The sequence below is a fragment of the Phacochoerus africanus genome, chromosome 1 (genome assembly GCF_016906955.1).
Source record: "Phacochoerus africanus isolate WHEZ1 chromosome 1, ROS_Pafr_v1, whole genome shotgun sequence".
NCBI lineage: Eukaryota > Metazoa > Chordata > Mammalia > Artiodactyla > Suidae > Phacochoerus > Phacochoerus africanus.
In genome coordinates this window covers 231,815,942-231,960,120 of record NC_062544.1, presented here as the reverse complement: position 1 = coordinate 231,960,120, position 144,179 = coordinate 231,815,942, and the positions used below count along the sequence as shown (strand labels likewise).

The following is a 144,179-nucleotide window of genomic DNA, read 5'->3' as shown; positions in this document are numbered from 1 at the left end:
AGATAGGGATTTATTATTCTCCCATAATAAGAAATTTGTACATAGGCAACTGTTAGCATTGGTTCAGTGTTTTAACAATTCAGCCCTGTGATTCTGTTGCGACTTTCCTCATAGATACAGAATGGTTGTTTCTGTTCCAGGTGTTGCTTCCGATGTCAGAAGAATTTGGAAGGGGAGTGGGGGTGTGCTGATTCATCAGGAAAGAATGGGCTCTCTAAGAGAACTTTCCTAGAAGGCTTCCATTTACATCTCATAGGCCAGACAGGATCATTGACTGTTTCTAGCTTCAAGAAAAAAGGGGAACACATATGTTTTTTTTCCAGCCTCTATAGTGGGAGGTGGAAAGAGAGAAGGGATTAGGAACAGCTCTTGAATAGCCAACCAGTGGTGAATGACACTTACACCTAGAGGATAGTACTAATTGAATTTTACAGGTTAAAGTGACTTTCAGACATTTTTGAGCACATTCTGTTTACTCTCCTACTCATTCCTACTTTCCAAATGAAGTGTCCATGTACAAGTACATTTGCTGTATGAGAGGATATTCTACATACATGTGCTTTAGAAAAACAAATGCTTATTTTGAGCTCTAAGAAAACTATGTCATAAAATCTAGTCATTAAAAATGTTTAGTCTAAATATAATTGATACATCACTATTCACCGTAGTATTAACCCAACAAATCACTGAGAACTAAAATTAGAATTCTAAAATTAAATTAACAGTGAATTATAATTAAAGGTAATGATGGCAGAAGTTGAAATCTCCAGCCCACTCATGATGCCAACACTAAAAATGTACAGCATATTTACTCAAAATTAGAGAAGTTCCAAATTATCTCCATCTCTTTAAGTAGGTCACATGTCAAGGCGACAATCCTCTGTTGCTATTCAATCTTCTTAGTAGAATACAAAATTAAGTTCTTGGTAAATGCTAATACTGTCTTAATTTTAGATCATGACACCATATTTAGTAATCTTTGGTAACACACTCTGTCGATTATTAGAAAGAAGCTCTCATATGTAAAAAGAAAGAAAATCTAAGGCATCGTATGTCATTTGCTTTCAAGAACTGGAGGAAGGAAATTTGGGGGATTCATTTTTGGAACAGTTTTGAATAATAATGTTGGGTCCTAATTTAAAGAGTCATGATGTGGTAGACGAGAGAACTTGTTTGAAGTCAACTTCTGGATTTGAATTTTCATTCCACTGCTGACTACTTGGGGCAAGTCTCATACCCTCTCATAACTTTCCTCATCAGTAGACTGGATACTAATATAGAAACTCTACTTAGCAATCAAGTTGTAAGTGAATCCATTTGTCAGAAAAACCAAAGCGACTTGGAAGTAAGCTTGCAGACCTAAGTGCATTTCCAGGAATAGGGGCATGAATCATTTTTGTGAACGTTTAACTAAGGCTAGTGTCTTAGTTCACACATGTGCTATTCTGTGAATGCCTAGCTGAGACAATAGAGTTTGGCACACAGAAAGCATTGAATAAATACTTTTTGAATGAGTGAATGATACGTACAATATCTCCAAAACATCCTGTTTTTTGTCTACTGGATGTCTGTGCAGGTAGGTAACTGCTCTCCCTGGGGATCTCCCAGTGTCCCCAGCTGTACCTGAGCAGCCAGCCCCACACTCTTCATCTCCTTCCTGGTATGGATGGATGGATGGCAGGCAGATTGGAAGAGGATTTCTCTTTGGCTGGAGACAAAAGTTTAGGGAATAGGGCCCCATCCGCTAATCCTTCAACCCCTCCAGTGCCTAGAATTAACCTGAGGCTCCTACTCACCCTGTGTCTAGCCATGCACTCAAATCTTGTCCCCCTGTGTCCTTCTTCCCTTCCCTTGCTAATGTTGTCCCTTGGCACAGGCACAGCATTTTTTTTTGTTGTTGTTACATGATTTGCTCTTTGTCCTTCAGAATCATTTCTGCTTTTGAATAATTCATTCTATATTCACATGAAGCATTCCTCCCTTTCTCACCACTTTAAAATTTTAAAAATCTCCTCTGTTTCCATGGTGATTGTATATCTTGACAAAGACTTTTAACACCCTCAGTGCTCTTGGACTTACTGGACCTGACGTGGTTAATAATGCTCAGCGGAAATGTCTTAAAATAAACACAAACCCAGCAACTCGCACTGATGGCAAGCAATCAGTGCTTTTAGAGTCCAAAAGGCAGCAGCTCACATTCCAACATTGTCTGCTGGTACCATGTAGTGTGTTCTCACAGGAGAGTGTTGTTTTCATCTGTGAACATCCGTAGGTTGAAAGTCAACAAGCAGAAGAATTGACTGTTAACTGATCAACTTCACAGGTTTGTTGTTGGAATCAAGTGAAAGTGAAATTGTAAAATGTTATCAGATCTTTATCATTTCCACGAAGGCTGCCCATTTCCGCACTTCCATGTGGGGACCCCAGGGGCATATCTTTTACACAAAGCAAAAGTGGGAACTCTAAACTCAATCCCGCTTTATTTCAAACATATGAGCATGCTTTCAGTCATCTTCAATTCTCTTTCTTTTTTTTCTTTCTCTTTCCTCTCTGTCTCTTTTACCTTCCTTTTTTTTGTAATACTTCCAGTTAAGGAGCCTCATTGATGCTGTTATAGATAAAAACATAGAGACCAGGTGGGCCAATAAAAAAGTCAGTACATAAAGTGGCCAAAACACAGTACAAACATCTAACCGCTACATGTCTATTTCAATCTGAATGTGGACACACACATGCACACACATACAATTGCACTCAATTCCTCCAATGGCATTAGTCTGTGATAGTTTGATGCCAATTTTTTGGATGAATAAACAAATTAGGTGAGTTAAGTAGTTCACACACACACACACACACACACACACACACACACACCCACTCTGAGGAGGAGAGGTAGGGATCCTGATTCACAGAGTTCACATCTCTTGTTTCAGGAAGGGGAGAAGAGACAAAATTCCTAGCAGCTGATAGCTTGTGGTTAATAATCTCATTTTCACAAGGAAACAGTTCCTATTATTTACTTAAAAGAAGGAAGCCAATCATTTGACAAATATCTTAAATTGAATTTAAAAAAGACCCAGGTTGAGATTAAGGTGAGGGATTTTTATTATATCCCAGAATACCTATATAAATTATGTTGCAGTTATAGTTTGTCGAAAGCTTTTCTAAATAATAAAGAGGAGACTCATTTACTGGCACTTCTGAAATGCTATAGGAACAAGGAAGTGTAGATGCCAGCTCATGTTCATGTAATGTAATCAAATAATGAACAACCAATTTTTATGTTGAGTTGTAGAATCACACAGTTACAAGCAATTTACACAGAAGGAGGGGTCATAGAGATAACCTCTAGGAAAACAAGATGGATTTTTCCAGCCAAACTTGTCTTGGCTCACAACTACCTTAGACATATTGTCAGATTTTATGAAGATATTTTTCCTCTCACACTTCACTTTCACTATCTAGAAGCCAAGATGAGGCATTTTCCTTGATGAGCGGAGCTTGTAAGGACTACCTCAGGAGTGCCGTGGGTTTTAGGCAAAACTAAATGTAGGGGAAATGATTGCCGTAGTTGCATCTTGTTTCAGTGTCTTGAGTCCAATCCCTATCCTCACCCCCAGACAACTCGAATCTCTGCAGACACAAAATCCACCCCCAGAAGCGACTCCCTGCTCTTTTTATGGTGCCCTGGGGTGAATTTCCCTTTTGGCACCATGTAAAATTTAATAATTCTAATATTTATTTCTTCTGGGCTTTACTTTTTTAACATTCATGTGTACTAATACCCATAGTTCTTATGATCTAAAGTGTTTTTCTTCTGAGTCAGTGGTTGCATTTTAACGAGGGTAAAAACTGATACCTTCAGAAGAATGGCATCACAGAACTGTTAAAATCCCACCTCCTCCAGGAAACATCTGCCTCTGTCCACCCCCCCAGGTTAAAAGAGCCTCTTTTTTTTTCTTGCTTTTTTTTAGGGCTGTACCTGTGGCACATGGAGGTTCCTGGGCCAGGGGTCGAATTGGAGCTATAGCCGCTAGCCTACACCACAGCCACAGCAATGCCAGATCCAAGCCACGTCTGCCACCTACCAGCTCATGGCAATGCCAGATCCTTAGCCCACCGAGTGAGGCCAGGGATCGAACCCACATCCTCATGGTTCCTAGTCAGATTCATTTCTGCTGTGCCACGGTGGGAACTCCTAAAAGTTCCTTTTAAGGCTCCTGGGCAAGGTGTACTTTTCCTGCCAAGGGACTGAGTACCCATTATTGTGATCATTGTTTAATTTTCCCCCTTCTGGACCCACTGTGAGTTCCGTGTATGCAGCTCATGTATATAAATAAACATATACATACACATATGAATTTCCACCACCTAGCTCTGTGATGAAATACTTGGAGGACCGCAATAAATACTCATGGATTGAAAAATGAATGAACAGTGCTAAGAATTTCAGGGGTGATAGAAGTGTGAGGGGAGAGGAAAACAGCATTTTGGAGGCCAGATGGATTTCCTCTGCCTCCTACTTAGTTCGTTTATAAAGGCTAGAAGGACCTGCTGACAAACCTCTGAGAATGGCACTTGAAGATAACAGACACAGATTTTAGTGTCACTTTATGTGCTTTGGAAGCCCACTGGGCACTGGAGGTAAATGGTTAAGGAGTGCAGCCTTGATCTGCTACAGCAACTGGTACTGTTCCTATACAGAAATCATACAGAAAGTGTCACAGCATCCATGTTCTACTCAATGAGAGAATCTATGGTTCAGGTTGAAACCAACATGAAAATCACTCCTTTCACCAGCGGGAACAGAGAACTAGAAGAAAAATGAAAGTTAGATCTCCCCATCTCCACAGTATGACATAGGAAGCATACCTCCTTACCTTCTGTTTCTCTTTCTGAGACTTCAATTATTCACAGTCAAACTTGGTCAGAAAATATTAAACAGAAAATTCTAGAAACAAACATTTCATAAGTTTTACGCGAAGCCCATCAGTGGGTAGCTGTCTAGATTAGCAGATCAATTATTGTGGTATTATAGTGCTTGTGTTCAAGTAATCCTTATTTTACTTAATAATGGCCCCAAAGAACCAGAGTAGTGATGCTGGCAATTCAGATGTGTCAAAGAGAAGCCATAAAATGTTATATAAATTTAAGTGAAAAGGTGAAAGTTTTTGACTTAATAAGAAAAGAAAAAAATATCGTATGCTGTGGTTGCTAAGATCTATCTTAAGAATGAATCTTCTCTTCGTCAAACTGTGAAGAAGGAAAAAAATTCAGATTTTCCACAGCACATGATAAGTGCTTAGTTAAGATGGAAAAGCTATTAAACTTGTACAATAAGATTTTTTTGAGAGAGAGGGATCACATTCGCATAACTTTTATTGCAGTATATCCTTATAAATGTTCTGTTTTATTATGACTAAGGGGTATTAATCTCTTATCGTGCCTAATTTCTAAATTAAACTTTATCATATGTATGTATGTATAGGACAAAACACAGCGTATGTAGAGTTTGGTAACACCCGTGGTTTCAGGCAACTGATGGGGGGTCTTGGAACGTATCCCCCAAGGATAAGGGGGTGTCTGGTCAGATAAACAAGAGAAAGAAGCTTTTAGGGAAACAAAAATGAAGAGAGGAGCATTTCAATCATATCCCAAGTAAACAGTGGCTAGCATTTTGACTCCATCCCTGGAGAGTCAGAGACCCTCCTTAGCAAGAAGAACTCTCCTGAAATAAAGCCAACTTGGAGTTGGTGAATGAGAGAACCCTGAGAACGGAGGCCAGCTAGAAGACAACCTCTCAGAACGGGTGGGGAAGGCGCCGCTGGACTAATACAAGGAGGAAAAGAAAGTTTACCCCAGACCAGAGACTACTCTGTTAGTCTTTCCTGTGGGGGTCTTCTTCAGTGCTTAGTGCAGAGGAATTGCACGTCATATGAGGCTGGGACATAGAGTTATCTGTACAGCTATGGCTAAATCAAGTCCATGTGACTCTCAGTAATATGGCACACGGCCATTTTCAATTCTTTTTCTTTCTTTTACCTCCCTTCGTCTTTATGATACATCAAGCTAAATCACCTCTTTTATTCCATTGTAGATACGTATATATGGTCCAGGTGGACCAATGAAAAAGTTTATACACAAAGTAAATAAAACACAATAAAAGTATCTAATTTCTACATGTCTATTTCAATCTGTTACACATTTTATTTACATATACACGTACACAATCTCCCACTTAATTCTCCCCAAAGCTCTATTCTATAAAATTTTATGCCTACTTAAAAGGTTTTTTTTTATTGAAATATAGTTGGTGTATAATATTACATGTTACAGGCATACAATATAGTGATTCATAATTTTAAAGGTTATAGTCCATTTATAGCTATTATAAAATATGGGCTACAGTCCTTGTGTGGTGCAATATATTCTTGTGGCTTATTTTATACCTAATAGTTTGTATCTCTTAATCCCCTATTCCTATCTTGCCCTTCTCCCACTCCCTCTCCCTACTAGTTTGTTCTCTGTATCTGTGAGTTCACTTCTTTTTGTTTTATTCACTAGTTTATTGTATGTTTTGGATGCCATTCCATTTGGAGTCTAAAAAATGCCTCTTTTAAGATGAGTAAACACATCTGGTAGGTTAAATAGTTTGGCCAGTGACAACTAGAATGTGGAGCATGACCAAATCAATGCCTCAATTATTGTTTAGCTTAGATTAAGATGTAATATCCTCATTCATGAGGGAGTATATGTCTTTACTCTTGAAGTGGAAATTGTTTTAAAGCTACAAGTTACAAATGAAGACTCAGAAGCTATTTAAGCATAAGTTTTAAACCCAGCAGCTTCCGGGTTTCCTTCTTCCTTTGGCCTGGGCCAGTGGGCCCAGTGGTTATGCTCCTGGTGTGAAAATCACATCCATAGTAGGAGCCCCTGAATTGGTGCCCGAGGCTCCAAGGCTCGGGCGAGTTCCTCTAGGATCCTGCACACCTTCCACCTTTACACAGGGCACTTGCACAGGTGAGTGGCATGCCTTGGCACCAGTTCAGAGTCTACCACTCCTACTTCTTCCTATTCGACTTATGAATTGGTACAGGATCAGAATATTGGTATATTTTAATTTGTTCATATGCCAAATGGCAGTGTTTATATTTGCAACTCAGATTTGATGGGGAGAATAAATAAAACTGGATTTCATACATATGAACACTATGAAGTAATTTGAGCTTCACTAAAACGAGGATATACAAGACACTACATTTAGAAATTGTTTAGGAGCAGCAAATGGAGAAAAGCAACATTTTGCTTTAAAAAAAAAAAAAACCCACATCCCAACCCCTTCATTATGTGCAGCACACAATTTAACAGGTGTGTGATTTATTCATTTATTCACAGACTCATGGACAAACCATTCCATCACAGCCCTATTGTCTGTGAAGCAAAACACATTTACAACAAACTGTATCAGCTTCTTCAGAGACACTGAATTAGCTGATCTCCAGAAATCCTTTGCTGCCAGTTGAAAATGAGGGTTAACAATCACCAAGATGGTGAACATGAATCATTAAATTTGACCTCAATAAACTCTTTTCCATCCTGGGATTTCTGGATCATCAATAACAAGTGCTCGTTAGGAAAGGGAAAACCATTTTTGTGTATTATTTCCATTAGAGAAATAATGAAAAGTAATTTCTCTACATGCATCTGGAGTGGTCAGTGGCTCTCTTGGGCAAGATGCTATAGTCCTGACCTTCCTGGCTTCCTCAGTTCTACTCTTGGTCAAAGGTGGTTTTCCGGTTGGTGAGATTTGGGAAAGAGTGCCACCTACTAGGCCACATTTCCTACATGGGGAGAGCTGAGTGTTGAAAGGTCACTGCTCTTTTGCCTGGTTTCTCAGACCCGAGTACTTCTAGGAGCTGCACATTTCTGTCTCAAGTCTCCAAGCTGTTAGCTTGTCACTGGTGAGTCCAGCTAAGTCACTTGTTCTTGCTTCTCCACCTGCAGGTGGGTAATAAGTCACAGTCCAGTGAGTCCTCAGGTATAGGCAGGGAAAGGAGATTTAGTAGGTCTGGGCTGTATTTCCTGCACCAGTTAAGGAAGTGCCTGTGTCCTCTGGCCCATAACAGAAAGCAGATCCTGTGCTTGGATGGCGCAGTGTTATCCTCTCCGGCTTTACTGCTGGTAAAGCTGATGCTGTGCTTTGATCCTCCACTTACTCGTTTTGCCAAGTTCTTAACTGCGTGGAATTGGAAGGTAAGAATTGGATGAGTGATTTTTACCCTGCCCCCAAACTCCAGTAGAACAGGAGGATTCCTGAAGAGAGGCGGGCCAGCAAGAAGGAGAACAGGGGTGAGGCAAATAGTGTTGAGGCCTGTGTATGCCTATGGGTGTGTGTGGAGACTAGCTACTTTTCATTTTCTGCCTGGCTTTGAATACATTATAATGCCCTAATTTAAAAAATGAAAAAGCTATGTTTAGGTGTTCCCCTCCTGGCTCAGCCGTTAACGAATCTGACTAGCATCCATGAGGGTGCAGGTTTGATCCTTGGCCTTGCTCAGTGGGTTCAGGATCTGGTGTTGCTGTGAACTGTGGTGTAGGTCACAGACGTGGCTCAGATCCTGCATTGCTGTGGCTGCGGTGTAGGCCCGCAGCTACAGTTCCAATTTGACCCCTAGCCTGGGAAACTCCATATGCTGCAGGTGTGGCCCTAAAAAGCACACACACACACACAAACACACACACACACACACACAAAGGGAAAAAGAAAAAGCTGTGTTCAAAAATGATCCCAGGGACTATGATGCTGTTGGTACAATGGAGAACATGCAATCAATAATAAACAGACCATGTCAGCCTGGAGACCATTCAGAACAACATTTCTACTCAGGAAAAAAGAAATAAAGGTAGATTTAGTCTATTTAAATATTTCCCAAGATCTCTGTCAAATTTCAGGTAATAATGTCTCTTCCATTTGAACTGCATTGCATGTTTGCCTTTGACTGAAAATAGCCTGGGCTAGAGACCATTTGATATTCACCCTGTGACTATTTTAGTATCAGGGCTGGACCAAAACAAATTCATGCTCAATGAAATGATTTTCACTTACTAAGCCGAATTCACTTTTTGCTTCCTTCAGCAATTCATCAATCTAATGGGAGAAATAGAAGCCATCGTAATAATGAGAATAGAGTTCTAGGCGCATGAGCCAATATCAATACTTTAATAATGAAAGTTCTATTGCTATGTATTTGGCTTCAATCCAAATTTGCTTTTAATTAAGTTTTCTTGCCATTGCATGCTTCTCTCCTTCCCTCTCTCTCTCTCCATACACATGAAATAGCTTTTTTTCATAGCACAGGTGTCATTGTGGACCAGATCCTGTTGTCACTGGGCGACATTGATAATGACGTGGATGACATCACCACTACCGTCATCAATATCCTCATCTCAATAAACATTTTAAGGACAGTTTGAATGTGGCTGTCAACTGGGTTTGGGATAAATACTCCTGTCTGAGATATTATACCCCAAACCATAACACTAGTTGAGAATGGCAGAGAAAATATTTTTTATTAAAAAAAATTTTTTATTATAGTTGATGTACAATGTTCTGTCAATTTCTGCTGTACGACAAAGAAACCCAACCATACATACACATATACACACACACACACATATATACATTCTTTTTCTCACAATTTTTAATTTTTAACTATTTATTTAAAAAATATTTAAGGCCTGTGGCATGTGGAAGTTCCTAGGCTAGGGGTTCAATTGGAGTTGCAGCTTCCAGCCTACACCACAGCCACAGCAACATTGGGATCCAAGCCATGTCTACACAACAGCTTGTCGCAACACTGGATCCTTAACCCACTGAGCGTGACCAGGGATCAAACCTGCATCTTCATGGATACTTGTCAGGCTCTTAACCCGCTGAGCCACAACAGAAACTCCAAAGATATATTTTTAAAGTAACTTATTAACATAATATACAAGTATCAAAGTTTCATACTGTGTCATGACTAAACTTACATAACGTTAGACACTTTTAATTCTTTTTTTTTTTGTCTTTTTGCCTTTTCTAGGGCCACTCCTGCGACATATGGAGGTTCCCAGGCTAGGGGTCAAATCGGAGCTGTAGCCACTGGCCTATGCCATAGCCACAGCAATGCGGAATCCGAGCCATGTCTGCAACCTACACCACAACCACAGCTCGCGGCAACGCCAGATCCTTAACCCACTGAGCAAGGCCAGGGATCGAACCCGCAACCTCATGGTTCCTAGTCGGATTCGTTAACCACTGCGCCACGATGGGAACTCCTAGACACTTTTAATTCTTAAACTAGAAGGGCTATCAAATCCTGTTATCATTGTTTATTCATAGAACAATTTTGATTATTTCTAAGGTGAGTGATTCTGAGCAGCAGGCATCTATCTACCTAAGAAAGGTACGAAGTCCTGTGGCTTCTCCCATCTTGTTCCCTACATTTACTAGGACGCTCAGGGTATCTCATGGTCAGCAGCTTTTTCCCAGATCCTAGCGCCTTTGTTTCTGACCCGCTCGTGTCCTGGGCTATTTCCAGCTGTTTCTGACTCTGCTTTATTGTCCCCTACTCTCTATTTCCTTTATTCCTTGAACCAGGCCTTTGATTTGGGGCTCCCTTCAATGACTCTTGCCTCCCCCTCTATCTGCTTCAAAAGGGGTAACCCACCCTCACAGGCTCCAGATACTGCTGCTGACCTAGTTTCTCTGGTGGATGGATTGGATAGCACAGATTTGGACTGCGACGTGATTGTTTTCCATCCCCCCTCCTTTTTTTTTTTTTGGTCTTTTGTCTTTTTAGGGCCGCACCTGCGGCACATGGAGGTTCCCAGGCTAGGGGTCAAATTGGAACTGTAGCTGCCGGCCTACGCCACACCCATATCAACTCGGGATCTGAGCCATGCCTGTGACCTACACCACAGCTCACACCACAGCTCACGCTCCTTAACCCACTGAGCGAGGCCAGGGATCGAACCCACATCTTCATGGATACTAGTTGGGTTTGTTAACCACTGAGCCACGACGAGAAGTCCAAGTTCTTCATTCTTCTTTATCCAATGTTGCATTTCTACAAAGCTTGGCCCTGGGTCCTACTTACTAATCTGGAAGAAGGAAAGTCCACACTTAATGGCTGGTTAATAAAATAGTTACCAGATTCTGAGAACCGTGCTAAGAGTTTTAAGTACATCATGCCATTTCATACTCCCAGCAGTGTTATAAGGTAGGAAAACCCGTCTCTGTTTTCTAGACAGTAAAATTTGGTGTAGAGTATTTGAGTAATTTCCTCATGGTGGCACAGCTAGGAGGTAATTGAGCCGGGCTACAAATCCAGGCAGTTTTCCTCCAGGACCCCTGCCCTCTGCCACACTCCATATTGCCATGGATTACATGGAATCTCTAGGTGATCTCACCCACATTTACAGGTGCAATTGTCATCAAACCACTGATGACCCTGAACTTCGGATACCTCTTCCAGATCCTCATTTGGATGTTTCAAAGACACTTCAAACTAAACATATCCAAAAGTTAACATAATTATCCCCCCACACTGTCTGCTTAAATGTTCCCTCCATCAGTGAAGAACACCACTTTCCATTTGGCAGATGAGCCAGATACCTGGGCATCATTTCTGACTCATCCCTCTCCTCTGCCTCTGTCCTGTATCCAGTTCATCAAGAAGTCCTGATACTTCTGATACCTCTGGTGTATGTCTCAAAGCAGCGCTCTTCTCCCCACCTTCATGGCCACCCCTCCGCCAGGCCTCTATCTTCTTTCACCTGATCTAGCTCCATAGCTCTCTGATGGTCTCTGACTCCCAGGCTTGGCTCTTTTTGTCTGCTCTGGACGCTGCAGTGTAAGAGGCCTTTTCAAAATGCAAACTGACCACATCATATCATCCCCCGCTTTCATGGTTCTCATTGTTCTTAGATGAATAACTATCTATTTAGCAGGACCAGCAAGGCCCTGCAAAGTCTGGTCTCTGTCTGAAGCTCCAGCCTCCTGCAGTCCCCCTTCTGCCTGCTCTCTGCATGCAGGACCACTTGCCTGCTTTCATGTGGGCATCTTCATCCCACTGCAGGTCCTCTGCACATGCTGTTCCTCTGTCTGAAAGGCTCTGCCTACCCTGCCCACCAAGTCTGGTTAACTTTCACTAATTCTTCTGTTCTTAGACCACATGTCACTTCAGGGACAACTCCTCCCTCCTCTCCCTCCTTCCTAGATTAAGGCAGGTTCTCCTGTGATATATCTTTATAACACCCTGAACCTCACTGTCATAATACTTAGCTTAGTTTGTAAATGCTTTTGTTTGTGTGATTGTTTACTCAATGACTGTCTTACCCAGAGGAATAGAAATTCCCTAAGGGCAGGAACAAAGTCAGTTTTTGCTGAAAATTGTACCCCCGTAGGCATTGATAAATATTCATTGAATGATATAAGATGGATGACTCTAAAAACAACAGAATCATTATATATATATATTCATTTTATATATATATATATATATATATTGCTACACCTGTGTCATATGGAAATTCCCAGGCTAGAGGTCAAATTGGAGCTGCAGCTGCCAGCCTATGCTACAGCCACAGCAACGCCAAATCCAAGCCACGTCTACAACCTACACCACAGTTCATGGCAACATGGATCCTTAGCCCACTGAACAAGTCCAGGGATCGAACCCACATCCTCGTGGATAATAGTCGTGTTTATAACCCACTGAGCCACAGGTGAACTCCTACAGAATTCATTTTAAATGCAACAGATTAAAGGGTAAGACCCAAATCTCTCTTGAATAATAGAGAATATATTACATTTTTAGGTAGTTAAACTTTTTCGATTCAAAACTCTCTTATTCTAGTGTCAGCTTCTTACCACGCTCTGAATGTCTCACTGTAGAACCCATGACAAAAAGTTATGATCTAGCCTTTTCCATCCCTGTGTCTCAAAACTTGGCCTCCCTGCAGTGTGTGGCAGCCAAGGTGCTGCTTTGGGACACTGGCCTGGCTGTTCCCCTTTCTACCATGCTCACTACCTTTCCCTGCATCTCCAGCCTGCATTTCTAAGAGGTTTCCCAGCTACCCGGCCTGAAAGTCAGAGCCTGTTGCTGGACTTTGGTTGGGGAGATTTCTAGGTTCTGTATTTTCCTTCATCCTTGGATTTTGTGTTTCTACAGCCTCAGCAAAGGTAAGAAGTGCAGGGCTGGAGGTGGAGGTGGGGGGGAGAGAGAGAGAGAGAGAGAGGGAGGGCGGCAGTGGTGATACTGATGGCTGAGTTCATTCCAGGTCCCTGGCAGGAGGTAAAGGTCTGACCTGGAATCCAAACTGCCCAGAAGAAAGAACAGGGAGTGTTGATAATTGCATGAAAGGATGAGATACTAATAGGATTCAACATTTTCAGTGTGTACTGGGGACATGATGGAGTGTCAGACCTACCAACACTGAATCCTTGTGACGGGCCCAGAAATTTGTGCTTTAATATGCAGCCCAAGTAATTTTGATGCATGTGGTCTCAGTACTGCACTTTGAAAAAACCCTGGCATAGAGTCACCTTTTATTTAGAGAACTGTTAACACTTATTCTCAAAAAAACCCTATGTGTTCAGCTCTCCTGACTTGCTTGGAACATGATGCATACATGCCACCAGTGGGCTGCCTCTCTTGGGTCCTTTCCATTAAAATGTATTAATGGGTATCATTGTGTTTTTATGCTAAGAAACATAGAGGAGCAGTTACCTGTTTTTCTTTGTGAATCCCAGGAACATCTGTTGCCTAACACCTGGTGTTCTCTGTCTAACAGGTGTATGCTTGAGATAGCAGTGGTAAAAAATCATATGATGTTGGTCCAGATCACAATTTGCAGCCTGTCACTCCTGCCAAATGGGTCAGTTGAGATGGAAACCACAATTTGAGCAGATGTGTGTTAATAATTTAGGGAAGTGTCGCAATTTAAAAGAAAGAGGTCAAGAATATGGGATATCTTGTGAAATGGGAAAGGTAGTCTTTAACTGTCCAGGAACCTCATTTTCTTTCTTCCTCTTTATAAATTCTCATTCTCTCTTGAATCATCCCCAAAGCATCAGCTAGTTCAGAAGCCTCTGAAGGAGATGAAAGTGGGAAGCTGTGTGATCAAAGGAAAGCAGTAGCGTCAATGGTTGAGACCTCAGTTGGAAGGTTGTTAGTTGGTCTGGTTCAAACATTTTATTATGTAGATGAGGAAATGGAGGCCTGGGGATATTATGTGGTTAAGCCAGGGGATAGACCAGTTTACCTTTTATTCTGTCTGAACCCAAAGCACAGCTAGAGTCCAGGTGTCAGATGTAGTTTATTCTTCTTCCTACATCATCACAACATAGTAACTCAAAGACTTCTAGGCAAGAGAAATGGTCAATGATGTTCTCTCCAGTACAACAGAAGTTGTACCACCTCAGACAAGAACTGGCCTGTCTTGTTCTTCATGGTAATCTCAGCATTTCAGAAAGAGCTAGGCAAATGGTGAGTAAGTGTTTCTAGGAACCTTGAGCTGCCAGGAGGAAGTTCAGCTACTCTGATAGAGAGACCATGTGCTTAATTGGAACTTGTAAGTGAGACCTTATTTGGAAACAGGGTCTTCGCAGAGGGAATCAAGTTAAAATGGGGTCATGTAGTTTAGATGGAACTTAAAGTCAAGGGCTGGTATCCTCATAAGAGCACTATGTACAAAAACAGACACACACAGAGCAAAGGCCATGTGGTGACAGAGCCAGAGATCGTAGTGATGAAGCTACAAGCCAAGGAAACTCAAGGATTGACAGAAACTACAAGAAGTTAGAAAGAGGTGGGAAGGATTCTTCCCTAGAGCCTTCAGAGGGAGGAAGGCCTTGCTGACTCCTTGATTTTGGACTCAACAGAACTGTGAGTGAATACATATCTGTGGATTTAATCCACCAATTTGTGGCACTTTGTTAAAGCAGCCCTAAGAAACTCGTACAAGAAGAGAAGGCTTGAAACAACCTGGAGAGGGATGAAGACTAGCTATTGAGCATTCTGGTTGGTTCCTCAGGTGACTCTAACCCCAGCTGCCATCTGACCACAACCGAATGAGAGACCCCAGGTGTGACAAGCACAACTGTCAAGGGGCCTCAGACTAGAGGATCATGGCATGGGGTGTCTTGGACATTGCAGCCCAGTAGAGCCCCAGATGACTGCAGCCCCAGTGGTCACCACATGGAATAGAGACCCACCTACCCAAGCCAGTCAACCACTGAATCATGAGAGATAACAAAAGGGTTTTTGTATGATTGTTTGTTTAGGACCTCACTGACAGCATACAGAAGTCCCTAGGTTAGGGGTCAAACTGGAGCTACATCTGCCAGTCTATACCACAGCCACAGCAATGCCAGATCTGAGCCATGTCTGTGACCTACACCACAACTCATGGTGACATCAGATCCTTGACACACTGAACAAGGCTATGGATCAAACCCTTTTCCTCATGGATACTAGTTGGGTTTGTTAACCATTGAGCCACAATGGGAACTCCTGATAGAATAGTTGTTTTTAACAACTTAAAAAAAATGTTATAGCTGCACCCATGGCATTTGGAAGTTCCCATGCCAGGGAATGAATCTGAGCCACAGCTGCAATCTAGACCACAGCTGAAGCAATGCTGGATCCTTTAATCCACTATGCCAGGGATCAAACCCACACCTCCACAGTGACCTGAGCCCTGCAGTTGAATTCTTAACCCATTGCACCACAGCGGGAACTCTTTAACCATTTTTTGGGATAGTTTACTGCGTGGTGATAGATAATCACAATGGTTGGGTTCCCCAGAAGCAGAATCTGATATAGAGAAGTGACTTATCATCAGGAGTGCCCAGTAAAGCTTCTGAATGGGGAAGTGGGACAGCAAAGAGAAGACAATCAAGCAAGGGTGTGGCACCAAACAAAGTCCCAGGGAGGGTAAGTTTGACCTAATCTTGTGAGGAGCCCTGAGGGCAGTGAAAGTCCTAGCCCAGCATGTCCCCCTCAGGGTCAAAGACAATGGCATATCTAAACCCCTTTACCCGTTAGTTTGTCATGGTTAGGAGCAACCCCAGAGATGGGTATACTCTCAGTCAAGTCTTGGGGAGGAAGATAGGGGAGGTAAACAGCCTGAGGGCAGCCCTTCAGCAAAGAAGGCAAAGGTGCTGGCCTTTGGGAGTGAAAATGCACACAGAAGATTGTGTATAAATTAGGAAAGGGAGGGTGACCACTTAGTTCATCGGTTTGCCAGGGACTGTCTGAATGTTTGTATGTATGTACATATTACGTATTTATTTATTTATTTATTTATTATTTTTAGGCCACTCTGTGGCGTATGGAGTTCCAGGTCAGGGATTGTATCCAAGCCACAGTTGCAACCTATGCAGCAGGATCCTCAACCCACTTTAACCCACTGTGCCAGGCAGGGGATCATACCTATATACCAGTGCTCCAGAGACCCCACTGATCCTGTTGCACCAAGGGTAGGTGGGGGTGGGGATGCTGGGGCTGTCTGAATTTAAAATGGGAAGTCCTGCATCCTGGGAACTCCCTCTAGGCAAGTCAGTTAGTCAGGCACCCTAGAAAGAGATCCCAGGGGATGTGGGCTGAGCATAACAGCATCTGCTACAGGAGATGCATGAATATCTCTAAAATGGAGATAGTAGGGGTCACAGGACTCTCCAGTGGCACCTCTGTAAGGGAACAGGAATGCTGGAGGTCAACTAGCAGCCAAGGACTCTTTCAATGATAAAAGCCTATGACCTAGGATCATTCAAATAATTTCAAACTATTTCAAACACTGTAGAAGGGCTGAGGGTGATCAGAGTAGGGAAATGTCTTTTAGTCTGGCAATTAAAGGCATGGGTGAAAGAAGAGGGGGTATATTAGATTCTAGATAGAAGTGTTACCATATGGTATTTGTCTTTTTCTTTCTGACTTCACTTAGTATGAGTATCTAGCTCCAACCATGTTGCTGCAAGTGCCATTACTTTGTTCTTTTTTATGGCAGAGTAGTATTCCATTGTGTATATATGCCACATTTTCTTAATACATTCATCTGTCAATGGATATTTAGGTTTTTTTCCCATGTCTGGGCTATTGTGAATAGTGCTGCAATGAACATACGGATGCATGTATCTTTTTCAAGGAAAGTTTTGTCTGAATATATGCCCAAGAATGGGATTGCTGGGTCATTTGGTAGTTCTATATTTAGTTTTCTGAGATACCTCCATACTATTCTCAATAGTGGTTGTACCAATTTACATTCCCACCAACAGTGTAGGAGGGCAATGCTTTTCTCCATACCCTCTCCAGCATTTGTTATTTATTGACTAATAATTAGTGATGTTGAGCATTTTTTTCATGTGCTTGTTGTCCATCTGTATATCTTCTTTGGAGAAATGTCTACTCAGATCTTTTGTCCATTTTTCAATTGGGTTGTTGGTTTTTTTGCTGTTGAGTTGTATAAATTGTACATTTTAGAGATTAAGCCTTGTCAGTTGCATCATTTGAAACTATTTTCTCGCATTCCATAGGTTGTCTTTTTTTTTTATTTTTATGGTTTCGTTTGCTTTGCAAAGCATAGTTTGATTAGGACCCATTGAGTTATTTTTGCTCTTGTTTCTGTTGCTTTGGGAGACTGACTTAAGAAAACATTTGCATGGTTTATATCAAAGAATGTTTTGACTATGTTCTCTTCTAGGAGTTTGATGGTGTCTTGTCTTGTGTTTAAGTCTTAAAGCCATTTTGAGTTTATTTTTGTGCATGGCGTGAGCACAAAGGAACTTTTCCACAGAAATTCCACAGAAATTCATGCACTTGGAGAACAGACTTGTGGTTGCCGAGGGGGAGGGAGTGGGATGTACTAGGAGTTTGGGGTTTATAGATGCAAACTATTTTATTTGGAGTGGATAAGCAATGAGATCCTGCTGTACAGCACTGGGAACTCTACCTAGTCACTTGTGATGGAGCATGATGGAGGATAATGTGAGAAAAAGTATATATATATATACATATGTATGTGTGATTGGGTCACTTTGCTGTACAGTAGAAAATTGACAGAACTGTAAATAAACTACAATGGAAAAAATAAAAATCACAATAAATAAATAAAAGTTATCCCCCCCCCCGACACACACACACACACACACACACAAGAAAGAAGAGGGGTGGAACACATTGGTACAACATAAAGTTCCACAATGGGTCTCAGCCTAGCCTCTTCCATGGACAAGGTGTAAAGGGAACAGGAGATGTTTTGAAAACTGGGAGTCAGAAGAGTGATGGGGGGCCAGGAAGAGAGAAATTTACTGCTAGGGTTTTTTTTTTAATTTCTGTGTTTCAGAATGATCATTTTTGGATGTTTTCTGAGAGAAAAGTGTTCATAGATGAAAGTGAAAGTGAAGAGAAATTTACTGCTAGGGTTTTTTTTTTTTTTTAATTTCTGTGTTCCAGAATGATCATTTTTGGATGTTTTCTGAGAGAAAAGTGTTCATAGATGAAAGTGAGGGGTGAGACTGATGTTTCCAATAGGGGAAGAAATAGAGTCCTTGTCATGTCAATTATAAGCAGAGCAGCTGATTTATGTAATTAATAGGATGGAAATAAGGAGTTTATTAGGAGGAATGAAGACTCTTCACTGAGAAAAGGCAAAGATAATGGGGAGATTTTCATTAAGGCTTATAGATTAATGAATGGTTTGAGGACATTAAACATAAATATGTTCATTTAATCCCAGAATATTAGATGAAAAAAGTTTTTTATTCAACCCAGAAGGAAATGCTCATAGGATGAATACAAAGAATGCTATTTTACCTATATTCAACAAGTAAATACACGGAAGAGGCTGCCAACAGGATGTAATACAGAGGCTTAATAAATGAAGAGGTTCAATGTGGGTTTGGATAAACTGCTGAGTACAAATCCGTATCAGATTAATAAAGAAAGGTTTTAAGATATTCTTGATTATTTCTCATTTGCATTTTACTTGATTTAAATACTTAGGAAATATAAAAGGTCATACAGTGAAAACTTGCACTCTTGCTCCTGTTTCACATCTGCCCATTCCTCTCCTCCCCCCAAAAGTAATTGCTATTATGGATTTCCTACATCTTTTAAAATATTTTCAAGTGCATATATAGGCAAATAAGAATACATTCTCTGAAGACAGGAAGTTTGTTTTGTTTGCTCCCATATCCTCAGAGCTTAGAAGAGTTCCTGGGACTTTAAATGTATTCAATAAATATATATTAAATGATCAAATGTATTTACCCCCACAATTGTTAAGTGAACAGCAATATCGTCTACATACTCGCTTATATGTATCTTGCTTTATTTATTTGACAATATGTCCTTGAGGTCTTTCCTTATAGATTCATAAAGACCTTTTTCATCCTTTTTTAAAGAGCTGAGTTATATATAGTCTGTCATGTGGATGGACCATAATTTTTTCACTTAATGACCACCTAATTTGTTCCCAAGTTTTTGTTCTTACAAACATCACTGCAATGAATAATACTGTGTGATTCTTATATTTGTAGCATAAGTTTTGAGAAATGCAACACCAGTTTTTAAGAAGTTGTGTCCCCTCCCAAAATTATCTGAGAATGGTGACAATATTCTTGATTAAATGGACTGTTGACCTGCCCTGCATGACATTCCTTATGTTTTTTTCAATGGTCATTGGGGTTGCTAATGCCAGGTGTCTTTGGCCTGTTAAAAAACAAAAACAAAAACAAACAAACAAACAAAAAATACAGAGAGGTGCAGAATGAGAAATAGAAGTGTCAGAAGCATTGAAATTGACATATGGATACCAAAGATCAGGCTGAAAGATCACTGCAGAAACAAATCTAAAACTCAGCTCTTGTGTGGCCACTGCTTGGATGTGTAAGCTGGCTGTTTGCACTGTGAGGTAGAAGTTTTAATTTCCATTGTATAAAAACACATGTCTGTGTTTTTACTTCTTTTCTAAGGATGTTTGAGTACCCAGACTTCTTTGCTGATCTTACTTCATCATGGCCTTTTATTTTCATTGTGGGCTTTAGGGCTTTGGTCTTATTATTTTGGTCAGACTGTGACACTGGGGATGTCAGGCCGAAGTGACAGAATTCCACTTGGTTTATCTCAGTGTTGTTTCTTAAAGGGAAGGGCCGAGCCGAATCAGACATGGGCAATGGTGCTCAAAGAAAACTGTGTCTGAATCATTAACCCAGACACACATGGCTATGCTTCCTCCCACTGCCATGTTTTCATCAGGATGGTGAAAATAATGATACCTGCCCCACCCCCATTGATAACATGGTGGTGAATGTTAATAAAATAAGCTTCAAAATGCAGTTTGAGCTCTTCAGCCCTGAGGTTCTTGATAAAAAATTGGGTTATAGAATTAATGAGATAAAGGAGCACATTCCAACCATGACCATTTTTCATCATAGGGTATCTTGACAACCGCTTTAAGCCTCCAACTCCAACACAATACCTAGGAACTTTCAGTACAGTGCACATGTGCTTTTAATATTCAGCTTTATCTTCGTATGCACTAACTGCCAGGGCTGTGGGTAGTTTATTCAATAGGCAGATATGTTTTAAATGGTCCCTTCATTCTGTGGAGGCATCAGTCTCAGAAAGAGCTCTGGGCTCTGGGCTTCCTGCCGTCCAGGAGACTGGCGTTCCTCTGACTCCTCCCAACCACCTGCATATCTGTGAACAGCCTACTTCACCTGAGCTTCAGGGTCCTTTTCATTTAATCTGGGTAATGATGACTGTTCTGTGCATCTCTATGGATGAATAGGAAAGCTCAGTGAGAGTGAATGGACAATTTGTTTAGTAGGATCAGGTCCTTAAAGATTAATATGTCTGTTAATGTCTATGTAGGGTACCTCCTCACGTTGGAAAGAAAACGAAGACATCAGGAAACAAGGGCCATGCACTCTAGGTCAGGGCTGCCCAACCTCAGCTGAGCTATGGACCAATAACATGTCTAAGTTTTTTACTGTGATATATACAAATCATGTAGACCTATATATGTGTAAAATATGTACACAGGATATATGTCAGATATGCATATATGGATATAAAGCATAGGGAGATGTATACAACAACAAAAAGGATCTTCTTTTCAGTTAGCTCAAACTGAACTGGCCTGTGAGGGGAGCTGGTTTTCTGCTCCTTGAAGAAACAGGAAATATCAAGGGGGCCCAAGGCCAAATTCAGAGCCCTGCCAGCCCACATTCCAGCCCTGAGAACAGGCCCATAACCTTAGGAGGCCCTTAGGAGCCTGGTACAGAGTCCATTCCAAGAGCTCTAGGGACTTGGTGAGAGGGGGAAAACAAAACAAAACAAAACAAAAACCCAAAAAAACTATTGATTTTTTTTTTTCCCTGCAAAAGTGGACAGCTAGATGGGGAGTGGTATTGCTGGTACCTGGGTTGGGGAGTCCGACAGGCAGTGAGAATTCACTAGTTGCTACTCGAATGTCCATTGGACTACACAGGTGATGCAGAAGAGTGAAACAGCCAAAATAAGAATCCTTATAGTCCAGTGTCATTTTTTCGAATTCAGAACTGCACCTGACAGGCTTGTCTCAGGAACGAAGTCCGGAGTGGTGAGGACTGAGGTGCGACATAGGGCACCACTTCTCCTGAGCTGATGTCCCAGCTGGGGGCACAGGCTTCGTGTTGTGGCAGCCTCTGATTTTCACCTGAGGTCTCAATCTGAATTTTATGTGAAGTTATTCTAAGTTTTGCATGTTGGCGTGTATATATTAGGTACTCCTTCATATGCACCATCATTCTATGAGACAAGCTGTGTTGGTGTCCTTGGGGATTCCTAGACCCTCAGGTGATGGAGAGGAGATGCTGCTACCAGGCAGGAAGAGCGGATATGAGTATCACCTCAACACCGTCACGGTCTCTCCTTCTGGAAAACAGCCCAGCCTCCAAGGTGGGGGTAGAGAGGCTGCATTGCAATGACAGAAACATCCATCGCCTTCCTAGGGACTGGCAGTTAAAGAAGCTACTTTGGAATTTTATTTTATTTTATTTTATTTTATTTTGCTTTTTAGGGCTTCACTCTCAGCATATGGAGGTTCCCAGCCTAGGAGTCGAATTGGAGCCACAGCTGCTGGTCTACGTCACAGCCACAGCAACATGGGATCTGAACCGTGTCTGTGACCTACACCACAGCTCATGGCAATGCCGGATCCCCGACACTCTGAGCAAGTCCAGGGATCGAACTCACATCCTCATGGATCATACTAGTCGGATTCCTTTCCACTGCACCACTCAGGAACTCCTCCTTTGGAATGGTTCTAGATTCCCTTTTTTGTTTGTCAAAGATCATGAGTTCCTCTAAGAGAGTCAAACATGTGGATAATGAAACAGTGTTTTGAAAACTGAGTTTCTGAAAGGAATTTCTATGAATCATATCCCAGGAAAGGTGAGTCTAGGAAGTAAAACGTGGTGACTTATAAACACCACTACTTTGAATAAGGGGAAAGGGTAAACAGGCCCCATGATTACCATCTTTGCACTTGTGAAACAGCAGAGCTGAAATACAGGAGCTAAGCATCAGACGTCCTAGAAGGTGATTTGCTCCAGAATTGGAAGGATAAGTACTTGCAAGTGATTCAGTGTCTTGCTTCTTTCCACTCCCTGGAATTTTCCAAATGCTAAGCGACAGGCAAGAAAGTGTCTGCCAGGGCACAGGCTAGAACTGTAAATTTGGAGAGGGGAGTTCTATTCAGCTGATTATTTCAATTTTCTCACCTATTAAAGATTGTAGCAAAGCACACCTTTTCAATACACTGTGAAAGCTGATTTGGAAACAAAGGCTTGATTCTTTTCTTTTCTCTCACTATTAATTCTGTACGTAGAAATCAGCCACACCTAATTTAATCACACCTCTTTCTATTTTGATGATGAGATCGAGGGATTTATCAACTGGGGCATATAACCCCAGAGAAGGGAGGGGGTAGGCAGGGCTGCCAGAGGTGGTGAAAATCAACACATGTTGACTGCCCAAAAGTACAGGGATGTACACAGTCCCTTTTAATACCCATGACTTCCCCAGACGGAGGAATCATGACCATAATTTTATAATGAAGAGAGTTTTCTTTTTGAAGGTTTGTTCTAATTGCAAATCACATTGAACAATAAAAGTGATACATAGGAAATGGGGAAAGAAGAGAAAGAAGGGAAACATGAGAAGCTATGTTCTCCTCACTTTCCTTTCACTGATCTGATTAATCTTTCTTTTCTTCCTCTGGCCAGGCCTTAAGGGTGAGCCCTTTCAACCCTTGGTCCTTTCCCCAGACTCTGTTTCTGAACCATCTCACCCACTCCAGGCTTGAGGTACAGCCTCCTGATAAACAATTCCCATCTTTAGCCCCGATTCTGCCCTAAATCCCAGAACTGTGTCAGCCTTACTTGCTCCTGTCAAATCACTGTGCACATGAAGGAGCCAGGGCTGAACTGCTCAGGCCAGTGGATGTGTGTGGGGTCTGAGTCATTCCAGCCCCTTCCAGAATCCCAGTGAGAGTAGGACAAAATAGCATCTGCCTAAACCAAGAGATCAGAGACTGACTGAAGGAGGCACTTTTGGACCAGCAGCATCCTCTGGAAATAGTGGGGCTGCTGAGGGGTTTTCAAGGGCCTTACAGTTTTCTGGTGGACTTTTTGGATCTCCTCCAAGGCATGTTCACTGCAGGGGGAACCCCATCCAGCATCCCTACCTGAATCCTATTTCCCTACCAGGCTTGGGCATGGGAAGACCAGCTCTTATGCTCATTGCCCACATTCTGGCCTGACCTAGTTTAGCTGTTGGTATCACACTCACTCTGCTCTGACCCCTGGCCTACTGCCCCTGGCTTGAAACCCCAGGATTGCAACTTCCTGATCCCAAACTGGACTAAAGGGTGATTTTTTTTTTGTCTTTTTGCCATTTCTTGGGCCGCTCTCGCAGCACATGGAGGTTCCCAGGCTAGGGGTTGAATCAGAGCTGTAGCCACCGGCCTACGCCAGAGCTACAGCGACGCGGGATCTGAGCCGCGTCTGCAGCCTACACTACAGCTCACGGCAACACAGGATTCTTAACCCACTGAGCAAGGCCAGGGATCGAACCTGCAACCTCATGGTTCCTAGTTGGATTCGTTAACCATGACGGGAACTCCCTAAATGGTGATATTCTAGGACAGACTTGTTCTTTGTCTTATCTTCCCCCTCCAAGGGATGGAAGCTTGTTCTATTTTCTCACTTTCCATTTTAGTGTCAAGTTCAAGTTCCTCCACTATCTCCTATGACAAGGGATCCTATACCAACTATTGACTGACAGTATTCACTGCTGTCTATTTGAATGTGGCCACATGGATGTTCTGAATGTGTTTCAAATTCAATGAGACTTAAATAAAGTAGGGTCTCTCTCCTGACCCCTGAATCTTGCTCCTTCTTTATGTGCATTATGTAGGAAAGGTCAATGGCGAGAGGCATAGAATAGCGTAGGTCTCATCCATAGTGACATGGCTGGTGTCCATAAGACATGACTGGTGTCCTCTCTCCCTCCCCAACTCAGCTTCCTCTACCCTTTGCATGTGGCAAGAATTTCTGGCTTTGCCCCTAAATTTGGCAGATTTTTCTTCAAGCTTAATGAAAATTTAATAGATGCACACCTCGTTTTATTGTGCCTGACTTTAATATACTTCGCAGGTGTGGTTTGTTTTGTTTTTGCTTTTTAGGGCTGCACCCGTGGCATATGGAAGTTCCCAGGCTAGGGGTCTAATTAGAGCTATAGCTGCAAGCCTAAAACACAGCCACAGCAACTCGGGATCTGAGCTGCCTCTGCGACCTACACACAGCTCACGGCAACACCAGATCCTTAACCCACTGAGCAGGGCCAGAGATCGTACGTACTCGCATCCTCATATCCTCATGTATACTAGTCGGGTTCATTATGACTGAGCTGCAAGGGGAACTCTGCAGATGTGTGTGTGGTTTTGCTTTTTTGTTTTTTTTTTTTTACAAATTGAGGGTTTACGGCAACCTTGCATTGTGCAAGTCTATACGCACCATTTTTCTAAAAGTGTTTTCTCGCTTCATGTCTGTGTCACATACTGGGGATTCCCACAACATTTTAAAACTTTTTCATTATTATTATATTTGTTCTGATGACTATGATCAGTAATCTTTGGTGGGACAATTGGAATACTTTGGGGGCACCCTGACCTGTGCCCATATAAAACAGCTAAATTAATGGGTAAATTGTGGGCGTGTGTTCTCACTGCTCTACTGACGGGCTGTTCCCAATCTCTCCCCACCTCAGGCCTCCCTATTCCCTGAGACACAACAATACTGAAATTAGGCCATTATGATGAGCCGTATAGTGGCCTCTAAGTGCTTAAAGGAAAGAAAGACTCTGATATGGAGACAGTTTTCATGGTCTGGCTAGAAGATAAAACCAGCCACAATATTCCCTTAAGCCAAAGCCTAGTCCAGAGCAAGACCTAACTCTCTTTAATTCTATGAAGGCTGAGAGGTGAGGAAGTTGAAGAAGAAAAGCTTGAAGATTGCAGAGACTGGTTCATGAGCTATAAGGAAAGAAGCCATTTCCATAACCTCAAAGTGCAAGGTGAAGCAGCAGGTGCTGATGTAGAGGCTGCAACAAATTATCCAGAAGACCTAGCTAAGATAATTCACAAAGGTGGCTATACTTAACAACAACTTTTCAGTGTAGATGAAACTGCCTTCTATTGGAAGCAGATGCCATCCAGGACTTTCATAGTTAGAGAGGAGAAGTCAATGCCTGGCTTCAAAGTTTCAAAGGTCAGGTTGACTCTCTTGTTAGGGGCGAATGCAACTGGGGACTTTAAATTGAAGCCAATGCTCATGTACGATTCTGAAAATCCTAGGGCCCTTAGGAATTATGCTAAATCTTCTCTGTCTGTGCTAAGAACAACCACGAACAACTAAGCCTGGATGATCGCACATCTGTTTACCACATGGCTTAAGGAATATGAGTCCATGGTTGAGACTTACTGCACAGAAAAAAGATTCTTTTCAATATATTACTGCTTATTGACAAAGCACCTGGTTGCCCAAGAGCTCTAATGGAGATGCCCAATTAGATACATACTTGCTTGCTAGCAAAGCATCTAATCTGTAGCCCATGGATCAAGGAGTCATTTTGACTTTCAAGTCTTAGTACTTAAGAAATACATTTCATAAGGCTATAGCTGCCTTAGTGATTTCTCTGATGGATCTGGGCAAAGAAAATTGAAAACCTTCTGGAAAGCATTCACCATTCTAGATGCCATTAAGAATATTCAAATATCTTGAGAAGAGATCAAAATATCAATAGTTAACAGAAGTTTGGAAGAAGTTGATTCCAACCCTAATGGATGACATTGAGGGGTTCAAGACTTCTATGTAGGAAGTAACTGCAGCTGTTGTAGAAATAGCAAGAGAACTAGGATTAGAAGTGGAGCCTAAAGATGTGACTGAATTGCTGCAGTCTCATGACAAAACTTGAACAAATGAGGAGTTGCTTCTTATAGATCAGCGGAGAAAGTGGTTTTTTGAGATGAAATCTGCTCCTGATAAAGATGCTGTGAAGATGGTTGAAATGACAACAAAGGATGTAGAATGACATAAACTTAGTGATAAAGCAGTGGCAGGGTATGAGAGGATTGACTCCAATTTTGAAAGAAGTAGTACTGTGGTTAAAATGCTATCAAACAACATTGCATGCTTCAGAGAAATTGCTTGTGAAAGGAAAACTCAATTGATGAAGCAAACATTACTGTTTTCTTATTTTAAGAAATGGCCACATCCACCCTAACCTTCAGCCACTACATTGATCAGTCAGCAGCCATCAACATTGAGGCAAGACCTTCCACCAGCAAAAAGATTATAACTCTTTGAAGGCTCAGATGATGGTTGACACATTTCAGCAAGAAAATATTTTTTAAATTAAGTATGTGCACTGTATTTTAAAGACATAATGTTATATTACACACTTAATATACTACAGTATAGTATGAACATAACTTCTATATCCACTAGAAAATCAAAAAGTTTGTTTGACTTGATTTATTTCAGTGGTCAGGAAATGAAACACGGTATCTCTAAGTTATGCCTGCACATAAAGTTACTTTCACACTAGTACCTGCTCAATAAAAGATTATTATATTTTTGCATTATTATTTTTTACTATAGCTGATTTACAAAGATTATTATAATTTTAAAAATGTATTACACTATAACCAACTTGACTTAGCATTGCCCTCCTATGTCTTACTATCTTTTCATTTCTCAGATTGAATGTATTATGGCATAATGGGTTCAAGTACATGATTGTGGAACATGTTACCTAACTTCTCGGAATCTCTGTTTCATACCTTTAAAATGGAAAATATTTCCCTCACTCGGTGAGGGATGATAGAGATATTATGAAATGAAATCTGATGATATAGAGAAAATGCTTAGCACCGTGCCTGTCATGCGTACTGACAATCAGCATTATCACCATCTTTGTGCCTTTGCTCATGTTAGTTCTTCTTAGAATGCTACTTCTCCTCTTTTTCAATTTGAAAAATTCTAGAACACCTGGTTGAAATATCCTTTCTTCCCAGTGGCTTCATGTTTCCTCGATTGTGTTCCATTGTCTCCAGTTCTATTATTACAGTTTATTGCACAGTTTATCACTCTTTCTGCTTGACTCCTTATCCTGCTATTCAAAACATTCGCTTTAATCTTTCATTTTTCCCAGTGTTCCTTTAATGCTTCTTCTCCACCATTTGATACCTTAATACTATAATATATCCCTTAGGACTGCATGTCTCTCATGCTGCCTGGAATGGCTTTTCTCATTTTTTGATACTGGAATCTTATCCATCAAGGACCCACTGTATGAATTCCTCTATGGTTCCTCCAAGTTCCAATTACTTTTTCACTCAGCTTCAATAACACTTTATTTCTCTTTTAGGAAACTTAGCAATGTAACATTTTAATTACATGCACCTATCTTTTCCATTAGACTGTGAGCTTTTGGCGGGAAGGATAATGTCTTATTCATATTCGTTTCACTCAGCACCTAATACTGTGCTCAAAACATCGTAGTAATTCGTCACATTTTCTGTTGTATTTGTACTACATAAATGTATGAAATAGCATCTGCCTGAACAAAGAAGTCAGATATACCACTGAAGGTGGAACTTCTGGATCAGCAGTACCTTCTGCAAAGCTTGTGGGTTGCTGAATGGTTTCCAAGAACCAGAGGACTAGATGATTTAAAATGTATCACGATCACTGTTTGAAATAACATATCCAGTCATGAACATAAGTATAGGCAGACATGAATGACCCACGAAGTCTAGGAAGCATAAAGGAAATCAGGTCATATGAAAGGGCAATAGGTCAGTGAAATTAAGAAAAAAACCAATTCTGGCTGTGATTTTTTTACTCCCTGTGTATTATGAAGAATCCTTATTAAAATTTATGCTTGTGAAAAACCGGTCAGTTTCAGTTTCAGCGTGGTTGGGTCAGGGACATTTCCTGTTATCAATAGGAGGCTTCTATACAATTAAATGGATCAATGATTCAGTGAACTGAATTAGCTGTGTTTTTTTTTTTTTTTTATAGTCAAGTAATTGAACTAGTCGCACATTCTACATATTTTTAGTTGTACGAGCATGATCTTTGAATCTATCGTGGAAGAAGATGCTTGGGTCACTTTAGCCTATTGATTTCAGAAGCAGTGAAAGGAACCAGGCTTAGTTAGGAAGGCAGTAAAATAACATCAATAAAATGGTGCAGGGGATACACATTTGACACACTCAGTAGCTTTATGGAGACAATGATTTTTGAGAACAATTTGCAAATCTGGTAATTCAATTAGTACTATAATAATCTACCTTAAAATATGGTGGAACATTCTGTTGTATATTTACTGCATTTGGTTCTGGTCTGTGGAATACTATAATACTTACTGGTGTGCTGGTGAACTGGCTTTCTGTTTTGTTTTCTTTTTGTTTTTCAACGCCCTGATTTTTATTGTTTTCCTATTTCTATGGTGTAAAAACTCCTATTATGGGCTGGTTTTAAATAACCAACACTTTAATGACTGTCTCAAAGTTTCTGAATTTCTGACAATTAGCTCTTAGAAGCTGGTACACCATTTTGCAGGTTATTACAAACAGTGGAGAAGAGCCTGTTAAAGTTTTAAAATCATTCAGTCTTAGGAATATTCTAGTCCTACTCCTAACTTTTCAGAAGAAGGAAATTGACACTGAGGATAAGTGACATTCTAAAAATCACGCAGAAAATTGGAAGCAGACTTAGGATGGAATAAGTTGTCTGGAATCTCATGCAGTTTTTTAAAAAGGTAAAGCTAGGACAGTGGTTGCTATTTGACACAAAATAGGAGAGGGGAGTCCTTTCTAACTTCTATGGTTGCATTATGATAATAAAGACTACTTTAAAGAAAAAAACAAAAAGGCTTTTGGGCTAGCATAGAAGAGCTTTAAGAAGAAAAGCATTTGGTCATTTAATCCTAAATTTCCTACAATTTCCCAAACTCTTAAAATCTATTGACATTCAGAGAGCATCCATCCTGTGCTTCTTAACCATTCATGCAGCAGAGTTATGAATCAGAGAGTGACACGTGTTTGCTCATCTTCCTACACAGGTCCACCGCTTCTAATAAAAGGTTGGAAAATAGCCTCAGATTTGTATACTGATTTTCACATACCCATTTACCTACATCTGCATTCTTAAAGCATGTTCCTAGGTGACAAAGGTCTGTGATTACATAGTTGCAAAAAACAAACAAACAAAACTACATTTGCTACTGGTAGATTTACAATGTAGATGAGGAGTCCTGAAGAAAATGAACTTGCTTAACATTTCTCAGATTTACTGGTTATAGAAACTTCTGCTTCTTTTTAAACTCATGGAAAATGCTGACCTTGATAAATTAAAAGGGCAGTAGAGAAAAACTTCCTTAGAGTTGTCGAAAAGTTGTTCCGACTTGGTCAGTGAATAAATGACTAAGTTCAAGACATGTTCAATGGGCCATATAATTTTATCAGAGAGGTTATATGGTTTCAATAAGTTGATGGTCTATTTGATTCAGAAGGAAGGGCCTCATCTGTGGCATATGGAGGCTCCCAGGCTAGGGGTCAAATCAGAGCTGTAGTCACCTGCTTATACCACAGCACAGCAACACCAGATCAGAGCCGCATCTGCGAACTGCAACACAGTTTATGGCAATGCCAGATCCTTAATCTACTGAGCAAATCCAGGGATTGAACCTGTGTCCTCACGGATTCTAGTCAGATTCGTTTCCACTAAGCCATGAAGGGAACTCCCCAACTTCTTTTTTATTTTGCTTTTTAGGCCCACACCCAAGGCATATGAAAGTTCCCAGATTGGGAGTCAAATAGGAGCTACAGCTGCCAGCCTAGACCACAGCCACAGCCATGCGGGATCTGAGCTGCATCTGTGATCTACACCACAGCTCACTGCAATGTCAGATCCCCGATCCACTAAGCAAGGCCAGGAATAGAACCCGCATCCTCATGGATACTAGTTGGATTCGTTTCTGCTGAGCCATGACAGGAATTCCCAGAGGCCAACTTTATATAAAGCATCTAATTTCCAGGAATCATCATTTTTTAGTTTTATATTTTTAAATAATTTCAGATTTATATAAAAGTGTAAACAAGTACAATTAATTTCTATATATTCTTCTATAAAATGCCTGAAATATTAATAATTCACATTTTCTTTTATCATTCTCCTCTTCTCTACATATGTGAAGATACAAATACAAATACACACACACGTACTTTTTCCTCTGAGTCATTTGAGAGCAAGTAGCTGACATATTTCTTTGCTTCCAAATGCTTGTGGATATTGCTAAAGACAAAGTTTTTTTTAGTACAACCACAGTACAAATATAAAAAAATTAACATTGATGTAATTAGCCAGACCACAGACCTTATTCTAATTTTACCTGTCTCAGCAATGTCCTTTGCTAGCAAAAAATTTCTTTTCCTGCCCAAGATCCAATCTGGAATCACCTGTTGCATTTAATTATACCTCTTTAATCTCCTTTAATTTGGAACAGTTCCTCGGTCTTTCCTGTTTTTCATGACATTACCATTTTTGAAGGATAAAAGCCATTTTGCACAATGTTCCTCCATTGAATTTGTCTGTCTCCGCATGCCTAGATTCAAGTCATAAGTCATATACTTATTTTTTTTTTTATCTGTACCCATGGCATGTGGAAGCTCCCAGGTCAGGGATCAAACATGTACCACAGCAGTGACACCATCAGATCTTTAACCACTAGGCCACCTGGGAACTCCCTCAAGTTACACATTTTCAGGAGTGTGCCTGTTTTAGGAGGCACATGTCTGTTTGTTCCACTACTAGTAATGTTATCTTTTGATCACTTAAACTGCTAACTGCCAGGTTTCTCTATTGCAAAGTTACAATTTTTTCTCTTCAGGCAGTATCTTATGTACTTCAAGATTATGTATATATTCAGTTTTTCATTAGATTTTTAATTTTAGCATCTGTCAACCTAAATAAAGAGGCAAATTGAGGCAAGCTCAAATTATCAGATATATTAGTGCTATTTTTCCAACAGCATTTGCTAATTTCATTCTCTGTGTCACGTTTTGGTAATTATTACAATATTTCAAGCTTTATTATTATTATTAATTTGTAATGGTGATCTGTGATCCATGATCTCTGATGTTACTATGACTCACTAAACCTCAGATATAAATTTAGCAATAAAGTATTTTTAATTCAAACATCTACAATGTTTTAAAGACATAATGTTATTGCACACTTAATAGACCACAGTATATTGTAACATAACTTTTATATGTACTAGGAAACAAAAATTACATGTGACTTGCTTTATTGGGATATTCGCTTTATTTTGGTGGCCTGGAACTGAACCTGCAAAATCTCTGAGATATGTCTGCATGGTATCTGCCAGATGGTAGTTTCTAAATGCAGCATTCTGGCATTCCTTTGTGGAGCAGTGGGTTAAGAATCATGGCTGTGGTGTGGGTTGGAACCCTAACCCTGGAACTTCCACATGCCACAGGGTGTGGCCAAAAAAATGCAGTATTCCTTTTTTTTTTTTGTCTTTTTGTCTTTCCTAGGGCCGCTTCCTGGCATATGGAGGTTCTCAGGCTAGGGGTCCAGTTGCAGCTGTAGCTGCCGGCCTACGCCAGAGCCACAGCAACGTGGGATCCGAGCCAAGGCTGCGACCTCTACCACAGCTCACAGCATCGCTGGATCCTTAACCCACTGAGCAAGGCCAGGGATTGAACCCGTAACTTCATGGTTCCTAGTCGGATTTGTTAACCACTGAGCCACGACAAGAACTTTGTCATTCTGTTGTAAGGAATAGCTATATAATTGTCTATATTTGTAGACATTTATATACTTCTATTCATCTATAGTATGAAAAATCCATAAGTTCATACTGATGCTGCCAATTCCAACCCTGTACCCATCATTTATAGTTACTGTCTTGAAACTGTTATCACAACTAAGTCTTGAAATCATTAAATTCACCTGCTGTAGAATAGGAGCTCTGAGATATTCTGGAACTGCATAATACCAGTCATCTACCCCTTCATTTATGAATTCACACCCTATGTGCTAGGATGTGGCTAACAACATGGAAATGAAAAAGCCTTTCTCCTTATCCTCAAGCAGCTCAATCTATTAGAAACAGCTGAAGAAAAATAAGTATAACACAGCATAGCAAGTTCTGAGTTAGAGTTATTCACACTGCTGAATGGGAACAGAGAGGAGGGCCACCGAGCCCAACCTGAAGAAACTGGATGATTTCAAAGGAAGTCAAAAGAGGTTGCTTACACTACTTATTGGAAGAGTTCTTAAGATTATTGCATTTGCATGAAATGAAGAGTGCACTTTCCTTCTGAGCAAAAGTACATTTTATGGAGAGCTCTGATTTATCTAGAAGGGTTCTCTGCATTGATTGAATTCATCACAAAACTGCTCAGCCATGGCAATACCTATGCAAATAAGTTCTAGGGGAATCAATGTTAGTTTGTGGGACGAAAGGTTAGATTTCACTTTCTACTCCATCCCTCTCAATGACCATAAAGGAAGGGGAAACATTTGGACTTTGTCAAATCGCCTATTATCCTAAATTAAATAAACTGACTGTATTGATGGCTACCCTCTTGAGTAACAGGGTAGTTTATACATATTGATTTTCTTTTATCTAAACCCAGATTATAGAGAGTATGAAGGAAAGAGAAATATTTATGTGTACTAGGGTACATATCTAGAAAGTAAAAGCTAAAGAAATGGAGAGGGATAAAATATTAGGATAAAAAATGAAAAAGGATTTTATTATTTTTATTGTCCTATATACACATAAATATTCTTATCAAAATTTATCATTAGAGCTTTTTTCTCCTTTTCAGAAAATAATGTGGATTATCTTCTGGTTTGAGGTCCCCTCACCATTCTCCCCTAGTCCCAAGTCTGGTCCCTCTAACAGTGCTTTTTTTTTTTTTTTTATTTAAATGATTTAGAAATACAAGACTAGAAAGTTGCTCATCAGTACGACATTTAAGTAAAGATCATCAGTACTAGGAGGCTGATCTTCACATGACTTGCTGTCTTTTCATCTGCTACAAATTGGTTCTTTAGTAGAGTTGATACCACAGAAAAAAGTAGAACTGAGAAATGTATGTACCTTTGCATCACTATAGGAGCAGAGTCAAACATGATGGAAATACTTCTTTTTTATTAGGTGGCCTTATATCATAGCAGATACAAAATCAGTCATCAAATACTCATGATAAATAATAAACTTCAAATGTTAAACACACTGAAGTTGATTTTTCCTCATGATTTTTTTTTTAAATTTAATTTTAGGTAACTATAAAGCTGAGGCAAGGGTCACTGGGGTTCTTGGAAAGCCTCTCTAGCTATCATTGGCTGCCTCTGGGCGCCAAAGCCCTTGTGATCACTGCAGAGTGAACTACATGGAAAGGGCCAGGCTTGTGTGCAAGGTCCATGTGCTGACGGCAGGGGCAGCACTGCAGAGAGTACGGGCCACCCACAGTCTGCACCATGCACCTCTTCCTCAAATGCAAGGAACCATAAGAAGAGTGAGCCACTGGTGGGGGGCTTTAACGTATGCAATGAGTAGTGAAAGCTTCTATGAAAGTAAGAATTTGTAATTACTTTATTAAATATTATATTCAGTTGAAAGGATGTGACCATGCCTAATCACCATGATACAATATGTGTGTACATATGTACCCAATACCCATTCAACATGCTTTAAGAGGAATAATTGTGTTTTGAAATCTATGCAATATGAAATAGAATTTGATATAAAAAAAACAACCAGTTGAAAGCATGAAAAATACATTTTAATAAGAGCCTATGGTAGATTCTGGAATGATGGTTGCATGCATGTCCCTAGTCATGTTGGATTTCTCCTTCAGTTTCGACTGGAGTAATGTGTGTTCCACAACACCGATTCTAATGTCCATCTGAACCGTTTCTTGCTTCAGCTTCGTTAAACTCTGTTTAATCCTCACCAAAGGAGCTGCAGAATGAAAATAACATGGAATAAAAATGTTCATTTGGAGTATCAGTGTGTTACAGAATTGTATGACATTTCCCTCACTTTGTCTTAAGCCAAAAATAGGGTTAAAAACACAGCCAACAATTTACTGACATTCACACAGTTTGGCTGTGGCATTTTAAACACCTGAGATTTTTAGGCTGGGAAATGATGTAGCATTTGATGTACTGAGGCCGAATTTCTTTTCTAGAGGAAGAGTTGCTAAAGGGGTGCTTAAAGATGTCTTCAATATTTTTTTATGGGCTAGTATATTTGTCTGAAGGCAAAGGGGATACAATGGGAGAAAAAGGGAAGGAAGAATTTACCTCTGAGACATAGCTAATGGGCTCTTTCAAACATATTGCAAACCCCCTATACATCACCTTTGAAAGATATGCCATTAAAACTCTAGCAAATGCTTCTAGAGCATAGAAAGGCTTTAGGCAATCGCCACTGCGCCATGTCAAAGTAGCGAGAACGAGGGAAGATGATTACCGCAGGATTATTAATTATTTCCTATTTGACCTTTGCCCAGTCAGGTCTACTGCGGAAGAGGGGAATAAAAAGGTCATCACATCACCGCCTTTGTGCCATCTGGGTGTACATTTAGTGCTCTTTTTGCACATAAAATGGAATAATGGAGCTCACTTGATATAAACAGAACCAAATATTATTTTTTAAAATTGACATAACAAAGTACATATTTAAATACTTCCCATTCTATTTCTGAATTAATACAGTTTGAATTTAAAAAATCCTAAATGATAGTTAAAAAAAAAAAAGGACTCTTCTCAGCTCATTTGTAAGGAAAATAGTATATTAGATTATCAGACATAATTTTTGTACCATGTACCTCTCCCTCATTTAAATCCATTTAAAAAGCAGACTTCTTATTTATCAACACCATTTTTAAAAATAGACTTTAAAGAGATATTCTTTTGCTTATTCTCTCCTTAAAATGAGTATGTACTTACCACCATCAGTCATACTGCTCCCTTTTTCTTCCATTTCTTGCTTTACTTTTTCTAGCTCTTCCGTAACCTTTCATTGGAAAAAAAAGTTTTCATGAACACTGGATTTTAATAAACTTTCAGAATTCTTGAAATTAATTCAGATATAATACATATGTAAAGGGATATAAAGATATTCTAGTCATAACTTGAATAATAAGATAAAGTATATGGATATGCAAAGCCTTTCATCTTCTGAGCGTACTCCTATTGTTAAACTTCACCAAATTTCTTTCTCATTAACTTTCTCAGGTTATTACATGACAGAATAAAAATGATCTAAACTTTTTTTAGGCATCAGTCACTCAAGCCTTGCAGTTATCTGATGCCATCTACCACGCCAGCTTCTAATCATCAGTTATTAAATAAAAGAGCATAAATAACCTAAAAAGATTTTAGATTTCTAAAGTTTACTAGGTATCTTAATATTATCGTTTTATAAGAGACTATGCCACCTTTTCCTCTATAGAACACTAAAAATAGTGTTTATACCATATGGCTCTACATAAAAAGATTCTAACTGCTTTATCCAAACCATGAACTCCGAGAGGCATACTGTGCTGCTATATTGGCTCTTATCCGTACTCTACATCATACTCAAAATTATACTGCTACAGCCCCTATGATTAGCAAGATTCTAAACCAGCATTAAGATAGGGAGAAAATTTCATCTTCAAAAAACTGAAAAATTTTGATATGATGTAGAACTAAACCATAATTATTGTAACTTAGTAGGCTTTATTTTTATCATACTGGTGAGTAAAAACTTCCTTGGGAATAAAGTGCTCATCCAAGTAAAGCAAATTAATTTTTTTCAGGCACCTGAAATGTTACAACTGGGGATAACTGCGTACTCCAAAAGAACTAAATGGTTCCCTGGACTCCCTTTCAAGTGTTAATTTACCTAATGTAAGTAAGCCCTTTACTTCTGCATAATGTTTTATCTGCCTAGAAGCACCACAGGGTTGGAAACTAAATGTCTCTAAAGTTATATTTTTAATATTTTAAAATAACTATTTACTCCTCAAATAATCTCAATAAAAGAAGCTTAATTCTGCTACACAGAAAAGTATGTGACAGTTATACTTGATTGTAACAGAGAGAATTTTAGTTCCACATTACCTACTGACCTTGTTGTAAGGTTTTTTTTCCTCTCATCTCTTCAGCGAAAGTGGGAATATGTATTATATGTGTATATAGGTAAGACCTAAATATAATATATATTTTAATCAATATAATTAATATGATTTGTTATATATTAGGTCTTACATCTCTTGCAAGATAATGAAAGTAAATACAACAATATATGTCAATATTCTGTAAGTTTTTAGATGGGGAAAGGTTACTCCCAATTTGTGGGCCAAGAAATTCTCCGGATCACACAGTTATCAAAAGCAATCACTAAGAACAAATCTTACATCTTGCAGACTACCATTAAAATTAAGTCAGTGCTTTACCTACCCTCTTATGTATTAACTACAATTATTATGTTTTTTAAAAGATTAAAGAAGGTTATAAATGTGCTAACATTATTGGCATGTTTCACGTTAAATTTTAGTAAAACAACTAAAGGCATTTTGTGGAAACAAGTAGTATGTAAATACATTAAGTGACTGATACGAGAATTTAGGGGTTTCCTCCTAAAGGGAAGGATTTAGAGCCAATAGGCAGCAATTATTAAAATAAACAACCCCTGGCAATAGCCTTATTAAACCATCCATGGCTCTGAACAGTGGGCCCAGGTGACAGGTGAGGATTTGGCAAGAGCACACAGTGTGTACCTCAGATAGGAGTTTGGTCCTTTCAGTTACTCCGCCGTTTCCCTGCTGGTATCGCTCCCTTGCCTAGGGAGAAAGCATTTTGTTTAATGGCAAATTCAAAACAGAAGCAGATTACTTAAATACGACCTCTTTGTGTTTGCAATTTCTGCATATCATTTTATGACAACCCCCCTCCTCGTTTGTGAATATATTTGTGAAGAGTGACATTTAACAGTAGCTATTTTATGTCCCTAATAGGCACCCTGTATTTAACTAAAGCACTATGAAATGATGAACTACCTTAACCTTCATATACTGACTGTGTAACTCACATGGGCATGGTTCACAATAAAAACTATCCCCAGTCATTCCTAAACAGTTTAGACAGAGGATTTGGTTGATCTAATCTGCATCTTATGCAGAGAAAACCAGTTCTAAAAAATCAATCATAATGGAGCATCAGAATCAGTAATTAATAAGGATTAACAAACAGTATGACAATACGGAATCTATCTTGGGAACTAATTTAACAATCAATTACTTAATATCAATGTTTGAGGGTGGCTTTAATCAGAGACTTTTTATAGCATTTTAAAAGTAAAAGTACCAACAAATAGATGTGTATATGTGTGAATAATTAATTAAACAAATTAAACAATAAAACAGTGAAGGTTACTTGCTGCTTGGCCTTTGAGAACCTCTGAAAGTACAGAAGTATATCTCAAGTTTATTTCCATTTTTCTCTCCTTCTAAACTTGTCTGCTGAAAGAAAAAAATATGCCTTCAACTGACATTTGCAAGTGTTCTTGCTAGTCTTCCTCAACATTATGAAAGAGGGGGCATAAATTCCAAGGAAAGTCTTCAGAGCTGTACTGCTGCAACAAAGCTCGGCTGCTTCCAAAGGCTGAGGGTTTTTATTTTTGGTGGAAATTCTAAAACTTTGAAAGGATTAAAAAAATTGCTCATTTAATTAATTAAACTGCTTGTCTCTGAACGTGTCTTGCTTTCATATTCTTTATTATGTGGCTGTAAGCCATTATGGCAAGAATGTCTTTTCTCCCTGACACATGTAAATGCATACTATTCTACTTCCTCCTACTCAGACGGTAAATTAATAGCCGACTTAGAAACAAAACCAGGTGTCCTGACACTCTGTTCCCATTCTAAGCCATGTTCCTCAGCAATATATGCCTTCCTCTCCTTAAGTCAGATGAAGAGATGCGTTTACAGACTTCTAGGAGGTAATTTCTATCACCTGTAAAATGGAGGTGACACGTTCTATTGCCTCACTTGGTTTCCTAAAGTGGGCAGAGAATCAATGTGCTGCAGTTTGTGCAAAGCATTTCAAGATTCTCAAATGAAAAGTGCTGTGTCGCGTTTAGGGCTGAGGGTCATTAATTGGAATGAACCCTGGATCTCATTCTTCAGTTACCTCACTCAGCTGGGCTTGAGCTGCTCGATATTCCTGAACCAAGTGCTCAAGCTGATTGTTGATGTACTTCTCTCGGCTGCCAATCTTTTCCAGAGTCCTACTAATCTCATTATGAAGTTTGTCCAAAAATCCCTAGAAATTTCATGAAACTTTAGCAGACAAAAGAATTCACAAACACATTTTTCAAAAGCAGTTTAAAATGGGTTAAATCTCCCCCAATCCAGCCCACAAATTCCCAACTGCCAATGAAAAAGAACACAGTTTGAAATTTTCAGTAACAAAAAAGTCTATAATGAGAATTATTTCAGCTGCAATTTGCAAAATGTTAAAAAAGCACCTGGTAGTGTTAGTTTATCTGTCCTTATGCAAATGTAAAATGTATGTGAGTGGATTCTGCTTTACATAAAGTTCACAATCAAGGCAGGTAAGGGAATGACATGATTTTCTTGTAGCACAATTCACAGATGACTGGAATATTCCAGTTATAAGTAGATCATTAAACTTATAGCTCTAGCCTGAGACCCGTAACATCTCACTCCAACTTTGCTTCTTTGTGGTACCCTCCAAAAGTCCCTACTTCTGGCAGGGCAACATGCCTGGGAGTTAGAGGTTCTAGGCATTGCTGGCCAGGTGCTATGTTACCCCCTGAGAATCGGAGAGGAAAGGATGAGGAAATAATTCTAGTATTTCTACATATGCAAATAAACTATATATCTAAAATATGTAATATACTAAATATCCATTATATTGCTTTTATATAGTTACCTTTTTAAAACTGGTTTAAGTATTAAGGCTGTTGAAATATAATACGGCACATTCAATCAATAAGCTCCTCAAGGGCAAGGATTGAGTCTTTTTTCCTTCCATGTTTTCCCTTAACAGGTATTCCACAGGTGAGTACACAGAGAAGCAATTCACATACCTTGGTCTCCTTTAGAGCAGATTCAATTCCACTTTTGTGCTGGTGCATTTGGTCAACATGGATTCTCCAATCCTATGGGCATAAGAGCATATAGGTGCAAGTAAAAAATACTCAATTTCCTTCTTTCCTCCACTTTTTTGAAGTTGTATCCTTAATTTTAATTACTTTGGTTGCTGCCCTATTTCAGGTGGGAGAGTCCTATATTTAGCTTGCAATCAGATTATAAAGAAATCTGTGTAGAGCACTTTAGGATAAAAGGTCTTAAATAAATGTAAATTATTTTATGTGTTCACAGAGTGATGTCTGACAATTTGAATATAAATTATCCCTGCACTGTTGGTGGTTAATATTTATGACTACCCATCAAAATGAAAAAAATTCTAATTACTAGACAAGAAATACTTGTTTAAACAGTAACAATTATGTTTGCCAGAAGCAACTCTGGAATCAAGCATCATATATCAAATATTAGTTTGTCCCCTGAAATGAAAATGGAGCCCTCTTCTTCAGACTTTGGAGTCTCTTTCTTAAGAAAGAAAGTCTATAATGATTATTAGAGTTAATATATTTGAGATATATTGTCCTACTGCTGGACTGATCTAAATGTGTGTGCGTGTCTGAAATCCTCCCCATCATTTTAATTTCCTACAGGAGATCTTCAACATTTTTCTGGTTTACATCACTAACGGTAACAATTTTAGGACTTAAGAAATACTCATCAGAAGAGAAAAAACACTAAGGTGAGTTGAAATAAGTGACAGAACAAGGACATACCTCAGTCACATGTGTCTGCTGACATGCCCTGATGCTCTACTGTGCTATCTACACTGTTTTGTGAAGGAAAAACTATTTTGTGAATGGTCCCATCCTACTAATTTCTTCTCTTTTTTTTTTTTTTTTTTTAAGGGGCACACCCACCGCATATGGAAGTTCCCAGGCTAAGGGTCGAATTGGAGTTGTAGCTGCTGGCCTATGCCACAACCACAGCAATGCCAGATTTGAGCCACGTCTGCAACCTACACCACAGCTCATGCTAAGGCTGGAACCTTAAACCACTAAGTGAAGCCAGGGATCAAACCTATGTCTTCATGGATACTAGTCAGATTTGTTTCTGCTGAGCCATGACAGGAACTCCCCCATTTTACTAATTTCTTAACTTTAAAACCTGGGCCAGTGATTGTAGGGTAAAAAAACATGGACTTAGAGAATAGACTTGTGGTTGCCTAGGGGCAGGGGGAGGGATTGGGATGGATTGGGAGCTTGGGGTTAACAGATGCAAACCATTGCTTTTGGAATGGATTAGCAATGAGATCTTGCTGTGTAGCACTGAGAACTATGTCTAGTCACTTATGACGGAGCATGACAATGGGAGAAAAAAATGTATACATGTATGTGTAACTAGGTCACCATGGTGTACAGTAGAAAAAAAATTGAGGAAATAACAATAAAAAAATAATTATAAAAAAAATCCTTGGGAACCTCACACATACCAATTACAAAATTATATTAAAATGGCAAAGAACCTCAAAGACTGTCTGGCCTGACCTTCATCATTTCATAGGCATGCAAACAGAGGCCCAGCGACAAAAAGGGGTACACCCAAGGCCTCACGGGTAGTGGAGCACCTGGATCAGAAGACATACTAATTCCCACACAGTACCTCTTGGCAGGTCACAATTAATAAAAGGAGGTATTGTCTGCCTGACACCAGTGAAGATACTGGAGCAGGGAGTGAATAAGCACTTTCCTTTGTCCTTAAGCATCTTCATATCTCATGAGCTGAAAGTATCTCAGAATACAAGAGTGTAGAAAGGAATTTAAAGATCTCCTACTCATCCAACACTCACCTAAGCAGCACCTTCATCTTACAGTTGTGGGGACTGTTCACCACCTGTGACTATGGCTGGGCTGATGTGGCCAGGAAACAGGTCCCCCCAACTCAGCCAGTCAACAGTGCAACAGGGAGGAGAAACAACTGGTTGGCCTCCTGCAACTAGATTGACTAGGGGAAGCCTCAAAATGGAAACCTGTTTAAGCCGTAGCAAGCATCCTTATGAAAGATAATGAACCTAACAAGTATCATTATATTAATTTTTTAAGGAAGTACTCACCCTGCCTGATTCCAAAAAGAATTTAAAAGCTTAATAAACACTAAGCTCAAGTATCCCCACCAGTCTTTGTTTCTGTCTCTATTATCACATATGTATATAATGTATATACATATGTATATATTCACATATAAATGTATAAACATACATGTTTCTCCATACATTTTAAATATAGTTTTAAATTTTATTGTAATTGATGTGTTTAAAATAGTTTGCTTTTTCTATCCAGCATTATTTTCTTCTAGCAAATGTTAAAAAATGTATTTTTTTTCATGTTTTGACATTCAAAGTATTTTGAGAGAAGCAAACATGCCTGATTCATCTATGTGTAACTATGATAACTTCATTGATGTTAAACTCCACAGAGGAGCTGGTATTTCAGTGGAAACTTGAAACATGAATAGCATTTCAACAAAATGGAAAGGAGGGGGAGAGGAAGGGTATTTTAGGCTGAGGGAATAACAAGAACAAGGAAAAACAGGAAAATATATAGGGAAAGTAGCTCAGGCTGGCTAGAATATAATCCACAAAGTTCTTGGGGTGGGAAGGATGAATCACAAGGAAACAAAGCTGGAGAGGTAGGTTAAATCAGATCCAGGGCTTTAATTAAGAAATGTGGGTTTTATCATGTAGACAGTAGAGGGCTATCAATGATTTCAGTTTTAAAGTCAAGTCTGTGTTTTGAGAAAGTAGCAGAGTGAAGGACTGATTAGAAAGGCAAGAGACTGAAGAGAGGTAGCAGACTAGTTAAGAGGCTGTGTCATGGTCCCCCTGACACATTAGCAGGGGTTAGTCAGAGCAGTGCTTGTAGGAATGGAGGGGAAGGGATGGATGGATTCAAGGGACACTGAAGAAACAGACTTGATTACTGATTATTGACGAAGGGGAAGTGTAGGGTGGCTGATGTGGAAGTGGGCAAGTAGAGAGGAGTGTCTGTAAGGCTTCTGGTCGTGGGAACTAAGAAGATAGTAATATCACAGTGTGACAAGAATGGAATAGATCTTAGGGAGCCAGAAATACCGAGGAATTTGGTTTTGGACTTTTTAACTGGATAAGCCACTGGGACATTTGTGTAATTCCACTGCCTTTTAAAGTGGAAAGCAAGTAATGATTTATAATTATCTGCCAGGCAAATTTGAATGCTCATTAAAATCGTCTAGATGGACACATTTCCTGATGTACAGCTATTTTTTAAAAAGCCCTAAAAGTGTTCTTACCCTTTAACCCCAGCAATTTCACTTCTAGAAATTATTCCCAAGGAAATCATTTGGGAAACACACAAAGATCAATGTATAAGTTCTGTGTAAAACAGCAGAAGACTCTTTAAATACCTGACAGTAGAGGACAGATTAAATTGATTTTGTCACATTCACCTAGTCCCTAAAAATAATGTAGTATGATACCATTTTTATAAAGCTCAAAGCAAAACTCAAGGATGCACTATTCGGAGATACACACACCTATGAAAACACACACACACAAAGATAAAGAAAGAAGAGGAAGAAGCAGCAGCTAACGAGAGGGCATGAACCAGAGGACAATGGTTCCCACGGGTGAGAAGGGGCAGTGGCAGAGCAACACACACGTCACTTCCATGATGTTGTAATGGTCTAGTTCCCAAGTTGGGTAGTGGGTTCTTAAGTGTTTGTTTCATGACTGGATTTTATAATTCCATATGATTGTATATCAAATACATTAATGTTGTATACTGAAATATTAAATTCATGTTTTCAAAAAATATTTCATAGTCAGCAAAAATGCATTTTAACAACATATACACAGCAATGTGGCAAAACATTGCCAAAAGAGTATGTTCATTAGCTGTCCAATTTAGTAAAAATTAGTATTTGTGTATATTTGTATATGTGTATTAAGACAGGGATTTGAATAGCGGTGTTTTAAATTTCTTCCTCATCCTAACAATATTTTCCAAATTTCCTATAAGAAAATTTTGTCACTTTTAATCTTTGGGGGAAAAATATGTCAAAAACCTTCTGCATGCCTAAGATGTTCTTGAAAGGGATTTAATATATAGTAGAGAATATGAATGATTGTACTTGTAACATTTTTAAAACATGAAAATAAAAAGGCAAAATATATAGCTTAAAAAAAACCCCTACAAATGAGATGGTCAAAAACTTTACAAAGGTTTGTAGTAAGAATGGAGAAGGCAGGTTTTAATGTAAGGATTTGATCCTCCAAACAAGTAACAGGAATTCTTAACATATGAGAGAATCCGTTGAGTTACAATGACCTTTTAAACACCTTTCCTTATTTAAGACTCTCAAAGGTTTGGAGTGCTAAGTAGATATCCTCGTCCCTTCTTCACCTCTAGCCTTCCCTGAAAGAGAGCTATGTGATTTGCTGGCTGGTTGTGGGAAAGCTGTGCTTTGCTGCTCCACTGAAGCCGGCCTTGGCCGGGTGATCCCCTGCGGACATGGCGTGTGCCAGGGCTGTGCAGCAGCTCTGAGAGGCATCCACCAGCTCCCCTGTCTTTTCTTTTAGCCGTGATCACAGGCATGCCCCACAGAGGGGTTATCCTTTAAGTCTGAGAGCAAGAAACATGGAACATAGCTGGAGTAGAGCCACAGCTGAGCTACACATCAGTAGATGTGTATCTTGAGTGAGGATAAATGTATGGTATTGTTATAAACCACTGTGATCTAGGGGTTGTTTGTAATACAGAAAAACTGACTGTGCATACATAACTTATAGGGAAAAAACCCCCCAAGAATCAGACAGGTTAAATGACCTTTCCAAGGTTTCATGTCTGGAAAGTAGAAAGCACTTTCCCACCAGTGCTTTTTCCACATACTATATGCTTCTCTTCTTTGTGATAAAATGAACTACCAAAGTGTATCTAAGGTAAACCACAGATTCTTTTTGTTATAGGTATGGTCAGGCCATTCAAGATGGCTGTCCTCTTGCTGTCCATACTTCCCCTGCTCAACCTGTGCCTGCTTCACCTACACCCTATTTGAGGAAGGCCTACAGGAGCGGCCTTCCTACATACTTGCCCTGGGCCTCATCTTGAGATTGTTTTGATGAAAGGGCCAGTGAGGGGCCAGCCCCTCTGCTGTTTTCCCTGGTAACGCAGGGCCCACCTGACAACCTATTTCTGCCTCTAACTGGCAATTCCCACACCCATCCAGCCCAGAAAAGCCTGTGGCTTTGTCCCATCCACCACTCAAGGCATACGTGGTAGGGTGCCACTCCAGGACCCTGCTTCAGGTATGTAAGCTCTTCTGCTAAACCACCGAAGTTTCTATCGCTGACTCCGGGCTGTTTCTTCAGTCTTAAAGCTGGGCAAGAGCAGGCCTGTAGGCCTGTGGGGTGCAGCTCAACATCATATATCAAGTGAGACCACAAGGACCACAGGAGTTTACTGCTCACCTATTCCAATGTGCTCTAAGTGTGTCCATTAAGGGTCATTTCTCATCCCTACTAAAGTTGAAATTTCCACCTAATCTAGCACATTTCCTCTCTCTATGGAAATAAGAAGACTATATCATTTCTTTAGACTTCCTATTTTTAAAAATCCTCTCATACAAACTCTCATGTGTAATTCTCTCTGTCACTTGTGAGGTCAATGGCAAAGGTATTGTTATAATTATAACCCTCTCCCTGCTCCAAATTCTTTAGCACCAAATTATATATCTCCCTTTTCAGAAACTGGATTAATTGACATCTTGGCAGATGGTGATTCACAGTATACCATAAAATCAAAATGTATGAGATCTAATTGCAGCTGTTAAGGTGACTGGAAGACTATATGGATCTTTGCATTTTATTTCAACAGAACACCAGCTGAACAATTTCCTTCACATATGCAGATACACTTGGTTTCTTTGCCTGGATCTCCAACTCATTTTTTTTTTTTTATTTTCCCACTGTACAGCAAGGGGGTCAGGTTATCCTTACATGTATACATTACAATTACATTTTTCCCCCAGCCTTTCTTCTGTTGCAACATGAGTATCTAGACAAAGTTCTCAATGCTATTCAGCAGGATCTCCTTGTAAATCTATTCTAAGTTGTGTCTGATAAGCCCAAGCTCCCGATCCCTCCCACTCCCTCCCCCTCCCATCAGGCAGCCACAAATCTCTTCTCCAAGTCCATGATTTTCTTTTCTAAGGAGATGTTCATTTGTGCTGGATATTAGATTCCAGTTATAAGTGATATCATATGGTATTTGTCATTGTCTTTCTGGCTCATTTCACTCAGTAGGAGATTCTCTAGTTCCATCCATGTTGCTGCAAATGTTGCTGCAAATGGCATTATGTCATTCTTTTTTATGGCTGAGTAGTAGTCCATTGTGTATATATACCACCTCTTCTGAATCCAATCCTCTGTCGATGGACATTTGGGTTGTTTCCATGTCCTGGCTATTGTGAATAGTGCTGCAATGAACATGCGGGTGCACGTGTATCTTTTAAGGAGAGTTTTGTCCGGATAGATGCCCAAGAGTGGGATTGCAGGGTCATATGGAAGTTCTATGTATAGATTTCTAAGGTATCTCCAAACTGTTCTGCATAGTGGCTGTACCAGTTGACATTCCCACCAATAGTGGAGGAGGGTTCCCTTTTCTCCACACCCCCTCCAGCACTTGTTCTTTGTGGATTTATTAATGATGGCCATTCTGACTGGTGTGAGGTGATATCTCATGGTAGTTTTGATTTGCATTTCTCTTATAACCAGCGATGTTGAGCATTTTTTCATGTGTTTGTTGGCCATCTGTATATCTTCTGTGGAGAAATGTCTATTCAGGTCTTTTGCCCATTTTTCCATTGATTGATTGGCTTTTTTTGCTGTTGGGTGGTGTAAGTTGTTTATATATTCTAGAGATTAAGCCCTTGTCCGTTGCATCATTTGAAACTATTTTCTCCCATTCTGTAAGTTGTCTTTTTGTTTTCTTTTGGGTTTCCTTTGCTGTGCAAAAGCTTTTCAGTTTGATGAGGTCCCATGGGTTTATTTTTGCTCTGATTTCTATTGCTTTGGGAGACTGACCTGAGAAAATATTCATGATGTTGATGTCAGAGAGTGTTTTGCCTATGTTTTCTTCTAGGAGTTTGATGGTGTCCTGTCGTATCTTTAAGTCTTTCAGCCATTTTGAGTTTATTTTTGTGCATGGTGTGAGGGTGTGTTCTAGTTTCATTGCTTTGCATGCAGCTGTCCAGGTTTCCCAGCAATGCTTGCTGAATAGCCTTTCTTTTTCCCATTTGATGTTCTTGCCTCCCTTGTCAAAGATTAATTGACCATAGGTGTCAGGGTTTATTTCCGGGTTCTCTATTCTGTTCCATTGGTCTGTCTGTCTGTTTTGATACCAGTACCACACTGTTTTGATGACTGTGGCTTTGTAGTATTTCTTGAAGTCTGGGAGAGTTATGCCTCCTGCTTGGTTTTTCTTTCTCAGGATTGCTTGGGCGATTCTGGGTCTTTTGTGGTTCCATATAAATGTTTGGATTGTTTGTTCTAGTTCTGTGAAAAATGTCATGGTTAATTTGATAGGGATTGCATTGAATCTGTAGATTGCTTTGGGTAGTATGGCCATTTTTACAATATTGATTTTCCCAATCCAGGAACATGGAATATCTTTCCATTTCTTTACATCTTCTTTGATTTCTTTGATTAAAGTTTTATAGTTCTCGGCACATAGGTCCTTTACCTCCTTGGTCAGGTGGATTCCGAGGTATTTGATTTTGTGAGGTGCAATTTTAAAAGGTATTATATTTTTGTATTCCTTTTCTAATATTTCATTGCTGGTATACAGAAATGCAACTGACTTCTGAATGTTCATCTTATATCCTGCTACTTTGCTGAATTTATTAATCAGTTCAAGGAGTTTTGGGGTTGAGTCCTTAGGGTTTTCTATGTATAGTATCATGTCATCTGCATACAGTGACAGTTTGATCTCTTCTCTTCCTATATGGATGCCTTTTAGTTCTTTGGTTTGTCTGATTGCTGTGGCTAGGACTTCCAAAACTATGTTGAAGAGCAGTGGTAAGAGTGGGCATCCCTGTCTTGTTCCAGATTGGAGTGAGAAGGCTTTCAGATTTTCCCCATTGAGGATTATATTTGCTGTGGGTTTATCATAAATGGCTTTGATTATATTCAGGAATGTTCCCTCTATACCCACTTTGGCAAGGGTCTTGACCATGAATGGATGTTGGACTTTGTCAAATGCTTTTTCTGCGTTCCAACTCAATTCTTAAAGCTCCTCTCTGGAACTGCAGGGGAAAGAGAGACTGAAACGTGTGCTAGGGATAGCAAGTAGAACTTTATCTGTGTATAAGTTTCGCTAATTTACAACTTGTAAAATGTCAAACTCTCAGTTTTTCTTCACCCAAGTTTGAGCTTCTTTATGTGTGGAGAGGCAGAATGCCAAAGGACTCTTGATATAGAAAAGCTGAGGAAGGCCTTTGTGTGTACAGGGATGGTTTCTTCCTGGGCTCGGGAAAAGTCCAGGCCAGAGCACAGCTGACCAGAGCAGTTCACAGTCTGTGGGCACCTTTTGCTCCAGCTCTCAAGGGCAGGAGCAGGGCCCCAGACTCTGATGTGTGTCTTGAACTGCTTTCCATCACAAAATACTTTTTCTGCCGTGTACCCCAACATTCTTCTCTATTCTTACTGTTTCTCCTTCAATTCTGTTGTGAATAATTACTGATGAAATCTTAATTCAATGTTCTTTTTTGCAATTTTATTTTAACAAATACAAAAATATTTACAAGGGCTTTTATGGGCTCCCTCTGTTAAAGGTGCCTAATCCTATTTTTCTTATGAGGCCTTTGTTTCAACTTTCTCCAGGGATTTTCAAGGTCACTCAGGGGAGGAAATCCTGAGTACCTCCATTTCATAGATTGGATAACAAACAGGTTGTGTGATTTTTACACTGTCAATCACAAAATGACTAGGAAACCAAATGTTTTCCTCTCACTTAGAAACTTTCCATTACACAAACCTACCTCTTTCATTTCCTCACTCTGTCATCAATTTCAATAAGAAGCACAAGAAACTGTGATAACTCCCAATTCAAGTTTGCACATTAAATGTTTCTTAGCTTGGTTGTCCTGCTAAAACATATATGCTACAGGAGAATTGCTGCTTCTAACTTGCTGTGGACAAATAATCCAGATAAGCAACTTTGTGAAAATTTCTGAAACCTAAGTTCCAAGGAAGAATTTATAAGACTCTTCTACACATAAAGTGCATGAGGTTAACACATAGTATTTTGTGATACCTATTTTGGCTACTCAGAAACCCTTCCTATCTCCCTTCCTTGGGTATAGAATAGTCCCCCAATAGGGGGAACATTAATTCTGAGATCTTTTTAAATCTAATAGTAATTTTAATATTAACATTCAAGGAATACTTTGTGTGTGTCAGGCACTATGCTAAGCACTGTCCTTACATCATCACATTTAATTCTCTTCAAAACTTTACAAGGATATTGAGACATGGCTACTTCAAAGTAGACTACCCAAGCTCACACAGGCAAATCAGTGGTAGAGCCCAAACCTGCAAAGATATCTATATAACGTACCATTCCCTGATGAAATGTAGTAAAACGTAACTGAAAATTTTGATGGGATGATGGTTCAAGAAGACTTCAGTTTTATCTTTAATATTTGAATTTTTGTAAGAATGTATTTCTATATCAACTGTATAATGAAACAATATATTTAAAACATTTTAGGATAAAATGTATATAACTAAAAACTTCCTCACAAAGAAATATCCACCCTACATGACTTTATCAGTGCATTTTCTCAAATATTTAAGAAAGAAATAATAATGAACTTATATAAATTCCACTAGAGAGGGGAGAAAAGAGGGAGCACAATTGCTAACTTGTTTTATGAGAACTCCATAGTATTACACTAAAACCTGACAAAGACACCTTAAAAAATAAGAAAAAAAAAATCTTTTTTTTTTTTTTTTTGGCTACGTCCATGGCATATGGAAATTCCCCGGCCAGGAATTGAACCCACCCCACAGCATGATCTGAGCCACTACAGTGATAATGCTGGATCCTTAACTCACCATGACACAGGGAACTCCTAGAGCAATTTTTTATACATATAAACATAAAAATCCTCAACAAAGTACCAGCAAATCTAATCCAGTAATATACAAAAAGGTAATATAACATGATTAAGTTGCATTTATTCCAAAATGCAAGGTTAATACTCAAAAATCAACCACTATAATCCAGCATAAGAGGAAAAAAAAAAAGAGGAGATAAATCAGTCATCTCAATAGATGAAGAAAAAATTATTAAAAAATTTAACATCCATTCATAACAATAACTCAGCAAACCAGGAACAAAAGAGAAGGTCCTTAATCTACCTTATGATATTTGTAAAAGTCAAAAAGCGAACATCATCCTTGATGGTAAAACTGAAATACTGAAAGCTTTCCTCCTGCTAATGCCACTTATATTCAACACAGACTAAGGTTTTTAATCAGTATTTCAAGCAAGATAAAGGATATAAAAGGGATAAGGCTTATAAACAAAGAAATAATTCTGATGTTATTTGAAGATGATATAATTGTATACACAGAAAACACAAAAGAATATACAGGCTTATGGTTAGAATGAAAAAGCAAATTTAGCAAGTGTGCTGGAGATGTGTACAAATACACACACAGAGAAATGTATTTTTATATAACAGCAAAAAATAAACATGAAATAAAATCTAAAAGATACCACTGAAGCAAAGACCAATATAATAATACAGAGTGTCCAGCTACGGACCCACACAAGCATGTTCTCTTTTTACGACAAAACAGTGCACTAGTAAAAGGATTACCTTTTCAATAAACTGGGTCAACTGCATAGACATATGAAAATCAAATAAATCTTGATCATACCTTCACACTGTACATGAGAAATAAGGCTAGATGGATGCAGATCTCAATGCAAAAGGTAAAACAATACAGTGTCAAGAGGAAAACAGGAAAATATCTTCATAGCATTGGGAGAAGCAAAGATACTTAAATAAAACATAAATATTAGCCATATTTCTCTTCCCCCAAAATAGATCATTTTGAGCATATTAAAATTAAGCCACTATTTATCATAATACATCAATAAGAGTGAAAAGGGTAGCTAAAGAATAGATATTTGCAATACAAACCTGTGACAAAGGACTCACATCAAGTATATAAAGAACTTCTATAAATCAAAAGAAAAAAGCAGACAACTCAATAGCAAAAGACAAAAGAGAAGATCCAAATGCCAAATAAACACATGAAAAGGAGCACAACTTCATCAGGGAAAATGTAAATTAGCATGACAATGAGACATCACAACAAACCTACATGACTAAAACTCTTTGTGGCTCAGCGGTAACAAACCCAACTAATACCCATTGAGGACTCAGGTTCAATCCCTGGATCCACTCAGAAGGTTAAGGATCTGGCTTTGCCATGAGCTGTGGTGTAGGGTGAAGATATGGCTTGGATTCCACATTGCTGTGGCTCTGGCGTAGGTCAGCAGCTGCAGCTCTGATTAGACCCCTAGCCTGGGAACTTCCATATGCTGCGGGTGCAGGCCTGAAAAAAAAAAAAAGGCCAAAACAAGGCTGAATGTTGAGGAGGCTGGGGAGCAACAGGAACTTTCATACACTCTTAGAAGGAGTACAAATTTATATAACTACTTTCAAAAACTAATTGGCAGGGTCTGCTAAAGTTAAACACATGCATATGCTATGACCCAGTAAGTCAACTCTTGGTAAATGGCAATAGAAATGCATACCTATATTTACCAAAAGATATGTACAGGGATTTTCAAATCAGCATTATTTATGTTAGTCACAAACTATAAACAACTCACATAAGCCAGATGTGGGTTACTCTGGAAGGGTAGGGCCTTGGGTTAGGCAGCTCTACAATGAAGGAGCAGACCGCTGTAGGTTCTGTGGCTAGGTAGCAAGTCCTTGCTTGGAAGGGGATCTGGACAATTGATCTCTGTTTTAACTACAGGGAACCAGACTTAGTTATTAAAATGATAATTGTAGCTGTAGTGGTAGAGAGGTAGGGCCAAGTGTGTGCAGTCCCAAAGTGATCAGTCTCCAGATTTCAGTGTGAAACACTGATGTTCCTGTGACACACTTAGTAGTCTATCCACAGTCAATGAGAAAATTCTCTGGAAATCTGATGGCAAGAGATCAGATTAAGTGAAAGAAGCAGAAAACACAGCTTGCTAGAAGGAGTTGCATATGTCTAAGTTCACTCTAGCAAATATTTCTGGGACAGGTCAATAATTTATCATGCTTTCTGCAAGGATATGAGCAGAGTATTTGCTTTCTCCATGCAGAACACTCCCTTCTCTAATGACAGAACATTATTTGTATTCTTTCTCTTTGTTGCTTTGCATAAGCAGTTTTGCAATTCTCTTCTTCTGTCCTAATTATTAGATTAATCTTCAGCTTCATCACTGCTCACATTTATGTATGTATTTGTGTGTGTGTGTGTGTGTGTGTGTGTGTGAGAGAGAGAGAGAGAGAGAGAGAGAGAGAGAGAGAGAGAGAGACTGTCCATTAAATTAAATAACTTTTTCATGAGATTAAATTACTTTCTTAATGAAAAATGCCCATCAGGTTGCAGGATAATTGCAGAATGCAGCTTTCCTGAATTTTTAAATATGCCATTTTTCTTTGATTGTCAGCAGCCTAAATCTTATGTGGTACACCTTTGTGGTGTGAATGCATGGTTTTTCTTTATAATTGTGCAAAGAATAAACACAGACTTACGCAGAATTTGGTACGTATGTGTGGTATACGCTGTCTGTGTGTATTTGCTGCAGGGGGTGTGGGAGTCATACTGGAAATGAATCATACTGGAAATAAGTGTTTCCTCAGGAAAGTACCTGTTTTCTAGATATTCCTCTTGTAGAGAAAAATAAGACAGTGCATACAGAGGGCAAGCAAAGGCTATTACAGCAATCACTGGGATCCTCACACCTGCCTTTAATTGAACTGAAACTGGAGATCCATAATCTCTCCATAAAATACCCCGTTAGTTAAATAATTACATTTCTAATGTGTGCTCATATTTAGATCTTTACTGACTACCATCTGTCACTAAGTGTTTTCATATGTTGACTCAGACTTATTTTTCATGCTAACTCTATTCACACCCCTTTTATATGGCCACACAAATCTTCTGAGTGGGGGTTCCCAGACTTAGGAAGGAGTTATAAGCCTTGAGAAGAGATTTGGCGAGGCAGTGAAAGAGGCCCTCCTGAGAATGCAGGAACACTCTTAGGCTGACTCAGAATGCCATTATTTCACAGGATGCTGAGTAACCATGGTGGATAGCTGGAAAAGATGACCTTGCCAGTCTCTTTCAACTTCAAGAGTCTAGTAATTGAAACTCTGATCTCATACGGATACTTAAAAAACAAACAAAAACCAAAAAAATGGAGCTCTCTGCATATCTGAAGAACTAAGAAACATAAATTGCTACCTCGGCATAAAGAAACAATCACATATGATGGGACAAAGACTATGGGGGCAAAAATTTGTCCAAATATTAAGAAATCTGTAATAAAACACTCTGATAGTGAGAACTACTCTAATACTGTTGATTAAAAAAATGAATCAAGGCAATTAAAAAGTGCATTATGTAGGGAGGTCCATATGATAAATGGTTTCTGCTTCAACTCATATTTTATATTAAGTAATTAAAAAGGAAACATTAAATTATACTTTGCAATAATGAAATATTTAAGCAGTGCAGAAATTTCAATTATAACCAATGTGTATTAGCTCCATGCTCTCAATCACAAATGTCTATTTGAGGTATATCTGCTGTGAGGCATTAGTAACTTCCCTCTACAGCATTTACATAACATGCAGTCTTTATTGGTTATTTCCTTAAAAACCTCCCACTGTTGAAGCTCTTTAGTTACAACCGATGGTAATCTCTACAGTAAAAACACTTGTTCTCCTATTTCAACTTGTGATAAATGAAACCTTTCGGGATCCAGTTGAAACATTTATCACATTCAGGGTAAACAGGAAGGAAGGCATCATCCACTAACTTTAAACACAGAATATCCTGAAAGTTCAACAAGACTGTGACAGAAGCAGCTAAAAGTCATTTCCAGTTGCTTAAGGATGGCTGGGTTTTTTCCCATCTCTTTACAGTATTTTTGAATGTATAATTTAGGCATAGTATTCTTTTCCACAAACCTAATAATTGTCTATGAGCCACAGGCTACAAAGGGAAAAAAAAATTGACCTTGAGAATACAATCTTAAGTCCACAAAATAACACTATTTTTAAAAAATAATACAGAAATCAAAAACAGTATTCTGTCTTGTGTAGTCTCCCTTAAAGAAAGCTTGCCTGTAAAAGTCCATCAGTGAATATTTCTGCTCATTCTCTGAGACGACATGGCAGTTGAGTAATCATGCAGGCTGCTCTAAAAATGTATGTGTGTCTAGTTAATTTAGGCAGTTTATTTTGATAGCATTCACCTCCTTTTGATTATAGCAGGTGTTTCAAGGATAAATTTGCTGAAAATTGTATTTTGTTTAAACAACAGCGGCATGTACATTTATGGCCTTACTATATTAAAAAGCATTTATTGTCTGGCAGCAATAGATACAATTATAAACATTTGTGACAGTAATTGGAGCTATTACTCCTGCATGGAGCCTCATGGAGACCAACTTATTGCCACCTGTATTTATATTTGTTACTGATAATTGTAAAAGCTCATTTTTAAAATTTGGTGCCTTTTTTTTTTAAATTTTGTAAACATTTTTCAACGAAAGGTCCATTTACCAGAAAATCTATAAGGATTATAAATTTAGTTTCTTCATTATTCAAATAACAGCCAGAATTCCATTTTAGGACTAATATATTCATAAAATGTATTCCTGTATGTTAAACCACAGAATATATTATTCCTTTTTGCTCATGGTTCCAAGAATCCTATCAATATAGCCTGTCCAGCAACCAGAGTACACGTCTTAAGAAATGCTCTTTATTCTAAAACTGTAATAATTTATAAATCCCTACAGGTCAGAAATATTTAGAAAGCTAAATTTTATTAACATTCTTCTTACACTGCATCCAAACACAGTGATGGCAGAAGATCAAAGCAAGTTACTTTCGCCACTGCTTTTGAATGAAAAAAAAAAAAACAACAAAAAAAACTCTCTATTGCTTCCAGATACAGGTTTGTCTACAATAGTAAAAGGAGAAAGCCTACCACTGCACATTTCTGCAGGATTTGGCTTCCAATTTGAAGAGACTTAGATCTAATATAGCAATTCTGTGGTCCCTCCAGGTTCATTCAAATGGAATTCCACCTGCTGATTAATGAAGGCCTCCCTATTCCCTCTTAGGTTTTAGCTCTTAGGGTCACCAGAGAGGCCAAGGGCTCAAGACTATTGTAATGATTCTATCCTCAGCACAAAGACTCTTCTCAAAAGGTTTCCTGCTGTGAATTACCCTAGGCAACACCAATATGGTTTATTTACATTAAAGCAAAATCCAATTGCTTGAAGTTGGAATTTAAAGTTTAAGGTTCTTTTTACAACTGCAACCTGAGAAAGTCAGACACTGAAGATCAGGTAAGGATGTAAAAAAAGCAGTTCAGTGAATCAAAGGCTTGAAATAATTAGAAACACATGCTATAAAGCTTAAATAAAAAATAATCTCTTTATCTAAATTCCTTGTAATGAACATGACTAAACATGAACATTACACAATGACTAAAGATATTTTGGTAGAATGAAGGGGTACGTAGCCAACTATCTTTTAAAACAACAAAGCAGGAAACATTTAATTATAATTTGGAAAAAATCTGTTTAAGTCATTAATCAAAATTTTAATTACAATATCCACAGGGCATTAAAGCATGATAGAATATTTGTACACTGCATTAAATATCTAATATTAAATCGTTATAATATACAACCTTTTAGGAATAAATCCTGCAAAATTGAAAAAAAAGGGCCTATGTAAGGTTTAGCCAAAAACTGATTTCACACTTGCTGATCTTCCTTATTTCTGGGGAACAGGAATAAATATTATTAATGATTACTTCATTTTTATATAAAAACCCTTGACTTGAAAAAAATCATTTTCCTGATAAAGATTAATAAGATTGATTATTTTAGGAGGACACTTTAGGAGTTCCCGCTGTGGCTTAGTAGGTTAATAATCCGGCTTATCTCTGTGGCATTACCAGTTTGATCTCCAGCCTGATGCAGTGAGTTAAGGATGTGGGATCCAGTGTTGCTGCAGCTATGGCATAGGTCAGAGATGTGGCTGCGATTCAATCCCTGGCCTGGGAACTTTCACATGCTGCAGGTGAGGCTGAAAAAGAAAAAAGAAGACAGTTTCCTTTGGTTCAATAAATGAAGTTGAGAGACTGACTATACAAATGGATAACAGATAACAGCTAGGCCATTACTCAGAATAAAATTCTAACCCACAATGTGTGGCAACTAGTCCAGAAAGCCAAACCACAATCTCTGCAGCAACCAGCCAATGGTCAGGTGTTAAAGACTGTCAGCTTCCCCAGTTTTTGCCCACCCCAATCCTGCCCCACTTCCAATATAGTACCAATCAGACACAGCCCAATATCCTCCCTCTAACCAATCACATACAGAAGCCCTGCTTCTAGTCAGCCCACCTCCAAATTTCCAGTCACATCTGAACATATCCAAAAGATTTCCTTTTTTCCCACTATAACTCTTTCAAATTCTCCTGCATGCCTTCGAGAATCTGCCAAATGCAAGTGATGGTGGCTAAGTGTCTTGCAATATAGCAAGCTCTGAATAAACAGCCTTTGCTTGTTCTCATCCAGGTGGTCTGTATTTCCACAAAGTCCAATAAAGTTTTGCTTTTTTATAATCAAAAGAAAACTCAAAGAGATAGAATAATTTTCCTCAAGATACAGCATTAGGTATTTATTTAGCAATAAAAATTAATCAAAAGTACAGAAAGGGAAATCTATATGAATATGCATTCACATTTTCCATTCCTCCAGAAATAGAGGACATGTAGAATTCTTTAGCGGTTCTGTTTCAACCATTTTATTATTCAACTTAGCAACTGTCAACGGATTCACTTAAAAGTTAAAAAAAATGCTGTTATAGAATTTAAAATATTTCAATCAAGTAGGAAATATTATCTTTCAATAATTAATTAACATAAAGTATCCTGGAGAAGAGTCCCTCACACAGTTTAAAAAAAAAGTAATAGCAGCTATAACCTTATAGGGTGGTCGGACTGTACATTCTTACAGCAATTAATTCTTACAGTAATTATACAAAATGCCTAAATTTCATTTTCTATTTAATCTGTACTTTTGCTTCCTGCTCTCCATGTTTTCTCTTTCAACTGAACTTCCACCGTCTACAACCACTTCTCTCTCTCCCAAATTACTCACTAGAAGATGCATTTCTTGCTATTGGTCCATATTCTCAGAACTTATGGTCCCTAGGCTTGCCCATATCTTAGCCAACAGCTCTTAAATGACATTGCCTTTTCATTTCTCCACTCAGATCCTAGACCTCCTGGTTTGACCCCAACCTGCTAAGCTTGGCCAAGCTATCTCACTATCTGGCACTCAGCTGGAGAATGATGTTCCAGCACTACAGATGGGCATCTAAAGCTATGGTTTATAATTTTTAAGGACATGTGGAAATGCTCATGATGTAATGCTATGTTTTAAAAAAAGAGGCATAATCTCAGTACTATACTTAAAAGCACAAAGAAACAGTGGTCAACATATATTAAGTGATTCTTCTGACACCATTCTAAGTGCTTTAGATATGTTCATTCATTTAATACTTTTAGTAACTTGTTGATGTAGGTTTTACAATGAATTCCATTTTACAGCTGAGGAAACCAAGGCACAGAGTAGCTGAGGAACCTATCCACAGGGTCCAACAGCTAGGTGTTAGATTTAGGAATGGTTCTCAAGCATTCTGGATTCAGAATGTGTGCTTTTAACTATTATGCTATATTGTTGCTAACCATAGAGGTGAGAGCCTGGGTTTGAGGTTCAAATATCATATCTGTCACTTATTAGGCATGTAACTTTATCATTTTTCAGTTTCCTCATCTTTAGTAAAAGTACCTGTATCTCATAGGGCAGTCAAAAGGATTGGATTAGTTAATATATGTGAAGTGCTAAGAACAGCACTTGGCACAAAGCAAAAACTTAGTATTTATTACTGTTTTCATTGTATTATATATACCTTTACCAGGGGAAAAAACTAGAAAGATTTACCAAAGTGATATTTATGAATCCAATTACATTCCATGTAAAAATATAAGGCTGCTATTTATAAATATTCCCTTAAATGATGGAAGCATTAGTGCAGAAATTCAACAAATTCTTCCTGAATACTGATATAGAAGGTGAAATATAAGAGGGCTATGAGAGAACACAATAATATTACAATAACAATATTGTAACATAACAATAATTAACATTTATTAGGCAGTAACTATGTCTCAGATGCTATTCTTGGTGCTTCACAATTCCATGAGGTAAGTAATATAATTAGCCTACTTTACAGATGAGGAAAAGAGGAACGGAGAGGTAGAGTAGCTTGCTCTGGATCACACAGCTAATAAGTGGTGGAAATATGAATTCTGGGTGCCAAGGGAAGATGTGTGAGACAGGCTCTATCTTCTCTGGGTCTTTACAGTTCTATCAAGTATCTGAAACTTTGGCTCAGTATATCAGGATTTGATATTGGGACTAAATGTGTGATCTCTAACTTCTAATTCATAGCACGCTGCCTGCTTCCTATCCCCTTGACATATAACTTCCATGTTATTTTTATTTATTTATTTTTGTCTTTTGTCTTTTTAGGGCCACACCTGTGGCGTATGGAGGTTCCCAGGCTAGGGGTTGAATCAGAGCAGTAGCTGCGGCCTATGCCACAGCCACAGAAATGCCAGATCTGAGCTGCATCTGCGACCTACATCACAGTTCACGGCAATGCTAGATCCTTAACGTGCTGAGCGAGGCCAGGGATAGAATCTGCATCCTCATGGACACTAGTCGGATTCGTTAACCACTGACCCGCAATGGGAACTCCCCTATTATTTTTAGAATTAAAAACAAAATTGTATTTTAAAAAGACTCAGAGATTAAGATAATTCTTGACCAGCTACAGACCGAAGTCCAGTATAGGTATAATCACAGATGTTTGCTCTTAGTTTTAAATTCCCCCAGAAAAGTTATGTAACACTTGTGGGCACCACTACTGGGTTTAATAAAGAACAATTTTTAAAAAGTTAAAAACACAGCAGAAAAGGAAAGAGAGCAATACAAAGAAATAAGGGAAAGAACAAAAAGTGTAAGATGTAGAGTTGCAGACTAATACTTGTACACAATTTAAGTAGGTGGCACCGATATTAACTCTAATCTAGGGGTCCTAGACTACACTTTTAAGGATTTAATATGTGAGCCTTACTCACTTGGTCCTAATTGAGGCATTAACTAGAGTTGAATGACCTAGAATTTGGCTGAATTTATTGACTCTCTTGGCAAAACTTCTGTGTCTTCAGACACGTTATTCCAAGTTGATGCAGATCTAGGATGGTCTCTGGGTAGATTGCTACTCTAGAAGTAATCACCAGGAGCATTCTTTACACCCAGTTCTAAAAAGGGAACTGCTAATGTAGTCCATTCAAGCTGGCATATGACAAAAATCCTTTATCTTCAGTTGTGGAACGTATTATTTGTAGTTTTGGCAACATATTTATTTTCCCAATTGTAATTTGTTTAAGCTAATATTAAAATTTATTTGCATTCTTTGAGAACCAGCAACAGTAAGAAGTAGTGCCAGAAACAAGGATAAGCTAGCCTCCCAATAAAAACCTGATTACATTATAGAGAATATACAAAATAAAATATTGGTGTATGACAGGGTCTCATCAAGCATACAGACAATAATATGCAAAAAGAACAGAAAAGGAGTTTTACTTTTTTTTTGTAAGACCCTACTAGGAAGTATACAAGGAATACACTGAATTTGTGAGGGAAAAAAGCATAGAAACATGTGCTACAGTGCCAAATAAATATGGGGCTTTTTAATTTCTTTTTTTTGGGGGGGGAGCTTTTTAATTTCTAATACAAGGTCATTTTAAATAAATTTTTGACTAATACAAGGTCATTTTAAATAAATTTTAAATAATAGAAGCTCTGTATTACTCATCTCCCACATCTCTATACACCTAAAAATTAATGTAACAGGATTAGTAGAACACATTGATCTGAAAATAATTCCTCCCCCCAAAATATAAAATTGAAATCCTAAAAGGTCTTAAATAGCCTGTGGTAAGTGAAAAGTTATTGTTTTTTTTCCAAAAGTAAAAGAGAGGATTTGGTTTTGATGGAGTTAGGAGTTGAGGAAGGATAGGATCTACATTCTGATGCTGCAGTCAACCAACCACTCCTGATTAAGGAGGATAATGAGTCCGTGAGAAACTGCATATATAACCAGATTACTTTATTTCTGAGACATGAAAAACATTTCTCTATTCATTAGTCCCTTATTTTCTCAAATCAATGAATAATTTTATTTCTCTTAAGTAAGCTGAATAAAGAATTGACCCTAAAGCTGTATTTCCCTTTTGCGAGAGCTGAAATACTTAGGAGAAAGAAGAGTTTATGAATACTGGACACAAAGACCAAATGATCTGGAGAAGAACTCTGAAAAAGTAATCAAATATGACTTTAGGTCAGCATGCTTTACTGCAAAAATCTAAAATCAAAATGATATTCACATATTCTTAAAAAAATACTAAAAAATCCCCCACAAAACTCTGACATTTTGGAATGTTGCTTGTAACACAGATTGTATAGTTAATTTAACACAGTATATCTCCATAAGATCAAGGTAATGAACAGCATGGGACTAAGAGTCCAACTTCCTTTTTTTTTTTTTTTTTTTTTGGTCGCCCCATGGCATATGGAGTTCCCAGGCCAGGGATCAGATCTGAACTACAGCTGCAGCAATGCTGGATCCTTTAACCCACTGTGCCAGGCTGGGGATTGCACCTGTGTCCTGAGCTGCAGCGATGCCCCCATTCAGTTGCACCACAGCAGGAACTCCGAGAATCCAACTGTGAACTAGTTAATTCTTCTCCAAATCAGGAGAACATTGATTCTTTAAGAATCGAGGATTTTTTTTCTTTCATGTTTTGGCATATGGAAAAATCCAGGCTAGAGGTTGAATTGGAGCTGCAGTTGCAGGTCTACGACACAGCCACAGCAACACCAGATCCCAGCTGCATCTGCAACCTGAGCCGTAGCTTGTGGCAATTCTGGACCCTTAACTCATTGAGCTAGACCAGGGATTGAACCTGCATTCTCACAGAGACACCGTCAGGTCCTTAACCCACTGAGCCACAACAGGAACTCCAAGAATTTAAGATTTTGATTACTGCAATACTGGTTTGTAAACTGTACAGGTTAGCAGTTACATTTATATTCTTTCTTTATTCAGTTACTTCTATTATGTGGAATCAATGACCATTCTTAAAAAAACACTCTCGTGATCCTATTCAGTTTTAAGTAAGATGTTTAATTTCAAGAGTTTACTTACCCTGAAAGTAAACAAGGTAAACTTACTTCCTTTTGGGACTAAGATGTTCTTTAAAGTTCCCAATTATACAATTATTTTAACATGTCATTCTAACTAGAGTCACAATAATAATGCATTTTAATTTTATGAAGAGAATTTGTTCCAACAAAACTAAAGAATCAGAAATTACATTTTCACAAAAAATTAGTTTTGCAAATTATGACTTCCAGTAGAGATCAAATCAGTAAAGAAATTCTTATTTATAGGTACTTACATATAAGAGATATATAAGCAAAGAATTTACTCCCAATGTAGTCAAAATATCTGTATTCCAAGTACATGGTAAGCAGGCTGAGGGTCTGCCCACTTACTCTAGACACTGTTCCACAGCTGTTCACAGTCTAGTAAGAACTCCGCTGTCCTTATCCTACTTTAGGACTGTCCTAGGGGTCTTGGCGACCTTATACCTTCTCTAGGATACAATTTTGGCCTGTAGAGGCCCAAATCCAGATAATCTATGAATTAGCTTCCAAGGCATTGAAAACAGCAATCTTTGTAGGGCTTCTTCTACTTTGGAGGCAGATGCACAACCACATTTGCAGAGTGACAAGCTTCCCTAGAATCTTTTCCATAATTCTGGGGCTTGTCTCCAGCCTCCAAGGATGAAAATCCTTTAGCTTTTTTACTTAGATGTCTCTCGAGCCCACTTTGTAGAGAGTATCATAGTACTAATGAGAGTAGCATTGTCTAGTCACCCGTTAGCTTGTCCTGAAGTTCTTACTCATAAATTACAGGTGAAAAGGAAGTGAGAACTTGGTTAAATGGGCCAGTTCCCCCATCCTAACCCCCAAATCTTTATTACATAGGATTTTTTGATAACTTTCTTAATATTTAACTTATAACCATGTGTACTGAATAGACTATGTAAGGCAACGTCCAGGACGTCTTCTCTTTTGCCATCTAGCAGAGTTCTAAACCATGTCCTGACTCAACTCAGTTAATATACAGTCACAGATACTCAGTTTCATCCACTATTCACCTAAACAAAATATGATGCCAACAAAATTTATAAAAATGCATTGAGAAAATATGCCTTAATCTCAGGGAAACATTATGTATTCCCAATCATTTTAAAGATCTATCCCTTGCTTTGTGGACCATATTACATTATTTAGTTATTCAACAACAATTCATTAAATCTCTATTAAAACAAGACACTAGAAATGGAATTCCTTCTTAAATAAGTAATTTGTACAATTAGGAATACCCTTGACCTTGAAAATGCTTTATATATATCTCTTTGAACAAAATGTGTTCTCTCTTCCATACCTTGTTGTCAGTCCTGATCGTGACTTTCAGTTGTGGTAGCACACGTTCCACTTCTAGACTCCATTCCGCAGCATCTGTTGTGGATTCTAAAATATCTTCTTGTTTGGCAGACTCGTTCATATCCTAAGAAAGGAAAGATATCACAGGATTGAGAGTTTATAAAAAGAAATGGTAAAATTTTGAGGCATTTTAGCAGCACTGCACAATTTATATCAAGCAATGTAGTGTTAAAATTATAGTGGCAGAAGAAATCCTTTTCTGTCCTCCTATCCACGGTGAAAGAAAATAATGCACCAACCTGGTAGAATAGCAAAATACGTATATTTTTTAAAAGAAGTAAATATATGATTTAATTATTTTTACAAAGACCAATGGTTTTGAGATAGTTAACTCAATGGGAATACTGTCAAACAGACAAGCCATTTAGGTACATTAATTGGTAGAGATATAAACACTCATGTGTTTGGTAAGAAAACAATGTCTTAGTTTGAATTCACTGGACTGAAATACAAATCCCAAATCTGAGAGACAAAAAAAAAAAAAAAATCCCAGAAGCGAAGAGTACATTATTTACAAATTTTGTATTTCTAAAGTGATATTTTGTTAGGTCAAACTGTAACTTAAAATGTGATTTAATGCAGCTTAAAGATGTGATTTAATGCAGACTCACTTGAATTCAAATATGATAGTAGCTTTCTATCTTTTGCAACTTTCTATCTTTTGCACCTTTCTGCATTTGATTTCCGCTGTTGAGTAATAAGATCAGTTCATGCCTATTTTTCAATCAGAAAAGGAAAAATTTTTTTCCATTTTCTCAACCTTCCCATTTCAGCATTAAGTATGTATGGATCTGAAAACAATGTACAAATTAAATATATAAAGATAAAGCATAATATATGGATTTTGGTAGTATTTTTGCTTTTACGCCCCCTTGAAAAATTATAAGAAAATGCAAGGAAAATATAAAAATTTATTAATATAGAAAAGAGACATGAGAGACACAGTCAAAGACAATGTATGAACCTTATATAGACTCTAATTTAAACAATCTGTAAAAAGATGTTTTTGAAACAATCAGGGAAATTTGAATGAGGAAGAGTATTAGATGATATTAAGGAATTATTAATCTTATAGGTAGGATAATGGCATGGGCCTTAAAAATTAAAGATAAATGCTGAAATATTTACAGATGAATTGACACCGTGTCTCAAATTTACTTTAAAATACTATGGGGCAAAGAAAAAAGGAGGGAAGGGCCTTAGAGGAAACACGATTGACAAAATCTTAACTGTTAAACCAGGTACTGTTGTGTAGGGTTCATTATCTCACTCTAACTCTGTATATGTTTAAAATTTCCCCTAACACAACATTTAAAAATAAACAACCCCATAGTGAAATTACATCCTCAGTGTGAATTTCCATCACTAAAGGACACTTCCTATCCAGTCTAACACTAAGTATAAAAATAACTTTTATTGGGAATTGATTTTGGGGGGAGTTTGAGGTCTTCAGGTGCTTTGAACTCACTCTCAACTCAGTTTCTAGGGCACTGGTGACATGAGAAATCCTCTCTCTTCTACCTCCAAACTCATAGCAGGTCCTGAACAGACTCAGAGCCTTAAAAGGAACATATATTGCTTTTTGTTCAGAAATTCAGGGGGCTATAGAGTTCTAGCTACACAATTAGAGGATGGGTAACTGATACATGCTTTTACATTTCACAATATGTGGTCTAAATGTATTCAGTTATGTTCTATTTAAAAAAAAGTATAAAAATATAAGCATTAATTTAAGTAAAATATGGAAACTCTAAGTGAAAAGTGTTCACAATTCTTTTTTAAACATTAAAGTGCTCACCCATTTATTTATAGAAACATTGTATTATTTCGAGTACCTAATATAATGCTATGTATCTATATAGACTGAATCCAAGGTAGCACAATAGCACCATGGCTGAGGAGGGGTGGCAGTATTCCCAAAGCAGACATGTGAAGTTAAGAATATACGTGATGGCATGAGAAGAGATCATGGGTCTTTCAGTTGGAGCTTAATGCCATAGGAAAAGTTCTCAGTCATGTAACTCCATACAGACATTCATTAACAATCATACACTTGCACACTCACTGGCACATCCCCGGAGCCATCCCTGGCTCTAGGAGGCCCAATTCTGACTGGCTCATTTTCTGTCCCAAATGGGTAGACTTACAGGGATGAGGGTGGGGGTGGGAGGATGTATGCACCACCATGGGATGTGAGCTCCGACATCTGGGGTGCGTGTATGGTATATACACAGGCTTGCTCCTGCCAGGGTTATGAGTCTCCATGTCCCAGGCCTGTAGAGCCAGGCTGAACCAAAAAGGGACATGTCCTCTTAAGCAGCAGTTTTGTATAATTCTTAATAGAACATAGATGTTCTAGTCACTGATTTAAAAATAAGTTTGACTTATGGAACCACTGTTTGGGTGAACTGAAACCGATGCCCCTGATTAAGTCCCCAAGCCACTGTTCCCCAACCCCAACCCTTCATTCTCACCCCTCTTTCTTCCCTTCCTTATAGGAGGGTAGAGTCCAGAATCACCAGACAAAGCCAGAGTGGGTTCCCATTCACATTCCCACTTTCTTCAGATCTGAACATAGGATTGTTCAAGTTGTGCAAAATATGCTTAAAAATTTTACTCAAGGAAGGCCATATTTTTCTAATTTTCACAAAGGCAAATGGGTTAGTAGTGACCCTCTTTTAATAAGACTTAGAATCTAAGAGATAGTAGAGTGCATGGAGCTCAAACACCGCATTAAAATATCCCAGTGCATAAGCTACTATTTGTTTTTATGCTGGACCCTTTAGTAAGTTGCATTTATCCTTCTTAGCTTATTATTTGGTTCCCTTAAGCAATAATTTGCTAACTCCTACTCCCAACATCCTGAAATGATTTAATATAGCAGCTCAAAAGTTTTCACTCATTCCTAGGCCATAGTTAATATACTGGGGGGAAAAGCCTAGTTTCTAAATGAAGAAAGGGCAAAAATGAGAATATTAGGTTTGGTAGAACAGCATTAACTTACTCAAACTATAAGTCTCTTTCTGCTTCCATTTGTGCATATATATTTCATAACCTTGTTCCTCACTCAAAATTTCCTAATGCCTAATAAGTGGATACATTAACTGAAAAAGCTCTGCATACAAAGTATAAATTATTTTTAACCATGGCTTGGTTACAATACTTTGAGAAAATCTTTTTTTTTCTCAATCATTTCTCTAATAATAAATGGTATTTTATGTGGAGCTATTAGTAAAAGGGAAATAAACTGCTGTTTCCATTTAATCAAAATTTTATATCATCATGACAAAGTCTCTCTCTGAAACAACATTAACTAAGATAAAGCATAGCTCCTGGGAAATTGTGTTTCCAGTTAATGTTGCTGAAGAAACAATTAGAAGCTCAATAAGACATAGGCTATCCCAAAGTCTCATTTATAATTAATTAATTTACCAATAAGCCATTTGTTAAGCTCCTACAACATGCAAGGTAGGAACTGTGCTTGGTGTGGAAAGATAAAAGGATTTAATCCCCGCCTGCAAAGAGTTTACAGCCTATTAGGAAGAGTCTGAGGCTAGTTAATGGGGATAATAATTGGTCCACCATTAAAAAAAAGAAACTGATGAGAACTGACCCTCAGACTGCCAAAGGAAGAACTGAAGATAGCAGTCCAAGCCATCCCATAATGCAACCTTGGGGCATATCACCCAAGGTCAGTTCAAGGATCAAACATGCAATGTTCTGCTCAGAATCCTGTTCCAGTATGTAATCTCCCCTTTCCCAGGTAATGTTAATGGGATAGTTAAGCATCTGAAGAAATACTATGTTCTCTCTGTGTGTATATTTATACAAATATATATAATTGGATAAGGTTAGTCTTATGGTCACATGGGTATAATATGGGAAAGCCCTGTATATCAGCAAGGGAGATCATGTGAGGGTTAATAAAGCCCTTTGCAACCTCTGAGCTGTTGGACAGCCTGTGTCATGCTACAAAGCTGCCCTAGTCAACTAAGTTAAATGTGAATACAAAACCCTTCTTAACTTTGGGGATTCTAGGTAGGCCATGGCTACCAGTAGGGGGAGTAATGTACTAACAAAGAGAGGTGGACCTATTAGTAAGTATTAATACAGAAAACTTACCAGTGGTACACAATGGAAGTCACTGAGCTGCCATCATAAGCAAAGAATTTAAAACAATATTTTCGGGGCAAAACTATTCCTAATACTTACTGCACACTCATTACTGGAAAACCCTGTATGAGAAAGAGGACTAAACTGCTTACTGGGCAGACAAATGTCGACTCTGTATGATTTCCTGATATCACCAAGAGTTATTAACTCCACTCACTTCAACTCTGCTATGTCCATGAAAACAAAAGCCGGCCACTGTAGGATTTTTTTCAATCCCGAGGGTCCAAGCCAGGTTGGGAAGTTGGCTCTGGTTAAGACATTTCTCCACTGGGACTAAAGAAGGAGTTATGAATAGCATAAAGCAGTTTCTAAACTTGACTAATTACAGATACCCTATAGAATGTTCCTTGATCAGTGATTGACAAACCTCGCTTGGTAAAGGACACATGTATGGTTGCATGGGCAGGCTCAGGAGTGAAGCTCTGGGGTCAGGCATCTATGAGAAGACATATCCTCGGGAATGGAAAACCTAAGTCAGACATTACAAAGAGATCACAAGTTCATGAGAATGTGGCCAGGAGGACCTAGATCATGAGGGCCTGGTCAGGAACTGGATTCACAGACTTCCAGGTGAAAATGGAAGATGAAGGTAGAGGTGGAAGAACCTAACATTGAACTAGTAATAAAACAAGAGCAAATGGAAATGCCTAAGTCTACCATTACCAAGCCAAACCCCCTCCCTCTTAGGAGGATCAAATACCACTGTCAGACTAGATTCTGGATACTGGTAAATGCTGACATTTACCGACTCTAATTTAAGCATTTGGTGTCTCTTATTGTAATACAATGATGAGATATTCTGTAATACAATGATGGCCTCAGGACAGAGAAATCTAGATATAACTGACCCCACACTAAATGAACTGAGATAACTATAATTTCTTGCATTTTTATGTCTACTTCTAAACTGTTCCTCTAGTTTTTCTTGTTATTGCAATGCAGTCATCACCTGTGGCTGTCTCCCTGATTGCCTGTAGCACCTCTTCCTCCTCCTAAGTAGATGTGGGTTTAGAAACCCAATAACCAAGCTTGTTAGGATTTAGGCAAAGTAAGAATTCAGGAGAAAAAAGTGAGTGCTTGGGGAGCGAGGGTGATGAGGTTAGGATTCTTCATAGAAATTTTAAAAAATGCCAGTGTTTGTATGAATGCCTTTTTTTTTTGGCATTCTTCCTCATCTGCTATTTTGTTCAGGACAGGATCTAATATATACGGTATTCCTTGAATTAAGCAGGGTTTCTCCTAAGGGTATATAGTGTCTTTTCTTTACCATCTATCAAGAAAGCTAGATGGAGGGATAAATAAGTTATTTCTATCAAGAATAGTATTCCCTTAAAATGCAATGATTTTAAAAAATTATATTTAAGGCAGAGTTAAAACCTTTCATGTCCCTACAAGTCAATTCTTCTTCATGATTAAAGAAGCACAAATTGTGATTCAGATTCATTATATTCTTTCCAAATTAGATTTTACATGATTTAACACTATATTACTATGAAGAAAAGGGTTTAAGACCACACAAAAAGCATTTTCAGATTTGTTCTGAATAACCAAATTAAAAATCTATTAAAAGAAATAGATAGATGGTAGCCTCTGTCTCTAAATATATAAAGTTAATAAAAGTTTTTAAGTTCATTTTTAAGACTATCAAAAGAAATTGTATTCTGAGTTATAACACAAACTAAGATTTGAATTATGTTCCCACAAACCAAAAAAAGGTAAAAAGAAAGCTCCCCAAATTAACACAAAATAAATTGAATTTTCCAATAAGAAATCTGAAGTTATTTTTGAATGAGAATTTAACTTCCAATGTTATTTCTACTTAATTCATCAACACCTACCATTGCTTCTACTTTAACTACTTTAGCTACATTGTTACACTAAGTGCTAAGATAAAATCATTTGTGATTTTTATTTTCTCAAAATAAAACCAAAAAAATACCCCAGGAAGTACGTATAGAGGCATACTGTGGACATGATACTTGGTGCTGTAGAGTATGTAACATAAGTCCCTTTACGGCATGAATTTCTACAAGGTTTCTTTTCTTTGAGATTGTAACTACATGGATATACCAGTGCTCAAATACATTTTGAAGAGCTCAATTCACATACCTTCTGAGAGGAACATGGAATTCCAATTAACTGTCAAGATTAAATAGCCCAGGACTAAAGGAAAGGGGAACTAAGTTGTCTTGAGAATCTCCACCATATGGTGTAAATGTTAAGTGGATGAGTCAGGAATCCCATTTCTGGTCAAATTCCACCTTCATCACTTACTAGCTGTTGGTCTCTAAATATCAGGGATCCATTTGTAAAATGGGAACAATAATTCTACCATCCTCACTGGATGATGATATTTGAAAGGCTTGCACAATGCCTGGTACACAGTAAGCCCCCAATATATTTGTTGTTGTTGTTGTTGTTTTTATGGCCGTACCTGAGGCCAATGGAAGTTCCCAGGCTAGGGACTGAATCAGAGCTACAGCTACTAGCCTATACCACAGCGACAGCAACACCAGATCTGAGCTGTGTCTGAGAACTACACCACAGCTCATGGCAATGCCGGATCCTTAACCCAGTGAGCGAGACCAGGGATCCAACCCCAGTCCTCATGGATTCTAGTCGGATTTGTTTTTGCTGAGCCACAACGGGAACTCCCCCAATACATTTTAGCAGTTACAATGATCATTATTACATGCCAAGCATGCCACTAGATGCTTTTACATATGGATTAAGTGCCCAGTTAATAACACCATGAATCAAAGGAGTCTTATTACCATTTTTTTCAAATGAGAAAAATGAGGTATAGAGCAGTTAGGAAATTTTCCCAATGTCACATCATTAATAAGTGTGGCAGGACTTGGGCAATGCTACCCTAGAGCACAAACTCTGAAACACCTTACCATAGGCCTATCAATTCTTTGCCATACAGGCTACAAGTATATTCCCCAAGTTTATTACTTGTCTTTTTAACTTTATGGCATTCCCCATTCCTCCATATATAAAGTTTTAATTTTTATGCATTCAGCTTTATCAGCATTCTTCAACGGTTTTTAGTTTTCCTATCATGTATTATCATCCCTATTCAAGTCATGAATATAACATTTGCCACCCGTATTTTTGTTTTTATGCCTCATCATTAAATTTTTTTTTTTTTTTTTTGTCCTTTTAGGGCCGCACTCCTGGCATATGGAAGTTCCCAGGCTAGGGGTCTAATCGGAGCTATTGCTGCTGGCCTACACCACAGCCACAGCAACGCCAGATCCAAGCCACATCTGTGACCTAGCTCACAGCAACTGGATCAAACCTGCTACCTCATGGTTCCTAGTCGGATTCGTTTCTGCTGAGCCACGATGGGAATTCCTGCCTCATCATTTTTAAATGTGCTGATGCATGTGGAATTTATTTCTGTGTAAGATATGAGGGAGGAGTCCATTTTTTTTCTCCAAATGGGTAGATAGCCTGTTATCCCATCACCATTTTGTTGAATAGTTTAGATTCCTGATTGATTTGCATTGCTTCATATACTAATATAACTATATATTTGGATTCTTTTATGAACTCTGCACTACTTCATGAATTTATTTTTGTTAGTATCATAATTTTTTTCAGACTTACAAAAATTACACAACTAGCACAAATAATTCACGTATATACCTGTCATCCAGATTCCTAAACGGTTTTTAGCATCTTACATGACCTCAGGGCAATTATGCATAAAGGGATATAATGTTTATATCTAAGTGCTGAGATCTGAAGACACTTTCAATTTTTTTCATTGTCCTTTTTTTGTGATTCAACTAAAAAACCACAAAGGAGGAGTTCCTGCTGTGGTACAGCAGAAATGAATCCAACTAGTGTCTATGAGGATGCAGGTTTGATCCCCTGCCTCACTCAGTGGTTTGGGGATCTGGCGTTGCTGTGAGCTGTGGTGTAGGTCACAGACATGGCTTGGATCCCATGTCGCTGTGGTGTAGGCTGGCAGCTGCAGCTCCAATTCGACTGCTAGCCTGGGAACTTTCATATGTCGTGGATGTGGCTCTAAAAAGCAAAAAAAACAAAAACAAAAACAAATGAAAAACCCACAAAGGTATTCACTTTATTCTTTTTAAACAAATAAAGGGGAGTTCCCGTAGTGGATTAGTGGTTAACGAATCCAACTAGGAACCATGAGGGATCCAGTGTTGCCATGAGCTGTGGTGTAGGTCACAGATGCGGCTTGGATCCTGTGTTGCTGTGGCTGTGGTGTAGGCCGGCAGCTACAGCTCTGATTAGACCCCTAGCCTGGGAACCTCCATATGCTGTGGGTGTGGCCCTGGAAAAGACAAAAAAGACACACACACACAAAGAATAAAGTAATAATGTTTTTTTTTAATAAAAACAAGTAAAAATGTAAGTTTGATTAACTTCCAAAACTATCTGATATAGGTGGTAAATGCTTTAGGCATTTGGATAAGAGAGAAGTACATTTTAATGGTGATGGTGAGATTTAAGTTTAACTTTACAAGGATGTCTGGGATGGAAACAGGCAGAAGAGGCAAGCCAAGTGTTTATATAGCCAAGAAAGCATCATAAGCCAAAATACTGAAATAGGAATGAACATGGCTTGTGAAGATCACATGAGAAGAGAGACCAGGGGCTTAAAACAGAGAACATTGGGAAGCAAAAACAATTCAATATACTGTGTAAGACTTAGAAGCTATGTCGAGGAAGGTGAATTTTGTCCTCTAAGTCAGAGAACAGGCAAAGAAAAGTTATAAACAAGGTAAAGAGACCTTACAAAACAAATCTTTATTTAGTGCCTACTATATAGCAGGTATTGTTCTACTCCAGGGACAATGAATAAAATGCTAAGAATCCTCATAAGAAAATATTCTAGTTGTGTTTTATGAAGGTTTATGGGTTATAAATTTGTGGGTTATAGGATTAAATGGGGCTGGAGTAACACGGGGAGGTTACCACTAAAAAAGCAGAATTTGAGCTAAACCTTGAACACTGAAGAGTCAGGTAGAGAGACAATGGGAGGTACTTTAGGTAACAGACAAAGGAAAAGAAGATGGGCTGGGATGAGAGCAGATATACTCATGATGTGTTTGAAACCTATGAGAGGACCCATTCACCTGGAAAAAAGTTATCCCAGCAGAAGAAAATAAAGTTGGGTATGTGGACAGCTGTCAAATCGTTAATGGTTTTGAAAGCCGGACCCAAAATTTACTGTTTATAATCTGTCTAAATGCACCTGTAGGTAATGAAAAGCCACCAAAAGTTACTGAACTCAGAATGATTTGACAAAAACCATGTTTTGGTAAGATGAAAAATATTTTGGAAAAGGGCTGGAGTAGGGGAGATGAATATGAGAGAAATTTCAAAGGCAGCATTCACAGGTCTTGGTAACTAACTAGATGTTCTGTATGAAAATGAATCATTAGTCAACTATTCAAAGCACTAACACTCCTAGGGGTGGATGGGTGGAGGTGGGTGTATTTAAAGAATGTAGGTTTATAGAGGACTGAAAAAAGCACACATTCTGGGTACTCATGTAATATACTGAATTACATAATAAATACCTGCTATTTGTGTTGACTTAGGAAACGCCACCTATCCATTTATAAAATGATAGCTCTCAAATGATTCCTGGAAAAAAAATCACTGTATTACTTTTTGTTAAATTTTCCTTAATTATTTTTGTAGGGGAGACCCTATGTGACAGCACATTGAGTCCAGTGGGCCTTCAATAATAATCCATGTGACAGATTATGAAAATAAAGCCATGCTATCATCAGAGCTTCCTAATTTACATTAAAATGCAACCTTCTTGATAAGTTACATGCTATGTAAGTTTCTTACTCAAAACTACTCATGGCAATCTAGCAATTTATTTGTATTGAGAGATTGGTTCGTTTTCTATTCTCCTACAGTACCTAAGAATGTTTGTAGCTAATTCCAATCTCCAAGGGTGGATAATGGCACAAATGAGAAATGTACCAAATGTATATTCTATGCCAGCTCCAGGCTAGGTGTGGCCCTCAAGTTCTATTAATCGTAAAACAATCCTGGGTTGAACTGTGTCCCCATTTAATGGGCCAGAAAGCTGCATTACAGAGAGGATAAATCAGTATGACCAGGTGGCTAGTGACGTGTGGTCAGGATTTTAACTAAGCCTGCTGTTCTACTGTAGCTTCGACCTGGAAGGTATGGACTCAGATCTGGAGGGGACCTTGAAAAGTCCTTGCTTCCTACTTCTTGCTAGGCTCACAATAAAACCAGGATGGAAATAAGGATCTTTCTTTCCTATTTCATGTGTGGATTCAAAAGCTACACTACAGATCAAGTAAAACTCTCTTTTGCACCCAGAAAGAACGGCTGTTTGAGCCTCCTCTGAGCAGTGAGGAGTACAGCTTTTTTTCTCTAACCTACATTTCCTATTCACCTCCAGATGTAAAACTGATGGGGTGGTACAGGTTAGTTACCAGAGAAATAAAAGCATTCACTCAGCCATAATGCGTTCCATCACACTCAAACATGTGCGTTTTAATTGTTTCTCCTGTGAAATACCGACTACAGACTTTTGATAGTCACATAGTCACAGCAGAGAGAGGAGAACTCGCACCCAAAGTGTTTTAGGAAAGGGGAAGAAAAAACATTTTCTTTGAGCAAGAATCAGAAACAGTGGTAATGAGCAGGAATCAGAAACAGTGGTAACCTATGGGGCAAATTAAGTTGTAGACCAGTATTTTTCTCCTGGATTACTCTGAAAGGACATTTTGTTGAAAAGTAAAGTGTAAATCATATGTAAAATGGAGAAAATGTGAAGATTTAAGATATTAACCAAAGTAGATCTATCTTCTTTCCTTTTTTGATTACAATACTGCAGACCTGCCACCATGACATCCTAAACTAAAACTGAAATGATTTTTATTCTAAGCCCAGAGTTTTACTTCCTTACAGCTTTTGCTTTTTAAGCTAAAAATTCTCTCATTCTTGGTACAATGAATTTTTTGCTAAGTAATTAAAAACCAATTGTGTTTAAACCTTTTGAGATAGTTGGTTTTATGCTGTATAACTCGGAATTTGGATTCTAAACCCTCAAATTTAGCATCTCAAGGAAGAATGGTATCTATGGCATGTTTGAAAAAATGTTTTGAAATGAAGTGATGGGCATTTAAAAATAGAATTCAGAGAGCGCACAGCTTCCCTCCCATCTTTTTTTTCGCTGGGGGAGAAGAATGACACATCTGCATTATGCTGCCAGAACACTACTGCTGTGATTCTATTGAGTTTCAGAATGGAGGGGAGCTACAAAGACCACTCATAATTACAGCATAGTTACCGTGAAAATGCAGGCAGTTTCCAGTCGGCATACTCAAGTTTGAACTAGAAATTACCAGAACACTTGCCCAATACCTTGCCACCAGAGCCTTCCTTCCCTGCTCCCACTGCTCGAGTCTCCCAATGTTCTACCGCACCCCTAACTATCACAGGCTCTGTCCAACTGTCAGAGCTTTAATACAGCACTGGGGCCTTCCCCTGTGACCAGGGTGGCTTTCCCTCAATTTTAGATTTCAAGAACATTCAGAAATCAGAGGGACTGAGAAAATGTAGAACTTTGTGGGCTAGCCTTGAAGACTAATATCCATCCACATTTTTTTTTTCTTTCTAAGAAAAAACTCAAAATTCAAATAACTAACCTGCAAATCAAACTTTGGAAAATAAAGCCATCCCTCACTAATTGCAGGAGCAATTTTCTTGTAAAGTACAGGCATAACTCAGAGATATTGTGGCTTTGGTGCCAGATAACCTCAATAAAGTGACTACCACAGTAAAGTGTGAGTCAAACAAATTTTTTGGCTTCCCAGTGCATATAAAAGATATATTTACAATATACTGTAGTCAGTTAAGTGTGCAATAGCATTAGGTCTAAAAAATAATGTATATGATTTAGTTAAAAATATTTTGTTGCTAAAAAAATGCTAACCACTATCTCAGCCTTCAGCAAGTCATAGTAGTAATAGCAAAGATCACTGGTCACAGATTGTCAGAAGAAATATAATAATAATGAAAAAGTTTGAAACATTTCAAGAATTACCAAAATAGGACACAGACGAAGTGAGCAAAAACTATTGGAAAAATGGCCCCAATAGACTTGCTCAATAAAGGGTTGCCATAAACCTTCCATTTGTTTAAAAAACAAACAAACAAACAATCCCCCACCCCCCACGATGTCTGCAAAGTGCAATAAAGCAAAGTGCAACAAAATGACATCTGCCTGTATTGTTGGTAAAATCATAGCAGGGTAGGAGAATTAGAGGAGGAAGTCATGCTAAAAATGGCTTTGAAATAAATTTTTTAAACCTCTAAATAAATAAATATTTTGAAAAACATCTGCTTCCAAACAACCCAATATCGTCATTGTAACATTCACCATCAATAGGAGCCAACATTTTCTTCTTAGAACAGGATGAAATACTGCTGCTGTGTCCTGATTTGATCAGGCAGGCATTTCCAAGTCTAGTCAATAGGCACACAGTATCTCTTTAAATAGTCTTCAACTTAGCAGTTACAGGCTTCAATATGTTGTGGTAGTCAGGGAACTGGACCTCTATGTCTTCCTTCCAGGAAGGACTTGCACTCAGTGTCAGGGAAGGCGGCCAGCAGGCAGCTTCCTGCTGTCAGCTCCCTTGGGCTTTGTCCCACCTGCAGAGCCACCTCACCTGGGGTGCATCCTTCCCAGTGCAGCCTGCCTCCAGTTACTGGGCCCAGGAGGCAACACTTCTCCACAGCTCCTCATCAGGTTGGCCAAGGCTTCGTCAAGGCCTGAAATGCTGCTTGACCTCTACCTTAGCTGAGTCCTGCCTCCTTAACCCATCCTTTCACCATAAACACCTTGTACCCCAAACTCTGTCTCAATGTCCACTTCTAGAGAACACAACTCGCAACATAGGTCGTTTTCATTTACCTTCTCTTTTGCTCCATTTACCACAAATCTCAGAAAAATGCTTGTGTAGACCCAGCTTCTTGAATTATTATGATACTTACGAGCATACTCTTCAGGGTCTAGTCTTTGCTTTATTTAATGAAAAGAAATACTACATAGAAGAGGACCCAATGATTTATTTGCTAAGAGGTCCTTTTCTATATGAAGATTAAACTAGACTTTCTTATAAAATTATAAATATAAAATAGCATTCATTCATGCATGTATTCATTCAATATTATTCAATATTGAGCACTTCCTACACAACAGGCACAGGTGAAAAAGCTGTTTAAAAAGCTTCTGCTCTAGAGGAATTTGCATTCTACTGGTTGAGATAGAAAATCAACAAATGAGATGAAGACAATGCCAGGTTCTATGAAGAACAATAGAGCAGGCGGAAGGGATAGAGAATGAGAAGCATCCATGGTTTTAAAACCACAGGTAGAGAGGGATGGCTGTAAGGCACACATCGCTGGGCTGGCACAGTCACATACACATTTAGTACATCAATTTCCTAGATAGTATCCATCATTCTTGTTCTGGAGAAGAATTCATCACATCAACTTTTCTAAAATACTATTTCTTCCGCATTGTGAGCCTACCTGCTGCATGAAACATAAAATCTTAAATCTGTGTTACTAACCTATACAGCCATTCTGTCTTAGGAAAAGAGCAGCCTGGGCCATCACAAGCTACAGTCAGATACAGCTGTCTCAGGCAGATGGCTTTGGTGGGCAACATCATAAACTTGCCAGATTTTTTAAAATATGAAAGGGCTTTCTGCCTCATTAGTACTTCATGGTTGACCATCCACAAACACCTGGTGTTCAAACTTCTTTCACTTGTGAAAATGCAACCATATATAGTCTTAGCTCAAAAAGGTGTATGTTATATAATCTTTCTCTAAAGGCTCTAATATCTAGAAATGTATAAAGCCACAGGCAGGGGGAAAAACTCATCTTTATACAGCTTAATTAAAAAGAAAATTTGAGATCATGACCAATAGGGACTTAGAGTAGCAGCAGAGGCAAATTACTTTGCTCCTTCTGAATACTCAAACTACTCTGTCCAGTGGGAATCTCAGGTGGCCTTTACAGGCCTCTATTTACACCATCAATATAATAATTAATAACACAAATAATAAAAGCCCTAAATATAAGGCCAGATACTATAAAACTCCTAGAGGAAAACATAGGCAGAATGCTCTTTGACATAAACCACAGCAACATCTTATTTGATCCACCTCCTAGAATAATGACAATAAAGACACAAATAAACCAATGGGACCCACTTAACGCAAAAGCTTTTGCACAGCAAAGGAAACCATTAAAAAAAGGAAAAGACAACCCACAGAATGGGAGAAAATCTTTTCAAACAATGCAACTGACAAGGGCCTAATCTCAAAAATATACAAACAACTCATACAACTCAACAACAACAACAACAACAAAACAATCCAATTGAAAAATGGGCAGGAGACCTAAACAGACAGTTCTCCAAAGAGGACATATGGATGGCCAACAGGCATGAAAAAATGCTCAACATCACTAATTATTGGAAAAATGAAAATCAAAACTACAATAAGGTACCACCTCTCAACATTCAGAATGGCCATCATTAACAAATCAACAAATAACAAATGCTGGAGAGGGTGTGGAGAAAAGGGTACCCTCCTTCATGTAGGTGGGAATCAATTGGTACAACTACAATGGAAAACAGTATTGAGGTACCTCTGAAAATTAAATATAGAACTACCATATGATCCAGCAATCCCACTCCTGGGCATATATCTGGACAAAACTTTTATTGAAAAAGATACATGCACCCCTATGTTCATTGCAGTGCTATTCACAACAGCCAAGACATGGAAACAACCTAAATGTCCATCAACAAATGGATTAAGATGATGTGGTACACATGTACAATGGAATATTACTCAGCCATAAAAAGATAGAGATCTCATACTAAGTGAAGTAAGCCAGAAAGAAAAAGACAAATATCATATGATATCACTTATTTGTATAATCTAAACTATGGCACAGATGACCCTATCTACAAAATAGAAACAGATCACAGCTAAGGAAAGCAGACTTGTGGTTCCCAGGAGGGGAGGAAGGAGGGAGTGGGCTGGATGGGCAGTTTGGTGTTTTGGGATACAAACTGTTACATCTGGAATGGATGGGCAATGGGGTCCTACTGTACAGCACAGGGAATTGTATGTGATTGGGTCTCTTTGCTGCACAACAGAAATTGAGGAAACATTGTAAATCAACTATACTTTAACAAAAAAAATAAATAAAAACTATTACTGTAATCTAAAAAAACAACAGCTTCTTTCTAAGAATAACTGTGTATGCATCTCTATTTTTGTTTTTTCTTCATATTTTAGAACTTTGTCACCACATCTTCAACACATACAGGAATACCAAGCACCACAGTGTTCTTTTTAAAGGTAGGAATCAAATCAAACCTACCCCGTTGAATCCATTTTATAAGGTAAAGGGGTAAAAGCAATAGATGAGAGTTTGGAGGAACTGAGTTCAAATTAAGCCACTGTAATTTATTAGCTTTTTAAAAGATTGAACGGTCCCAACGTTACATTTCAGTTTTTGTATCTATAAAATAGAGATAACATCCACTCGAATACCTTATAAGGTCAGTAAAGGATGTGTTTTCATGTACTTTGAAAACCACAAAGTGATCTCCAAATGTATTACAATTAGAATTTATTTGGATTTAAATGTTAACCTATTATTCTGAAATAATTTTCAATTGAACAACAAAAAATACATTCATTCAAGAAGCATTAATTCGGTTATCTTCTGTGTTATACCACGGAGAATATAAAAAAAATGGTAGTTATCTCTGTTAGCAAGGAGCTTATACAAGTCAGATTTGAAAGAAGGAATGGGAAGGGAAGGTATGATTTTGGTTCTTGCCAACACTTACTGAGCATTTTGTATGTGCCAGATATTATAAATGCTTTATATGTAGGACTTCTTTTAATCCTTAAAAACCCTATAAAAAGGTTTTTTTTAAAGGTAATATTTTTATCCTCATTTTATAGATGAGGAAGATAAGGTACAAGAAATTTGAAAACCTGCCTAGTAAGTGTTAAAAAGTCTTAAGTCAATACACACACTCAGGCAAGTTAACCACAATGTTATAGTACATCTCGAGTTGGGCGGAAGACACACACATATCATCAATAACAGTTATTCATTCTGACTAATACTTAGGCAGTGAATGTAAATAAAAAGACCAGTTTCAAGTAGGGTGGCCAAGGAAGCCTTCATATGAACACAAAACTAGATCCAAACTTGTTTGTAAAATTTAGACAAGAAAAATTAAATAAAGGACAAACAAGATTAAGTTCCATAGATACTTGATAAGTATTACCGTATTGAAATATAGCATATATATAAGACAATACAAAAGTCTCACATACTTTTAAAAGACCTCATTGAGTGGGTTCTCTTTTAAAGACTAGATTTACTTCCTAATTAAGACAGAGCAAATTGTAAATCAACTGTAATAAAAAAATCTTTAAAAAAGAGCAAAAATTGACTTAAAGCAATGTCTGACTTCCTACCCAATATACCATTCTTAACATAATCCATTTTATTTCAAAAATTATCATTTAGGTATTTTCCTATACTCAAGACTATTTAATATTGGCCATTATAATGGAAAATAACTTAAAGTTGAATTATATATGTCTTTCCATAATTAAAAATGACATAAGGCAAATCAATGATTTCCAGTTTATATGAGAAGCACTGTGTTGATTTTCCATGATATGTAAAAGAGGCTACCCTACTTGCTCCTCTGAATTTTATATTTGCTATAATTACAATGTTTTATAGATAGAAAAATCAGTTTTGGAGCTACTTTTCAAATGACACACAAAAAAAATGGCCAATAGTAGTTTCTATTTGTTTCAGTTTCCAGCAGGACACATGTACTGACCGTTTGCTGGTCCTCAGTGTATCCCATGTAACTTACCAAGCGATAGGTCTGAGCCTTCAAAACATTGAGATCAATAAAGTTTTCTTCATTGTCTGTTTCCTCTTCCTTAGGAAAATAAAAGAGTTGAAAAGTTAATAATTATAGAAGTTGCAATTTAAAAAATGTATTTCCAGATTTCACATACTTAACATGCCAAGCTTAAAAGAAAGACTAATGCAGGAAAGGGTATTTAAAAGCCTAGTAGTGTTCATAAAGTAGGGCATAATGTTACTAGCAGCTTAGCTGTTTTTTGAGGTTTTGATGATGTCCTTTAAAAATAGCATCTTTTTCTTATAGTTACTAAAGAAAAGAAAAAAAGAGAGAAAGAAGGATGCCGTTGCTGTAAAAGTAGGGATATGTAAACCTAAGAACAGAATAAGAAACAGCCCCTAGTGACATATCTGAAACAGAGAAATACTGGAAGGAGTTAATGAATATTTTGAGTAACATAACTAAAATGAAGAAAAATGAGAGGTTAACAGATACAGATTATTCTCACCTGCTCCAGAGACCAATCACATTAATGCATATTTTTGCTGTCTCATCTCTTATATGCTCAAGTCTAAAGATATTAAATATTAAATCTAACAACATAAAAAATATATTTGTAAGGTATTAACTTTGTGTCTTAGATATTAACTATCTAAAAGAATAGTTCAGGTAGATTCCAAGCTGGTTCTGATTCCTAGCCCAAAAATATGGGGGATGGGGTCAGAGATGACCCTTTGAGAAGCAATCCTCTCCCCAGTATACAATAAATATGGAGTCTGAGCAGGTTCTATAAGCTCACAGGACAAAACGTTAGCTCCACTTTCTCTTCAACTGTCTTTTTGGTAACAAGTGATACAGTAGGTGAAACAAATTTAACAAGAATATCTAAAACTTAGGACATGGTGACAGAACCAATGGAGCTTGGCCCTCAAGAAAAACAAAACAAAACAAAAAACCAGATAGGTGTTTTGTAGAGTTGTACAAAAGCTGCTGTGGTAGATTTCAAAGATAATCCTTATCTTTAAGCACTCAGAAGTATGTAAGACAGTGGTTCTCGAAATGTAGTTCTTAGACTAGCATCAGCAGCAGCATCACCTGCCAGCTAGTGAGAATACAAACTCTAAGGCTCCATTACAGATCTACTCAGAAACTCTGAGAGTAAAGGGCCACTAAGGTAGGACGGGAGAACCATGCTAATCTTTGGGGAACCAGAAAGATTTTAGTAAAATATGAAACAATACAAAGGCAGATTCCATACACTCAAGTGACATTTACTTTTTTAGGGATGGGGACAGTGGGGCATAGAGGTGTAGACAAAACTGATCTGTTTACATCTCAAATCTTAAGCATATAGGCAGATGCACACCTTTGAGAAACAGCTCAGTCTATCCTGTGTTTGCACTAATGATGGGCTACTTAACCAGAGCAAAGGACTGCAATGCTAATGACTCTGCCCATGGGAGAAGAGACAAGTTTATAATGCTTTTACAATAATCTAATCAGTACTGTTTACATAGCAGATCAATAAAGACTTGTTGAATTGTGGTGGACTGAACACGAACAGGCAAAAAGCTTTAATAGTAGGTACTAGAAAAAGGATTTAAGTTACTAAATATTAAGAAAGTATTCAAAGAGAGTTTGAATATAAACAGGCTAAAAAAACAGTTTTAAAATAAATTAAGAGGATTTTAATCTCAGTAATTTAGAAGGCACTCAACATTTCCTGTCATTTCTTTGCCTAATATGTATCCTCTTAATTCTCTTACTGCCAGTTGTTAAGGGTATGATTATATGCTATGACAACATTCTGGGAGAATATTCTATGCCATGACCCCAATCCTCCCTTCCTTTCTCTCTCCCCCTTTTTCTTTCTTTGCAGTTATCAACATGTCCTATCTTGATCTGGCCAGTCTAAAATTCAGTTTTAGAATTTGAAGGTTTTGAGTTTCTAGGTGATTACAGAAGAACTTTGTCAAAAATGACCTTTACCTTCCTTGAGCTACCCCACAAACCCTGGCGACAAAATGAAATAATATCCCACCACTCTCATCCAAAGGCTTTTTGGCACTGATTCAGCTCATCTTAGCAAGAAGAATGGGAGACATAAGAGGGCTCCTTGGAGTAATATGACAATAAGGAAGAAAGAAAAGAAGAAATTCAAGAGACATGATGTAAGAGAACAGCCTCAGAGGCAACCCTTTGAGGAAAGCCTGCGGCTTGGTCTTGTGACAGTAGAAGGTCTTTACCTCACGGCTGGCATGACATGTATGAAGAGGCTCCTTTCAAGTTTGTTTCTCTAATTTACACAAACAATAATGCTGCTTTGAAACTTAAATGGATCTCAGAAAAAAATAGCCATAATTTCTAAAAGTTAAAAGCAATGTGTTGATAAGATTTTTGGTCAAATATTTAATGAACATCTATTATGCACCACATACTTCAAAATAAACTGGACATACAAAAAAAGTACAAAATTGGTTTCTGCTCTCATAGAGTTTTCTTTCTTCATTTTTTTCCCTGACTGGCAGTTGTGAGTTACAGGTCTTTGAAGCTAAATGTTGAGGCACTAGGACCAGGTATCTGTAGATAAACTATTAACTAGTAACTAATATAAACTAAGAAGATGAGGAAAATACGTGAGTAAAATAAATGAGATGAACAATTGGGACTATGTGAGAACTTAAAATTTTCTGAGCCTGAATGGAAAGATCTACTACACAAAGAATAAAGTCTGAACTCCTTAAAATGCCTCAAATGATTTGGACCTGGATTTGTTTTCCCAGTTAATCTCAAGTCACCCTCCCCCTCACATAGAAGATCTGGCCACATGGTTTTCTCTGGTTCCTTGGTCATGCTAAGCTCCCTCCCGCTTCAAAGTTTTTGTACAGGCAGTACCACCAGGGTCTTGTCCAGTGCCTGCTACATAGCAAATGCTCAATAAGCACAAATGACTACATTTTAACTTTACCTTTTAAAATTTTATCACATTAATCACTTATATGTGGAATCTAAAATATGGCACACACGAACCTATCTACAAAACAGGAATGACTCAAAGACATAGAGAATGGATTAGTGGTTGGCGAGGGGGATGGGGAAAGGAGTGGGATAGACTGGGAGTCTGGGGTTAGTAGATGCAAACTCTTACATTTAGAATGGAAAAGCAATGTGGTCCTGCTGCACAGCACAGGAAACTATATTCCTGTGGGTCTCTTGGGATAGACCATGATGGTAGAGAATATAAGAAAGGGAATGTATACAGATGTATGACTGGGTCACTTGGCTGTACAGCAGAAATTGGTACAACACTGTAAATCAACTATACTTTTATTAAAACAAACTTATCACATTAAAAAAGATTGTTTTTAAATTGATTAGTTTTACACTCTTTTCCTTCTATAGATAGCAGAGTCATCTTTTTATATGTATGGTTTAAAATATTTATACTACTGATAAAATACATGTTAAAAACTTTGCAGGTACAAAGAAACATAGAAAAGAAAATAATCATCCATAAGCCTGCTACCCATATATAGCTAATGCTAATATATTTATAATTATTTTTCCTTTTCTGCATATTTTACATAGTTGAGTTTATGCATATAGGATAAGTTACCATCCCCATGTCACTAACATTTCTTATAAGCAATTTTTACAGGTTATATAATATTCTATTGTCTGGATGTAGTCTAATTTATATAATGGTTATTTTCAGCATTCACTATAAAATAATAATAGCTTTGTAGAATACAGTAGCTAAAAAAATTATTTTTAAGCTGAAATATAGAATGTATTTAGTATTCATTGATTCAAAAAACCATCTGAAAAATTTAATTGGTTTATGACAGTAAAATACACTATAAAGTTTTTCTTCCTGCCATTTTAATTTCCTAAAACACGAGGGTAAATCTGTCTCTGGTTCTGAGAAAGAGCTCTTTGTCTCTACCATTTTCGTAGTCTAGCCAGTTGTAGAGAGGTGATCACTTGGCTTCACTGTAGATAGAATGTTAAGAATGGGAATAAGCCCAGAAGCTGGCAAATAATTTAAATAATGTTGGTATTTGTAAGTATTTTTTTTTTTTTTGGCTGCACCTGTGGCACATAGAAGTTCCCAGGCAGGCCATGGATTGAACACACGCCACAGCAGTGACCTGAGGTGCTACAGTGACAATGCTGGATTCTTAACCTGCTGCGCCACAAGGGAATTCCTGTATTTTTTTTTTTTTTTAAGGCTGCATGTGTGGCATATGAAAACTCCCAGGCTAGGGGTTGAAGCAGAGCTAGAGCTGCCGGCCACAGCAACACAGGATCCAAGCCGCATCTGTGACCTACACCACAGCTCACGGCAATGCCGGATCCTTAATCCACTGAGTGAGGCCAGGGATTGAACCTGTATCCTCATGGATACTAGTAGGATTTGTTTATGCTGTGCCACAATGGAAGCTCCCCCGTAAGTATTTTTTAAAGTTTCTCAGGGTAGTATTCATCCTAATTTTAGAAGCATAAAGGAATTCCTGAGAAATGAAAGATATTCTTATGAAGCAGAATGTATATCCTAATTCTATTGGTCTCTTCTAAGTTCTTTATGGCCTATTTAAGACCATGAATGGTTGTTAATAAAATGTCTCCTCATATAACTAGTGGTCTACTATTTCCTGTCTACAGCGAAGAACCTTTGCTAAAATTCAGACTGCAGTCATTAGAGAACATGAGCATTAGCTTAACCAAAGTTATGTTAAAGTTAACTGAGACTTGGCCCTCCATTCAAAAGCTTTTCTTCTCTAGAAACAGCGAAATAAAATGTACGCTGGAAAATGGAAGTCTAGGGGAATTGAGAGAAGGGGAACAGATCCAAAGGAGAAAATGAACAAAAAGTTCAGAAACAAACATACCACAAATTCTTCATCCACTTTATTTAATGTTAATTCTGCATCATCTTCCGCAACAGTTTCTTCTTCTAATTCTTCCACTGGGTATGTTGGTCTAAAATAACAAGAATTAATATCAGATGAGAGTTAAAAACAGGACAAAAGGGCGTAATGTGAATATTAAGGATCCCTCTCGCCAGTTCTGGTCCTTTTTCACCTCCCACCTTTCCATAATCACTGCTAAGTGCTTCATAATCCTTAAACTTTCTATATAAAGAAGCAGAAATATTTATCTCCAAACTTGAAAAATTAAATTTACGTAAATGGGATGATACCATACATACTGTTAGCCAACCTACTTTCTTCACCTATTAATGCATCACATTTTTAAGTACATATTCAGTTGACCCTTGAACAGGATGGGTTTGATCAGCATGGGTCTACTTACACACAGATTTTTTTTTTTCAATTGTAAATACCACGTTACCACACAATTCATGGTAGGTTGAATCTGTGGATGTGGAACTGTAGATAGGGAGGAACTGCTTATAAGAAAGCCGCTTCTAAGTTATATCTAGATTTCTGATGCCCTTAAGGGGGCGTTAACTGTACATTGTTCAAAGGTCAACTGTACATCTTTCTCTTTCTCAACACACCTAAACTGTAGTAATATAATTAATATAACTAGCAACCTTAACACTGAGGTTGTGTCTAGTTTATTTACTGCCAATACTGCAAAGATCATTCTTATATATTTATCATTTACGTATATCATTTAAAATAAATTTGTACAAGTAGAATGGTTAACAACTTTGTACATTTTATTGTTTTGATCAATATTGCTCAAACCTACTTCCAAATGTTATTCTAATTTACCCTACCAAGAACAGCGATGTCATTTCCATATGTTCAACAATATGGTAAATAAACTTTACTCTTTGCCAATCATCTAAGTGAAAAAAACCTCATTCTTGTTTTAATTGCATTTATTTCATACAAAGAGTGGTTGAATACCTTTTCATGTTTTAATTGGCTATGTGTGTTTCTTTTTCAGTGAAATGCCTATTTATGCCCTTTGCCCTTGTGTATTTAAGGAAAATTAATGTTTTGTCTAACCTATTTTAAACATATTTTCCTTAGTTTATTATAATCTTGGCTATTCAGGACTGTTACAGTTCTTACTATATAGACTTAGCAACATTTTCTTACCTGGAGCCTAGCTTCAACATCATATATAAAAGGCTTTACCCTCACATAACACATCCCACACCCCTTTGATCTTGTAGTACTCCTATAGTTTAATTTTTCACATTTACAACTTTGATCAATCTGAACTTCATTTTGATAGAGGTAATAAGAACTCCAGCTTTGTTCTTATTTCCAAAATATAATCATTGGTCCTAACACTAAGTCCTGAACATACACTTCTCCTTTAAGATTAATGACATGTATTTCCCATAATAAAAATACTTGAAAGTATTTGCATTTATCTCTATAAACTTATTTTAAAAGTCCATAACGCAGACAGGTTAACAAAACACAAAAATTGACACTAACATTAAGGAAGGAAAGTACTACAAACCAAATCATTCTTCTTAAAGAATAACATATACATATACATGTATATTTACTAGTTAGAATTGGGTAGTAACTTAAAGGCAATGTTTTTCTAGGGTTTTGGGGGGCATATTTAGATATATAAAATAAGTATGTATAAACATGTAACTTCTATATAACTTACATATCACATAGCTGATATATTCTCTAATCCCTATTTTCAATGTTTTCGCCCATATATGGTCCTTATAAATTACCCAAATCAAAATACTTGGCCAAGAATAAGACATGTCAAAGAAACAAAGGAAGCACCAAATTAAATAATGGTTGAGACACTAATAGCTTTTTTTAAAAATTACCCAATGAATTTTATTACATTTATAGTTGTATAAAGATCATCACAACCAAATTTTATAGCATTTCCATCCCAAGCCCTCAGTGCATCCCCTCATCCCTCAAACTGTCTCATTTGGAAACCATAAATTTTTCAAAGTCTGTGGGTCAGTATCTGTTCTACAAAGAAGTTCATTGTGTCCTTTTTTTTAAGATTCCACATGCAAGTGATAGCATTTGATGTTCGTGTGTCATTCTGACTGACTTCACTTAGCATGATAATTTCTAGGTCCATCCATGTTGCTGCAAATGCCATTATTTATTTCCTTTTAATGGCTGAGCGATATTCCATTGTGTATATGTACCACATCTTCTTGATCCACTCCTCTGTTGATAGACATTTAGGTTGTTTCCATGTCTTGGCTATTGTAAATAGTGCTGCAATGAACATCGGAGTACATGTGTCTTTGCTAGTCATGGTTTTCTCTGGATAGATGCCCAAGAGTGGGATTGCCGGATCAAATGGTTATTCTATTTTTAGTTTTCTGAGGAATCTCCATACTGTTTTACACAGTGATTGCACCAACTTACAGTCCTACCAACAGTGTACTAGGGTTCCTTTTTCTACATACCCTCTCCAGCACTTATTGTTTGTAGACATTTTGATGATGGCCATTCTGGCCAGTGTAAGGTGGTACCTCATAGTGGTTTTGATTTGCATTTCTCTAATAATGAGTGATGTTGAACATCTTTTCATGTGTTTTTTGGCCATCTGTATGTCTTCTTTGGAGAATTGTCTGTTTAGATCTTCTGCCTATTTTTTGATGGGGTTGTTTGTTTTTTTGGTATTGAGCTGCAGAAGGTGTTTATAAATGTTGGAGATTAATCCCTTGTCAGTCGCTTAATTTGCAAATGTTTTCTCCCATTCTGTGGGTTGTCTTTTCGTTTTGTTTAGGGTTTCCTTTGTTGTGCAGAAACTTTTAAGTTTAATTAAGTCCCATTTGTTTATTTTTGTTTTTATTGTCATTACTCTAGGAGGTGGATCTGAGAAGATGTTGCTGTCGTTTATGTCCGAGAGTGTTTGGCTTATGTTTTCTCCTAAGAGTTTTATAGTATCTGGTCTTATTTTAGTTCCTGTTGTGGCACAATGGAAACAAATCTGACTAGTAACCATTAGGTTGAAGGTTCAATCCCTGGATCCAGTGGATCCAGTGTTGCTGTGGCTGTGGCGTAGGCTAGCAGCTGCAGCTCGGATTCCACCCTTAGCCTAGGAAACTCCATATGTCGAGGGTGTGACCCTAAAAAGCAAAAAACAAAAAAAAAGACTTGGTGAGATACTAATCGCTTCTGATAAGTTAGAATGCATTGGGCAATAAATTTAATAATTTTTAAAAATGCCAAACAGAGGGAGTTCCCACTTTGGTGCAGTGCTTGTCTCTGTGGCAGCACTGGTTCTATCCCTGGTCCAGTGCAGTGAGTTAAGGATCGGGCCTTGCTGCAGCTGTGGTGTAGGTCACAGCTCCAGCCTGGATTCAATTCCTGGCCCAGGATCTTCCATGTACCCATGGGTGTGGCCTAAAAAGGGAAAAAAAAAAAAAAAAAGCCAAATGGAGCAGGGTATCTCATAACTTTTTGTGGACTCTAATAAAGAAGTAATGTTAATTATGTACTCATTTTTCTTTTCTTTTTTTTTTTTTTGCTATTTTAGGCCCGCACCTGGGGCATATGGAGGTTCCCAGGCTAGGGGCTGATTGGAGCTACAGCTGCCGGCCTATGCCACAGCAACACGGGATCTGAGCTGCATCTGTGGCCTATACCACAGCTCACGGCAATGCCAGATCCTTAACCCAATGAGCAAAGCCTGGGATCAAACCTGCATCCTCATGGATCCTGGTCAGGTTTGTTAAGCTGAGCCACGAAGGGAACTTCTATATACTCATTTTTCATATTGCACTAAGTGGTAATGTTGGGGTTGAAGCATATGAAGCTGCCATTTTTTTTGTTCATAAATAGATGAATATTAGTAATACATGGTTCAATCTGATGATAACCTAAGTCAAGTGAATTTTTAAAATATTCATTAATAGAGAGATTATTGGAGAGAATGTAATTGAATATACATTAAAATATACAAATAAAATACATACTTTTCCAAGAAGTTAATTCTAATCCAAAATCACTGCTACTCACTGGATAATGCCATCCACAATTTCTATCCTATCAATAATCCTAATCTCCAAAGGACCCAGTTTATATATATTTTCTAATTATAATCTATGCAAATTGTCAGTTTCTGAATATTTTATTCCCTCATCCATGTGATCAACATTTATTGAGCATCTCTCAAACCGAAATGCTATACTAACTGCCATAGAGTACATGTAAAGATTTCATAATTTCTAGCAAGAAGGCCTGACCTATAAACAAATAACTTTAATACCATGAGATAAATACTATAATAGAAATGTAAACAAATCAGTCAGGTCAGAGGAACAAGTAATGAACAATATTTGTCAGTGTCAGGTAGCTTCTTCAGTATTATTCTTGCTCAGTCACTATAAACAAAGGAGAAAAATCCCATTTATAATACTACATTAATTTCCATTTTTTTCCTTAAATCAATCTGCAGATATCAATTACCCCATGTATATACTATGTTTGAGTGTATAAATAAATATAGGCAAAGAAACTTTTTAAAAATTTCCTAAATTGACCAGGATAAACAGTTACAGTTAAAACCTTTAGTACTTATGTATTTGAAATGGGAAGGGAGGAGTTCCCGTTGTGGCACAGTGGTTAACGAATCCGACTAGGAACCATGAGGTTGCGCGTTCAATCCCTGGCCTTGCTGAGTGGGTTAAGGACCCAGTGTTGCCATAGGTAAGCTGTGATGAAGGCTGCAGATGCGGCTCGGATCCTGTGTTGCTGTGGCTCTGGTGTAGGCTGGTGGCTACGGCTCTGATTCGACCCTTAGCCTGGGAACCTCCATATGCTGAGGGAGCAGCCCAAGAAATGGCAAAAAGACTAAAAAAAAAAAAAAAAAAAGCCAAAACAAAACAAAAAAAGGAAGGGACACAATATCACAACTGGTTTTGAAGATACCAGATGTTCCAATGTTGTCTGTAGTGACTTTTCTAATCACCTGTGGCATTTCCAGTTTAGAACAGTCAAGAGGAAATACTTCCTATCAGTTCAATTAAATAGCTCTGAACCCTTAGAAGAAAAAACTTACATATAAAACTACTATTGCCAAGTTGGGTGATGTTTACCTTTTCCAGGTGAAACCAATATATTTTAATGCTTCTTCAGCTAAACAGTCAAGAACATAGCATACATGCTCTCCATAACCTGACTTTAATTTTGAAGGAGGAAAATCTGCAGTTCTCCCCTGAAATACAAAAGATAAACTGGGTATTATTTGTTATTTATATAGAAAATGTCAAAATATTTTAAGCAAAGTACTAATGAATAAATGTATCACCTCTATTCTTCAAATATGACTTAACTGTAATGACATTGCTTCTTAGAAATCCATCTCTTTAGTCTTTTTTTTAATCCATTGGTGCATAAATAAATACTAAAGGAAAATGAAGATGTCTTATTGTCAAAAGTATCAAATTAAGAGGCAATAACCTCATGACAAGAGAACAAATCATTGATCTTGTTAGGGTGAAAAATCAGTATAACTACTAGGCTGGGTATCATACTGTTAAACAATCATATGAAGGATGAAGTGATTCACTTGTCAAAAATAACATGTGTGCCAAAAATTCTCACAGCTTGTCCCCAGGAAAAGTCAGAAATGAAAAGTACAACTGCTTTCATGGCCTATTAAAACAAAGTTCCCTTTCAAAATACAGTGTTTCGGTTTCCTAGTTGTTTTTTTTTTAAATATGTATTCATAAATTTACCTCTGAGACATCAAGAATAAGAAAAATACTGTTACTTTGGGCTATAAGGATTGAACACTAAACATTTTTATAAGTAGCATTACTGTTATAATATTTACCATATCTGAAAATAAATCCAGATATAATTTTACATATATATATACACACACATGCATGTATATACATAGACAAGTACTTATTCACAGAGAATTCTTCTAAAAGGTTGCTGAATTATCAATATTAAAAATTTCCTAACTTGAGAACATGCAGAAAGAAGAGTTGTTGACACTTACAAATGATCGAAGCTCAGATAATATGTTAGAAATCGTTGCATTAGGGTCATCGTATTCTTGAGGCTGCTCAAAGGGGTGTCCCGCTTTGTTAATTAACCAAGCAGCAAGAGTGCAAAACATGTAGAACTGTTCCCCAGGATTGGTAGGCAGTGCAAAATAGTGTCTGTTTCAAAACAAGGGGGAAGAGTAGAATATGAAATATTGCAAATAAGCCCTCGGTAGCTAAAGGGGCTAAATCCAAAACTGCCAAAAGAATTTTCTTTTTTTTTTTCCAAATAGCTTTAACATCAAAAGACATTGACAATTCACTCTTTGATGTTTCTAGTAATCTATAACACTCACATAAAACTTTCTAATCAACAGGATAAGGGCAATTACCACTGTATACAAAATATTAGATCAAAGACCTTTATACCCAGAAAATGCAGGGCATGTTAAAAAACTGGGCAAGTAGAACTTTGGCTAAAATCATTTACGTGTCAGGAATAATTAATAAGAGAGTATCACCTAAAAAAGGTGATTTAGAATTAAGGGAATCACTGAGTTTAAAAAAAAAAAACTTTAATTACTATTCACTGTCCATTTTTACACTGTTTTAAAATGTTTATGTGTTATCTTACCGCATCTAGCCTATCCCCTATGCTAAACAGTGTTCTCATCTTGGCTGCATACTGAATCACTTGAGGAGCTCATCAAACTATTGCTACTGGCTAAACACTGCTTCTTCCCTCATGGATTACATCAGAACTTCTGGGAGTGAAGCCCCAGTATGAGAACATTTCAAAAACTTCTTCAATGGTTCTAAGGTGCAGCCAGGATTAAGAAATATTGCATATTACATCCCTAGTCTAACAAACATTTGTTGACTTTTGCCAAGTGCCCTGGCCTACTCAAAACAGTCCTATGAGGATCAACATGATTTGCACCTAAACGAATCAGGAATAAAACTTGCTAGTAATAGCATTCCAGTCATTTGATCAAAGATCCTATTTTGCTTTATGTGTAGTTATTACTATTATGTTTATAATTGGATTTATAGATATTATAACTATTTTTCATAAGAATAAGAAGTCTACTTCTTGTTTCCCCAAATTTTTCCTGCAGGGTAAATGTAAATGTTCTGGAAGATAACAGAAAGCTGGGAAGAAAAAAAGGCCATAAAATCTTTCCAGGTATATGTCCACCTACCACTAACACTCATCTTTTCCTTATTGGCTGAAAACAACTCCAGGAGAGAGTAATAGATACTGATAGATACTGCAGACCTAGGACAGTGCCTCTCAAACTTTAGCAGGCATCAGAACCACCTGGAGGGCTTGTTAAAACACAGATTTCTAGGCCCCACCCCTAGAATTTCTGATACTCTACACCCAGGAAAGGGCCTGTGGGATTGCATTTCTAGCAGTTTTCCTGGTGATGCTGATGCTGCTGGTCTGTTGGCCACACTGTGAGAACGACTAAACTAGGATTATCATATCCACACAAATTGATGACTCAAAGTACCCTGCTGAACTCCTAGGGAACTAGGACAGAGTTTATATCAATCAATAGAACCTTGATACCATTTTCTTCGAGTTTGAAAAATGTACTCGGAGGAAAAGAAAAACACATTTTTATTTGGTTATTTATATTATCCTATTCATTTAAGCCATAACTTTCAATCCTACAGTTTATAGCTTGGATTATGCAACACTACTTTTTTCTCTTAACTTTTCTCCTATTATGGACTGGCTTAGCAATATGGACAGTTTACTTCTAATGCAAGTTATTGGAAGAGAGCAAGGAATGACATCCAAATTGTCAAGGGAAATTATTTGAGCCTAGCTACAGCCATCAGGAGAAAGAACTAGACTTAATAATCTTAATCTAAATTCCTAATCTAAACTGCCTCTTAGACAAATGAACACCAAAAATTAACACAAAAAATTAAATGTTAAGTACTAATGTGAAGAAAAGCTATAAAACCTCATTTATGAGGCAATCACTAAGCTACACTGATTGGCTATTACCCTCAGTAAATAACGCCAGTGGCTTCAGGATATGATGAACTTTTTCTCCACCAGAACAGGGCAGAACTTTACGTTCTATGATAAAGAGACAATTCCAATAGTTGTCATTTTATTTATCTTTTCCACTTCTTAGTTTCTGAGAGTACTGTTATTGCAAGGGCAGAAGTCTTTTAAACCATAGCAATTAGTGAACAAGTTTATTAACTGCATATAAAATGCTCAGTGAAGGTCCTAGGTACCCACAGTTATAAGTTGTAGGGATAGATTCTCTAAAAGTAAAACAAAAACCAGAGGTAGATCTAAAGCGATAATGGCACTCATCTTTGGGATTGAGATTATGAGTAACTGCAGTTTTTTTTTTTTTTTTTTTACAAATTTCCTTGTGTTTTCTGAGTTCTCTACAATAGGTTCTTTTATTACGTTTATAATCAAAAAAGAAAACAGTTTGTGTTTTATGGAGTTGTATGTGTGCTCTAGGCAAGTTGTCTTCCAGTCCTTTCTATAGTTCCAAAACTATTCTCTCTAGAAAAATACGAAGTCTAAAACTTCGTGAGCAGCCTGGTCCTCCATAGCCAAGTTTGTGGCGAACTGCTCTTTCCCGGATAGAAAGATCGCTTGCTAACCCGCGATCCCCTGACGGCGGGAGGAAGGCATCTCCCCAAGGGCCTAGCCGGCACCCAGGAGCTCGGGGAGGCAAGCACCCACCTGGACGGGGGCTTCAGATTGTTCTTCCGGAGGAGATCCTCCTCATAACGGAGCAGCTTCAACTTCTCCACTAGGTCCTCCATCACTACGAACATGTGGTAGGCCGCGCCAGGCCCCCGCTCCACGACCACCTCCCCTGCTCCTTCGCCACGGGACCGAGACACCCCATCCTCCAAACCCGACGGTGTGACCACTGCTGCGGCGGCCGCCATAACAAAACGGTCCGAAAGAGCGCAGCGTGAGCTCGGACCCACAGACCTCCGTGGCCTGCTCTGCAGCAACCAGACCTACGCAACTGGTTACCAGGCGACCGCCTGGAAACCCAGCCCCGGGGGTACTAGACTCCACCTCCTTCTAAATTCCCTCCAACCAGGGCGGGTGTCTAGGATGATGTGGCCGCCCCCGCCCCTTCCCCCGCCTCTGAGAAGGCAGTGGCCGGGAGACAGCCCTGCCCCTATGGGGGCGTGGCGTTCTCCGCCCCACGTCGGGCACGCCTCCTCCCGCTACAGTTTAAAAACAGAGTAGGGCGCGTTGGCCTTACCTCTGTCTTCTCGCGGTGGTCTTTAGCAGGCGTTGGGGGGCTTGTGCTGGTGGTTACCTAGGGCCGCAGAGCCGGCGTCCGAGTCAGCTGGTAGCAGTTTAAAAGATTAAAGAGAGAAGAAGACGCGTAGTATTGAAGACTTGGTTAACCCACTGGTATCTTTTTTATTTTTCTTCTCAAAATTGAAGGTTTTCACAGTTGTAGAGATAGTCAATAGCATAGGTTTCCCTTTAGCTCAGGAACTTTCCTACGAGTTTTTCTTATTTTGCTTGTTTTTCCCTCATTAAGGAATGCTGTATTTGACTTAACAGTATATTGTAAGATTTGAGATATTGTAATTCCCTCCTATTACTCCAGGGCTGGGAAAGGAGTTGTTGGTTGGGAGGCGGTGGGGAAGAAGAAAGGCAGAGGATGAGCAGAAAGAAAGCATGAGGAAGGATTTGCTCTACCTCAGAAACAAGAGTTCCAGACTCACATCCTGCTGCTTAATCTGTTTCAAGCCCATTGCATGTAGTATAAAGTTTTGAGGTTCCTGGTTAAAAATCAACAAAATAAAGTTGATCTGGAAAGGAATTTCCCTGCCTTGTAGCTCTAAGTGTGGCTAAAGACAGCATTACTATTGTACTCCGCAGCCATTTACCTGGAAAATGCAAGAGAGCGGCATAAGTGACCATGGCTTTGCAATTCTCAGAAAAGCCTTGTCTATCAAGCAGTTTTCCTGTGGGAAAATAAGGTAAGTGGTAGATGCTGGCGGTTTCCCGGAAAAGAAAACTTATGGCAAGAGGTTGAACATATGTCGTATTTATGTGGTTTTTGATCTGTAATCTCCTGTATCTGCTACTAGAGGATGTAGAAGAGGTCCTCTTTTTTTTTTTTGACGTAAATGAACTTTGAAATTTATCTGTAATATCTTTTTGTTAGAGAAATGAGTGGAAGAGCACTTCTCATTTTAATATTAGTCTAGACCTAACTTTTGATACCAGTAAAGGATCAAAGAATCAGAAAAGCAAATACCTTTTTCTATTTACCAAAGAAAAGAAATAGATAAAATAACTGATTTATGTAGAAAATAACCCAAAGACCACCACTGAGAACTGTTTTTAAAATAACACTTTTTGCCTACAGCAAGTCATTAACACGTGCTTTTAATAAAAATGAGTGGGAAAATTGGATTTGATGCTACTCCACTGCTGAATTATTTTTTCTTTGCCTCCTTGGAACAGTGTTTCTCCCCCATACATCCCAAACGCAACCCCCACATGTGTGGGGGAGAGATATTGTGGCATGTCTGTATAACTTTCAGGGTACAGGATAGATGTACAGCTTTTTAGGATTGGGAGGGAATGAAGGCTCAGATAATATGCTTTGAGCGCCTTGATTAATCAACAAGCAACCTGTGGCTTTTTATTTATTTATTTATTTATTTATTTATTTATTTATTTTTGCCTTTTCTAGGGCTGCTTCCGGCAGCATATGGAGGTTCCCAGGCTAGGGGTCTAATTGGAGCTGTAGGCCCCAGCCTATGCCAGAGCCATAGCAACGTGGGATCCGAGCCTCATCTGCGACCTACACCACAGCTCACGGCAACGCCAGATCCTTAACCCACTGAGCAAGGCCAGGGATTGAACCCGCAACCTCATGGTTCATAGTCGGATTCGTTAACCACTGCACCACTACAGGAACTCCCAACCTGTGGCTTTTTAGAAGACTCTCAAAACAATGTCACACTTTACAGGTAAATTGATTTCAACCAGGGTAATGTTCACTTGAAGGCATGCTGCCATATATTTTGACGTTTTCAGAAAGTTATATATAACACTCAGGATGAAATAGTCATAAACATTGTTTTTACTGATGAGAAACCCTCTAGCAACATATGTATTGTGCTTGGGGTGGGGGGTGAAAAAACACCTCCCCCAGAACCTAGCCATTTCCTCTCCAGGTACAATACTGATGCAGCCTGACTTGAAAATTGTATGAAGAATTATTTTTCTCCTTAATTGTGTGAAGAAGAAAAAAGAGATTAAAATATAAAATGTCCCCTCGTAACTGGCACAGAAAGAGTGAAAGAAACAAAAGAAAAACCAACTGTTCAACACTGCATGCTTTCTCACAGGAAAAAAAAGATGGGAAAGAACACCGAAATGTCATTTCACTTTCATAAGGCCTAGGAATTATTTTTGCTGAATTTTTGTTTACCCACAATTGTTTAACACTTCAAGAAGTCTTTTGCCTATTGGAAGTAGTTTCCTTTACTTGTATGAGAATATGCACTCAAATCCTCTTCCAACTATCTCAGCCACCTAGAAGCTCTAGCGTATATTTCTGTTAGTATTTTTGCAGGACTGTGTCGTGGGTTGACTAAAGAAGTTAAATAAAGAGAATGGGGTGTTGAGGCACGTTTATACCTCCTTTTAAAAATCTTAAAGATCTATCCCTGGTTCTATGTGTTGACCACTATTAATAGCCAGGCTTCTGGAGTTCCCGTTGTGGCGCAGTGGAAATGAATCCGATTGGTATCCATGAAGATGCAGGTTTGATCCCTGGCCTCTCTCAGTGGGTCCAGGATCTGGGGTTGCCATGAGCTGTGGTGTAGGTCACAGATGCGGCTTGGATCCCACGTTGCTGTGGCTGCGATGTAGGCCAGCAGCTGCAGCTCAGATTAGACCCCTAGCTTGAAAACTTCCATTTGTCATGGGTGCAGCCCTAAAAAAAAATAAATAGATAAAGTCGGGCTTCTGACTTTTAACTTTTGTCTCTCATAAACCATCTGTGAAATGAAAGGAGGTAATTTTTAATGCCCATAAGACATTTCTGTGAATGTCTCTGAAAACCGAAGAGCATCCCAATCAAAGGAGGTTTTTTTTTAAGCTAAATGGGATTTCACTGAAAGATGCTGAGCAAGGCTGGGGATGCAAAGGAGACAGGTTCAAAGATAGAGGAAGGCTCTCTAGCTGCATCTCCAAATATAAGTCCTCCAAGAACACTGGACAGACCTGGAAAACAAAGCTGCTTTGGGTTCCACTCATTTGGGTTGTTAAAAACTTAGAGAACCACTAACCGAATAAAACTTTCTTAACCTGATAGAAAGTATCTACTAAAAACCTCGAAAGAAAAAGCTGTTTAAATGTGAAGCACCAGAGGCAAAGCCTTTTAAAGTCAAGAACAGGAGAAGGCATCCATTCTTCAAAATTGTGCTAGAGATCAGAGCCAGTACAATACGACAGAAAATTAGGAGTATTGCAGAAGAAGAAACTGTTGCAAGTATATGATTAGGTAAAAAAATCCAAGAGGCTCTCCAGACAAGCTATTAAGACAAATCAGCAAGTTTGCCATATGTAAGATCCAAACTAAAGAAAATTTACTTGGAAAATAAAGCCTCAAAAACAAACCATTAATAGCACCCAGAAATAAGTATCATGATTATGCAGAAATTGTTAAACTTTACTGAAAGTCATGGAAAATCCAAATAGGGATATAACATTCTTTAATGAGAAAAATCAGTTATCTTTACCTAATCCATAAACTCAGCACAGTTTCAACTAAAATTCCAGGAGGGCTGGTACTGACACTCATATAGAAGAGTAAATTCAAAGAAGTGTGAGGAAGGAATCATATCATATAGTAAGTTCACTAGTAAAAGTATAACTTGAAATAATGACATCACAGAAATAAATAGTAAATAGCCTGGAAACAAGTGAGTTTATATGGAAATTCAATGTATGACAAAGTTTGTGTTATCATCCAGTGTGGGAAGTATATGCTGTTGAAGCTATGAATTATCCATATGGAAACAAAAATATATCTCTGAATTCCAGTACATAAATCCCAGATAGATTGAAGACATAAGTGTGAAATACTTGTAGAATGGTTTGAGGGAAGCAAAATAGAGTATCTTTAACCTCGACGTAGGGAAGCATTTTTTGAAGGAAATAAAGAACAAATAATAAAGAGAAATTTATCAAAAATACAATGAAGAAGATATTTGTGATTCATCTAATGTAAATGGATTTGTCTCCAGGATACACAAAGATAATAAATAATTGAAAGGCCTCTGTGTGCCACATTGGATGATTTCAGATGTGTTCTTTTAATTAGGATTTATCAGCCTTAGCACTATAGACATTTTAGACTGGATAATTTTGTTGTTGTTGGGGGCTGTTCTGTGCATTGTAGGATTTTAACAGCATCCCTGGTCTCTTCCTACTAGATGCCAGTAGCACTCACCCATAGTTGTAACAACCAAAAATGTCTCTAGGCATTGCCAACTGGCCCCTGGGTGACAATATTACCCTGATTAGAACCACTGCTTTGGATGCATGGCTTGAAATAGCAAATGCCTTTATAATAACCAGGAATGTTTAGTAAAGGTAAATGAGTGACTGAGTGTGTGTGCATGGTGGGGGGAGGGACTATGGTGAACCAGAAAACTCATGCAAAATCTCAAGGAGGGGACATTATCGTCATGCAGAAATTCAGCTTGTTTTGCCACGTATCATGATTTTGAAAGGATCTGGACTTGAATTTGTATGTCAAAGTGAGATTCCAGTACTCTTGTGGGTGACCTTTCTACACAGAAAATACTGTTTCAGAGGCTATTTTAATTGTTAAATACATTTGATTTATTAATGCATTGGAGTTTAAAATTGAGAATCCTTGTTCTTAACTTTTCTTTTGATATTCAAGTCTTACTCAGTTTGTAAGTATAGTAAGTTTGTTACGTCAATTTTAGAAGATTTATAACTTCCTATAGAAGTTTTAAGCTTGCTATATTATTTTAATATTGTCTGACAAGTGATCCTGGATACTATAAAATTCCCTGACTCTTGAAGTTTAAAAAAGTGGGAGAGTGGGAAAGTTAAGTTCTATCAAGTATTCCAGTACTATTTAAAAAGGTAGATTTCAGTGTGAAAGTATAAGTCTAAAATAAGTCTCAACTACTTATTATAAGCTGGAATCACAAGTCACTCTGTTTCTCTCATAGGCTAATTTTTCAAACATTAGATACTTAAATATCAGATAGGCACACATTATTCTTTAACATAATTATTACTACTGTAGGTTTGACTTTCATCATTATTTAGTGTTATAGTTTTCCAGAATTAAAATATACTCACCTACCAGGGAACCAATCATCCCACTCTGAGCCTATGAAATTTCCTATGCAAAGTACCAAGAGATACTTGCCTAAAACATCAGTAGGACACACTGTGTCCTGACTTGCTGTAACAGACTCTCTAACTTAGAAAGGGAAGTGAGTGGTTTTGCAACCCCTTTTCCCTGGATTTACCTTGTTTTCTAGTTCTTCTCTACTAATAGAAGTCTTCTGACTTCCCCAAGATTATAATTAACTGCCTCAGTTAACTTTGACTCTCAAGGTAGATTGTACACATTTCAAGGGTTGCTTTGTTCCATGGTCTCATTTTCTTGGGGGAGAAGCAAAGTAGATGGGTGATCTGAGTTCTGTTGACTGCCTCTGTGAAGTGATCAAGATAGTTATTGAAGGGTTTCAAGTAGAGGGAAGTGTGTTATGTGTTATGTTATGGGAGGGGAAATGGATGATGATTACATTTGCATTTTAGAGTATTCTGGCCATGTGGTAAAGAAGGGGACACGGGAAGCTGAAAATTGATTCAGAAGGCAATTTGGATAGTCAGGTGAGAGACTGTCCTGAACTGGGATGAGGGGCAACTAGAATGGTGAAAAAATGATAGATATTCAGAAGGAGATTCAGTAGAATGCAGGAACAGGCACCATGATATATTCTCTAGGGGCATCAATGGCACCACAAGATGCCTTACTGTGGGGCAGGAAAGCTGGCCTTTATACCCCTGTCACCCTGGGTTATTGGCTGTAGGCTGTCCCAGACATTTCTGGGTGAGGAGGCTTCTATTGGCCAAGGGTAGTTTTCTGGAAAAGGGTGCAGCTGTGAACACTGAGCAGCCAATACTCATAACACTGAGAGGTGTATAATCAGCTTGGAGAAAGGGGTCTGGACAGGCACTGGCAGGCTTTACTGTAATAGTTGATGTTAAAATGCAACACTTCTCAGTTTCTTATGTGGGATGTGTCCTGAAGTCGTGAAGATGGTCTTAAGCTAAGATTCTTTTTTTTTAAAGTCCACCGAAGATTGATCAGCTATAGTGTATATACTGTCAGATGGGGAAAATAGATAAGTAACTGCAAATATTGAAATATTCTGTCCAGTTTCTTGCTAAGAGTTCTATTCCATCATATATGTTAGTAACATTTAATCTGATACATACTGGGTGCTAACAAGAAGGATTGATCTTATTTGTTAGTTTTGAAGGTTAAATAGAAATAGGTTTATTCTTTAAGGTCTAGATTGAGAAGATTCAATTTATTTTACAGTCAGGGCAGCATTTTTCCCCCAAGGAAAAAATTAAATTCAAGATGTAGGATAAATAATAAATGTCATAAGAAAATCTTTCTTAATGGGGGTTGCTAGAGCCTAATAAAAGCAAAATCTGCTAAATGCCACACTTTCACAGTATAGCTCTGCATCGAAGTACACAGTACACTAGGCTTTCAAATGGTCAGTTTTTCAAATGGTTATTGGCACCCTGTCTTGAGGCTTTGGAACCTGTTGCTCAAACCATTACATGGTAATAAAACGTTAAATCTAAACACCTGATTTTTATTTCTAGCTATTTAGTGGAGATGTTTCCCACTCCATACCTGCGTGGACAGAACAAGTAATCCATTCTGCCTTTGCATCTAGTGAGATTTTGACAATGAGAGAATTTTTTTTTTTCTTTCTGAAGGTGTGAATGTGAAAGCCTAAACTAATAGAGCCAGAGATCAGTGTTTTGCTTCTGACAGCCACAGAGAGTATTTTCTAAATTTTTTGGCATAGCACGTATTTGAGTACATACATGTTAGGCACTATTCTTGGGCATGGTGATTAAAAGGCTCATGAGCCTGGTCTATGTGCTCAAATAGCTCATACGCCAAAATGTGGAGTACATGTGTAAATTGGCAAGTGCAATCTACGATATAGACAAGGAGGAGGAAGAGGGCTCTCCAGACTTCTTTTATCCTATCCCTCCATAAGTCAGAGTTGACTGTGCCACCTCTGTACCTCCATGGCCTGCAGTACTTTCTCTGGAGTCCCACTTTATCTCCTAGGCTCTGAAGGGTTGGGAAGAATTAGGGGAAATTAGTAGGAAAATTAATATGATTGGGGTCAATCTCTTTCCTGGAGAGCCAAACTTCAGAGCAAAATTGATAGCTCTTCTTCTTTGTGTCTAGAGTGGGGGACATTTCCTTTAGTCTTTTGCTTAAGGATATTGGTGATGGAGCATGAGCTGACTCTCTTTGCCTAGGAACTTTAGCAAGGGGTCTGCCAGATAGAGTCAGATATTTTCAGAATCTGGAGAGGAACATGCACTGTAGTCCATTCTCTGAGAATTCAAATCAGAATGTGTTTAAGTGCATTCCAAAGAACTCACCCCAATCTAGCCCTGAATCAAGGACATAAACTAAAAACTCTTTTTATGACTTTATAACAACTGATAATTTTCAATAAGTCTTTGTGCTTAATCTGTATGCCCAATATACATCTTAAAAAAATTGTAGCTACCGAGTTCAGAGGAATACTCATAAACTCTGCATAAAACTTTTCTTCCTTCTTCGCAGTACCCCAAGGCAGAGTGTGGAGTTGTCACAGTAACTTTCTGAGGAAGAGTAGTACCAGTTGTGATGGTACATAAACTGTGTGGTTGTCTAAGCCCCCAGGAAGAAAGGGCGCTCTTCCCCACAGCTCCCCCCTGGAGCAGGAATTGATGGTCTCCCCTTCATACCATAGAGCTGTGAAAAAATGGCTGCCATCTGCTAGCCTGTTCTTCCCCTATTAATGTGAAATATTTATACTTATTTGGTCCATTTCCAGACTTCAGACTTTAAATAGATTTCTCTGCCTATTCTCCTGACTGTGAAAACAAAACTTTTGGTTTTGAGGCTTTAAAATAAGATTTACGGGAGTTCCCGTTGTGGCGCAGTGGCTAACGAACCCGACTAGGAACCATGAGGTTGCGGGTTCGGTCCCTGCCCTTGCTCAGTGGGTTAACGATCCGGCGTTGCTGTGAGCTGTGGTGTAGGTTGCAGACGCGGCTCGGATCCCACGTTGCTGTGGCTCTGGCGTAGGCTGGTGGCTACAGCTCTGATTAGGCCCCTAGCCTGGGAACCTCCATATGCCGCGGGAGCGGCCCAAGAAATAGCAACAACAACAACAAAAAAAGACAAAAAATAAATAAATAAATAAAATAAAATAAGATTTACTTTCAGGTAGAGCAACCCACCTCTCTAATTCTCTCAGTATTCTTGATTATGATATAGTCTTCTTCCAGATGAATTCTAAATTTATTTAATGTTAAAATATGTACTCTTGAAATATTTTTATTTTTTATATTGAGTTTATTATCCAGGGATATAACATATATTCTTTTTGAATCTCTTATTGGGTTAAACAGAAAAACTGTTCTATTTTTGATTTTTAAACTGACAGGTAATTTTAAACCAAATTCTTGCTGTTTTCCTTGTGCTGATAAGTTAGCACTATGGAGTGTGAAAATTCTACATTTTACTTTCTGAAGGCAAGGACAGATTGTTACACTGCAAAAGATTTGAATCTCCTCAGCTTCTTAGAGGAAGAATAATACTTCTGAAATGGGAGGCTAGAGCTTTTATAAGTAAAATTAGAAATGCCCCAGAGGATCTTGCTCTTTCAAAAGAAACACGAAGTCCTTTTACAAAATAAAAAGAAAAAGGTCTTTATTCTTGCTTGGAATACAATGACAGCTTCCTTATATTTTCCCTGCAGATCTGGTCCTCTTTCACACTTTTGTCTACATTGTTCCCAGAGTAATCTTTCTAAAATGCAAATATGGACACATCACTGTTCTGCCTGACATCCATATATGAGCCTCCATTTGGGACAATATCTGCATTTCTTAGCCTGCTATACAAACCTCTAGGGACAGATTGAGGCTTTGTGGGACTTAAAGCTTATGCAGTTTGGGGAGTGGGGATCCTTCTTAATAAAAAGAAATATAAAGTTTTGAATTATGAGCCTCAGGGTCTTAGAAGGGGTAGTGCAAAGGGCAATGCTCCTCGAAACATAGGTTTTACTCCTTTCCTAATGTATCCGCCTCTACTTAAGGGAATTATTTCATCATCTCAAATAAGTTGAGTTTACCAGGTCAATAATAAATAACGACCATAGGCTCTAAGTTGAAAAAACTAAGCTCTTTCTTCTACCCCTCTAGATTTTTTGACTGAGGCCTAGCAAATTAGCTGACAAAAGACAGATTAGCAGGAGAAAAATATACAGTTTATTAATGTATGCAGTGAGCTTGTACGCAGGAGAAGCTCAGTGATGAGTGACTCAAAGGGGTGGCTAGAACTTGGTCTTCTGTAGCATTTTAACAAAGGACAGTAAATGTGTAGAGAAGAGAGAAGGAAATGTAAAAGGACTTTAAGCATCCAAGGTAAATAGATGAGGGAAACCAGTGGAAGATCAGGTTGTTTTAGTAAGGCATGTCGAGTAGATTCTTCTCAGTGCCATCTCTGGGCTGGTGAGAGTCTTCGGTGATTTGAGTCTAAGTTTGGTTTTAGACATATGTGGGGTAGGGCAGAGAGGTTTTTGTTTTTGCTTGGCATTTGCTATTTCTCAACTGTTTTCAGCTAAGAATAATCCTTATGCTAAAGCGGCGTATTTTGGTGTGCCATATTCTGATCTCCTGTAGCCTAGAGATCTGACTGAACTTAAGACCCAAAGGCTGCACATGGCCAGGATAGGATGGTCCTTCCTACGTTAGACAGATATTTTGAGCCTTTTTTATAGTGACCACACTAAAGAGACTATTAAGCTCATAGTTTTCATACCAGGTTTATTTCAAATAGATTCAAGTTCAACCCTTAAAATACTAAATTAAAGTTAAAATAATTCCTTCTGTTTGAGATTGCAACTCTTTACCTACTACTAGCTTTCTTCATTAATACTTAACTACCTGGTTGAGATATCCATTTAACAGTCTTTTTTTTTTTTTTTTTTTTTCCTTAAGGCTGAAAGTATGACATATGGAAGTTCCCAGGCTAGGGGCTGAATTGGAGCTGCAGCTGCTGACCTATGTCACAGCCACAGCAACGTGGGATCCGAGCCATGTCTGCCACCTACACTGAAGCTCATGGCAATGCCAGACCCTTAACCCACTGAGCAGGGCCAGGGATTGAACCCACATCCTCATGGATACTAGTCAGGTTCATCTCCACTGAGCCACAGTGGGAACTCCCTATTTAGCAGTCTTCTTGTCTGGCTGAGCCATCAATCTTAATGATGCTTTGATAATGGTTGATGGGATTTTATATCTCTTCTGCCTTTATCTGGCTTTATGGTCAACACTACCAAAGTCCTGCTCTGATTATCTCTTCCTCACACCAGATGATGGTCCAGATTTCTTCTCAGCTGAGACCGAGAGGTTGGAATATGAGAATTGCTACACATACTCTTATTGTTTCTTGCCCTTTGTGACCATCCTCTCCTCACTCTGTAAATTTGGTTCCTACCTTTTTTTCCATCTGCAGCCTGTTTTTAAAAATGGCAGTGATTCCTTATTTAGGTGACTTCTTTCTAAAGCACTTGTGTTAGTTTGAGTCCCCGAAGAATCAGAGGCCAAAATGTGATTAGACATGAAATCTCATTTATTAGGCTATATGCCTGAAGTGGAACATGGGAAAGGACCTGCAATAGGCTAGGTCAGCAGTCAAATCTTGGTGCAAGGTGCACCCTAAGTGAAGAATAGAGGGAAGAAAGTGTATGAAAGTGTTTGCTCTTCATGGCCGCACAGTCCACGGGCCCCAGTCAAAGCTGTATATGACTGGGATGAGTATTCCCATGTTTGGAATATATTGCAACCAGAAGCCAAAGAGACCTTCTAACGTGTTTTGCTTTCTTCTCCGTGTAGGGAATGCAAGAGATGTAATTTATCTTTTAGTTTGGAGCATTTCCCAGCAGGCTTCAGATCAATGGTTTCTCAAAACTTCACTGAAGGGAATAGTGCCTGAATCTTTGATCTCTCACCCTCTGGAGTGCATGCATCTTACTAAATCCTCCAGAATACTAACCACCTCTTGCTCCTGCTCAATCAGCATTATACCATGGAAGTAATGAATAGGTATGATGTTCTGTGGGATGTCCTGAGGGTCTAGATCTCTCCGGACAGAAGACAGAAGAGTTATCATAGTCCAGAAGGAAAATTTTAAATGAATATTTTTGTCCATTCATGTGAATACAAACTTTCTCCTTCCTGATTGGGATTGAATAGAATACATTCACTAGATTAATGACTGTTCACTGTGTACCTGATGTCATTTTAATTTGCTCTATCAAGCATACCATGCCTGGCATAGTGGCTATAATTGAAGGTACATCTTGGTTGATGTTGTGACAGTAGGCAGTCATTCTCCAGGAGCTTTCTGGCTTTTGAAAGGGCTAGATTGTTAAATTAATTGGAGAGATGATAGACTCTACCATTTCTGCATCCTTCAGATAATTAATGATGGTACTCATCTTTGCCATAGCTCTCCATGGAATATGATCATGTTTTTGTTTTACTATCTTGGTCGGCAGTTTCAGAGGTTTCATTTGACTGCCCTCATTATGACAGTTCTTGCTCCCGAGGCCAGAGACAATGAGGAAAATTCTCCAACTTCTAAGTGTGTCAACTTCAATCACATGTATAGGCACTCTGTGTTTATGGTACATACCTTTCATGGTGTGGCAGAATCCTTCCTCCTAGAGCCTCAGCCTCTTTAGTTAAAGGGTTACAGATGTGCAGATCTGGTCTGGGAACTGGGACATGGTTGTGGGTTTGATCAACCACTTTCAGCCTCCTGCTCCTCTATTCTTTGTTTTCGTTTAATGTTAAGCAGCACCCTTGTAGGGTGGCCATCTGTTTTGCTCCTAGAGACACCATGCTTTATTGACTACAACTTCTTGTGGGTCAAACAGACTTGGCTGTGCTCTGGCCTTGACAGTCATTTTGATAATTATTGCCTCCTGGCTCCTGATAGAGATGTGCTGCTGTCTGGCCTCTGTTACTTAAAGCCCCTTCATCTCCATGGGTGTTAACCTGCCTGGTATGCAGCTACCTCTATTACCAACATCCTGGGCCTGTAGGGAAGCCATCACAGAATTTTGTAGTGGTGCTAGTGCCCCTCTCACAGAGCATTCCTGATGGTCTTTGTGAATGGTGTGCTCCTCCTGTAGAAATCAATCTCTTGCAAGGCCTTTTGGCCTTATGTATCCATACCACATGCCCACTTTCCTCAGCTACTTAAATTCCTTCACCTGTCTTCTGTTAGGGAAACTGTATTGAGCGTTAACTGGCTTCTAGGAGCTACCTCAGCTATTAGTTTATCCTGTAGGGTCCTTGCTAGGATTTTAAATCACAGGTCTTGATAAAGTGTCCCTAAGTCAATGAGTTCTGGCTTATTCTGTTGTACATTCTGTCCCCATTGATCAAGCAGTTTCTTTTTATTCCACTCTGATTTTTTTTTTTTGGTTATATATGTTATTTTTTTATTTTTAAACATTTTATTGATGTATAATTGATTTACAGTGTTGTGTTAATGCTGTACAACAAAGTGATTCAGTTAAAGGCATATCCATTCTTTTTCAGATTTTTTTCCCCATATAGGTTATCATAGAATATTAAGTAGAGTTTCCTGCTCTGTATGGCAGGTCCCTGTTGACCATCATTCCATATACAAAAGTGTACATAAACCAGTCCTCAAATCCCAATCCATCCCTCCCCAGTCAAGCACTTTCAGAATCCGCTTCCAGGAGTAATTTACTGGCTCCTGCTAGTGTATCCTAGCACTCATAATTCTTTAGGTTTATAGTCTCCTTCCTCCCTTAGAAGGCCCAGCCTATCTCCAGCTGGGTTGAGTTGGGACTAATCCTACTTATTGGCCTGGCAACCAGGAGAGATAGTAGGGGTAGCCTGTGTGGGTGTCATCTATTGCCTTGTCGGGTAAAGCTTCTGCTGTGCTGGGAGATGCTGCAGAAATGCTGGCTCTTTCTAGGGAGTGGTGTGCTACCTCTGCAGTCTCAGAGGGTCAAGAAAGTTGCCAAGACAACAACCACAGGACATCCACTTAGACATCCCTATCCTACTTCATGGTTCCAAGTTTTGCCCACCAGGGCCTTGACCTTCACACAGCTGACCTGCCTTGGCTGGGAATTAAGATGTTTTTGGAGCTCTGGGACTTTAATAATCAAGACTTTAACCTGCTGCTCAACTATGCCTGCCCTTCTAGCAGGGGACAGGCCTCTTTGTAAGGTAACATCAAGGCCCCCTGGCTCTCCTGTTTAGTTGCTAGCTGATGTTTTGCAGCCGAAGCCCGAATCTCCCATTATCCTCCTGCTGAGTGTTAATACAACTTAGCAACAACCATCCAACCCACCTATCTTCGTAAGCATTGTTTCTCCCACCCCAATTTTTCTTTTTCTTTTTTTCTTTTCTTTTTTTTTTTTTTTTTTGGTCTTTTTGCTGTTTCTTGGGCCGCTCCTGAGGCATATGGAGATTCCCAGGCTAGGGGTCGAATCGGAGCTGTAGCCACCGGCCTACGCCAGAGCCACAGCAACGTGAGATCAGAGCTGCGTCTGCAACCCACACCACAGCTCATGGCAACGCCGGATCGTTAACCCACTGAGCAAGGGCAGGGACCGAACCCGCAACCTCATGGTTCCTAGTCAGATTCGTTAACCACTGCGCCACGACGGGAATTCCCCACCCCAATTTTTCATATGCCAGTATCATCCCTACCTGTCAAAGCATTCATCTCCATTGGAACGTCTTTCAAAGAGCATTTGCCAAGACCATCAAGAATTTGCTGGTGACAGATCACTGAAATCTAGCAATTTGGCCATGATCTTTTGCCTGAAACTGTTTGTGTTCCACCTACCAAACAAGATGGGGTCCTCTGTCTGTCGCCTGGTGGTGGGTGACCCCAATAGCAAACCATTATCTTATTGCATGTTTTGGGGGACCACTTCTTATACCACTGATATTTGCCTAGGTCCTCTGAAATCAGACACCAAAACTGGGTTAAACATAAAATGATTTTATTAGAGAAAATACTTGTATGAGAAAAATGATGAGGGATATGAAAAAGGCAGGAAGAGCTGTCAGACTATGGGCATGTCTGAATGCAAGTGAGGAAGAGATGGAAGGAAGGTTGAGTGGAAGCATGTCATTGCAGTTTGAGGAAGGTTCAGCAAGGTTGTCAAGGAAGTCCAACCAAGACCACCCATCACAAGACTCCCAGGTCTCTAATAGAACTCAGTCATTACCTGGAAGCAGCCCTTGGGTGCATTGTCTCTATCTAAACAGGTAGTGGTTTGGATAGATTGCAACTGTCAATTCTGGTCAGTTCACATGTTCTCATGGACACTACAGCTTAATCAGTGTTTAGTTAGTATTTGTGCACAATGACATATACCAAAATTTCACAGCTTAAGATGCCATTCTATTATATTTGTAGTATTAAAGAAAAACTAAAATGGAGGCCACAGTTTGAATATACCCCTAGATGAAATACTCATAGTCCCATAACCAAACCTTAAACTGTCCAGATTTCCCTGAAATGCTGATTCTGACCTTAAAACTTAAGCTTTTTTTCATGTTGCTGTGACCTTACAGCTTCCTAGCCAATCAGCTACAAATTAGTAAGCTTATACAATGCTATTACCTTAAAAGGAATGTAAATTTCTAGTAACCTGTCGCAATAGAAAACAATGTACATATGACCCTTGAACAGCACGAGTTTGAACTGTGTAGGTCCACTTATATGCCTATTTTTTTCAGTAGTAAATCATGTAGTAATACATGATCTGTGATTGGTGAATCCAAGGATGTGGAATTGCAGAAAGAGGAACTGTGAATTTGGAGAAACGACATGTAGGGAGGGCTGACTATAAGTTATACACAGACTCTCACTAAGGTGGAGGTTGGTGCTCCTGACCCTTGGGTGGTTCAAGGGTTAACTGTACTTTCCCTCTTTTTTTTGTTTTTGTTTTTAGGGCCACACCTGTGGCATATGGAGGTTCCCAGGCTAGGGATATAGTCAGAGCTATAGCTGCTGGCCTACACCACAGCCACATCGATGCTGGATCCGAGCCTCCTCTTCGACCTACATCACAGCTCAGGGCAACACCAGATCCTTAACCCATTGAGCGAGGCCAGGGATCGAACCCACATGCTCGTGGATACTAGTTGGGTTTGTTAACCACAGAGCCACAATGGAAACTCCTCATTCATGATTTTTAAACTGATCAGTAACTTCTGAGATCTGAGTTTCATACCACTTTTGGTTTCGAAGTCTCCCTGCTACAAACAGGTTGTTTCTTGTTTGCTAAAATATTTATATCAAGTAAAACTCTCTGAGTTTTATATTGATAGTCGAATCTATGGGCCAGGAACTCAAATAGAGCATAATGTAATGAGTGTGGCTTGTCTTTGCTCTGTAATGTTTTGGGCCTCAGCTAGAAGGACCAGGGCAACTCTGTGGTTGGGGCCTGGATTTCTCCAAAGGCTAATTTACTCATTTCGAGCACCTGGGCCAGGATGGTATCACAGTTTGGACTGCTAAAGCTAGAATGCCTACATGACTTCTCCACGTGGCTTGGCTTCCTTACAACATGATGTCCTCAGAGTAGCCAGACATCTTACAGTTTGACTTGAGGCTCCAAGTGTAAGCTTTGTAGTGAACAATGTAGTGATCACCTTTTGTGACCCAGTCACTGCTGTATTGTGTTGGTCAGAACAGTCACTAGCCCACCCAGTCTCTTGGGGAAGGGACAGCCCCTCCCTGCTTTTTGATGCAAAGAGTGACATAATTATATAATTTTATGATCATTAAAAAAAAAGGTGTTCCCATGTGGCTCAGTGGAAACAACTCTGACTAGCATCCATGAGGATGCTGGTTTGATCCCTGGCCTTGCTCAGTGGGGTTAAGGATCTGGCATTGCCATGAGCTGTGGTGTAGGTCGCAGATGTAGCTCAGATCTGGCATTGCTATGGATGTGGTGTAGGCCAGATTCGACCCCTGGTCTGGGAACCTCCATATGCCATGGGTGCGGCCCTGAAAAGACCAAAAACAAACAAACAAAAAACACCTCAACAGATCAACAGGATCCTACAAGAAAGCCTGTAGAGAACCTGCAGCTTAATTTGCTGCCATTGATAGCTTCCCAGATTTATACTCATTTTAACACACTTCAACTTGAATTATAATTGCCTGTTTACTTCTGTTTCAGTTTTACTTGTTCCCCTGCACCTGGCTCACAGGTTCTTAATAGGCATTCAATAAACTGTTCCTCCTTTAAACTTTGGGAGCAAAACCATGTAGGACAATGTAGGAGAATAAAATTACAAGTTCATGTGATTGAAGTTATGCGATAGGAGTTAAGTTTTCTTTTCTTCCTCACCTTAATTAAATCTAGGTTGAGGAAAACCAGGAATTATCCACATAAAAAACTGCAGGGAGCTCTTTCAAGTTTCTTCCATTTTCTGAGGTGGTTGATAAGGTTTCAACTGTAGTCTGACATTTAATTCCAAAATAATAAAATCCTAACTTGCCATCTGAAATGGCCTTTCTAAACTGGGGTTTAGGGAACTTGAGTTTTTATCCAAAGGTAACTAAATGGCCTTAATAGGTAACTAATGACTTCTAAGGACATTCTCGGTGCATTCAAGTGCAATGTTTACCAAAATAAGAATTGAGAATGACAAGACTTCGTCCTGAAGGACATTCAGAACAGTTCTTTAACCTTCCCCTTCTTATATCTCCGTTTAAAAATATTATCAAAAGGTAAATGAATACTAGATAATAAAATGGATTAAAGCATTTAATCTCTTTCTGCATAATACTTAAAATGCAAAGTAATGGAAGAAGCAAGAGGGAAATAAATGAGACCAAACCAAAATACATCCTATGGCTGTGTGTCAAATTACCCCTGAGTTTGTTTAATCTCCATGTGATTTATACATGAAGAGCTAGCTAATTTGTGATATTGTTTGGAGAACTCAGAGGTATCAGAGTGAAGGCAGTTTTTCTAAACTAAAATGAGTTGGGAAGATAAGAAAATCCACCATTTAAAATAAATTGGCTTAGGGACTAGCAAAACTCAGTACAAAGCTCTATCAGAATGAAATTGTTATTGGAACTTAGATTTGACCTACCGCTAAATATAAACTTATTTTAGTGTTATGCAGCAATAGATATCATTTATTTATAAATTTGATTTTGCCTGTGACAATTTGCATAGCCTGGTAACTTAAGAAATTTACAGAATTTTAAGGAGAAAACAAAGATCCGCTGAAATTAGAAACACAGTTTTCCTGCCAACACCTGCTTTTCACTATGGGTTTGATAAAGCAATAGATTTACCTGGAGTTGTACAAAATGTAATTATTGGACTTGGACCTGTCTTTCTTAAAGATTGGTAGGAAATCACCTTTATCTTTCTTATATTCCCCTTGTTTTTGCTGTCAGACTAGAATAGAGCAAAATGGACTGCTGTCTCCTTGGTCTCTCTATCTCATTTCTGACAGATCTGATCAAAGAGAATATGTAAGTAGAGACGGGGGTAGTTCTTTAACTTTGTTTTGGCATAAGCTACTGCATTGAAAGCTTAAAACAATGGTAAAAAATACCATGAATCCAGAAAGATCTGTTTGGGTAGTTATATCCTGATTACAGATTGGTTCTAAAAGTCATGGAGAGAGAGAAAGTGGGATATACATGTTTGGTGTTAATTAAGTCTACAGAGCTAGAAAGGGGATTCTTTTAGTTTGAAAAATTAGCTGAACTTAGATCTGAGTCTTAAACTAGTCATTCAACATATATCAATACGATATGTATAATAGCTATTTTTCATTGGCAGTTTCTGGGTATAACGCCAAGGTAATTAAGGATTAGCCTTTTATTTACTATTTATTTATTTTGTATTAAAGTGTAGTTGATTTACAATGTGCCAATTTCTGCTCTATAGCAAAGTGACTCAGATATATATATATATATATATATATATATATATATATATACATATATATATATACACACACATATATATTCTTTTTTAATATATGTAACATTTTAAATATTCTTTTCCATTGTGGTCTATCCCAGGAGATAAGATATAGTTCCTTGTACTAAAACTAACATTTGATGAGAGTCTTCTTCAATGTATGGTGTTGTGATCCTAGTCTATTAAAAACTAGTTCACTGAACAGCAGTTATACTGCTGCTATGCAGACGCCCATCCTCCAACCAACAAGGATGTTTTGATTTACTACATTTGAATGGAGCCTGTATAGCTATGTATTTAAAATCTCCACAGTTGAATCTGAAATGCAGCAAGTAGTTATATCATCCTCCCAGGAAAGTTACTGCTTCTCTCTTGCATCATGTTGCTATGGATAAAAATTCAGAACTACCTTCTTTCTTTTTCACAAAATACTTCTTGTTGGATTAACTATACTACTCTGTGACATTCTGCAATGCGAATTTTCCTCCCTTACTTATCATTTTGCTCTCTCCATCTTGGGCTTCAACTTTCTCTCAATACTGTTCCACCATACGATAAAGATTTTTCTCCTTTATGAAGAAGAAATAAAACCAAAATTAATCAGTTCTGCTTCTTTTCACCAAATGATTTTTTTTTTTTGGTCTTTTGTATTCTTAGGGCTGCACCTGTGGCACATGGAGGTTCCCAGGCTAGGGGTCTAATCAGAGCTGTTGCTGCTGGCCTATGCCAAAGCCACGTTAATGCCAGATCTGAGCCACGTCTTCGATCTACACCACAGCTCATGGCAATAATGGATCCTTAACCCACTGAGTGAGGCCAGGGATAGAACTCACAATCTCATGGTTCCCAGTCAGGTTCATTTCCACTGCGCCATGATGGGAACTCCTGAATGCTTTTTAAATCCTATTCTTCAAGCTCCATCTTTATTGATTTTTCTTTTGAAAACTTCATTTCAACTTCCTGATGCAGTCCTTTGTTGTTTTTTGGTTATTCACCCATTCCCTGAAACTGTAATTTGAGTTGTTTAATTTATGTACATGTTTCACTTTTTTCTTTCCTCTGCTATCTCCCAAATGATTCAGGGGCCAGAGTTTAGTTTAAGCCTCCTATCAGGCCTGAATTGTCTTTTACAATAATAGAATATCTGGCATTTAAATGCTCTAACTGCTTTGAAATAAACCTTCCTAGTGTCTGACATACTTTTCACAATGTACTTGACATTCTTTTCTTTGATTGTAATAGATTCTGAGGTGTTTTCACTGTCTCTCAAAGTTTCTGTTACTTCTACTTCAAAAAGCATTAATTTATGTTGATCAGAGTGAAATTAATTCAAGGGGAACAAATACTTCCAAAAGAGCATCTTCTTAAAAATCCTGTTCATTCTTTTCTGAAGGATTTGTCACGCAAATCAAGAATTTTAGAGTACAAGTTTCCCCCGCTATCTAAAAGTAGAGCGTTCCTATTAAACTTTTCATAAGCCGAAATGGTGTAAAGCAAAAAAGCAATTACCTTAGGACACATCTTGCTAATGGATGCATAAAATAAGTTGCAATAAGGCACAGAATCTCACAGACACAGCTCAAAGCTATGGCAGCTCCATGCTGAGATGCTGAGTGTAGTTTCTGGGGAAGGAGCTTGGCGGTGCCACTCTCACTTAGGGCACATGCTGCCTCTGTAACAGCTCACTGCAAAACAGACGGTGATTGCTGTTTTTGCTTTTCGCCATTTTTTGTAAAAGCCAAAATCCTCTTTGGATTTCTTTCCATTAGCAAAAATATATACAAAGGTAGGTAATCTGTAAAAGTGAAGTGGCACAAAGCAAACTTTTGAAAAGTGGGGAAATAGCTGTTTATATTCCTTTTCTCAATATCCCCTCTACAGGGAGCATTTCTATATCAATAGTCAGCTTATACAAAGTTTTCTATAAATAGCAGTTTTCTATTAGTTTTTACAGTAGAAAAAAAATTGGAATCCACTAACATGCCCATTGGTGCACAGTTAATATTCCATTGCATATGTGGGCTGTAATTTAGGCAACATTGAAAATGATGATTTAAGATAGTTGATGACATGAAAAAATACTCATGCAATCAAAAAGTAGATTTGAAAATTGTATGTAAACAGCATAATATCAGTGTTCTAAAAATATATGCATATAAAATAAGATTAATCATGTTATTCTGTAATGATGATTGCATTATCTATTTCTTTTTAAATTTTCCAGTCTCTATAATCATATACTCTGAAAATAAGGAAAAGTTATTAGACCATTTAAAAAAAATCACAGACACTTCTCTAATTGATGTCTGCTTAGTTGGAGTTCTCTGTCTCTTTTATACTTTGTTTTAAAAATCTAATAATCACTTATCAAGTTTAAAAGCGGGGCAGAGGAAAAAGTTGTTTGCTACATAATTGTTCTGTTTCTTTCTCCTTAGTAGTAACTAGCATTTGTGTACTTACCATGTGGTTAGGCACAGTACCAGGGTTTTAAGTACACAGTGTTTTATGCATTTAATTTAGACACTAACCTGGCTTAAGCCTCAAAGGGAATCTAGTGTTTTATAGATGAAGACATTGAAAGTCAGACCGTCCAGGGTCACACAGCTGATACGTGGTAAACTATATCTAATCCAAAGCACATAATCTTTCCACTACAAAGCGAACATTACCATGCTTCTTGCATTGTACTTGGATAATATAGCAGCCCCTAAAAGAATTATTCAGATGTACAATAAAGCTTCTCCATTGCCCTACTTCTCAGGTTTTTTTTTTTAATTAAACTTTTTTTTTTTTTTTTAAATTTTGTCTTTTTAGGGCTACACACACAGCACATAGAAGTTCCCAGGCTAGGGGGTCAAATCAGCTGTGGCTGCCTGCCTATGCTACAGCCACAGCAACACCAGCTCCCAGGCACAGGTGCGACCTATACCACAGCTCACAGCAAAGCCAGATCCTAAACCCACTGAGCAAGGCCAGGGATTAAACCTGTATCTGCATGGATGCTAGTCAGATCGTTTCTGCTGAGCCACGACAGGAACTCCTAGGTTAAAACTTTAAATTTTAAGATAATTATTGATTCACATGCAATTGTAAGGAATAATTGAGAGAGATCCTCTGTACACTTTATCTAGTATACTCCAGTGGTAACGTCTTGCAAAACTATGAGACAATATCATCATCAGGATACTGACATTGGGATAGTCAAGATACATCACCACAGGGATCTCTCATGTGGAACTTTGCAGCCACATCCACCTCCTCCCCACCCCACCTAACCTCTGGCTTCTGCAAAACTGTTCTCTTTACATAATTTGTCATTTAAAGAATGTTATATAAATAGAATCAAATAGTATATAACATTTTGGAACTGATTTTTTAAAACTCAGCCTAATTCTCTGGAGATTCATCTCAATTGTTGCCTGTATCCGTAATTGGTGCCTTTTATTTCTGGATAGTTTTCTGTGGTGCGGATATACCACAGTTTATTTAATCATTCAGCCATTGAAGGATATCTATGTTGTTTCCAATTTTTGACTAATACAAATGAAGCTGCTATGAACATTACAGATTTTTGTGTGAGTATAAGTTTTCATTTCTCTGGGAGAAATTATCAGTGGTGCAAATGTTGAGTTGTATGGTAGTTTTAGTTTTTAAAAAATTGTCAAACTGTTTTCTGGACTGGCTGTCCCATTTTGTATTTTCATCATTGTATGAGTGATTCGTTTTCTGCACATCCTCACCAGTGTTTGGAGTCATCACCATTTAAAAAAAAATTTTAATTATATAAAATTTTTTGTTATTTTAATTTTTAATTAAAATTTTTATTGTGATAGGTAGTGATGATCTCATTACAGTTTTAATTTGCATTCCCCTAATGTCTATTGATGTCATGTGTTTATTTGCTATTTATGTATCATATCTTAGACACAATGTCTGTTTATGTCTTTTGTCCATTTTGGGGGGACTCTTTGCTTCTTTTTTTTTTTTACTATTGAGCTTTGAAAAACCACTTCATATAATTTAATTTAGATATTAGTCCCTTGCCAGCTATATGGCTTACAGATATTTTCTCCTGTTTTTATTCTCTTAGTAGGGTCTTTCACAAAGTAAAAGCTTAAATTTTTGATCATGTCAAGTTTACAATTTTTTTCCTTTTATGGATCACACTTTTAGTGTCAAATCTCAGAGCTTTTTGCCCAGCTCTAGTTACTAAAGATTTTCTTGTGTTTTTTTCTGAAAGTTTTATAGTTTTAAATTATATACTTATGTTTAGGCTAATTTCCTGCTTCAGTCTTGGAATCAACCATTTTAGAGAAAGGAAGTATGTATTACACTAACCCATATACTAACACTTGCATATACATATCCAGAAATATTTTTATATGCAACCATCTCTATAATTAAGCTAAATCTGGGTTTATATTGATATCTCCAACTCTAATCTGTTACCATATGCATCATTCTATCTTCCTTCCCTTGCTTATCTGTAAATTCCCAACAGTGAGAAAACTGGCTCCTATTTCCATCTATTTACTTAATTGCTCAATTCTAGTATAGAAATGAGAAGATCAGAAGTCATTCCATAGAAGACACACAGGGAAATTGAAGCAGTGGTATGAGTGGACACTAGAATAAAATCTGCTATTACTCTTGTGCATAATTGAATGAGGGAACAACGTCAGTTGAAGTAGAAATAATATGCCAAGATAATGTACAGACTGTTGAAGTGAAAACAATGGGGATATATGATTCTTGCAAATTAGCTCAATATTAAGGAATGGTGTTAAAATTTCTTATATTGTGGCATAGGGCATGTTAGTGACAAAGTGTCTCCTTTGTCATGTCTCCTGCCATCCTGAAATCCCATTACATGCTGGAACATATGTTCAGTCTCAGCTGAAACAGCCTGGGAGACTATATTCGTCAATAAGAAATAGGGACTATAGAATAGATTGGAAATAAACTATAATTAAGAGGCTATAGGAAAATTATGTGATGAACCATAAGGGATTGTAGTAAGAGCTGAAAACAGGCAACCCCCAAACAATTGCAATGCTATTTTTGCAATATAAGTTTTTGGCTCTGTACTACAAAAAATAATGAAAGATAAGAATGTGAAATTTTGAAAACATTTTTATAAGGAAATGTAGTGTTATGCTAGTTTAATAATATTTGGCATGAAGTCACAAAAGGAGTCCCAAAGCTATAATATATTTGCAGTCTGCCTTGTTGTTTTTGAAATAATTGCCTTTCTACACTGAAACCCTTTTAAAATAATGTGCACTTAAAAATGCTATATAACATTGAGTAGTTAGTAGAAAGTAAACTATTCAATAGTTTTAAAATAGTCTTTATCTCATTTAAGCTTTTCTCTCAATAACATTCTTCTCTTAAATTATGTTGACTTTTTGTATAAATATATGAAAAAACCTTTTCAGTATCTCATCTGCTAAAGTACCAATCGTTTGTACTTGTAGTGGGTTTGTCACTCTGGGATATTAAACATGTTTCCAGGAAGATACTTCCTGTGTGGGATTGTTCTGTGTATTGTAGCATATCCAACATCCTTGTCCCTAACCACTCAATGCCTGAGCCTCTATGTCTCTGACCCTAGTCATCATAAAGCAAAAGTCCTCCCACGTTTCCAAGATACACCCTAGCCTGCAGTACTTGCCTTGTTGAAAACCTCACTAAGTCTGTGGTTCCTAACTTTTCATGAGGAACATTGAAAATTTCAGCATCTCGAGTCTGTACAGTGAAGTCTGGACAAAATAGACTTTATAACAATTTCCTGGTGACTGGAGAGGCCATCACGTGTTTGATGAAATGGAAGTTTCAGAACTGAGTTCAAATGATAATTGTCAGATTTTGCAAAGGAAGGTGCAAAAAATGTCCTCAAGGAGTCAACAGGCTATCAGCAAAGAAGAAAGCTAGGTCAGAAACTAATTTTGCTCGTTTTGTTGTTGCTCTTTAGGCCACAAAACTGGGTTAGGACATGAAAACCAAGAAGAAAAGGAAACTAATGTGCAAGCATGTACCATATGCCAAGAGCTCTGTTGACACTTTCAAATATAATTTTCATCAAAGCTCTCTGAGCAGGTTGCACTGTTCTCCATTAATTCTCACTTACTAGTAGAGGAAACTGGGATGCTGAGAAATTATGTAACTTTTCCTACCTCAGTAGAAAAACAGAATCTACCAAAAAGAGGTACAAAAGGACAATTGGATGTTGGAACAGAATGTCATACTCATGCTATTGAATAGGCAAGCAGGCTTAGGTGAGAGAGGTCAGTGTTTTGGGGAAAACAGAAAGCTTTTGTGAGCTGATAGGTCCAGGCACTCTGTACTCCTAAGCTCACCTAAGATCTTTCGTCCAAGTAGTAAATTTTTTTTTCTTTATTTTCTTTTTAGGGCCGAACCTGCAGCATATGGAAGTTCCCAGGCTAGGGAAGTGGGGCTACAGTCACTGGCCTATGCCACAGCCACAGCAACATGGGATCTGAGCCTCTACTGCAGCCTATACCACGGCTCATGGCAAGTTCAGTTTCTTAACCCAATGAGTGTGGCCAGGGATCAAACCTGCATCCTCATGGATCCTATTTGGGTTCACTAACCCCTGAGCCATGAAGGGAGCTCTGGTTTAGTCCTTTTTATTCAGGTCTAGTAGTGGCTAGACACGACCCCCCGTTAAATAATGTGACCCATGGTTTTGCGATAATAAATAAATATTTCAAATTGGAAGGAGTTCCCCTTAGCTCAAATTAAGGATTCAATGTCGATGAAATGTTTTACTTTCTGAGAGTTTATGGACAGAAAATCTCTAGGTGTTTATTTGCCAAGGTGCCCCTTTTGGCATAAATCTACATGTAAATCAGTGGGTCTTTTGCTTTAATTCTGGAGTCTTTAAGGTAGTGTTTGGAACATGCTCCTACCAGCTTGTGAGGGTCAGTTGTTAAATTTTCAGGAGTTTTTCCATCTGTTTGTTAAATCATTGATAGTTTGAAATCAACTGTGATGATAATATTTACATCACAAAATCAGAAAACCTTACAAATCAAGCCCCTACTCCTGGCTTCCACAACTAATTATTAAACATCGTATCAATATACTACTGTTTAAAGGTTATTATGCTCCAGGGTGTCTGCCTATGGCTTACAACCACTGACATGAGAACTACAGAAAAAATTATTTGCTCCTTTGGCATAACCCACTTTTGGTTGGGATAAAGAAAGTAACAAAGTTCCTTATTTGGGAAGAGTTCTCTAGTGCAGATGGTGGTTGTGGTTCATTATCATTAAAACATTTATTGTTTCCCTTCATCCTCATTCTTTACTCCCATTGCTCTCAGCTGTCATTGGCAAATATTCTAATCAATTTACTGTCTATACTATTGAATGTGTTCTAAAACATGTAGTGGTCTGAATACACATATTAATTTACAAGAATGGTTCATCTCAATTTGTTTTACTCCATTTCATACCTTTTACACCAGAAATAGTCTTAAGGATTCTTATTATGACTATGTTGTAACTAATTGTCCTCTGAAAAGACTTTACTAGTCACTTTCCCATCAACCATTTGTGAGGATCCCCATATTCCTACCTTCTTGTCAATACTCGACAATTATCCAACTTTATGTTTCCAAGCTAGTAGGTGTAAAATAGTATCCTTTTTTTTTTTTTTTTTTGGTCTTTTCTAGGGCCACACTCATGGCATATGGAGGTTCCCAGGCTAGGGGTCAGAGCTGTAGCCACCAGCCTATGCCCGAGCCACAGAAATGCCAGATCTGAGCTGTATCTGCAACCTATACCGCAGTTCACGGCAATGTTGGATCCTTAACCCACTGAGCAAGGCCAGAGATTGAACCTGCAATCTTATGATTCATAGTCAGATTTGTTAACCCATGATGGGAACTCTAATATCCTTTCTTAATTTACATTCCTTTGCTTACTAATGAGTTTGCGCACCTTGTATATACTCCTTGGTGTTTTGGGTTCTCTTTTCTATAAATAGCCTATGGATATATACTTTGCACAACTTTTTTTCCATGGAGTTCCTATCTCTTTGTTATATATTATGCATATTAATTTCTTGTCAGTTTAAGAAACTGCAAGCTTCTTTGGAGGAAGAAATTTACTACCTTTACTAAATTTACTAAATTTAGTATGTTTAGTAATTTTACTAAAATTAGGAGCCCATAATTTCATATATTTTGGTGATAGTGTAACAAGAAGAAAACAAATTATCTTGTCTTCCCTCTCCATTGGTTCTTTTATTAGTCAAGATAGATTAGATCATGTTTCAGTACTGAACAATCTTCTATATCTTCATGGTTTAAACAGGCAGCATGCCTTAGTGAGAAATAAATATGTCAGCTGTGGATCAGCAGAGGGGTTCTACTTGTCAGTCACAGTAACTCAGGGAATTGTCAGATCAGCTACCACCTCAGCATTGCTGGTTGCTAAGACAAAGGGAAAGAGAGAATTCTGGAGCACTGAGCACCAGCAATTAAATGTTTGGCCAAGTGAGGTCATGGAGCCTTACCCATTTCCGAGAGGTCCAGGAAGTATAACTCTGCTGTTTTATGATAAATAAGCAAGATGCAACTAGTCAGCAGAAATCATCACTATTCTCTGCCTTTCTGCCCATCACATATACAGATCACCACTTCCTTTACTGCAGCCAAAACACATTCCACCTTTCTTGAGAGATGTGATCTAAAAGTCACTTCCAGTGAGTGCATCAAACTCAAAGCCCAGCATCTCTAAGTAATGAAGAAGATTCTTTATATCAGGTCCAGATGTGATCCTTCATCACCTGGAAACCTATGAACTAAGATGACAAGTTATTAATTTTATCACACCCTCAACATCCATTCCTGGAATAAAGGAAGGATAACTGAAACAAATAATCCTGTTCAGATTGGGAAAGAATGGGAAATTTGGGAGTCAATGGCAATTTTAAGATTACCTTGGGAATGTGTCATGAGGATCCTTTATGCTGTAGGTGAGGGATGTTTCTAATTAGAGCTCAATTCTATTTTGTCGAAGGGACTTCCAGATTCATTGTTTTCCTGGGTCCTTGGCTTCAGTTTTGGAGAGTTTCTCCTTTCTCCACTATCTTCTGTGGCTACAGTTGAGAACATTGGAAAATATATCTTCCTTAGAGATTAAGAAGTTTTCTCAGTTTATGCTCTTAGGGCCAAGAATCATTTTAAATTTCAGATAATCATCACATTTTTGTCTAGTCTTGTAGTTGTTTGGATTAAAACTACAAATTTAATTGGGTTCTCATCAGTTTGATTCCATTCAGCAGCATGTTCCAGTTGATGTCCACAATAATTTTCAAGACTGGACTAAGTTCAATTAAGTACACAGCTTGAACCTATAAGGATTGGTGGGAGAATCATAGCCTTTTCTCTTTTTGCTGAGTCATTTTTGTCTTTTTAAATGATGTAGTGGATGCTGTAACCTTAATTAGATCTACACTCTGATAACTGAAACCATTCAGAAGTTTTCACCTTCAGCTGTGTCCTTGATTTGGTTTTTGCTATAAGGCTAAATTTTAATAGCCTCTGGTGGGGGGTTGTCAAAGGCTTCTCATTTTTATCTTTTACCAGTAGGGCCTGAGAAACATTGCCTTTCCCAACCCTGCAAGTGCTATATTTTCTGGACCCTCTCTGTTCCCTTTCATTCTTTCCTATAAACCAGACAACTCTTTCCCCAAGTTAAATAAACTAATTTATTTTTTGTTTGTTAAGAAATATATCCAGTTATTAAAATTCTCTTTTCCAACTTCTTCCCTCAGAGAGATAAGTTTATTAAGCATATATATTACATACCTTCCAGGTGTCACAAGTGTCAATTCAACCAAATGTTTCACCACTGTGTAACAAGGATTGTTATTCTTTCAACCTCCAAATTTTATTTTCTTGCTACATAACTCCTAGGCCAATGCCAAATAATTTGAAGTTTTTGTTAGGTGACACTTCTTTTTCTAAATACTTTCTTGTATAATGACCCAGGCAGTCTTTTCTCTAAGATGGGTGACTACTGTAGCAGATAACTGTGAAGTTCTGATGATTATGGACTGTTTTCCTCTTGTTACTGAATTAGAAGGAGGGGGCCATAAATTTATTCATTTCATCTTAAGGTTCAGTATTTCTAAGACAATTACCAAATATGGTGTTCAAGTAGCACTAAATAAGTATAAAAATCTAAATCATCAGTTTCTAAAATTAATATATTGAGTATTTCTTCTCCCCCTTGCTATAGTTGTTGCAAGCTTGAGGATATTTCTCATTTGATTTGCCTTCTTGCCTGATCCTTTCACACAGGTATAAAGAATAAAGAGGTAACTTGGTATTACCTGTCCTTGGTCAGAATATGCTTGCATAGTCAGAAATTTTCAAGGAATTGTGTTGAGGCCACTCAGGCTCTAGCTTTGTGGGTTTGTCCTTTCAAAGCATCCTTGAGGAATTTTAGACATATATGTATTGAAGTACCAGTTTTGGGGGAGGTAGAGAAATGAATGATGCTCCTCTACCCTGGGGTTGGAGTGGGCAACAGACTCTTGAGTAAGGCTTGAGGGAGCGACACAAGATTCATGTTTAAAATTTGTTGAACAATAGGTCTCAGACCCATTCAGCACTGCCAGAGCATAAGAGGTGGATGAAGAGGGTAAAGGAGTCTAGAAAAACTTGAGAGAGTCAAAATGACACTGAGCTAATCACAGTATTGAGTTTAACATCAAGAAGACTCAAATTCCTCATGAACCCAGGTGGTTAACACCTAGTCCTTTGGTACTAGAGTATCAGCTCTAGAAGACTGGAAGATGGAAGAAAGTGACCGCATAAAAAAGAAATGTAGGCTAACTCATAGAGCAGGGGTTGCAAACTTTTCCTCTAAAGGGCCAGACAGTAAATACTTTAGACTTTTTAGGTTATATGTGATCTCTATCATATGTTCTTTTCCCCCTCCTCTCCTAACTTCTCTGATTTCCCCTCTTCCTCCTTCCTCTTCTACAACTCTTTAAACATATAAAAACCATTCTTTGTCCCTGGATCATACAAAGACTATATTTGGCCTAAGGGCCACTATCAGTTTGCCAGTCTCTGGTATAGAGGGATTTGTCCAAATATCTGTAGGACCATGGATATTGGGAAGCTACAAGGAAGGTGAGGGGGGCATTTGCAGGGAAAATTCATGTCCTATGATGTATTCCTTATTGGTCAATATCTGTGCTAAAACACCAAATCCCTAGGCACTAGAAGTTATGCATAGAAAGATGCAGATATGCCTTTTCACCCCACAGCTGAGGGAACATAATTTCTGAAAAAGGATGAAGAGGAGGCCTGAAAAAACCTCTTTAAATAGGAATTCAATTAAATGATTTTGAACTGGGCTGGAAATAATTATTGAATTGGACCACTTTTTCTACTGCTAATCAGAAGTGGGGCTGCAGAGCTAAGATGAAATTGGTTATAGAGATGGTTTTCAATTATATTCTTAACAACTTGACTTTTAAATCTATACCTGATTTACAAAGATGTTTAAACAACCACCAGTGAATTTGTACAAAGTGGTTAAAAATAATTGGGTATTCCAAGATAATAACTACCTGTCATCAGAGGTTTGGCTATACATAGAGAGAAGGGAGTACAAAAATCTATATTCACAGACTAAAAGAGGTTTTGAATATATAATGTGGAAGAGACATAAGATGTAATTTTTAAATAGTGCATTTGAGAAATTTTCTAGACTTTAAAAATCGGGTACTTTTCAAACCAATTTTGACAAACCAACCTTACTGAAAGATACTATTAAAGTTTACTTGATTAGGAAAAAATTAACACTACCTAGGCTATGAGAAAAAAATGGGAAGATTCTGAGTATTGGAAACATTTAAACTTTTAAAGCATACCAAAATTTCAGCTATAAAAATAAATTTAAAAATGGCCCCTACACTTGCTCTTTGTGATTCCTAATGGAAAGATTTATAGAACAAAAAAGTCCTAAAATCTAGAGCTGATATTTAGAAAGGGTTATTTGGTTCTTTTAATGCTTTGTACATTTTAGCCTAAGGAGTTGGAGTAATCATGCCCACCTTTGGGGCAGATAAATTTTTACCATAGCTCTTGCACAATAATCCTGGGAAGAGACCTAGTTCATATTTCTTTGGCCTTTACATCTCTCCTTTTGAAGGTATTACTCAGGTTTTTGCATAGTACCTGGAAGCCATGTGCCAGAGCAGAATTGTATAGGGTTTGAGTCATGATGCATGGTGGTATAGACCAGGTCAGGGCTCATGGAATCCACAGGACAAAGATCAAAAGGAACCCCAAGGCTGGTGTATGTCTGTTGAGAGAGTATGCTTATACAAATTTCTTGATGTTTTTGCTGTTTTTAATTCCAAGGCAGCCCAAGTCTTGCCCAATTCTATCCTGCCTTTGTGGTTAGTGCTTTAAATATTGGACATAAGACTTAAAATTGGATTGCATGTTATTTTATCTCTTGGTCCAATGTTCAGCAGGACTATATTCATGGAATGACCTGGGAGTTTTCAGAAAGATTACATCCAACTGTTTCTCAGAGGTGAGTAATTGTCTTGGCATAGTCTCCCTCCATGGGATAAGCAGGGACTCTGTTAGGCAGTCTTGTAGTAGGTGCTAATGGGAATAATTCTGCCCTGATAAGTTTCTAGCTTGTCCTGTTATCTTCTGTTTGCTCAGTCTTTGGGCAGTGGAGAGTATGGCAATTAATGGTTCTGGATATTTTGTTCAGATGATTTGATGCAGAAATATATACTTTATTCAGTTGTCCGCTTTCTCTTAGGATCCTGAATCAGCAACTGACTTGCAGTTGACTCATTTTAAGGTCTCTAATGGTTGTAACTTTCTGTTAAGAATATTTCCATTTTTTACAGAGAACTGAGGATTAATAAGGACAGTGAAATTTCTGAACTAGGGACAAGCCTTTCATAAACCATGAATAATTACCCCCCCCCCCCCCGCCCAAATGTCTTTCCCTATCAATGTATAAGGCAAATGTTAGGTTGACCTAGGTAGAAATCATGAAGTCTTACAATCTTTTTAAATTATGCCCACTGCAATTGCTATGGCTTCTACCATCCAGGAAATAAATGTTCTATTGCTACTGCATATTCACCTAAGGAGTAAACAGTTTTTATAAGATTTATTTGGAGATGCTCAACCAGTCCTATCATTCGTAGTTTCAATCTGTATTATCTTTACAGTTTTTTTCAGCATTAGGCTAATTATAGATTGAGGCATAAACTAGGCATTTCTCCTCTTATCCTAGAAAAGCTTTTCCATTAATATTTAATATCAGAGGTAATTTGTCCCAATTGTAATTAATTGTATCAGGAAGGATTTTAGCAAGTTCCTTTGGAAGTTATCTGGTGATACCAGCCATCCTTCTTTGATTTCACAGATCTTATTTTCATGAATTTTAAAACTTGATGATTTCCATTTTTGCCCAGATTTTGGGGTCTAATTTTATGCTTCTATTGTGGACCCCTTAAACTTCTACATGATTTTTTCCCCCTTTATGTTATGAAGAGGGTATTTGTATGAGAATTTTAGTCAAAGCAATATATTAAGAATGGTGATCTGCTTTGACTATCTCTTTTACTGTAGGTATCTGTCTTGATGACAGCAACTCTCTTAGGTAGAAAATCTTTTGTTTGTATAGCTTTTCAAAGTTGTAAACTACTGAACTACTAATGAACTATTCCAAAGGCATATCAGTGGTGTGTGTGTGTGTGTGTGTGTGTGTGTGTGTGTGTTTGAGATATATTGGCAATTTAAATTTAACATGCTCCTTCTGTGAGCACAAGTTCAACCACTTTAGCTGGTTTGGCATCTGTTTGGGGTTGGGTTTTACAAGAAAGTCTAGAGCAGTTAATGCATATCCATTACCCTTCACTTTTAAGATAAAATCTATCAATTAAAGTCAGAATCTGGTATGGGCATGTCCAAAATATCTGTTCTAGAGTAGACACTTCTTAAAGTATAGAAAAAGAATGATGAGGTTCTCTTTCATTATGTAAGGTTAACCATGTTGCTGGATTAAGAATGTCAAATCAGAAGATACGCAAATGAAGGGGCAGAAAACACCAGTATTTCATAATTAGTTCAGCATCAGCAAAAAATACTAGATGTTTTCATTTTAGCAATAGGGACTGTGTTGCATGTGGTATCATCAGCTTTATACATGACTGTGTTCAGAACCTGAAAATAGGAGTTCCCGTCGTGGCTCAGCAGAAAAGAATCTGACTAGAATCCATGAAGACACAGGTTCGATCCCTGGCCTTGCTCAGTGGGTTAAGGATCCAGTATTGCCATAAACCAAGACAGATCCTGAAAACAGATGTCAGGAAGAAGTTACAAGTGAAAGAGCATCACTGGAAAGAAATGAGCCGGTGAAATATAAAAGAAAGAGGGGTAAAGGAGTGATCAGGTATAATTTTTAGACTGTGATGCAGTTTGATACTAGTGAAAGAAGAGAAAGAAAGAGAATTAAGACCAAAGTGCCTCAAACTAGGTAAATCTCAGAGATAAGTCATCCGGTCAACCCAGTAGGGAGCTCTGAATAGATCGCCCTTTAAAGAAGTCCCACGCTGGGAAAAGTGGCCAGGACCTTATACCAGAGTGACTGAGCACAACCTGTCTGGAGAGACTGTGTTCTCAATTTAAATGCTATGGCAGATCTCAAAAGCACAGCCCTTAGAAGTTGTCAGCTAACTGTACTCCTTGTGGCAGGTTTCCTCTTTACAGGAGATCCTAATGGAACATTACATTGCTGTCACAATCTACACTTGGCACTATGCAGATCCATCGATCATGAGTTCAGGAAGCAGCTTCTCTAGGTTTTCTGTGGGCCTCTCTTTCAAATGGGGACTTCAAGGGAGGGTATAACTGTAACTTTACCACTGCAGTTGATCTTGTGGCTGTAGCTGATGAATACTAGTTGACAGCCCAGATTTCTTGGACTATATTATTATAGAAAGCCATATTAACTGAGAATGTCGTTAACTGTCCTTTAGGCAAACTTGTAAAGGAAATTTTGCCTGTTTCGTATGAATGGTGTTCTGATTCTCATTCCTTATTGGATAAAAAAAAAGGTTAAATCCACAGCTGCATTAATTACCATGTACCTGAGACCGTCTTAATCTGCTCTAACAATGATACCATACCCAGCACAGTGACTCTAGGGGCTACTGGTTGAATGAGCTTGTAGTTGTCGATAGACATTCTCCAAGATACATTCAATTTCTCTAGGGTCAGAGTGGCTAATTAAATGTAGATATATTATGGAGCACCACCCTTGTATCCTTTTTGGAATGTGATATTATTTCATGTTTACTATTGTATCTGGGTGGCGGGGAAGGAGTATTTCAGAGACTTCCACTTGGCCTTTCCACTCTGATAGCTCCTGCCAGTAGGACAGGGACCCAAAATGAGGGTTATGCTGGCCAGCTGACAAATATGTAAATCCTGATTATACATTTGAAGCCTAAGAAACTGATGATGTGTAGTTCCACAAACCAAGAGATTGTACTGTTAAGTCAGTGTGATCTAACAGGAGATCCTTGATTCTGTTCTGTGGGTATCGATGTCAATGAAGACCCTATGCTCCATAGTCCTTGAAATGCCTGGGTAGTTCCCATCCCCCTGTGTTGAAGTAAATGGCCATAATTCTCATCAGAAGACAACTAGGTCAATAGTTACAGTACATACCTACTATGGTTTCACAAAGTCCTTTGTCCTGAGGACTCAGCCACCTGTTTAGTCAGTGAGTTCCAGGTCTTAAAACTGATCAAGTCCAAAATTAAGAAAAATAATGTGACTTTTAGATGAGATGACCACATTCAGCTTCCTGTTCTTCCATTCTCACCTTCTTTTGCTTGTATGTATTATAGCATCCTCACTAACTGCTTATTTCTTTTGTTTCTAGAGATACTACAACTCCCTGTGGACCAAGCCTCTTTAGCTGCCCTCTAAACTTGCTGGTTGTTAAGGTAATTTAGGTCCCTTGTTTGGGTATCTAAACAGCTCCACCTCTTCCCTATTATTCTCCATTATCCCTATTGCTATTCATGAGCCAAACCCTGAGACCACCTTTCCTACTTTTAGCCCTGACCTGAAGAGGGGAGAAAACTGAACTTTTTAGAGATGCTGGCACCCTTCTCTCCAGCACATTCCTAATGGTCTTATTTTCTGGTCAATCCTGTATAACATAATCCTGTGGCAGGTATTCTTTCTGGCCTCATATGGTATATCCATTATAGCAAGCCCACTCTCCTGAGCCTTTTGATCTCTTTCTTCACTCTCTGTCTCAGCAACTCGGGCAATTTTACTTTGCAGTGTGGGCCAGCATTTCCCTGGGTTTCTAAGAAGTATCCTAGCAGCATGCCACACCAACCCTAGGGTCAAAAAATCATCACATGCCCCCAATTCAATAAACTCATTTATCCAGTCTTGTGCCCTTGGTCAAATATCCCAAAATCATTTAGAGTGAATACACCCCTTGTTTCTGTTAGTACAAGCTAGCTAATTTTTGCATTTACTTTGGGATCTAACAAGTCTGGCATAACCCCAGCTGGTATATGCTAAGATTTAACTCTAGTTTTCAGCCTTAAAGCCAGGAGACAAAATGGTGGCATTTCTTGATGTGGGCAAGTGTCTTCCTATATGAGATCAATGTTAGTCTTTAAAAGGGAGGGCTGGACCACCTTTCTAGGCTCTGGTTAGGGTGTCCACAAAGCCATAGTCCTCAGGGACACCTATCTAGACACTCTCCTGCCATGTTTCCCCAAACATATGGCCTTGTCTTTGGCATAGTAGCCTCTGTCTTGGATGAGCTTTCACTACTCTTTGAATCTTTCCAACCTTAATGATCAGATTTGGAGTTTGCTCCTCAGCTGTATCTGCTCTCCTTGTGAAGACTATAAGAGCCTCTTTGTAAGCTACTAAACAGGCCCTCTGGTGCTCACATTTAGTTTTGAACTTTTTGACTGCCCTAAAGTGTCTCACTTTCCCTCTTGTTCATTAACAAAACTTAGCAATAATCAATCAGTTCTACTTTCCTGATATGTATTGTTGCCCTTCTTATCTTTTAAATGCCTAAATAGTCACTACCGATGAGGGTATCCTTCCATTGGGATGTTTTTCTTGTCCTAATCAGTGACCCTTTTAGCAGTTGGGCCTCCACCTTGTGCCAGTAGCTAGTGACTGAATCAATCCCCAAACCCCATGTTACCACCTAACCTCTTAGACCAATCAAGGTACTGGTTGTGTTAGCCTGATCTTTTAGGAATCAGTCACCAAGACAGAGAAATGCATGAGGTTTATTGGTAATGTTTGTGGCTCAGAAAGAGGAAAGTAAGGAGGAATAGGGAAAGCCTTCTGACAGTGATGGAGGCCTGATGTTTATGAGATAAAGCAGAGAAGGAAGGCCGGATTGGATTGGAAGAGCATGAGAATGAAGTGCAGCTTTGAGCGTCTCAATGAGCCTGTTAAAATATTCAGCGCAAAGATTGAATCTCACATGCTTGCACTGGCCAGAAATACCATATTTTAGTATCACTGCTTTTTAAGTCATTGGTTGGAAGCTATTTGGGGAGGGTTATCTTTGGCTCAAACACAACAACAGATCCTGAAGATGCTACAGCTAGAGGTGGTCAGTGGCTTGCATTCCTTGTTTTAGGTTTTCCCTTAAAGGAAGATCTGAGCAATGTACTTTTGTACATTTATGGTGCCAAATTAGATATGGGCTAGACCTTTATTTCAGACCCTTTAACTGGGATCATTTCCCTTCTCTTTGAATAACATTCATTGGAATTTACTTAGTTTTTTTCTTTTTGGTTGTAAAAATGTTTTTTTCAGGACGTATTTTGCTCAGAATGTCTTTAGGCATAGAATGATGTTATATGTATAACATTTCTCTGTCTTCTACCTTCCATGATATTCTCTTAAGAGTTCAACCATCATTCTAATTGCCTTTAATTCATAGACTTTCACTTCTCTCTGTTTTAATGATCTTTCTTCAACATTTTTGATGTGTCAGTGTTTATGTTTTTGTTTTTTAATTTTTACTGCTTTGGATTTCTAGGAAATCTTGGCTTTTTAACAAGTGTAATAAATTATCAGCTACTATCTATCTCTTCCTCAGGCTTTCAAATCCTTTTGGAACTCCAACTAGACATGTGCTCTGTTTTTCATTCTATTCTCTGTGTCTCTTGCTGTCTCTTTTACATTTATATATCCATCCTTCTGGGGTGCATTTTGAAAATGTTTTTCAAATTATACTTCCAATGTAGACTGAGCAAAAATAAAATTAGTCAGCTTTTTCATTCATATTCTGAATTTTATGTTTTATACACTGTATTCTTCTTTTCTGTATATTCTGTTTGGTGGTGTTTTAAATCTCTTAGTTTTTGTCCTTTAAAATCTCTTGTTCCTAGCTCATTCTCAAAAAAAACTCATTTATTTAAACATATTTGCTTTTTATTCCAATTGATAATTCTGATATCTGAAATATTTGCAGGTCTCTTTCTGCCAGTTCTTACTCATAATATGTTTTCATTATTGTGATTTCATCTTTTGGTATATGTATGGAGATGCTCAGTTTTCTTGGAGTTTCATCCGTGCAAATTCTTAGAATTCTGGGTTATTGTTAAGTTCCTAAAAAGCATTGGTATTTTCTTTTCTTGGTATCCTGGAGGTACAACTAATCCAGGACAATTGCAAATTAAATTCTGTGCCTGGGGTTTCTGTGTACTACACAGGTAACTTGAATGTATGCAGTAAACTTAAGAAGTACTTTATGTTTGTTTTCTGGGAAACATTTGTTTTCTTTTCTCGTCACTTAGCACCAAGTTTAAAAAGGCATATTTTCTTGATGTCATCTTTTTAGGTAGTGTTCTTTCCCCCTCCCCTTATACTGTGAAGGAGTCAAGCTTTTCTGCAGTGATTTCCTATTAGACTCCCTAACTAGACAGGCTGTAAGATTTAGTTCTTCTTCACCATACAAGCTCATAGAGAAGCAGCTTGAGAATCTCTAGCGTTCCGTAGAAACTGACAGGTCAAGAAACTGATTTGGTGCCTGTTTATCCAGCATCCCTGGTTTTAACTAATTTGAGGGATTTTTCATATTCCTTTATTTTATATAAGTCTGTTGCTGCTTTATAGAAGATTTTTAAAATATTTATATTCATTCTTTTAGGTTCAGTTTGGTAGGATGTTTAGAATTTTTAGTTTACTATACCTCAAGAACTATAAATACTGATAGCTCTTTATCTATTATGTGTTTTATGGAATCTCATTTTTTTCAAATGCTTCTTATTTGAAAGTAAGAATACATATTTTGGTAACTGGATACTTGAAATAAAGCCAATTTTCAATAAAAATCTAACTTGCCCAAAAATACTCCTGGGGGGGGAGAACTCCCTGTGGGGGGAAAAAGTGAACATGGTCCAAGAAGAACTTGTTTGTCCCCCAAATGTTTTCTTTTTAAAAGCCAACTTGCTGCTTTCCTTTGTTATGTAATACAATCTTGATGTTAACAAAATTTTATCTCTTTTTATAGCATAATTTCTTCTGCTTTTAGAGGTTTAGTGTTTCTGTTGATCTTCTCTCATCTTCTTTCTATCCTCCCAGAGTCAAAACTGGAGGTTATTTTTAATGCTCTTATCCTAAGGTAGGATTCAATCTATTGGAAAATAGAAATATGCATTTATAAGGTTCGCATTTACATTGTTTTTTCCTGTGAAAGACACCAAAGGACTGAAAGTTTTTCACTGACCCCTGCAAGACCTTAACCCTGATTCTTCCTTCTTCACCTCTTACTAAACCCAGTTGTCCACCAATGGCTGCTAAACCACAGTCCCTTGATAAGTCCCTGAAATTTGTCCTGTGATGAACATAACCTCAGTTTTCTCATACCTTTCAAGAACTTGAACAATGAAATTTGACCTTCCTTAATGTAGCCTGTAAAATCTTTAAGTGTCTTTTCCCCCTAGAACTTTCCACTTGAGCAGTCATCACATTGTAATTTTTAAAATAAATGCCTGACTTAACTCCTTTTGTTTCTCTTTTCACACCCTTTTTGTTCAATAAATGCTTCTTAGTTAACCAGGTAATGTGATGCCAGGGTGATAAGGTGAATTAGTATGATCCTGTCCTTAAGGAAGCCTTGCAAAAAAATTATATAGACAAGTAAATAGTTCCCATGTGATTTGAGACATTCGTCGCATCTGCTGGTAATTGAAGAAATAGAATTCAAGTTGAGTAAACTTGGGCCTTACAGGTGAATTGGAGAAAAGAATATGAGGGTCCATCTGACTCATCTGGAGATGGTAAATCTGTTTTTCTGGGGATGAGAGTTCCTTATGTAGCATGCAGAGACAAAATACATTCTCAGGGAGGAAGACACCTTCATCACATAAAATAAGCTGCTCTTAAGGAATTTCATCCTTCAATGCCCTTCCAAAGTGGAGAAGGAGATTCTGGAAAATTTACAATTTCTAGGGAAAAAAAGGGGTATGTCAGAGTTAGATAGATTCATTTACTGTGTTTAAGGATATATATATATATATATATATATATATATATTTTAAATAGACCACTAGGGTGGCAATAAAGTCAACATATCTGAGGTTTCTCAAAGCACATGAAAGAATCTTCACCTTCAGATAACTTTGACTTGTTACAATCTGGAAGCTGAACCAATTAACCTCAGGATTATTGTCTTCAGCTCTAAATAACTATTTAATAACTTAAAGAAACTATCATTGTGTACTCCATTGTTACAGAGGTCTAAAATAAATTAAAAAACTGCATTCTTCACCCAATAAATTATATGCTTTGAGAATGTTATAGTTTAAATTTGTGCATAGTTCCCATCCAAGAATTTAATGAGGGAGAAATAAGACTCTCTATTTGTACATTGTACTAGCTATGTCCTTATATTGCTATTTTATAGTAAAGGGAAGCCTGGTTTGTGACTGCTAGAATAGAGGCCTGAGTTTTCCCTTGTGATGGCTATATGTAACTCCCTGATACAATACTGCTTGACTCTGCTGGCAACTAGCTTCTCTTCTGTTTTGCTGGCCTCACTATAATTTTACTTCACCCTGCTGTGAAACAGTGGGGAAACTGGGAACACAGACAGGGAAAGTCCAGTGATAATGGCAGGATTATTGCATTATTGCAGCAGTGTGCCTTTTTTGGGGGGTAAAAGGTGAGGATATCATTCAGAAGAGAATGCTGGCATATGTAAGAACCCTGTTCCTGTGAGATAAATATCTGCTGTCATACCCATTCTGTTACTAAGGAAATGGCCCTGTTGCAAGAGAACTGGCACAAAGGCCCTCTTAAAAATCACAATAATACAGGAGGAACTTACATTTGAGGAGAGATTTGAGTGTCTACTACAGACTAGGAGCTTTATTAAGGACATCAGATTTCTGTACAGAGCAAAATTGCCAACTCCAAGGGGAGAAGTCAGGAACAGTCTTATTGTTATTGAGAGAACATGAGTGGTGGATATTGAGTCTCCCTGGAACTAGAAGATTCAAAGGAAGTCTTGTAAAATACACTGGAAAGATCAGGAGACTGGTGGCAGTTTCATTTAAAAGAGAATCAATCCAATATTTCAGTGTCTACAATGAAGCGAGCACATTTCAAATGCTCTTGTTTAATCTTATGTACCACCCCATGGGGTAGATGTTCCCCATGTCTCACAGATGAGGAAACTGGGGTGTAAAAAGAGCAAGCAGCTAAAGCTGCAGGGAAGGATGACCAAATGGAAGTAATTGTCTCTTCTTTTCCCACTGAGTACAATAAAAACCCTAAACATTGCATGTAGAACAAATATAAGGCTCTGAAAAATAGAAGGAGGAAAGACAACAGGCTAGGAACCCCAGGGCCCAAGGAGCTATAGTGTGGAGAATTCTGTGGGTTTTCTCTTAGCCTCATCTAGCCTAGACTTGAAGCTGAAGAGACTGGCAACCAGAAATGCCAAGAGGCAGAGACCAAAGGGCTCAAACAAAAGACTTCTCTCTCTACTAAAAAGGTCAGAAAGGGAAAACCTAGCGAGACATAAATCTTATAGATAATAACTTCCTTCTTAATATCAAATATCTCAGAAAAGTGGTGGTAGAGAGCCTAGACTTGTGCCATTTGGAGGCTGTTAGGAAGTGCTATGCCCTCCCACAGGGGTGCTGGCAGAGAAGGCTGAAGGGAACCTGGGACTTGGGTCCCTCCCTACAGTATGAAGAACCTTGTCCTCCCCAGGGACTGCCTGGACTGCCACTCTGACTCTACAGTGATGAAATGCATCCCTGCCTTTCCCTGCTAAAGCTGTTGTCAGGAAAAGCCAACTAAAATACTGTATAAAAATAAGATATAGAGTCTCATAAATTAAAAACAGTTGCTGTGCAAAAAGTCTCTGTTAAGAGGATGAAAAGACAAGCTACAGATGGAGAGAAAATATTTGTACACCATATATTTAACAAAGGACTGGTATCTAAGATATATAAAGCATGCTTAAAACTTGAACAGTAAAAAGTCAATCTGTTAGAAAATGGGCAAAAGTATGAACAGACATTTCATCAGATGGAGTATATCAGAGTATATCAGATGGTGAATCAGCATGTGGAAAGATATTCAACATTTAGATATCAGGGAAATGCAAATTAAAACCACAGTGAGGTATCACTACATACCTGTCACAATAGCTAAATAGTGACAGCACCAAGTGCTGGTAACAAACAAACAAACAAACAAAAAAACAGTGACACCAAATACTGGTGAATATTTAGAGAAATTGGGTCACTCATTTGCTAATGAATCACTCATACTGCTGGATGGAATATAAATGGTACAGCTATTCTAGGAAACAGACAGTTTCTTAAAAAAACTAAATAGCCAAGCAACTGCAATCTTGGGTATTTCTCCCAAAGAAGTGAACACCTATGTTCAGTCAGAAACCTGTTCATAGACACTTATGGAAAATTTATTTATAACAGTCCAAAATTGAAGTCAGCCCTGATGACCTTCAACAAGTGAAAGGTTAAACCATAGTATCCATGCCATAGAATACTACTCAGCAATGAAAAGGAATGAATTATAAATACATGCATCAACCTGGATAAATCTCTAGGGGATTATGCTGAGTTTAAAAACTCAACCCTTTATTTATGTTTTATAGTTCTAAGCATATAAATCTTTGACCTCCTTGGTCAGGTTTATTCCTAGGTATTTAATTCTTTTGTGTGTGATATTAAAAGATACTGTCTTTTCATATTCTTTTTCTAATATTTCATTGTTAGTGTACAGAAATGCAACTGAATATTAATCTTGTGTCCTGCTGCTTGGCTGAATTCGTTGATCAGCTCAAGTAGTTTTTGTGTGGAGTTCTTAGGTTTTCTATAAATAGTATCATGTCATCCAAATATAGTGACACCTTTACCTCTTCTCTTCCTATTTGGATACCTTTTATTTCTTTTGTCTGATTGCTTCCAATACTATGTTGAATAAAAATGATGAGAGTGGGCATTCTTGCCTTATTCCAGATTTTATCAGAAAGGCTTTTAGCTTTTCTCCATTGAGTATTACATTGGCTGTGGGTTTGTCATAAATGACTTTGATTATGTGGAGATATGTTCCCTCTATACCCATTTTGGTAAGGGTTTTAATGAATACATGTTGGATTTTGTCAAATGCTTTTTTTCTGCATCTATTGAGATTATCATGTGGTTTTTGACTTTCTTTTGTTAATGTGGTGTATGACATTGATTAATTTGCATATATTGAACTATATTTATTGATTGAGAATTCAGAGAAGTGGAAAGATATCCCATGATCCTGTATTGGAAGAATTAATATTGTTAAAATTATAATACCCAAAGCAATCTACAGATTTAATGTGTTCCCTATCAAATTACTCATGACACTTTTCACAGAACTGGAACAAATGATCAAAAAATTTATATGGAACCATAAAAGACCCAGAATTGCCAAAGAAATCCTGAGGGAAAAACATGAAGCAGGAGGCATAACTCTCCCAGACTTTAGACAATATTACAAAGCCACAGTAATCAAGATAATGTGGTACTGGTACAAAAACAGACATAGTGACCAGTGGAACAGAATAAGAGAGCCCAGAAGTAAACTTAGACACCTATGGTCAATTAACATTTGATAAAGTATGCAAGAACATAAAATGGGAAAAAGACAGTCTCTTTGGCAAGTGGTGCTGGCAAAATTGGACAGCTGCATATAAATCAAACTAGAATACACCCTCATTCCATGCACACACAAAAAAAATCAAAGTGGCTTAAATTCTTAAACATAAGACAAACATCTATAAGAGAACATAGGCAAAACATTCTCTGAAATAAACTGTACAAATATTTTCTTAGGTCAGTCTCCCAAGGCAATAGAAATAAAAACAAAAAGAAACCAATGGGACCTAATCAAACTTAGAAGCTTTTGCACAGCAAAGGCAACCATAAAAAAAAAACAAAACAAAAAGACCTACTGAATGGGAGAAAATAGTTGCAAATGAGGCAACTGACAAGAGCTTAATTTCCAAAATACACAAACAACTCATACAGATCAACAACAACAACAATACAACCCAACCAAAAAATGGGCAGAAGACCTAAATAGGCATTTCTCCATAGAAGACATATGAATGGCCAATGGGCACATGAAAAAAATGCTCAACATCACTAATAGAGAAATGCAAATCAAAACTACAGTAAGGTTCTATCTCACACTGGTCAGAATGGCCATCATTAATAAGTTTATAAATAACAAATACTGGAGAGGGTGTGGAGAAAAGGGAACACTCCTACACTGTTGGTGGGAATGTAAATTGGTACAACCACTGTGAAGAATTGTATGGAGGTTCCTCAGAAAACTGAATTTAGAACTACCATATGACCCAGCAATCTCACCCCTGGGCATATATCTGGACAAATCTACAATTCAAAAAGGTACATACACCCATATGTTTATAACAGCACTATTCACAATAGCCAAGACATGGAAACAACCTAAATGTCCATTGACAGATGAATGGATTAAAAAGATACAGTCCATGTGTATAATGGAATACTACTCAGCCATAAAAAATAATGAAATAATGCCATTTACAGCAACATTGATGCAACTAGAGATTATCATACTAAGTGAAGTCAGAAAGATGAATACCATATGGTATCACTTATATGTGGAATCGAAAATATACCACACATGAACCTATCTACAAAACAAACAAATTCACAGGCTTAGAGAACAGACTTATGGCTGCCAAGGGGGAGGTAAGAGGGAGCAGGATGGATTGGGAGTCTGGGGTTAGTAGATGCAAACTATTACATTTAGAATGGATAAGCAATGAGATCCTACTGTGTATCAAAGGGAACTCTATCCAGTCTCTTGGGATAGACCATGATGGAAGGTAATATAAGAAAGGGGATGTGTATGTGTGTATATATATACATAAAGATATGTATGTGACTGGGTCTCTTTGGTGTACAGCAGGAAATGGGATAACATTGTGCATCAACTATACTTTACACTTTAATAAAAATAAAAAGCCAATCCAAAAGTAATATACTATCTGATATAAGACATTCTCAAAGTGACAAAATTCTTGAGATAGAAAACAGATTAACAAATGCCAGGGGTTACATGGGATGAGAGGAGGGAGGCAAATGTGGCTAAAAAGGTCAATATGAGAGATCCTTGTGATGGAAATGTTCTGTATCTTGAGTAGATGAATATCAATACCCGTATTGCTACAAACTGAATTTTATTCCCCCCAAATTCATAAGTTGACATCCTAACTAACAGTACCTCAGAATGTAATCATATTTGGAGATTGGGTCTTTACAGTGGTACCTAATTTACAATGAGGACGTTAGGATGGGCCCTAATCTAGTACAAATTGTTTCTCTATAAGAAGAGGAAATTTGGACGCAGACATGTACAGAGGAAGGATGTGAAGACACAGGGAGGGGATAGCCATCTCCATGTCAAGAGAAACCAACCTGAGAACACCTTGAGGTGTTCAGCTCACCTGAACTTTAGCTTCTGAGGCCAAGAGGTCTCGGAAGGATCCAACCCTGCTGACAACTTGATCTCAGACTTCTAATCTCCAGAACTGCGAGGGGATAAATTTCTGTTGTTTAAGCTATCCAACATGTAGTACTTGTTATGACAGCCCTAGCAAACTAACACAATAATTAGATACTATACTACACTTTTGCAAGATGTTACCTTTTAGAGAAAATGGGTAAAGGGTACGTTACATGGGATCTCTTTGTATTATTATAGCTGTACATTAATCTATAATTTATCTCAAAAAGTGAAAAAAAATACAAAGTGGTTCTGAGATTCAAATGCAGATCTTTCTGTTGTTAAAGAGCTTATACTAAAATATTAACACAAACTTTTGACACAGTCCTGTGTCAGAGGACTGTCAATTCTGAGGCTGAGTCAGAAACCCAAATTATGAATTCAGGCTTAGATGATTAACATGGGTGCTGACCTAGAGTCTTATTGGTGATAGATCAAAAATAGATTTTACACTGAGGTTTTCTGATTTTCTTTATTGTGGATCAATTCTTACTGTTTACTTTCTTCCTTATAGAAAAGACTCTATCTCACAGACTCATACCTTAGAGAGTGACCTCAAGTTCTGTTGCTTTCATAGGTAAGTAAAACTACCTCACTAAAACTTAAAGGTAATTGACACCACACAGTGTTCTGTGACTTCCCAAAAGTCATACTCTCGTAATTTTGAATGTAACTACTTCATAGAGATTAGAAATATATCGCTTTTATAGATATTTTTGGTACCACACAGATGCAAAATGCAAGCCAGTTACATCGGGTCCTCAACTGAAAAATAATAATCTGAACTAGAGAAATAGAAATCTGTTTCCATGCCTAAAAAAAAAAAAATCCAAAAGACAAAAACTCTCTGTTGAATTCGGGATGCTTCTGTCTGTTTCTTATGTGGTAAGGCATTTTTGTAAGGATTTTCAGAGGTAATTTTAACTTTGTGAATATTTTGCTTTATATGCTGACTTTAGAAATTAACCTCTTCATAAAATCCAATCCCACTTTGCCATTTTGACACTTCTTTTGTCTGAAAGTATTCATTAACATTTCACGTAATTGCCCCATTTCCAGAGCAAGTATATAATTTCCTACAGAGTGAAGATTTCATAATGCATATCCAATAAAGTCCATCCTGTCTGCCAGTAGTCGATGCCTTGGTCTTACCATGGACTTCAAAGAGATGTTTCTACTGTGGATTCTGTTGAATCTTGTTGGCCATCTGTACTGTTAAAAGGTGACACCAGTAGTTGGTATTTGTAATGTGTGGTATTTGTAATGTGTAATATTTCCTCAGTCATTGTTCTCTTATGAACTTCTGACTCTTTACTGAATATGTACTGCTAATGATTATGGTTAAGTCAACATATAGGATTTTAAGCAAAATTGAGTAGAGTACTTTCCTTTCTTTTTACCAAGATGGTCATGTGAATAGGACTCTAATTTTGATAATATTGGAGAATAGGGAAAGCCATGATAATGTACCTATGAGAACCTACACTCTAGTGGAATAAGAAGTCAAAGGCCTTATTGAAAGAAAGGTATTTTACTTTCTGACTAAAGAATAAGTTGCACAGAGCTTCAAGATTTTTTTTTTTTTTAAACCAAGTGTACATGTTGGTTTTTTCTAAGGAATTAAAAGCAATCTTGGAAACAGGAGTTCCCATCATGGCACAGAGGAAACGAATCAGGCTAGGAATAATGAGGTTGTGGGTTTGATCCCTGGCCTTGCTCAGAGGGTTAAGGATCAGGCATTGCCGTGAGCTGTGGTGTAGGTCTCAGACGCAGCTTGGATCTGGCATTGCTGTGGCTCTGGCGTTGGCAGCTATAGCTCTGACTAGACCCCTATGCTGGGAACCTCCATATGCTCTGAGTGAGGCCCTAAAACGATAAAAGACAAAAAAAAAAAAAAAGAAAAAAAAGAAAAGCAATCTTGGAAACAGATTTCACATTATTATTTTTCAACTGAAGTGACCTGTCATTATTTTTATGTTTAAACAAACTACGCTTTAAATGTTCTTTAAAATTTTTAATGTTTTTAATCATTAATTCTGGCGTTTGTATGATAGTAACTGATACCTTTTCAACATAGACTTTGAAAGAAATAGACTCTGTGGCCACGCTATAAGACTTTATTTGTGTTCCTTAGAAAAGCCTTGGGAAAAACTCAGTTTTTCCACAGTGATGAATGTTTCAGCCAGTATATCTAAGATCTGGAAGCTGGGTCTTTATTTCTTTCCTTCATATTTATAACTTCACACCCTGCATTTCAATCTTTAGTGACAAGTAATCATGGCAATGTTTACATTCAGGCTGCTTGATTTCTGGTATTTGTCAATTATTATAAAATGATCTTTGTTGGCTCTTAAATCAGAAGCGTTGTGGCTAACTGATCTTATAGTCTGCACTAGCTGAATAGAACTGTTCCTTTTGTACTACTACTTATACTTAGATTTGTCCTTCCCAAATCAAAAATAGTTTAACATTCAGCAGTTTGTTTTTCTTAATCCTGTGCTGATATGTGATGCTGATAGCAATATGGTACTTTGCCCAAGAGATTTCATTCAATTTTTGCACAGAAACAAGCAAATATGAATAACCATGTTCCTTCTTTATAAAATTAGTGAAAGCAACCCCCCATTAATACATATATGTATATATAATTATAACTGATAAATATTGCTATTACTGCTATTATAAAAGCTATAAAGACATCACCCTATTTTCTTCCATGAGACTATTTAATATATCTAAGAAGCCATAAGGATAAATATTTTACTCTTTATTAACAAACATAGGATGAAAAGGAGCCAGTCAGGATGGTTTATAGACATGGAACTCTATAAACTGATCCTCGAAATGTAATTGGGTAAAGATATCTACAAAAGAGCAATTTATGTATTTCTCTTCATGTTTACATATACATCATTCTTCTTAAAGAATCACTACCTTAAAAATAACCACAATTTCCCATTATTAAGCACCAATGTGTGCAAGGCTTTATATAGAACTTGTTGAAGTTATACTTGGTACTCAAATATTAAATCTTATAACTGTTGTTTGTGATTGTAAGTGGAAAAAATGAGTATTGAATTTTAGGTCTGGTGATTAATAGGTAATAATAAGAAGGAACCAGAAAATCAATATAATGTGTTTATAGCATGTTGAAACTTGGATTCCTCCAGAAAGCAGAGCTTGAGAGAAATATTTCATTTTAAGTGGTTGATTTTGGTGAAGGGAACCCAAATGGTGGAGAGGCCCTGAGAAGAGTGAGAAAACGAGAGAGGTGAGCTAACTCAAGGGTGTGTTCTGGAGTCACTATCCCTGTGGCAACTGGAGGCTTAGTCCTGGTGGGGGTGCTTTAAGGAACCATGTAGAAGACCCTTCAGAACTGTTGCCTGCCAACACAAAAGAGAGGAGTAACTCAGTCCTACAGGCTAAAATAGCATAGGAGGGTTTTAATTTTCTCTCCTTTGGGGTTCTCTCTAGGAAGCAGAGAATCGCTGAGTCTAGCAAGATAGACTCAGAGAATATCTGAGATGAGGGGCTGTCAAGGACCCCTGTGTGCTGCTAACAGTTGATTCAGCAGTGGTCAGAGTCAGAAGTGGTGGTGGTGGGGGTGCTGTTGGAACATGAGAGGGGAAAGTGATGCCCATCTTTGACACTTATTTGCTAGATGCATGACTTGTCACACTTAGTACCCGTTTCTTAATCCTCAAAGAGGGGGTAAACTACTCTGCCTGTAGTTAGGGTTACAAATCCTTTCTCAGGGTTAAGGATTTGTTTTACAAATTGCACCTGGAAGCAATTCAAATGATAACCCACCACAAAGTTGAAAATAGTTGAGTCTATTCTAGACCTGAGACATGTAGAAACACAGGGAAAACAGAACAAGGGGTCACAGAAAAAATCTAGGACGACATGAGAAGCCTCTGAATATGATGTTACAGCTCTGTAGCAACCAGGGACCGGGCCAGGAAGACATGCACAAATGATGACAGACATCACATTTAATATCTAGGGAAATAACTGTGTGAATATAACAGATCAAATTTTCTACTAGCTGATATTAGGAGACCGTTTCTTGTTAGAAATAAGTATTGATTAAATATTGATTTAGCAAATGCCTAATATATAATGCCTTGTCTGCTCTCTGACCAATTTAAGATCGTCTTCATTTTAGTCATGTCTATCTACCCCCTCAGCTTAAGAACTCAAATTCACTTTCTTCTGCAGTGTTTTGAAATTGAAAGACTCCAGCCAGATTGTTAATTTCAGCCATTTTTGATCTCTGAGGATTCAGCCAGTAGCTACTCTTCCATTCTCAAGTTACATGACAGTTATACTTTTATTTCTTCATATTTCTTCAGAACTTTTGCAAATTTAATAAGTGTTAAATATCAGTGTTACTTTAAATTCTCTTCTGAGCCTTAGTGTAGGTGCATATGCATGATAGATACAATCAATGTTAGCAATATTCCATCTGCCATTTCTCCTCTCAGCAACTTGAAGACATTATAGAGGAACTTGGCAGAGGAGAACCCAAACTGGTATGTACTTGAATTGGTAACAAATCTCAAAGCCTAGAAAGTGAACCTCTGCAAGCAGTGGCCCTATGGACTTCTCTAATCTAGGTTCCTAATAGCTCATCCTACTTCCTTTCAGGTAGCCCTCCCTGGAGACATTGGGACAAATACGTCACAGTGGAAAGGTACATAACCTAAATCTCTTGACATGTAGTCTTGACTCGTGGTATAAATGTTGAGGTAGCTTTCTCTGTGACATAAACCTCAGAGCAACCGTTATCTCTCAGCTACTGATATTCTTAAATACCTTAATTCTATTTTTACCTCGGCTTGAACAGTCTCTGCATAATAAAGATCTTTGTGTGTCTATGGTATTTCATCTTAAAACTTCAAAAATGTTCAAAGAGTATCTAGTTCTTCTATTTTGGGATTCTGTGAAAGTCTGTTCTCCCCATGTGTGGGCTTTAGGATCTGAGATATTTCCTTAAACTAATATTAGAGTGGCTGTGATGTACCAGGAACTACATGGCCCAGGGGATTCAGAGGTGAAAGCTGGAATTGCCCGCATCTTTAGAGGAAGTCCCAATTTTATCTTATTTCATAATGGATCTTATTAAATAATGAAAAAACTTGGCCTGGGTGACAGTGGAGATCCTGGGAGGAGAGGCGTGACCTCCAGTTCACCTTCGGGGGTAGAAAAAGGCTCACCACTGAGGTCTACTGAGTAGAAGAAAGAGGACAAGAAAGAGAGGGAAGGAGTTTCCCAAATGTACCCTGCCCTCTCCTCTAAGTGTCTTTGTGTGGCAGGAGGCTAAGGTGGATGTGGGCAGCAATGAATGAAGGCTAGAAAACTAGGCAGGGCCATAGGATCAAGGGCTTCATATGCCCTTTTGTCCAGATAGAAGGGTCTTGTTGAAGTCCTGTTGAAGAGTCCATTGTCTGCATGAGGTAACAAGTAAATACTGACCACCTACTATGTGCTTGAATGTAGTAGGCACAATGCTGATTGTTGGGGATTACAGGGGTGAGGAAAGCATGGTCCCTAGTATCTATCACACATGTACTTGTCAGAAGAAAACGCCCAGTAGCTATAATAACAATATGTGATATGAGAGCATAAAGGAGAGGCACTGTGAAACTTTCCCCCATGGAGTTCGAGGAAGTCTTTACAA

General features: G+C 38.1%; 1 protein-coding gene and 1 long non-coding RNA gene across 2 annotated transcripts; one reads left to right on the top strand and one right to left on the bottom strand.

Moving 5' to 3' along the window:
- Positions 1–34,460: 34,460 nt before the first annotated feature.
- On the bottom strand, positions 34,461–93,998 carry IFT57 (intraflagellar transport 57). Its single transcript, XM_047792989.1, has 11 exons — positions 93,671–93,998; positions 90,957–91,119; positions 90,043–90,161; positions 84,908–84,998; positions 80,022–80,090; positions 62,814–62,936; positions 39,804–39,875; positions 38,882–39,013; positions 37,471–37,533; positions 35,654–35,720; positions 34,461–34,661 (listed from the first exon to the last, which is right to left on the bottom strand). Exons 1-11 carry the CDS (start codon positions 93,880–93,882, stop codon positions 34,483–34,485), a joined length of 1,290 nt encoding a protein of 429 aa, XP_047648945.1. The 5' UTR covers positions 93,883–93,998; the 3' UTR covers positions 34,461–34,482.
- A 203-nt stretch (positions 93,999–94,201) lies between these two features.
- On the top strand, positions 94,202–139,063 carry LOC125113199 (uncharacterized). The gene is made up of 4 exons (XR_007131381.1): positions 94,202–94,366; positions 94,844–94,944; positions 128,304–128,367; positions 139,011–139,063. It is a non-coding gene; the product is annotated as an uncharacterized LOC125113199 (long non-coding RNA).
- Positions 139,064–144,179: the final 5,116 nt, after the last annotated feature.

What these genes read in the sequence shown, in the direction of transcription:
- IFT57 (XM_047792989.1), bottom strand. Translation starts at nt 93,882, where the DNA reads ATGGCGGCCGCCGCAGCAGTGGTCACACCGTCGGGTTTGGAGGATGGG. An exon ending in ATTGGTTTCACCTGGAAAAG is followed by an intron (nt 84,999 to 90,042) that starts GTAAACATCACC and finishes TTGTTATTTTAG; the next exon opens with ACCAACATACCCAGTGGAAG. An exon ending in CTCAAGCCCAGCTGAGTGAG is followed by an intron (nt 37,534 to 38,881) that starts GTAACTGAAGAA and finishes CTTTCTCCCTAG; the next exon opens with GCAAGGGAGCGATACCAGCA.